This window comes from Microtus oregoni, unplaced genomic scaffold (genome assembly GCF_018167655.1).
Source record: "Microtus oregoni isolate MIOR12 unplaced genomic scaffold, Mior012 000012F_ref0000307, whole genome shotgun sequence".
Lineage (NCBI taxonomy): Eukaryota > Metazoa > Chordata > Mammalia > Rodentia > Cricetidae > Microtus > Microtus oregoni.
This window is the reverse complement of record NW_024543071.1, coordinates 38612038-38756216: the sequence shown is the minus strand read 5'-3', so window position 1 is coordinate 38756216 and position 144179 is coordinate 38612038. Positions and strand designations below refer to the sequence as shown.

Sequence of the window (144179 nt, the reverse complement as noted above, 5' to 3'; positions counted from 1 at the left end):
AACCCATTAGGCTGATTTGATCCTCTGAAACCAAACTTTTCTTTTATAATTACTTTGATTATTGAATTATTAGGTTAAAACAATGAACATTCCAGGAGAAAATGAAATGATATCCAGCTTGCTCAGGATAAACATATAGTCTCTCTACCAAACCAAAGGAAAGAGTTGGTCCCAGAAATGAATTAACAATGTGGCAACACATGAGAAGACAGTGTGCATGTCATCGCAATGAATGAACAATGGTTTATACTGGTAAATGTGTCCAGCCTATTCTTATAGTCAAGGTGCATTGTGTTAAATCATCAAAACTGAAAACTCAAAATGTCTCTCACATCAAAGAAAATAAGAGACAGATTATTCTCAAATGAAACATGAATTGCCATAACCTAATTTGATCCAAATAACAAGCCCCAATTTGAAAATGTTTTCATTTTATAGGTAAATGTTTTAGGGAGTCCATGCCAGACCAAAGCACAGCCACCACTAAAGTCCAACATAGTGAACCAATTATTTTTTTTTGGGGGGGGGGGGGGTTACTTATAGGAATATGGATGAGAGGTTGCTTACAAGAGCATAAATGACTTGAAGACAGATGTATCACTGAAATGTACCCTAGTATGGGTCACAGTTCACAAACCTGGAACCTGGAGCACAATGTATGGTCTGTAGGCAGTTTAACATATTCAAGAGTACCCTTTTCAAGTGACTCAGTAGGTCTAAATCACTTCTAGCCTGCAGGCCTGGTTTCTGTTTCTTCCAGGTGACTGATCTTATCTCATAGTATTCTTTGCAGCTTTCATTGTCTAAGAATCTTATTTCCAGTTTGTTTTCTCACATAACTCTTAGCAGTCTCTGCTGTTTACTTTTGGGAGGGAGGGGCTAATTCAGTGAATCTGGTCAGTTTCAGGAAGTTCCTTAAGACAGGTTTATCTTCTGTGTTAAGGAGCTTTCTAGAAAATTACAATATTTAATTTACAGAGAAAAATTCTACACAACATTATAGAACAAAGAAAGTCATAAATCAAGACATTTTCAGATATATTGATGGGTATGTCATATAGGCAGTTACAGAAAAATGGGAAATCTCTACAGTGGGTCTCAGAGCTATCTGATGAAATCCTGAAATTTGAGTTGTTGGAAGATGTAATATATTCTGAAAGATGTTACCTGAAAATTTCAAGGTTGCCAGATTAGAAAAAGAGGTTGACAATGAATAGCTATGGGATTGTAGATGGCCTAACATAATTTGTCTCTTGCTCTGGAACACTGAAACTATCCATGATCATGAAGCTCAATGTGCCAATTTGTTCTATAAAGTATTTACCATGAGGTTTTTGCTCTTATTTTTTTAATTTTTAATTCCTGAACTAATGATATGAAAATTGGTTTGTATCATCATCAAGGATAGAGGTGATTTGGGCATCTCTGAACTCAAGCTTCCATGTAGTAGTGTGGTATTTGATGGCCGATGTTGTGAATTTGTTCAAAACCAGCACAGATGTATTCTCTTGCAGATTGTTTATATTTAATGCAGGGTGATATGTATGGATCTACTTGCATTCTTCTACAAGTACACATACAGTTTGAGCAGCACCATTTGTAGAAGATGTTGTCCTTTTTACAGTATGTATTTGTAGCTTCTTCATCAGAATCAGGTGTCCAGAGTTGTGTGGACTTATGAATGGCTCTTTAATTTGTTTTCCATCCAATACCATGTCATGTTTATTGCTATAGTTCTGTAGTACAGCTTGAAATCAGGGATGATGAAGCTTTCATCAAATCTTTTATTACTCAGGATTGTTTTAGCTATCCTGTTTTTTGAATATCTGTAAAGAATTCTTTTGATATTTTAATGAGGATTGCTTTGAATCTATAGATTGCTTTTAATACAATGGTCATTTTTTTACTATGTTAATCCTACTGTTCATGAGCATGGGACGTTACTCCATCTTCCATTATCTTCTTCAAAAAGTTGAAGTTTTTATTATGCAAGTCTTCTACTTGCTTGGTGACAGTTACCCCAAGATATTTTTATTATTTGAGGCTATGGTAAAAGATATTGTTTACCTGCTTTCATTCTCAGTCCATTTGTCATGAGGGCTACTATTTTTGTTTGTTTTTTTAAAGTTGATATTGTATCTAGTCACTTAACTGAAAATGTTTACTCAGTGGAAGTTGCCTGGTGGACTTTTTAGGATCACTTGTATATACTGTCATATCATTTGCAAACAATGATATTTTTACTTTTTTCTTTATATTTGTGTCTCCTGATCTTTCTCATTAGTCTTATTACTCTAGCTAAACTTCGGGCACTATTTTGGATAGAAAAGAAAGTGGACAGTCTTTTCGTTTTCCTGATTTTAGTGGAAATGCTTTGAGTTTACTTCCATTTAACTTGATGTTGACTAGTAGGGATGGTAGCAAGATGGATCAAGTTGAGAGTGGGTAGAAGAGATGGAGTAGAAGAGGATGGAAGAGATATGTGGAAATGGGGGAAACTTGGAAGTTGATGTGGATACATAGTGGTGTGGAAACTTCATGAAATCTGTGAAGGTGATCTTATTGATGACTTGTATTTATGGAGAATATAGAATCTCAAGTGACCATCTCTTATAGCTAGGCAAAACTTCCAGGGTGCCGATATCTCGGTGGACACCTCCAATTGCCTCACAGCGCGCCCCATGTCTGTGCTCTGTGTGCTGTCACCCAGTGCGCGAGCTTCCAGCAAGGGGGTTGGAGGTTAAAATACACAAACACAGACAGAGAGACAGCGACACAGGTCATTTTTGAATTCCCCAAGAATGCCCTTCTTTATTGTGTTCAGGGGCAGATTATCTAGAGATAGCCAAGCCCCAACCAAACCCACCAGAAACCACTCTCCTGCCATCAGGGACTCCTGAAGGTCTCGTGCTCACAGCAGCTGTAGGCACTCAGATCAGGGGATTACAAGAAATTCAGGATCTGGGGTCTCACTGCTCCCAGCACCATGGGAGGAACTGGGTTGCATTAAATTTAATTGTCTGCCAAGGGGTCCATGGAAATCCCTAAACAACCAGGGGTAAAGCTAAAAGGATTACTCCATTTCTGAGCACAACATCCACAAATAACTCGCTGAACATGGGAAGTCAAGCTGGTGCCTACATGAAGCCTTGATCACTATATTCTAGTCTCTTTGGTGTGAAAAAAAATACCAAAAGAGAAATGTAAACAGCAACATAGTCGCAAAACCTTTGACCTACTATCTTTCCAACCTAGAAAATATGTTAGGAAAATGGTGGCACAGAATTTGTTGTACTAGCCAATGAATGTTTGATTTAACATTAAAACTCACTCCACAAGAATGAGTCCATACACTGTTTATGTATCCAAGGACGACAGTTTGTGTGGCCAAGAACCAGAGACAAAATAGACCAGAGACCTAGGGTAAACCCAAACATAACAGATCTAAAATAAAACAATAAACTAATTCCCGATGATTCTCTGCTATACTCTAGACCTGCGCCTTACAGTCATTATCAGAGAGGCTTCGTCTGACAGCAGATAGGAACAGATGCGGAGACCTACACTCAGACATTATGCTGAGAAAGCATCTAAACGGGAAGCCTCTATTAAATCCACCCCCCCCCCCAACAGAGCCCAGGGAATCCTGCAAAAGAGGAGGTGGAACAAAGTTAAAAGTCAGAGGGCATGGAGGACACCAGGAGAACACAGCTCTATGAATCAACTAAGCCAGCAATCACAGGGTGTCCATGGGTCTGCAATAGATCCTATACATACTTGTGAAGTCCTATACATACAAAGTAAAAGAAATAGGTCCCCATACGAAATGAAAGAAGTATCATTCATGGTTCTACAAGAATTTGAGGATGACTTTATATTTCTATAAGGAAAGTGTCTTCAGAGTTTTGATAAATGATAGTAAGAATGCTTTTATTTTTGAAGAAATTTCGATACAACCTTTGGTTGTTTTAGAGACCAGACTATCTGCCCATTTACTAATGTGGTCTTGAATTTTTTACACCAATAGTTTACCATTTTCTTTATAAAATTATTGTTCTCCTGCATTGGTAAAGAAATAGATAAGCAGGAATAAATTCATTTATGTTTGATATGGACGTAGTTATGTTAGGGCTATTCGTGTGTGTGTGTCCATTTGTACACATGCCAAAAGTCAATGTTGAGTTTCTTCTCAATCACCGTCTAACTTGTTATTGAGGCGGAGCCTCTCATTAAATCTGAAGCACATTAATTGGTTATATTGACTGCTAACAAATATTGGGACTCTTCCTCTTTTATCTCCCATGCTGGGATAAGAAGATGTGCCTGGTCTTTCTGCCGTATGCTGAGGATAGAAAATCGGGACCTCATGATTGTTCAAAAAGTTCTTTTCTGATTAAGTCATCTCCCCAGACCCAAATGTAATTATTTTCAAACATACTTTATATCCGAGGAAGCTAGAATCCATAGACATGAAATCTGTGGCTAGAGATCTGGTTGTGAATATGCTAGAGAAGTTGGAACATCTTCTATTTGTATGTAACTATTCTCCATGCTAAGATATTTTTATTGTCATTATGTTGTTTTTTTATTTTATTTCTACTAAGATTTTTCCTTAGTTAAATTGCTTCTTTTGTGTAACAAAACATGAGCCATGTGTAAGTTATAAGTAGCAAGCATCAAGCAACAGAGTAAGGGTCCTTATTTTTAATTCTAGTATTCCCTGTGTACCTTTCTTTTTTTTATTTTCAATTTTTTTCCATTTATTTATTTCTTAAAGATTTCTGTCTCTTCCCCGCCACCACCTCCCATTTCCCTCCCCCTCCCCCAATCAAGTCCCCCTCTCTCATCAGCCCAAAGAGCAATCAGGATTCCCTGCCCTGTGGGAAGTCCAAGGAACCCCCACCTCCATCCAGGTCTAGTAAGGTGAGCATCCAAACTGCCTAGGCTCCCACAAAGCCAGTATGTGCAGTAGGATCAAAAACCCATTGCCATTGTTCTTGAGTTCTCAGTAGTCCTCATTGTCCTCTATGTTCAGCAAGTCCGGCTTTATCCTAGGCTTTTTCAGACCCAGGCCAGCTGGCCTTGGTGAGTTCCCCATAGAAGATCCCCATTGTCTCAGTGTGTGGGTGCACCCCTCGCGATCCTGAGTTCCTTGTTCGTGCTCTCTCTCCTTCTGCTCCTGATTTGGACCTTGAGATTTCTACTTCCCATTCTCATTTGAAAGATGTGTAAATGTGATGAATCTGGCAATGGGAATATCATTTAGACTGAAAAATAAACTTCAAGAAAAAAAATATTTTTTTTAATTTTTCTCAAATTGCCAAGGAATAATTGGAAATGTACAACCCTTAAATGTAGAAAAAACATATAGTTCAGCTAGGTGATTTTAATTCCTGGAAATTTAGGAATTTTTTTACCTTTAAATTAAAAAAAAACAATGATAAAGATAAAAAAGACTGGATAGAGTAAGATGAAATACCTGCACTATGTATGTTAATTACTTGGACTCTAAAAATCAGGAAAGTCAGTCCAGAACTTACAGAACATAAAAAAAAAAAATAATAATGCTGGTTTCTTTAAATCTGTGTAAAGCCTCTTTATAAAGGAAAGAAAGTTGTAATTTGGAAGAGGAGATAGTTCAGAGTGTGGGGTGGGGATAAATGATGGAGGGGCAGAGAAACAGCATTCATCACTCTACTTCCTGAATGAGAAGGAAGCTGGAGTCCAGATAAGCCCTTTTGTCTCCAGATGCTTTTGTCAGGGGTTCTGTCACAGCAGGGGAACTGTGTTAATTACTAAGGTTCTCAATGAACCGTAATCATTTCCTCCATGATGTTTATATATGTGAACCTACTACCTTACCATTGTTGTTTGTTCTACTCCTTCATAAGTCCAGGCCCCTCTCTTTGTAATTTCCACTGGTGTTTTCAAATGAGTCCAAAAAAAAAAAAAAAAAAAAAAAAAAAAACACTGTGAAAATAAGTTAGTGTTATATGGGAAACGACATTCAGTGGTGCTTATGAAGTGTAAGTTGGAGCCAGTCTTGATTCTAGGAAATATTTTCAAACCAACTAAATCCACAGTTCATTTGCATCCTTCAAGATCTTACAGATTGATGTAATTGTTGTAATTGATGGAAATTCCTCTCCTTTTGGTGACTATTGATCTATTACTTCCCTTGAGTCCTTGCAAAAGAAGGAAATATGCTGCAGGTAAATTAGTAAAGGCCTGGGGAAATGCAACTCAGTTTCTTTCTTAACCTTTCCTCAGTTTACAGTATCCTAGTACTAGGATCTGATAGTATGCTTAGACCACCTTCAGAAATGTATGCATTGACAGTGGTTGCTAATGAGACTTAATATGGAAGCAGTAACTCACTATGTACATTTAAACTGTAAGGTATGGGATCCATGACCTGATGTGGGCAGGCCCATTTTGTCTTGGTGCTGCTCTCACCACAGGCTGAAAATAACTAAGTGACTTTGTAACCATCTTTTTTATTGACACCACTGGATTTTGGAGCACACACATGGCCCCAAGATTGAGATGATCACATGAACCGAGATGTCAGCACCCATACTATTTCCTAAGATTCTTGATATCACCAAGCCCTCAAGGTATCTCTTTGCATCTCTGGGAATTCCTACGTCATTTGTATTTAATCATCCTTCCCATTCTTCTCCCAATATCTTTTCTCCTTTCATCTTCCTAAATAATACTGCATAGAAGTGGCTCCAATGCTCCAGGTTCTGGCACTATCTTGGACAACACTCACGGCTGCACGGTAGGATACCTGACTCCAAAGGCCTGAAAGAGTTGTTGTTTACTAGGTGGCAATGCCACATAAGACTGCTGAGATTTTCAATCACAGTTTACTCTCTTTAATAACTGTGTTTAAGCACACTGATGTTTGTGTATTCTTGATAATTGTGCTAATGTCTACTTTACCTTAGAAGATTGAGAGATTCAGACTTAGGCCTTGCCAAACATATCATCTCATAGGTAAATTTATGTGTGATGTCCTTCTGTATGTGTTGCTTTTATTGACTGATGCATAAAGCTGTTTGGGCCAATCATTTAACAGAGAAAAGCCAGGTGGGAACACCGAACAGAGATATAGAGAGAGTGTAGCCAAGAGTCAAGAGGATGGCATATAGCTGCAGAAGGAGAAAGATGCTGCCACTGAAAACTTTCTGGTAAGCCATAGCCTTGTGGTAATATTCAGATAAATAGGTTAATTTAAGATGTATGAGTTAGTTAATATGAATCTTGATCTAATAAGCAAAACAGTGCTGTAATTAATATAGTTTCTGTGTTGTTAGTTGGGTCTGGGCAGCCAGAACAAAAGAGCAGTTTCCATTTAGAAAATGGTACCCAACGTGAGGCATAGATCCACATAAGACATAAAAAAACTTAAGAAAAAAGTGGGGGCTTCTAGAACCACAAAAACAGGAGCCATGTGCAGCTTCTTGGTAGCCACATTTTTTTTCAGATAGGCTCTGTTTGTTTATTTTGAGCAGATGCATGACTCCATTAGGATAAGTCTTCCTGTCTCAGCATTAGCAACAAAAACTGTGCAACTTCTTTGGGAGACAGCTTCCTAAATCATGCTGGCAGCACTAGCTCTGGCTCTTTTTGGAGGTCCTGTCCTTAAATGGTGACATAGAACCCCTGTGTCCCTGGTTGTGTGGTAGTGAACATGGCTCAAAGAGCTGGCAGTAAATGTACCTCTTTTATATTATAAGACCAAGAGAGGCAGAGTAAGCATCCAGGGCCACTGTGAACAAAATGGTTATCATTTAAAAAGCATTTCTAGTTAGAAAATGATTACAGATATGCATTAAAGATAGGTTCAGACAGAAATAAACCTCTTAATGGATCACAGTGTGTTTGAAAAATGTGTATAGGATTTCTCCATGGGGTAAATTTCTCCCCAGAACAATTAAAGGACCTAATACCTATTATAAAAACAAACAAAACCCACAACCTAGTGCTTTGAATAGAACAGCTTTATAAGATAAAACAAACTTCAGGAGAAACATAAAGCAAATATTATAAAGATTAGATATGAATAAGGGAGATTGCTTGATTATAAGAAGAGATAGTTTAACAAACAGCATGACCATTCAATCTAAACTAATTTTTAAAACTAACAAATAATTTTCATTTGATCAGATATAACTTGCCATAATGCAACATCCCCCAAATCAGGGTTTAGACAAGGTTTTGTTTTTGCCTTTTCAGGGAAATGAAGACACCAGGTAAAGGATCTGAAACCAGTGTACAAATGAGACATCTGACAGATAAGGAATATACAGTTGCTTTTTCTTGAAATAGCAAAGAGAATTAACTGCTCCTGGCGGTGCCAATCTACTACAGAGATGATGGGTATCAAAGAAAATCCATATGGAATTTACTTTCTTTGTGGCAAAAGTTAGATAGTGGGCAGGAAACTCTGCTTGCTTTAACTGCGGACAGTATGCTGCCCAAATTAGACAAGCAGGAAACAAAAGTGACTGCCAAAATTTGCAAAGACCAAGTGGGACAGTCTTTCAAAATTCATGCTTCCAGAAAAATCGGTCAGATATTCAAGGCCTGCAAGCTGAATAGGGATGCCCCAACGTTACAGAGGAACCTTGGGTGACTATCCATGCAGCCAGTTGGCTCTGTCATTTCTTAGTTTTGAATGTTGTTTACTCTGTACTTCCTGTCTACTCAGGTAATATTATATTATTCTCTGATGGAGTTGAAGACTAGACAGTTAAAGTTTTAGCTTTCCTTATTATGAAATTCAGAAAAGAAGGTCACAAAAGAGGTGTAAACTATATAAGGTCGAGAAACATAAATAGATAATTTTGGGTTGGTAATACCAGTTAAGATAAAAGATGAATTAGGTACAACACTTTGGACTCACCAACATAGGATAGATAATGGCATATTTTCTCTGAACTTGTCTAATTTAAATGGAGTGAACATTATTAATGTAATTCTTGCATATATATATATATATATTTGTATTTAGTAATTGTATTTATTATATATAGTTTTACTATGTTAGTTAAAACCATTTCATTTATTTAAACAAAATGGGGGAATGTGTAAATATTTTGATTGTGTAAATTAAAGAATGCCTCATGGAACTGAAGACTTTATCCATGCCTATGTATCTGTAAAAATCCATACACAGAGACGATGACATATTATTCTTTGGGGTGAGTGGGAGAACCTGCTGACTCCTTTGTGTCTTCTTTAACCAATGCTAAAGATAATTATCTACCTGAGACCAGCATTCTAGCTGGTCTGAGACTTCAACTACTTTAAGATAATTATTAGTAGAGCCATGCCATTTCAGTTTTGTGGGTTTTTATTTCTCCCAAGATTCTTATGTAAAAAGAAGATGGAACATGGCAGACATGATCACCCAGGACCGTTTCGAATCTCTTGTCTTGGGCTTTTAAACCTGAGTTTAAAACAGCACTTATTAGTTCCTCTGAGGTTTGTGCAAATTTTTGTTCCTGCACCCTAACACCTACTAAACAGTCAGTGAACGTTTTCAAGGAGTTCAAAGGAGACAATTTTTTTTTTTTTAAATCCTGGAAGCACTGACAAAGCATAAAGAAGCCATGCAAAGGTGGAGGCTGGAACTTTCTGTGTTTTGTGGATATTTTTCGCATCCTCTCCCATTTTAAAAAGTGATGCCAGTAGCCTGGCATGAGATTTGTTTGTTTCGAAACAATGTCTTAATCCTTCTTGGGTTTGTACTCTACCATGGTCAAGAAAACTTTCCTGATGCTGAGGTTGTTCCATGCTTACCCAGCTCCTCTAGAGACTGTCAGTCTGATCTAATTTCCTCTGACCTCCTCACCTGCAGTCACTCCCTATCAGGTGAGCAGCCTGATGGCTTCATTATCAAAATTTGGTCCACTTAAACAGAACAGTGCCGTTGGCTTTCTGATAATTTTTAGATTCTGGTTTTAAGACGCATATGATAGTTTCTTTTTTAAAAACAATACCTCTGACATATTCCCCAAGTTCATGCAAGTAAAATGATTAGTCATAGGTCAAGGCAACTCCATCTCAACACTAGGAACTGATTTGGGCTCTCTTTGCAGGCTGACATGCTGCGTTTCCAGAGAAGAAAGGATGACAGTCATTCATTGTGTCATCACCTTCTTATGATTCAAGCTGCCTTTGGGTTTCCTGGGTTGCAAAACAAATGGGCAGCCATGTGAATTAACCCCACACACTCTAAACAGCACTGGTGTTCATAAGAAAAATTACCTCGGTATCTCAATGCTCTTTTCTTCCCCAGTACCTATTTTTCTGGCTCTTAGGAACCCTGAAATTAATTATCACAACAGTGAAGATCAGAATGTCCCACAAATTTCATAATGTTAAAATATGTAATCTCCAGTGCAACTGAATGGAGAGGTATGGATCTCAAAACATGACTCAAGCCTACATTACTAAGCTTTGTTTTCACAGAAGTGGGTCACAGAAGTTGCAACTCTTTTAAAACTGAGTTCATATCCCTGTGCATTCTCCTGTTACCGTGTTCCAATACCACCTTACGATACAGCAAGAAGGATTTGGGTCCTCAGTCCTGGACTTCCTAGCCTCCAGAATTGTGAAATTCTCTCTGTTATTTCTAGTTGCACTCCATGTAACAACTTAGGAGGAAAAGGTTTACTCCAGCTTAGAGTTTGAGAAGTGTGTTCTATCATGGTGGAGAAGGTATGATTCACACAGAGAAGGAATCCTAAGATAAGCAGGAGACCAGCTTGGTCACAGTGATCAGCAGCAAGGAAGTAGAAAGAAAAACAGAACAGGGACAGGGCTATTAAACATTAAGACCTGCCCCTACAGATGTGCTTCTTCTAGCAAGGCTCTACCAAGAGGTGCCAAAATTTTCCCAAATGTTGTCATAACCTGGGGACCAAGTATTTAAAAACATAAGATCATGGAGAACATACCACATTCAAACCACAATTAAGTTATCTAATCTATAATATTCTCTTCATAAAATTAATTAAAACAAACATATTATTAGGAATATCATCCCATCCCATGTTGCCATGATCATTATCTTTGTCAACACAGCAAAAGCAAATATTAAACACATACTAAGGCACAGATCTTTTCAATATTATTAGTTTTTTGATAATTCTGTACGATGTATTTTTACAATATCCACTCCCTTCCCTACTTCCTTAGTTCTATCCCCTGCTTGACACCCTAAGCAACTTGGTGTGTCTTCTCCCTCCCTCCATCCCTTCCCTTTATTCTTTTTTTTTTATACTCGTAATGTCCAATTTGTGATGCCCTTACCTTCTTGAGTGTGTGACCTTACGCTGGAGTACAGTTAATTTATGAAGGGTACATTCTTAAAGAAGTCTTAACTCTTCCTTCACAAGCAGCTATCAGTCGCTTACTTTCCTTAGAAGTTTCTCTGCTGAGTGCTGATATGTTTAATGAGGCATTAGTTTCATTCCATGTCTCTTAAAAAGGAGAGTCGTAGTAGGTTCTTCCCTTGGGCCTATGACATATCTAGTTGCAGACTCTTGGCCCAATAATGGTGCCAAGTACAGGTTTCATTGTGTGGACCATGGCTTAAATCAAATCACAGTCACTTTGTCATTGGATAACCTATCAAGGCCTCATCTTTGGAGAAGACTGACTCCCCTCAGTAGATGTTGATTGCCTATAGCTCTATATCTAAGATGAGGCCCTGTGAGATTTCCCTCATCCATGCTGGCATGTCAACTAGTGTTGTCATTGTACAGTACAGGTCTTGTTAAGGCAACCACATTATTGAGATTTCATAAATGCAGCTTCTCTGATTTATATAGAAGAGATGTTCTGAATGCACAAAAAAGCTAACAAGCTAATGGGCTGGGCTCCTTGGTAAGCACGAGAGGATTCCAGCAGGAGAGGTGAGAAGGAAGGTTCTATCAGGAGAGGTGAGATGGACATCCCAAGTTGCTTACTCTGAATTTCAATATGGAGGCAAGCTGAGAGTCCATAAACAATGAACAAAAAAACTATGATTTATATTTACCATGGAAAATTTTAGCTATAAAGAAGAATAATGTCACATTGTTAAATATCATATATTTTCTTATTTATAGATCACAAATTTTATATAGACTCTTAAAATCAAATGTGTCTATATGATAGGAAAACAGTTGAAACTGCCTAGAGGAGCAAAGAGGATGAACAGGAGGATAGAGGGGGGAGGGAAAGGAGGGTTTGGCTGATGAGTAGATTATTCGCAATGCATACTATGTGCTTGTAGGGAAATATTCTTAAGTAATTCAGAACCAGGCACAATGAATACAAGCCAATAAAGATATTACAAAACAAATTTAAAAGAAACAAGTGTCTCTGAAGATACTGTAAGAATTATCTCAGCAGAGGTTAATAGACTCACATGTATGAAAACCCAACTGAGAATCCCGGCGCCATTCCTTCATCTTCATCACAGAGAAAACTTCAAAGTTCATGTTTATGTTGCTCATAAAAATACTAATGAGGATTAGAAGTATGTATCTTACTTTGCAGCCTGCGATGGTCAGGGTACAGTTAAAGTAATTCTCTAGCTTTCTGTATCTTTTGCACCATTAAAGACTTTAAGAGAGGTTTGAGCGCCACCTTGTGATAACATATTTGAGACCCAAGCTAAAGTCCCAATCCTAGACTGAGAAGAAAGCCTGTGGAGGATAGAAATTATATTAAACAAAAGCAACAACGAACAAACAAAAAATGCAAATAAAACATCTTTGACAAATATGCAAGAACAGATTGTTTACTGAGAGAATTTCTATTATTAGAAATATTAGAATCTTATTTGTACAGAATCTTCCCAGTAGACTGAATGCTTTCATATGTAATAATTAATATTAAAGTATTATAATTTTTCTCCCTCCCTCCTTTCCTCCCTCCCTCCCTTCCTTCCTCTATCCCTCCCTTCCTCTCTCTCTCTCTCTCTCTCTCTCTCTCTCTCTCTCTCTCTGTGCTTGCACACACGCGCACACCGGTGTTTCTTCTTGCCTTACGCCTTTTTTGAAACAGTGTCTCTCGTCAATCCCTCTCTTGTCAATTTTAGTGGCATAGTCAGGCTACCTGGCCCAGGATCCTCCTGTCTCCACAGTTCATCTTGCTATCAGAACACTGGGCTCACAGACACATGCTACGGGGTAAGTTTTACATGGTTTCTGACAATGCAAACTCAGGTCCTCATGCTTGTGTGGAAAGCACTTTGCTTTCCATCTCCCCAGCCCCCCGTATTTAATATTTTAATATGTGATGTAATAATAAAGGTGTTCATATTCTCCTTAAACTCAGATCTGGAAGTTCTTCATGCATAATAGCCACCAGGAACTATCACTTAATGCACTATAAATGGTGTGCAAAGAGGTAAACTGCAGTGGTATACTATTTCTATTTTGATAAATAAATCTTGCCTGGAGAGCAGAGGCTATGCTAAATCCACTATAGGTCAGACAGGCATTGGTTTCATGCACCTTTAATCTCAGGATTAGAGACACAAAGTCAGATGGATCTCTGAATTCAAGGCCACCCTGTGCTATACTTGATGGATGCAGAAAAAAATCCAGGTGTGTGGTGGTTCACACCTTTAATCCCAGTACTAGGGAGTCACACACCTTTAATCCCAGCACTAGAGGGATTATTAAATGAGAGAAGATACAGGCTTAGGCTGCTTAGTTTTCCATTACCCAGCCTTGGTAGAGAAAAGCTTCTCTAGTGGCTTGGCTGTTTGCTTTTCTGGTTTTCGGGTTGAACCCCATTTTCTGTCTTTGGGCTTTTAATATTCGTGCTACACTAGACTGTGTCATTTAGAGAACAATGATAGGGAGAGCCCTTGCATTTGACCTACAGTTTCAATCTGTGATGCAGAATTATAGCATAGGGGTAGTGGAGGAACATAAAAATCGAACCTGCTGTCTTTATTATTTTATAGCCCACAGCAGAGAACTTCATGTTTTGTGTAAGTCTCCTGGCTATTACTGAGGTCTTAGTCCATGATATAGCTCACAGGAGGAAATGTAACAGGAAAAAAAAATCTCCTGTGTAGTTGGAAGCATGAAATTTAAAATAAAAAATTTCTCTATTAATACTTGCTCATCCATGTTCATTACTGCTCTATTCATAATCGAATGAAATTAGAAACAGCCCAGATGTCCATCAACTGAAGAATGGATAATAAAAATTTGGTACATTTGCACAGTAGAATATTATTCAATCATTAAGAAAAATGGAATTATGAAGTTTATAGATAAATGATTGAAACAAAAAAAAAGAAGGAGCAATCATACTGAGATGGGTAACTCAGACCTGAGAGAAAAATATTCCACATGGATGTTAGTTTTTAAGTTTTAGACATGTGTGTTTCAATCCAAAAGATACAGATGTTAGGTAGCTAGTGAAGGAATGGGGAGGGGGGGAGGAATCTTCCAAGGAAGGGAAAATAGAGTAACCTGTTAGAAAGAGAGAAAAGGGAAAATAGACTAGGAGGAGTAAATGGGGAGAAGGATGAGAAAGAAGGGTAAAAGAGGGAATACGAGGAGAGATGACTGACACTAAAGACCATTTGAAAAATTTATGGTAGTCTATTACTGTGAAAATGTCCCTAAATATATACATACATAAAAGGAATTTAAATGTAGTTACCATGCAATGTAAACAACAATGCACCAACTAGAGCAACAAGCAAATCCTCCATTATGGGTTATTGAGTTGTTGGCCAAAGGGTCTCCTAGATGCCCCCAAACACCATAGACCCTGCACAATCTGACAGTAAGGCCCTATTGCTAAAGACACCATTTACTTATGACATCAAACATAGAGAAATTGAGTTGGTGTTTAACAAGGAGTTTCACCCTACTGATTAGTGTTCACAGAGTTGGGAGGTACTACCAAAGGATCATCTCTCTCACACTGCTATGAATCCTGGGATCTACAACCGAGACCTGTCTGCAAGATACACAGGTGCAATTGTGATGGAAATATTATGGAAGTAATCAGTTTTTTATTGGATTAAAGGCCCACTCCATGAGATTGAACCAATACTTGACATTGATAAATTGACCAACAACCTGACACAGGGGAAATTTTACTACTATCAATTTGATAAACGAATATAGCTGTTGGTGTACCCTGTGCTTAAAGGCAGAGTCCACGATGTCGGGAAAACTCCCTGAGCTTGGTGAAAAATGGAGGATCCCTTTCCAGTGGGGCTTCTCCCTATCTGGATGGTGTCTTTAGGCCTGGAGACCTTATCTGAAAGCTGTCCTTAAGCCTGGATGTCTGACTTATCTCAAGCATGACCTTTGACACAAATCCCCACAGGTGCTCTCCCATATGATAATTTGGTTTTGTGCTCCCGGCTGTATGATTGGACTATGCTGCCAAATGCAAATTAGGTGATGCCCCTGCTGCTCTGCCCATCCTATATATTTCTCCTCACTCTGGAATAAAGTTGAGCTATAACACTGAAGCAGTGTCCCTGAAGGCAATTTCCACTCATGCTCACAATCGTCTGAACCCTGTGTCCTGATTCTTCTCCTTCCTCCTCATAGACCATTGGCCAATGATCCCTGAGGAAGAGGGAGATCCACACATAGCAATAAAATGACTCCTATTGATATATTGTTATTCCCATAGGATAGTACATCTCTCTAGACTCATCAGAGAAGCTTTTTCTTGCAATAGGTGATAATTAACACAAAGACCCACAGTTAAGCAAGGACAGAGAGTGAGAGACTTTGGAGCACCCCACCCTAAACAGGATGTCTTCATTAAGGCCTTCCCCTCAGGACTCAGCGATCTGTACAGAAGAGGAAGAGAAAAGAGCCAGAAGTGATGGATGACTGCAAGGAGACAGTTTCTTGCAGTTGTAAAAGGACTGATACACACATGGACTCAGGGAGAATGTGACAAGTTCAAGCCTGCTAAATAAAATCCAAGCACCGAGAATTGGAGGTAGACACAATGTCCTAACCCCTTGTTACCCTCTAGTGCTCTTCTTCCATTTCCGTGACCCTCATTCTATTCCATAATATACAGCTTCTACTTTCATATCTTTTGCCCTAGATGTGAGCAATAATGAACAATACCTGTTTTTCCAAGTCTGACTTGCTTCGATAACATTATCATGATCATCTTTGGTTTCAGATATTTTACTGAAAGTAACGTGACTTCTTTAGAATCAATGAAACTTCATAGTGGGCATAGGCATGTGTGCATGTGCATATAAACATAGATATATCTGTGAATAGTTGTTGGGAGCAGTGAGACCCCAGATCCTGAATTTCTTGTAATCCCTTGATCTGAGTGCCTACAGCTGCTCTGAGCAAGAGACCTTCAGGAGTTCCTGATGGCAAGAGAGTGGTTTCTGGTGGGTTTGGCTGGGGCGTGGCTATCTCTATATAAGCTGCCCCTGGACACAATAAAGGGAGCATTCTTGGGAAATTCAAGGATGACCCGTGTCGCTATCTCTCTGTCTGTGTCTGTGTATTTTAACCTCCAGCTCCCTTGCCCAAAGCTCGCGCACTGGATGCCAGCGCACAGAGCGCAGACACGGGGGTGTGGTGTGCGGCAAATAGTGTCACAATAAACTCAGATGAACAAGTGACTGTGTTGTATACTGATTTAGGCATATGTCTATGAAAATAGTATACCTAGATCACATGGTAGTTCTATTTAGTTTAGTTTTGTTTTTTAGAAATTCTGTAAAACATTCACTTCCAGAGGGAAGAGTGAGACCCATAAGGCTCAGGGCCAAGAATGTCTCAAAGTGCTCAAGGCTCTTGCCAGAGATTTTCAAATCAGCAAAATACCTGCTGGGGTAAAGAGACTTTCCTATGAGATGACTGCAAGTGGTCCAGAGAGCTCTGCAAATGCAGCTTCTGCGACTCATCACCTATGCTTGGCTAGGTCTTTAAGTGATGCAGCTATCTTTGAGCCATCCATGCTCACATAAATAAGTCATCATCTGTGTTCTTATATGCAATTCCAGTAAACTCACTAGGTCACTAAACTAGACTTGTGTAGAATTTGGTCTGCTGACAGAGCCCTATCTAGAATGGACAAGCATTTTATCACATCTCCCCAGGGAAAGTTCATACAAATATCTCCATAGTGATTTCCATAATTTACATTCCAAAAATATAGAACATGGATTGTTTCCTGCCCACTCACCTTATCCTTACCTACATTTGCTTCTACAACATTTATAAAGTAGTGTTTATTTCTCTGAAGCAAGCAAAACTAGTCTGTAGTAATTAAAGCTCATTTAGGGGTAATACATTTTACTCTCCATGGGGTCTTAAACAATCAAAATCCCTTAAGGCAATGAACTCCAACCATTCATTTCACAGCAGCTATGTCTTAAGTGGAACGTGGCCCCCTCAAATGCACTTCTCCAAGTACTCTGTAATATTGAACTCATTGTATCCTACTTTAGCTATTATCAGTTGTGAATTTTTAAAATTGCACAGGCATTTGTTTAATCTGTTTTTTTTTTCTGTGATGGTTTATGGTTTATGTCCTCCCTATAGAAAGAGATCTGCTGCTTGATGCCGGGTTCCAAAAACTAATTCAGAGTCAGACATTCATCGCCCATGCACTTTTCTGACCCTATGGGCAATGTTCTTCACCTCATCTAGAGACCAGATGATGACATGTGGACATATCCACACATGCTCTCTCCAGCGAGATTAGAAACAGTGAATCACAGGTGTCTATCTCTGCCATTGGTGGGGAAAAGGGTTCAGCAGGAAAGATGCTTGTTGCCATGCCACAGAACACAGCATGGAAAGAGACAATGGATTCCTCTGAAGATTGTCATCAACATTAACATGTGCATTTGAATGTGTGTACCACACACACACACACACACACACACACACACACACACACACACAAAATAAATAAGTAGTAAATATATAAATAATGTGGAAAAGTGGGAAGTAATAATTAGGTCTGTTGCACTGTGGAATAGTAGTTGGGAACTTGGGAATCATATCAACCTGGCCATGAATATGACTCCAAGATACTTACTGTAAGCCAAGAATTCTTAGTACTACCTATTATTTTATGGATTTTTGAAATTGGTTTTTCTTGTTTCTGACCCAACCCAAAACTTAAATGTGAATAAAATTCACATCCTTTTGAAAACTGGGAGGAAAGCTCATGTGCTTTAGTCTTAGGGCCAGGCCACTTTGGAATGTTACAGTTCTTCACAGCTCAGCTCCTCCATCAGCAGCATAGACCATGCCCAGGAAGCCTGGGACAAGCACATTTAGGAAAAAAAAATGGTACATGTCAAAAAGTGTTTTGTTTTGTTTTGTTTCAGGAGCATGGGCCTGAGAAACAGTACATGTCAGAACTGAATCTTGACATTGCATCAAGAATATGATTTGTGTATCCCAGGGAAAGATGGCATGCTTGTAATACCATAGATCAGATTTTCAAACAGAGCAGTAAATGCCAAGCTGCCATGCATGACTGTAGCACTTCTCCCACACTCCACACTCTCAGCCAGACAATTAAGTCATCATGATCTTCTGCTGCAGCCTGCAGGAATCATGCAGTGATATTTTACTGATAGAGCAAAAAGCTTGCCCACCAGAATGAATGTGTTCTGATGGAGATGAACCCAGATTTGCAAGGAGCTGGACCTACCACCTTTTTGTACATCGGATGTTCTTACATTAGATCTCCTGTGAAGCCATAAGCACTTTCCCTTGGTGCAAGATTCAGCAGGGTATGGATTATTGACCACGATTCTTTCCCATATACTGGTATAATGGGTCACCCCCCTCCCTACTCTATGGAACCTCCAGTGGGAAATTTAGTAATGCAGTCAATAACCTTGCTTCCCACAGCCATATCTCCACTCTGTTCCCTGAGATACATCAGAAGCCACCTCCCTGCCACTATCTTCCATTTGGCAGGACATGCAGTCACGAAAGGAGTCTTTCATATAGATCACATTTGGGACCTTCAAAGATAAAGGGACATTCAAGCTTAGAGAATTGCCTTTGTTTTGTGTGTGTATATAAACTGAAAACTTTACCGAATAGAAGAGTATAGCAGAAGAATAAAGACATTGAAGCAGAAAAGTACATAGCAGAGAGTTCATTTTCACCCTCAGATTCTTTTAAGTCTTGAGCTTGCTGTGAGTTTTCTTCTCAATCCTGAGGGAACACTGAGACTGGCACTCATTGTCTCCTTATCTTTCTCATTGACAGTTCAGGAAACCTACTGGGCCATGGCCTCTCTAGACAAGGCAGTTTTTAAAGGTCATTGTTGTTGTTTTCCTGAAATTAAAAATTAAAAACCACTTTCCTAGATCTTTTCAGCCATTGTTGGGATCCAGGACAAATGCTCTGAGTCATAGACATTGGCACTATGCAAGCTTTTTTTTATATCTGGAGTCCACAGTTTCTGATTCGCAGGCAAGGTTTCCTATGTAACTTTCCCTATTCTTAGTTCCAGTACCTGGGAAGTACCTGGCATTGGTTGGTGTCATGAGAAAGCTAGGATCATTTCAAATAGATCACTGCCTGTGCTATCAAACAGCCAACCCATAATTGTCACAGTGTATGTATGCTCTTTTCCCAGGAGGCTGTGCGAGGCTTTGTTTCCTAACCACCACAATGCTTCCCATGTGCTTCGCTACCTCAGAATCACCTCCCCAAACAGCTCCATCAGTTTCATCTGGAAGCCCTGTCTCCTATGCACTCTATCCTAGCCCACTGCTACATGAGTTCAGCAGCTTTCCATCACCCTAGCAAAATACCCAAGGCAATCAAACCATTTAGCTCATGTCTGAGAAGAAAAAGAAGCAGAGGGATGTTGTAAACACATCTTTAATATTCTCCAGCAGAGGAGAGGAGAGAGACCAGCGTCTTCCAATGCACTCTGTGGGTTCACCCCTGCTCACCTACATGCTCCCCCATAAGCCCAGCCTCCCTGAACTATTAACAAGAGCCCTTGGGAGACATTTAAAATCTAAATATAATCCACATAAGACCTAAAAAAAAAAAAAAGCTTAAGAAAAAAAGAGAGCTCCTAGACCCACAAAAATGGGAGCCAAGCACAGCTTCTTGGTAGCTGCAATTTTTCAGCTGACTTTCCACACATCCTTGCTGCCAGGGAAGCAACTGCTATGAGAACCTCTTCAGTCAATAGCCTTTAAGATATCAGCCCACTGTGGGCATGGGCTCATGTACTATAAATGCAAATGAAAAGCATGCATATGCCTCTTGGCTGCTGGATTCAGTTCCAGCTCCCGGCACATATTGAAGACTGTGGATCATTAGTCTTTCTCTGAGTTTATCCTCAGATATATAAACCTTTGCTATACTCCATTCCAGGCTATTGTGCAACTTTTGTATTCCAACAAATTGGCACCTATCATCTGAGGCATGGGTCCACATAAGACCTAAAAAAAAAAAGCTTAAGAAAAAAAGAGGGCTCCTAGACCCACAAAATTGGGAGCCAAGCACAGCTTCTTGGTAGCTCCAATTTTTCAGATAGGCTTTGTTTGCTTACTGCAAATTTAAGGTCAATTTTATTATATGTATTTCTGTTCTTTAAGGTATTATGTTTAGACAGCTCATTTACAATGTAATGTATAATTAAAAATTGTAGATTATTAGGTAGTCACTTATAATAGTTAAGCTTATACTCATGATAGGTTTTATAGGTACATAGAGACTATATTCCACATATACAGGTAATCTTCAACCACTTCAAAGAACTGTAAAATATGGCATTTAAATAACTTAGGATCTTGTTTATGTAAGACACGATTGCTCCTGACAGCCCCAATCTATTTCCAAGAGCACCAAAGACACTCTTCTTGGAGCTTTTTTTCCTCTAAGCAAAACTGGTTTTTGGATAAAGAGCCCCTGCCTCAACCACTGACAAAATGCACAGTGTCTAGACTGGACAAACAGGATACAAGAAAAAAGACTATCAAAAGCATGCCAAGACAGGGTAAGACAGTTTTGAAAAATTTTCTAACTCTGAAAATGATCTGTCAGTGCCTCTAGGCCTTAGCCAAAGTTGGTTGACCCAACATTGCAAGTGAGAGGTTGGGTGATTGCCCAGGTAGCCAGTTGTCTTTATCATTTCTTGCACCTTTTGGAAGTTGCTTGATTGCACTTTCTGTTTACTCAAGTAATATTATTTTACTTCTCAGGTCTTTAATTGGGTTAAAGACTAGATAGTCATAGTTACTTTCCTCTCATGACTTAGCCATTTTTAGTATAAGACTTAGACTCTTAGGATAACTATTGAAACGTTTACCATATGCTTCTTGTTTGATGCTGTTCATGCTGGTTTTAATTCTAATTTTCATGTATGTTTTTGCCTTTTCTTTTCCCTGGCTAATATTTGATATTTGTTCTTATTGTATATAGTATTGTATTAGGTCTAGAACTCTATTATTTAGACAACAGGGGGAGATGCTGTGGGAACTCCTTCAGTCAATAGCCTTTAAGTACCAGCCTACTTTGGACATGGTCTCATGTACTATAAATGCAGATAAAAAGCATGTAGGGTCTCTTGGCACAGCAGGCACTCTCATTCATAGAACCATTTCCTTAGACCTAAATTTTAACTAATTATTCACTAAATCTTTAAAGTTAAAAAAAAATCTGACTCACAAAATTGGAGCTCACGTGTGATGTCATCTCACTGCGACTCAATTACACGTTAAGCTTAGTGCTCAGTGATCTGGGACGTCATCTCATGCAATTCCATCAGAAGCCATACTGGGCATGAATTTTTAAAATTTGTCTTAAAGAAGATGTAATTGACGTTTGCTTAATGAGGGATAAAAAGACTAATGATAGTATAAAAATCAGTGGCCAATGAGAGACAACAGTCACGAACACAGTTGTGAGGCAAATCTTAGCAGCAACTTCAGAACAATGCTTCCAGTCACAAAGCTACCTGAGTCTACAGAGAGGAAATATGTGGTCTAATGGAGGAATATTTCCAGGGGGGTCTGATCTATTGCTGTACCTGAGATGAATATGTTTCATAGATTCATCTTGTACTGTGTTTCATTGAGATTGGTTGCGAGTCTCCAGGTTTCTTTTGCAGGAGGCTTGTTTTCATCTGCTGGTGGCTCTATTACTATTTGGTATCCAATAGAATTGGAATTCCATTACCAATAAATTTTGTGTGTCTGAGGTCGGTGACACAGGCACCTTAATCTTTAGGTCTGTTTTTCAATTATCCTCACCATGTTTGACAAAATGAAACCACAGAAAAAAATCTGTCTTACTCTGATGCAGTTTGAGCTGCCTTAACACGTAAATGATTTCTGAAAGCTTGTACTGAATCTATTTCCATGATCGACTTCTATTATCAAATTTAAGCAATATCCAAGTGGAAAAATAACCCTGATCCCCAGAGGCAAAGAATATAGCATGTAGGAATTTAGCACTCCTGAACCTTATCCTGTTAACTGTGAGGATTGGTGTGGGCATGGCCAGCTCACTGTGGGTGGTGCCACCTTCAGCTGGTGGTCCTGAGTGCTATAAGAAAGCAGGTTGGGCATGTCTAAAGAGCAAGCCAGCAAGCAGCACACATCCACAGTCTCTGTGTCAGCTCCTATATCCAAGGTTCCTGCCCTAACTTCCTTTAATGATGAACTGTGTTGCTTAAGTGTAAGTGAAATAAACCCTTCCCTCCCTAAGTTGGTTTTGGTCCTGGTGTTTCATCACATCAATAAAACCCTAACTAAGATAGAACTTGAAATAATTTCCTTTAAATCACACATTGTATGTTACCCTTGCCTGCTTTAGTATTTAAGACGAGCAATCTGATATTGGTGACTATTTGATAGTTTTAACATACAATTTAAAAATTGTGCCAGAGAAATAGTTCAGTTGATAGAGGTATCTGCTGATAAATCTAACAACCTGAATTCCCCCCCCCAGGTTCCACATGGTGGAAGGGAAGCAACAACTTCTGATCATTGTTCTCTCACCCTCATATGTAAGCAATGGCATGCACATGGCCAAACATACAAACATGCAAACAAAATAAGACTGTAATGAAAACAAAAGAAACAAGGTGTGACTGATGAATGGAGAAAGAAGCAATAGGGAACAAATTGTCTGCCGTGATCTGGCCTGTAGTACTGAATAGCCACAACATAAATCTCCCACTGCTGCTCATGGGTACCTTTTCTGCAAACACAGCAGCCCATAGGAAGCAGTCAGATATGGAAGAATGAGTCTACACCAAATGAAAACATGGCAGCTAAGTTTGCATGGCATCTAGGTCTGGAATACTAGGTCTGTGAGCCATCTAGAAAATTATAAGGGCAATATGCCACCATGATGTCACTCATTGCTGTCTGTACGTCACTATGGTGCCAACATTGCTGACTATATGCAAGCAATACCTCCTATCCAATCCCAGTGGAAATCATACTCTTGGAATTTCACTTTTGAAGATTAATTTTCCAAAATAACTGCTAATGTTATTATAACAAACTAGTGTGTATTTTCTATCTGAAGTAATTAATAGCTTCTAATTTTCTTTTCAGCACATCCTCCTTACTCCCTTAAATGCTATGTGTTGTCTGTGTGAACATTTTAGTTTATGGAGGAAAATTTTCTCAGAAAATTGACTGTGATAATGAAGTTCTCTAGATATGCTCAGCTGGGGCCCATGGCCTACTGTATCACAGGATAGCTATTAATGTGATCAACAAAGCTTAATAAACTTATGTAAAATATTTTTGCATTTTTTAGTAACTTGTGTTCTTGACCATGAGTTTTGTAGATGACAAGGACATGTCCTCTTATGCTGTCAAAATTAGACACATGTATGAGAGATGATGAGTCAATTGGTAGAGTGATATGTATAATTACAGCTTCAGTGTTTTACCTAGAATGTGAATATTCCAAACAGTTTTTACAATGCCATTTTTCCCTGTTTTCCTTTTTGGCAAAATTTCCTGATGGCCCATGGGGACCTCCAAAGCCGGAACAGTCTGTGAATTCAACTAAAAACATTGGACACACTGCAATTCACTTGAAGTGACCAGACAGCAATTTGTTGTGCTATAAATTACTTTATGACTTCATTTGAATTTAGATCATTTCTGTTGCCTTGCACATGATGCCAACAGAGTGTTGTTCTGGAAGGAAAGTACCTGATACCTGCCAACGTGGAGAGAGGTCACACTCATGACACCTGAGGTTTTCTTTTGAATGGTAATGTTCACTAGAGAAATGTGTCCTTTGTGAGTTACAGCAATACAAAAACATCAGCAAAAGAAAAATTAGGACATTTACCTGTTTTATTGGGGGAAATGATTTAGAACCAGTTATGTTTAACAATAAAGATATTGTTACACTCAAAACAGAAATGTAACTATGACCAAATGCTTTAAATAACAAAATATGAGAAGAATGCCTATACAGAGAGCACATTGGCAGGCTTGAAAATATAGGTAATACTTGATTTCCAACAGGGCTTGAGAGTGGGTGGATGGCCATGATGATGCCACTTCCTCTTAAGATTCTCAGAAACTTAAGATAGTTCCTGAAAGGAGCACTTCACATGGCCACAAAAAAAAAAAAAAAAAAAAAAAAAAAAGAAAAAGAAAAAAACCAGCATCATGAGAGAAGTTTAGTGACTGCAAAACAAATGCTATAAAATATCCTACATATTTTAAGTAGCAAGAAGTAATATAAGTATAACAATAAGCTTAAACTGTCTTGAAATATGAATATCTTGACATAAAGCTGTATACTCAGTGTTTCTGCACAGAACTGTTCTAAAAGTATACAAACTTAAAATTTGCTTATAATACTAAAATCTAAACCTACAACTCTGAAATAGTAGGACTGATTAAACTACAATATTACTGAGTAGTTTATAGCCATTGAAATATTCAGAAATGCTTTCAGTGATATTGGATATGTTAAGAGAAGAAGCAAAATAAAGCTAGGTATGTCTTGTGATCTAGTCTATTACTTTTTAAGTTATGGTTAAGTCTGAAAGTCTTCTAAAAACTTAAATTCAGACATGCATTGAGAACTAAGAATGCCTGCCAAACCTATTATTAAGCCTCTCATATTTGATTCCTGATTAATTACCATTTTGGCACATGTATCTGGCCATAGATCTATTAGAATAAGAAAACAGCTCAGCTGAACACTTTGTTAATATAAATTCATAGATATAACTTAAATTTTATGCCCCTGCAAGCCGAGGAATTCATGCAAGGAGTGGGTTGAAGTGCAGTTTATTTTCTCAAGCATGGTAAATCTCTCCAGATAAGTAAAGTTATTTTGTGTATATTTATCAGAGATTTTTTATTCCTCTCAGAAAGAAGAAAATTTGTTACCAGGGTTTCTGTCCTGCCTGGTTTCTGTCCTCCCACCAGGTCCTTCAGCCATTTAACACCAAAGAAATAACACAGAGGTCTACATTAATTATAAACTGATTTTCCCATTAGCTCAGGATTCTTATTAACTAATTCTTATAACTTATATTAGCCCATTATTCCTATCTATGTTAGCCATGGCTCAGTACCTTTTTCAGCGAGGCAGTCACATCTTCCTTCTTCTGTGTCTGGGCAGGACTGCCTAGAAATGAGCTTCCTTCTTCCCAGAATTCTCCTGTTCTCATTGACCCATCTCTACTTCTTGTCTGGTTGTCCCACCTATACTTTCTGCCTTGCTACTGGCCAATCAGCATTTATTTAAAACATAATTGACCAAATACAGACCATGGTCCCACACCAAAAATTTACATTCTAGATATTTGCTTTCTTGCCTTTGACATAGGAAGAATACAGAAGTAAACTCTAGCTGTCTAAGCACCTGAGTGAAAAGGTGTTCAGAACATCTTTGAACTGAGCATTCTCTGCTCCAGACCCTTGTCTATGGAGTCAGTCATTCAGACATGCTCTCAGTAGCTCTCTGAAGACAAAAAGATTACAGTTTCTAAAAACTGCTTGACTTAAAACAGGAGAGCGTGTGTAAGTGCTTTTAAAACTCAAAGTTGATTTTTAATAGTGGAAAGACTAAAACTTGGCAAAGAAAGTTTGAATGTTTAGAAAATTAAAATAGTTTCCAAAAGTATGCTGGCTTTAGGAGAGAGACAACCTTACAAATACGCTGTCTTCTCTTCATCTTTAAGAAGTAGAACTAGAGCAAGGGTGACATTCACTTCTGAATTTGATGATTCTCTGTATTGCCTGTATTGCCACACAGTAGTCGAACAACCCTTGTAGAAATCAAGACTGTCTTTATTTACTCATCTGCATTACAGTCTAATGATAACAAAAGCCTGGCAGGAGTTCTTCCATTTCATACAGCTTAGGAACATTTTTTCATGTGCCTAACACAGGTCTTTTCTTTCGTAATGCAACTGCTATAAGTCAAATTGATTCAATTTAATTAACAAGCATTTATGCAGTGCCCACTGTGCACAGCACTGTAGGAGACATATAAAAGAGTGAGATATGATCCCTGCTCCTAAAGAGCTATGGTCTAGACAGGAAAGATTCGTCATGCATGCAAGAGACAATAACCACCATAAGAAATCACAGAAAATCAGTACAGATGCTACACTGAAGATACAGATGCAACATTCTAAGGAACCCCATTAGGAGAGTGTCATGAAATAGGAAAAGATTGGGAATAGATGCTATCTGGACAAGGGAATTGGGGGAAATGAGTTGAGAATTGGCAAGAGAACAGTCTGATCACTCACGGCCAGTAGGAGGTTAAAGAGAAGGAGCAAAGTCAAAGGGCAAGAAAAGCCTGAAAGTCTGGAGGGATGGGAGGTTAGCTCAGCTCTGGAAAGAGATGCTGTGAGTTACGAGAGGAGACACTACCCAGGCTACAGCACAAGGCAAGAAGGGCTCTGCGTGCTGCCGTTCAGTGAACTCAAACTTTAGATAAACATAATGTTTAAATGACAGTATAAACTAAAGCCCCAACTGAAGGCATGATTTCCTAATCTCAACAACAACAAGAAAAGCAAAGAACAAACACAAACTACAGCAAAACCCAAACTACAACAATCAAATTTCAGGAATATACATTGGAGGTTAAATGAGGAGACTCTGACAGGACACCAGTCATTAATGCTATCTTCTTTTGTTGAATTCATAAAGGGCCAGCTTGTCTAAGAACCACATGCCTCCTTATGGTGATAAACTACTGTTAAGCCGGCACTGCAGGGAATATCAAATTACATGTGATAAATATCTCCTGAAAAGCATTTTTCCTTTCATACTGAACCCAGTTGTAAATACAAAGGTGCTGGGCATATCTGAGGGCTGATGGATAGAAATACAAAAAACGGAGGAAAGATGTCATATTTTTAAAGTGAGCCAAGTCTCTTTAAATTAGTATTATATAAATATGACATTTATATGGGTGAGAAAGACATCAACTTCATCATATCAATGAAGTAATAAGAAGAGTATACATAAAGCAGTGAACCAACCAATGGTCACAACGAATATTTCATTTAGATAGTTCCAAATTTGGAGGGGAAAATGGTGCTATTATATTCCCACTACCAATGGAAGACACTAAAAAATAGTCCATATAAGGAAATGTTGACTTTTTAAAAAGTATCCTTTAAAATTGATACATTTAAAAATATTAATTATACTCAGTAATTTGTATCACTAGATCACGCACCCACTTAAACTCAGTTTGAGAACATGTGGGGGAAGTAAGAGAGAAAGTATCATAACCCACAGAAATACAGAATATGATGAGATTCTTCTTGCTCAAGGAGAGCTGATGAGCCCTTCATAGATGCTCGAGGTTATGGCCTTGATGACCCCGCAGTGGTAGCATACAGGGCAGTGGTTCCCCAATGCTAGGTCACTGGCCCTTCCCATCTTGTTCACTATAATCATAAAGAGAAGTGAAGAGTACTTCGGAGCCTCCCAGGTTGTTTGCTGAAGTTACTGGCCACCACCAGCTGCAGCTGTTTAAAACAAGAGAGGGAAAGAGAGATAAAAAATAGGCAAATGAAAATTCAGCTATCAGTGCACATAATGATTCTAAATGAGGTAGTTTAAAATCTATTATCTTTCCAGTTTGTTCCACTTTAATACAATATTTGAAATTTTGTAGTCAAAATATCTCTATGTCATTTTGCAAAGTTCTCACAAATTCTAGGGAAAGAAGAATACAAGTGATTCTTATTTGGTCCACAATGACTTTATGCAATAAATATAGAAACCCATTTCATTTAATTTTTTCAGATAAAAGTTTCTTTTGTCATTAGACACTCAGTGCACATTTCTCAATAACTATCAACATCATGGGAACCAGATAACTATCATGTTATACATTATAGCATCATTTTAAGCAATAAAGATAATAGTAAATCTTAACTAGAATTTATGTCATAGAAATCACGTCTTTCCACTCACAATTTTAAAAACTAATCTAGTAACATTAATTCCATAGGCACACTATATTAGGATGCTTCTAATCCTTCATCTTTCAATAAAAATAGGCAGTGCTCACCAATCCCCTAAGGCAAACTGCATCCCAGTAGGTAAACACTCTCTGAGTAATTGTGTGGATTAAGCAGAATCATTATGGAGAAAAAAATGAACTCACTTCCCTCTTAGCACAGGATAATATTTGCCTAGACTGCGAAGGGGAGTGCACTGGACTGAACAAGCAGAACCTTTGGGAGGCAATGTGAATGCCTGCCATGGAGGAGAGATCAGAAGCACCTGAGAGCTGGGGAACAGGAAAACTAATGGGTAAACAAGAAACTTGTCAGTCAGAACAAACAGAAATACTAAACCAGTTGGGGAAAAAGTAGATGAGAAGAAATGGAATTTACACAGAAAAATCCCCAAAGATACAGTGATCAGGAACAGCATCTTCTAGAAACGAAAACACAAGGTAAGGATGGGGTTTCGGGTATCTAAGAGGCAGTCGGAAGATGGATGAGGAGGATGGTGATACATTCGAGTTATCCCAGGACTTCAGAAGCTGAAGCTGGCAGACAGTGAGTTCCAGACTCAAGACCAGTCTTGAGAAACCTAGGAAGTTTGAGACCAGTCTGAGCTACAAAATGAGACCCTGCTTCAAAACACCAACAAATAAAACAAAAGACAGAGTCTCATATCAATTTCACTTCTTAGCACCAATGTATAACTTCTCATACGAGCAGAAGATTGGGGGACTTTCTTTTTCTTCCTGGAAAAAGTAAAATACAAGTGTGCAATATCTAGAAAACTACAAGGAGTTCCACAGTGAAGACAAGAAGCTCACATGAGTGATTTATAAGCTTGAAGTTGAGACCCACCCACACCCTCATCCCCCCATTTGCTCGGCTGACATTTAGTGCTGATTTTTCTGGGACAGAAAAACTTAAATATACTGACAGGGTTTCATGGAGTTCTTTGCCATATTCCATTCATATACTCTTAGCATACAAATTTGATTTGTACATTGGATGTCAGGAGCCATAGACAAACAGAGGGAAGGTTTTAATGGTGACCAATGTCAGAGGAAAACAAAGCAGCTTAGAGAAAAGAGACTAGGAAAAGCTCAGAAACTTCAAAATGAGGAATTAGTATTTTCATGAAAAGAAGATATTACTATTTTTAAAAAGAATGGGATGTCATTTAGAAGCTAAAATAATTTGGCAAAAGTCAAGTTATGATGGCTAAAGTAAAAAGACCAAAAGAAATTTTAAAAATTAAAGCTAAGAAAAGCAGTAATTGTTAAAGTAAAGGACATAGAATAAGAAATAAGTAGGAATTTTACAAACTTGTCCAAGATGCCAAATATTAGGAATTCCACAAGTAGAAAATGAATAGAAAGAAATCACTAACAAGTAAATCGAGAAAATTGCATGCAGTTAAAGTGCCTGAATTTTCAGAGTGGTGGGGCCTTCTACAACAGAGACAGAATGTAGAAGAGGGTAATTGGATGAGTAGCAGAAATTCAGATATTGGATTGGTGAAATATAGAAAAATATTAATCTTGAGAAAATTAGTATAGGAAATAATAATATCCCAATCCAAACGAGTAACATGAGCAGAATGCTTAGAGAGTGGATGTGAAGAGGGCCAAATCCTTATTTGCATTGGAATCAATAATTAATTAACAATAAAAAGAAGAGGTAAAGAAACAGCAAAAATGTGCCGTTTGAAGACGAGTACCTCAAGAACCAAGCAAGAGAGCTAGAAAAGTTTGTCTTGGTGTAGTTGGGTTGGGAAGCTGAGAGCAGAAGACAACTGTCTAGAGTAGGAGAAAGGGGCTGATTTGTAACTTTGTAAAAGAGTTCATAATCCTGTGCATCTCCGCAGTGCTCCTCTGTAGCACTGGTTGGGGCAAGACTAGTCTGCAACCTGCAGCCATCTTCACTCATGTCAGCTTCTCGTGGTTCCTCTTACATTTCTGCATGCTGGGAGAAAATAAATAGCTTTAAAACTTTAAGCTTAAAGGAGACAAGAAAGCAATGTCTTGAGTCATGCTCTTTAGAGCCATCCAGCAGTTTTTCCCTTTTCTTAAACTGTTGGGCCCTCCTCGGTGCATTTTATATACATCAGGAAGCTGAACAGGCCTATCTTCTGCAACAAGTCCTCACTGGCTGCAACCACCTATCAAACTCTTGCCCAGATCCAGTTACTGACTGAGGGGTCACAGGTTATGACCCAAGTGGGCTTGATCTTAAACAACAGAATTCCACAGAATTTCAAGGAAAGAAATTCCCTCATCATTCCCAGGAAGCTATTCAAATTTAAGGCTCAGTTCTCTTGGGAGTTAATATGTGGTCACGGACTTGGATGTGGATCCAATAGCACCCTGGTAGACGTCAGCTCCAGTGAAAGCAGCCTGCTCTCAATTGAGTCACAAGGAAGTGGACTCGGTGTTGAGCACACTCTCATTGCGGATTTTAAGTGAAGATCCAGACATGTGATCCCAACGACTCGAGAGGATGAGGCAGGAGAATAGCAATTTCAAGGCCACCTGGGCTCTATTGTGAGTTTAAGACCAGCCTGATCAACTTAGACCTTGTCTCAAAAATCTTGAAAAAGACAAGAATGAACAAAAAACTGAAACACCAGTTTGCATGGAATTTCAGCTCAATGATAGATCTTGCTCAAAACTTACAAGGCTTTGGAGTTTCAACCTCCAGTTTCAGCAAAACAAAAGACAAGTGCTCCACAGATTTACAGGGCCAAGTTCACGTGCTTTAATAGGTGTCTCTTTTTAAAATTAAATCAATTTGAGTTGAATATTTTTCAAAATTGCTAACAAGAGATTAAAGTTCTACTACTAGAAAGAATTTATTAAAAAGTTATGAGTTAGGAAAGATTTTGTTCAAGTTGTTCAGTATTTTTTTACTATCATTGTGTTGGTGGTGGAGGTTGTGGTGCTGGATCAAGACCCATCATTAGTTTTTGCCAATAAAAGTACCCTTTATTTGAACAATGATGCACTGCCTTATTTTCAGGGGGTTAGGTCTAACTTCACCACCGTAGATACACAAATCCTAGCTGTAATACTCTTGACTAGTGATGGTAAATAAAAAGTCTTTATGCCCCGTACATTTGTAATTTATTTTTGTGAGTTATTTATACCACTTAGTTGGTTACATCTGTAGATGCAGTCACTCAGCAGTTAGATGTATATTTTAAACATTGAGGAGGTTTAAAAGGCAGTATAGTTAGCCTGATAACATACAACTGCTATCCTAGTTGTTTGGAAGGTCAAATTCAGAAGTTTGCAAATCCAAGGAAGGCCTTGGCTGCAGAGTGAATACAAGTGCAGCCTTAAAAACCCAGTGATAGCCCATTCCCAAATAAGCAAATAAAAAGTCTGAGGACACAGTTTTGTGTAGGTTGATCCTGGGGTTAAGCCTCAGTGTTAAGAAAATAATAAAAGTGAAATGTGATAGAATAGAAAAAACGTCTGATGGTGACTATGATGAGTTCAGAAGGGGATTCTTTGGTAGCTCCCAATTTCCCCACGTATAAAACTAGTCAAAGGAAGCCCTAATGCATTTGCTACTTGCATATGACCAGAGGAAGTATTTATCATTTTCTGTCAGGTGTTAAGATCACTTTTTCATCTGGGCCCCTAAGTTTACACTGTTGAATTTTTGCATCCTTTTTTCTAACCACCTCCCACGGAAGAGAAATCAACATCTTGGATAGAAACTTAGGAAGATTTAAGACGATGGATGGTGGGAAACATGGAAAGAGCTATTGGGGGCAACGATGCACTGGCCATCAAACGCTTCATGTGGAGGAAGGAAGAGTATACTCTTTAGGAACACTAAACATCCAAACAAAACGTATCACCAACCTGCTCGAGCAGCTGCCATTTTCTTGTTTCGCATTTTGTTCTCCAAAGCTTGCTACACAATAAAAAGGGAGAAAAGAGTACATTCAGATTGCTTCTAATTGACATTGGTAAAGATGTTATAAAATATACGTATATAGTATATATAATTATAGTGTACCATTTTCATCTTCTTTTTTAGATCCAGATTTGCTGCTTTCTGGCCCTTGGCGGTAGCATTGAGATAATAGATGGTCAAACTAAATTAAAATATAAAATAGAATAAAATAAAATTGATGACATTTCTCAGTTTCCTATTATTCTCCTTAAGACTATACTAACCAATGGTAGCATGAAATGGGACACAAGGTACTTTCTACTCAAAGGGTGATATTCTGAATGTAAGAACTGAGGTCCAGAGAAGTAAAGTGGTATACTTAGAACCCATGTTTGGAGATGCCCATTTACTTAGCCGAGAGGATGAAGCGAGGGGATTTCATGTTCACTGGCTAGGGTACATTGGAAGTTCAAGGTCAGGTAAGGAAACAGAGTGAGACCTTGGGAGTAGAGTAGCAGGTCACGCGTCTAACATGAGAAAAGCTATAGGTTCAATCCCCAATATGAGTAAACTGAAGCACAGTTAAAATTAGACAATGACTAGGGTGAAGCCAGAAAGCTGACCCAAAGGTTTTAGATTATGCCACCTAGCATGCTATCCATCGTTCCACAAGGCCCAGTGTTAGCTTCGTGGAAGTGTATTATCATCAGTTTAAATTATAATTACAGTCACCTTCTGAACAATGGCAAGAGCCTCAATGAAAACAGCAGGTCTTCTGATGTTTAGGGAACGGGCTGAATGTTTGAACTCGCTATTTGGCCTTTAGCCTTTACAACCAAGAATAAAATCCTCAAGGGCATAACTTCATTAACATGGATTTTCCCCCCATAGAATACAACGTTTGCCTTTCTTCCTTCCTCAAAAAGAAACTGTTTCACCAAGGAATAATTTTGGATTTTAAATGGCATTTACATTTCTAGAAAAAGCAAATTCCAGCTCAACGATTCTGACAAAATAAATATCCTCATTTTCTCTTTGGGCAAAATGAACCAGCAAAGGGGAACTGTAGTAAAAAGGAAAGATAGCTGGTGCTGGCCCCACTAGAAATAACTGGAGATTAAACACATTTTCTCTGCCCACCCACATGCCAGAGAATATCCTTTATGAGCCATCTGGTGCTGGCAGCATAATTATTGACACGGTTTAGTTGGGTTTATCTCTTCTGTGGTTAGCTAGAGCTTGCCTGAAATTACATATAGGAAAACATCTGGGGCAGCATCTGGCATGAACTTGTGTGTGTGTGTGTGTGTGTGTGTGTGTGTGTGTGTGTGTAGAATAAGAATTTTCTTGGAAAAGTTTTTAGACATAGGTTAATGTAAAGTTCTCAGTTCTGGGATTCCTTAAGCCTCTTAACTGGGTGTGCCTCACATTTTCACTGACAGCACCTACAGAAAACTAACACAAACACTATGTGAATACCGAAAACAATCCAAGTGGCTTTAATATAGTCTACTGGGAAATTCAAAATGCTTGTAACATTCTCTAATTAATGGTAATAGAAAAATCCAAGTCAATTGTTGGGGCCTCTTAAAGAAGAACATGGGGCAATGGAGCTTGGGGAAAAACATCAGTAGTAAACTGCAATTTGGATTTAAAGTCCACGGTCTTAAAGCAAAATTTAACCCCTTCAAGAAAATCTTTTTAACCCTTGTGCTGCCACGTTCCCTCTCTGTCAAGAACTGTGAAACTGTGGCTCACACATCAGAGTCGGCACCCCAGAGTGTTTTCTTTACTTCTTATACCAAGGATGTTCTTTGCATCTTTAGATGTTCAACTATATGTCATGACCAATTTTGTCTATGCTCCTATACTATCTACTTCTGCATCGCTAAGAGTATGCCATAAGCCTGCCTGATGTGCCAATTTTTGCTGTTGGGTCATAAGTGTCCTAGGACAGCTACAGATGAGACTCAACACCTGTGTAGTCTACAGTGTCGTGTTGCTGTGTCCGCTGTTTTTGGACACCCTTGAACCATTCCCAACAAGCAAATTTTAGACCTTCTGGCAGTCCCACTGATTCCAAACTTTTGTTGGTGCAAATGAACAGAAGGAACCAAAGCAAGAGGGACAGGCGAGTCTTTGTCCCACTGATCAACCACTTCATTCAGGAGCAGATCATCCGTGTGCTAATGACAATGTGATTAGTGCAGCTACTCCTTATGATTATTGTGGGAAAAATGAGTCACTCTGGGGTCCCTAAAACAGGAGTAGCATAAAGTCCTGAGGAAGTTTGGCAGCTCTTTAGAGACAGGCATTCTAATACTGTTGTCCCTTTGCTTAAAAGCAAATCTCACAGTAAGTTATGAATGTAGTAGCAAAAGCTGCCCTTTGGGGTCTGTATGCCTATCTGTCTGTCTGTCTGTGTCACACAAGATCTCATTTGTACTCTTAAAGAAATTGAACCAAAGGTCACAGAATCCTTATTAATATGCTCTCAGAAACCGCACTCTCAAGAAATTATGGAGAAAGAAAATCAATTCAAGGGCCACCTGGCGAATGATGTTTCTAAGAAGCATAATCTAGAGACCTGCGCTGATTTTTAATCAGGCTCTGTGACATATGACTGTAACATTTGTTACTGTTGTAGGAGCTCTGAGTTGCTATCGCTTCCACCTGGAAGCTGCTGCCATAGAAACGATGTGGCCACTGAATTTCCTGGGGTCTGCCTAGGTCCCGCTTTACCATGTTAGTATGAAGCTCACTTAGAAACGAGCATGTCAGTCATGTTTGTTCATTTATAGAAGTGAAGATGGGCCTTGTTCTCATCCCTTTCTGTGACTATGGCCATGAACCTGGCCATGAGGAACAGTCACGATAACTGAGTCAGCATTCAGCTTGTTTATTCCAAGCTAGTTGGAGTTTCAGCTCTAAGTTTTGCTCATTTCATGTTTAGATTCAATCCTCCATATCAACTTTGTAGAGAAAGCATCCCTAGAAGTGACTTCATGCTTGCTGCCACTGACCCAAAGCAACAGTGATTCCAGGAGGGTCTGGCTGGTAAAGAGGAGAGTATCTCTCCTAGTTCTTCCAGAAGGCGAATATTTTATACTGCTCAAGCCCAAAGTGAAAGGAAAATAGGGACAAAATCCTTCAGCTAAATGTTCTTTTATAAATCACTCTGACTTTTCGGGGATAGCCTGGGGTAACTGGGGAACGCTCTGCTCCTCTGATTCTGTTACTGCAAATGCATAGTTATTGATAGCCCGCTAAGAAAAAAAAAAAAGAATGGGGTAGGGTTTTTTTTTTTAATGTTTCTTTGGTCTTTAGCCCTGAAATATGGCCTAGGGGTCCCCAAGGGAATATTAACACAGAGGCTCCTAATTTCTGTATTCACAGCCATCTGCTTTATGGAACAAGAGGTGGAGGCCATGCCGCGAAGGGGAATTCAACATGCTGATTAGATTTAGCGCTTAGCATTCATGTTTCCCTTGCTTTAGCTGTTTACTGATAATTATTTTGGTTACTTGGGAACAAATCTTATAATCCTAGGGAGGCAGAGACAGATGCAGATGGCTGTGAATCGCATCCAGCAGGAGCAAAAGATGACTTGCGCTGTTCAGCGCCTACCATCATGCAGTCAGCAAAGAATTTGGAGGAGAAGGGGCTCAAATGGAGACGGAGAATAAACACATACGCCATCACCAGAACCACAGCAATAACCAGCCCGGGGTTAGAGAGCTGCCGCAGGATCTTCGCCATCCAGCTCGGGAAATCATGTTCCAGGGTCTCGCCAATGACTTCAAACATCCTGTTTTTACCACTGGTGGTGGTAGAGGGGGGTTGAATTTAAAACAAAGGTAAATCACGGCTGCAGTGAGATAAGAAACTATTTCTCCAACACTGCAAAGGTTCTCTTGTGGGTTAAGGATCTGATAGTGAGCTACCCATCTAACACACTGAGCACATCTTGTTGATTAAAGGGTACACTATGAACAGAGCAGTCTTATCTTAGTACACACAGAGAAACAAAGTATTTAGGAAAATTACTCACAGCTTCAGAAGAATTTTTAATAATGTGTACTTCTAAAATTTTGACTGAGTGGTATTGTATGTGTAGCAATTCAAACGCTCCCAAGACAGCTGCTCTGGGAGGATGCTCTTTCTGAACTCGGTATTCAGTACACTCGGTTTTTAATTGGCTTTGGAAATGAACACGAGAAATAGACTGGAGGGATAAAACGGGCAAATAACCCAACATCTCAATCCACACCACGGCTTCTACTCATCGCCCAGCTGACTTCATTTATCAGAGATCTAAGTGGCAGCTGCACTCCTGAAGGAGGAGCCTTGCATGCACAGATCCCTCATGCTGGACAGCTCCCAGTGCGGACCCCCTGAGGGTTTAGGGTCTAGGAAAATCAGCTCCTCTAACTAGAACGGTGAGAGCAGAAAGCTTTCACTTAGTGTGGAATGTCTAGAGTCTGGGAAGTACTCACGGTGCCAAGTTACTTCCTTTGAATATGTATATTGATCTTACTATAAAATGCTGTAATTCACAGAAAAGTGAAACAGGCATGTTTTCAGTTATGTTAGTATAATATTACATATGTTTGGTTTTGGTTTTTAATCTTTCGATATTTAAGCAAAATGGATGTGCCCCACAATCGCCAGATCAGACGGAGTTTTTTCCCCCACTTCAGACTGGATAAATACTGTCTTTCAAGAGACAAGGTGTAACCCCCAAGTAGTTTTCAGACTATGGATTACAAGTGTTTTCCTTTACAACAGACAGACAAGAGCTGACTCTAAAATCTAACTGAAAGGGACTAATGGCGACAACAATGTCAAGCACTGTGCTCACTGTTAAAGCTCCACATGCTTGGATCTAGTGTATGACCTCAGATTGAGACCTCTGAAGATGAACAAATGAACACGAACAAGCATGAACAAATGCCAACATGCTTGCTGTTACTGTGTTAGGTCTGTGGGAGAATGAGCAGCATTTAATGGATAAATATGTCTAATTTTTTATGCCGTATAGGATTATTGCTTTATAGGAAAAACATAAAATTGATACAATGTAAAAAGAAGGTCAGGGGAACTGAAGAACTATAGACTGTTCAGAAATATTGATGAAGACAGGAAGAGGCTATTAGATTGGAGGAAACATGGTTGAACATTTAGAAACATTTTCCTCATATTGTTATCAAAGAAATAGTTTTTAAATTACCAACAATTTACATTAAATCCTTTAAATAATGATTTTAACAATTTTCTAGAAAACTTAGCAGAATGTGTTGGGAAAGTCCAGCAAATAGTTTTGCTGGGTAGGTAAGTGGACTATATACATCTTAGCTGAAGACACACCAATAACCTGAGAACAACCAGACAGCATTAGTGTCCTCAAATTCAAATCTGAGGTCAAAATTCAAGTTTCATATTAACCTCTTTTAAATGCATTGTTGCTGGTTTGCTGCCCGGCCCAGATACCAGATGTGGTCTAGGAACCTTCGCTTCGCAGAAGGGTAACACTGCAACACCCAGTTCCGTAGCAAACCACAGGAATTGTGATTGTCTCATTCTAGAACAAAGTAGCCTTTCTGACCTTTGGAGTAGGGGCAGAGGGAGTTGAGCATTGGCTTGCTCCACAGGAAGGAAGTTGCAGGAAAGCTACTAGAAAACAGCAAACCTCTTTCTGATGCCCACTGTCAACATGTGGTGCTTTCTGATCTCAAAAATAACAATATTGATAGTCATTGCACCTAAATGTGTCAATCAGAAATTTATGGTAAAAGCCACATACTATACTATGCCAGTTTTGCCGTCCTTTGTTTCCTAGTAAAAATCGGTGTAAGTTGGTTTTGCTGAGGAAACCAAGAAACCAGAAAGGCAGAGGGAATGCAACTTAAGAAGCTGAAACTGTATAATCATTGCATGTTTCTGCATGGTAATTCACGTCTGGTTCAGTTGTGTCACCACCCAGCTTGGCATGTAGGTTTCCCCCACTTTGCATAAAAGAGCAAAGGTTCATTCCAGTGTTGTGCTGGGGAGGATGAAGATCAACTTTCTAGTAAAAGGTAAAAACATCTTTATAATGTACCTTAGATACAAACTCACATGGGTAAGTTTCATTAATGGTAGACTTTTTAAGGGCTTGTTATTTGAATTTTGCTTTGGGGTTAATATGTCAGCTTCAAGACTGCAATTTCCTATTTCGTCTCCAGATGTCACTGTCTGCATTATTTATTTCAGCCTACTTACCAACAGCTATGTGAGTATCTGTATGCTTGCACATGTAGGCTCAAGTGTGCAAGCAAACACATAGAGAAACACAGAGAGATGTACAAGGCTTATCAGTCAGTTTCCCAAGTCTGATAGATACAAGATAATTCTGAACTATTTTAGGAACAATAACTGAGGGAATTATTGGTGTGAAAACATAGTAAATAAATCTTAGTCTTAGGCAACAAACATTCTGACTTGAGAAATCCCTTGGGTGTGACAACACAAAGGGAAAATTGTATTTGACCATTAAAGCATTGGGTCTAGCATTTACAAGACTTCCTGCCTTTACACCCTCTTCACATCAAATGCATGCCTACGGGAAACAACATGTAGCGATAACTGGGGGACTTGTGGGTTCATGAGTAACTTTGAGAAAATGAAATACTGTCCTCAGGATCCCAAAGACACTGTTTCTTGATGTGTATTTCAGCTAGCTTTAATGAGTCAAAGTGCTTTCTGAATCTTGATTATTGATTGGAGTGACACATGGGTAGAAAAATTGTGAAAGGAGCACACCAATTTTCAATTTATGAAGTCCCTTTGGATCACAATATATACAACTCTCTTTCCATGTGCATCATTATTTAATAGCGATTCCACCTTTTATTTAATCAATGGGAAATAATTTTTTTCAAGGTCCACATGAAATCTAACCAAAGCCGATTTATGTGTGGATCTAATGATGCTATAGCATCAGGAAAACACTCATGTCTGCACTAGCATAGTCAAATGTTGCTCTTGGCTCTCCCAAATATGGAAACAGCAATACTTAGCATCTATATTGTATCCTTACAAAATATTTCCCCTTTATGACTCTCAAGAGAGACAATAGATGGGAATTGTCTGAGATGTTCCATGTCACATGATGACATGACTACCAAAGAATTTCATTTCTACCAATGACAAATGTCATATTATTTAAAAGCCGGTACAGTGAATGACCAACCCCATTTCAAAATAAATACTATGTTCAAGTCAAATCTGAAATATGAGAGACCTGAAAGGCCCACAATCAAAGGATGGTGGGAGGGAGACGATCATGTAGAGGACTGGCATGGTAGACAGGAAAAGGATGAGCAGCAGCATGCCAAGGTAGAAGTTGTTGGATCTGGAAGCTTTAAAGACTCTGGCCTCAGGAACATTGCAGCACATCACAGCCCAGCACTGGAAATACATGGAGGTGTGGAGCCTGAGGATGTTGATACCTGGAAGGCTCGGGGCAAAGAAGGAGCCCATCCTAGAAAGAAATGAGAACACTGCTCAATTCCAAGTCCAACGTCAAGTTGCACACACCCTGTTCATTTTACATTGCTCCTCTTACCAAAATCAAAAACCATGTTGCTAGGCACAACCATAAATACCACGTCTATAAATAGTCCCATTTAGAAAAAAATAACTCGTTTAGTTTGATGAGAAAGATCATTTGCACAGTAACCTGAGTTTCAATATATCAATAAAAACCAGAAAGAAGAACACTATACTTACTCACAGAGTAGAGACCTATTTTTTAAACTGTCCAAAGTATAATAAAATCCTTATTTTATAATAAAATCTTTATATTTTTTGAACTTTAGTTTTAATAATTTGTACTTCTTAAGTGCACATAGTAACTGTTTAACTACGTGTGGTTACTTTTAATTGTTACCCCAACACAAGCTAGTATCAGCTGGGAAAAAATATCAATCAGAGACTATTTAGATCAGGCTGACTTGTGGATATGTCTGTGGAGAATTATCTTGATTACATTAATTTGGAAAGACCCGCACACTATAGATGGCACCATCCCCTAGGCAAGAAATCTGAACTAAAATAATATGAGCATGTGTATTTATATATTCATCCATTGTTTTCTGCTTTGTATTATAGACAGAATATGACTAGCTTTTTTAAGTTCCTGCTACCTTGACATCCCTGATATGATGGACTGTCATCCAGAATTGTGAGCTATAATAAGTCATTGGTCCTGTAAATTGCTTTTGTAAGTATATTTTAATCACAACAGGGAGAAAAACAGAGGAATTAAGGCGGTGAAATTTTTGCATACTTAAGAAACATTTTTTTTTAAATAGGAAGAAGTTATCTTATTGCACTTTAACCATCCTAAAGTTAATCCTTTCCCTTGAAAAGTGAAATCTTGTCACAATTGCAATTATCTTGCTTGTAGGATGCCAAGCAACAAATCTGAATAATGTCATAATGAACTGACTGCAAACTTTGTAAGAAGTTATTTTTTAATGGGAAGATAGATTTTAAAACATCACTGTGTACCTTTGCTACACATCACTGTGTAACTAGCAAGAGAGATGTTGGGATTTAAAAAGAGAATAAGTTACCAATTGTTCCAGTTAATTAGAATTACAAAGCTTAGCACCTGGGCTGATCAGGTCCACCTTGTTCTAAAACTCAGGGTTGTATATTTGACTTGTTTGTACCAATAAAAGATGATTACATATAAGATCCCTCAGTGCTGGCAGAAAACTTGACCAGTCCTATGTGGTTTTGTGTTCTCTTCCAACTGCCCTGAGGGTAATGTTCCAGGAAGAGGCTATTCCATCAGCAAGCACTTCTAAAGTAAGGATAAGGCATGGTATCAGAGCTCTCCCTCAGCTTACACCAGATATTTTATTGCTCTATGTTGTGAAGATGAGAGGGGTTTTGTTTCATTTATGTACAACCTGAGCCCAAGATGAAATTTTGCACATAATTCAAACTCTAGATTTTCTTAAATCTACCTACATCTGTGTGTGCATGTGTGTGTACATGTAAACATTTGTCATATGTAAGTAATTTATAAAACTAATAGAATGTCCATCAAAGCCTACAGCCACTTACTCTATGATGCATTCATTGGTGGTTGAATGAGGGATAGTTGTGTTATGCATAATTATGATTTGATTATTGTTTGGAAAGTTAAGCATAATATAAGGAGATATGATTGTGTATAACGTTGATAACAAATAGACTTTTAATGACTAATCTTGGTTGCTATCTTGGCTACATTTGAAAGTGACCCAAGCAGCTTAGCATACCTGCCAAGGATTTTTCTTGGTTGGATTATTTGAGCTGGGAGACCCAGCCTAAATCTTCAACATTTGAAATTAGAAGATTCATCTTACATCTAAGCCACACCTTCTGGTGACATGGAAAAACATGGAACAACAAAGCTCGTGCTTTCTGTCTGCTTGCCCTCAGTCTCACCGGCTCTCGATCTCATCTATACTGAGGTGTCCCTTCCCTGCTGTCAGAACCTACTTCTTTGGAATCCCAACATTAATTAAAAGCTTATAGTTGTATAAAACCTTTCTGAGACTCCATCATCAGATTGGGACTGCTAAGATTTCCAGTCTCGTAGACAGAACTATCAGCTGATCTGTGGCCTTTCTGTCAGGATACAGCTATAGCTGGACTACTCAGACCACAGCCTGTAAGCCACTCAAATTATTTTTAAAATACATACATATATTTTATAAAATATAAATATAATAACTTTTTATTGTAATATTTTATATGATAAAATATTTGTAAATATAATAAAATACATATGTATGTATTTGGATTTTAATCTATTAGTTCTGTTCCTTAGAGAACCCTGACTAACACAGTAGGTACACAATAATTTCATAATAAACACGGACATGATATGCACATGACTGACAGGCATAACTTAAAAACACAAGTCCTGGCACAATAATGGCTCAGTCTTAATGCCGTCACCTCATCTTGGTTTGTGACTTATAATCAGCTCATCCCACTAAGTCCCTTACCCAGACCTAATGCCATCATCTTTCAGCTAAAAAAATAAACCATTATGCCATCTTAGCTTTATAAGATGACTTTCTTCTAAGATGATAAAAGCAAAGGAAGGCATTTTTATTTGGCCCTCCTTGTTGCTCCAGGGGCACGCATGTATCAGGTAAATTACTCAACCCTGAGCATGTGAGGGGGTAAAGGTGACAGGTCTGGAAGGATGATGCCTAATGGATCTGAAACTCTCCACTTTCCCATCACTGTTCACTAAACAGTGTCTACGGCCCCTTCTATATCCTGATCTTTTAAAATTATTATGTGCTTTTCCCATTTCAGCATATTACAGAAATATATGGTATTTAGTTTCAAACTAAGTGTATCAGTGAATTAAATCACAACAAATGTTTTCACTTTGGCAATATCTGTGCAAGTGATCTACAGTCTTCAGCAACTCTTAACGCAATAACTGAAGGTCTTGAGTCACAAACTGATGGAACATAAAAACCCCTATTGTGCTTTGATTATTTCAATAGAAAATGGCTAACAGGCACTAGCTCCTCATTTTTATAAACCAGCAGGATCATAGTGTGTGTGGACCCTGTGCAGAAAGAATATATTATTTTTACATGTTACCCTCCCCACACCTTCCGACCATACCATATCCCCATCCCCTCATCAACTTCCTGGAAGTTAGGCAAAGAATATCCATGCCAAGTCTTGACCTCATGGTAAGGGGAAGAATAAGAGTTATTTTGCCTCAGGATAAACTCAGGAGTGTGTGCTTCTCTGTTACATTCACAAAACACAAATCATTTCCTGACCTGGAGAGGTGTTTCATTTATGTTTAGTCTACTTGACTCAAAGAAAAAAATTTAAAACCTAGACTTTCTTAAAATTATATACCCTTGTACCTAAAGTCCTAATTGAATTCACCAGAGACAAGCCTGACCAGTGTGAAGAATGAACACTAAGTGGCAATACAGAGATTTCAAGCATGCAGTTTGCTGTCCATTAACAAACTGTAAAAAAAAAAAAACAACCAATTATATCTTCTCAGTATTGTAGTATGAACAATAGCAGACTCGTGACAAAATTACAAGCAAAATCAATCAGGGTAGTAATTACAATGACTTTCTGGACAATAACAGTGATTTCTGCTGTGTTAGTCGAGAAGAACACAACAGACATTCAGTTAAGTCTACACCAGTGGCATCAGCAGTCCAGCGGCATTGGTGGCATTGTATGGATGCCACAGGTAGGAGGAATGGGTTTTACAACACTCCAGTAGATGTGCTGTCTACTTTCTGCCATGGAAGAAGCTTCTCCTCCATGGGGGCTGCTCCCTCCCTCTCCTGGGTCTGTGAGTGCTTAGGTTAGACCTCCTTGTCATTCTTCCCTACATAGAAAATAAAGCAACTCTCTGGACACAGGATCCATATTTACAAAACATAGAAAGCAAGGGAGGGGACAGGAATTACATTCTTAACCATGTCTGACGTGACAACTATGAAAATATTTGTTTTTTTTTTAAATTTGTACTAGTTCACCTATGGAGGCATAAATTCAACAGATCCCACTGACGGAATGATGGAGGCTTGGGAGTGGCCCTTATGTTACCGAAGCAAAATGATTTTCCTGTTTGTAGAGAGCTCCAGGCTCTGTCAGCATACATTGGGTCTAATGATTCTGACTGGAAGATGTGCATGATATATGAAGCTAATTTTTCAAAGAAGAGAATAAACACCAGCTAAAGCTATTCTGGTGCCTGTGACAGGACAGTGGTATAGTTAGCCCTCAGTCCATGTTCCCAGGAAGAAAGAGCAGCTTCCCTGTAACTGTGTGTGGGTTGGGACGCTCAGCAGAGAGCGACAGATTCTAAGACACAGCATCCCCAGATGAATTGCATGCTGTGATTCAATTTTTAAAACTCAAAGCTGGCTTTCACTCTATCAACTTATCATAACCTGTCAGAATTGACAGTGAAAATACCTCCACTTAATAGAAAATATGACAGCCTTTTCACATCAAAATAAAAATTCCCTTGTGCAAATGGCCCTGTTCAACACATTACAAAACGAAGATCTTATTTTTAACTTGAACTTCCTAAAATATGTGCTGTATCTAAATCTATAAGGTGCTGGGTTTGATAATATTTTGTAAAAAGAATAGTTGTCACATATGCTTTTACAATGTTTAAAGGTGGAAAGAAAATGTTACCAGTTTTTCTCAAAAGTCATGTACAACAACATAGTTCATTCCTTACGGCAACTAATGGGATTGACTATTGATGACTGATAGTTTCCTGTTCGATCCTGGTGTGACTGGATGTAAGAAGAGAATCTTTAAATCAACACAGCAGAAAGAGCATAGACTCTCAATTTTTATTGAAGGAGAACTGATGAAACAGGCTGATGATTTATTATTTATTTATTATTATTTATTATCTATTCACACCACCCATTTCTACCAAGGAAAATAAAGAGCTAGAATTCCCAGAATGGAGTCTTCTCTATACCTAGCTGCAATTCCTTCTACAACAATGACCTGGGAGACATATCCCTATGTGCTTAAATGTCCAACAACTGACATACCAGATCATGCCTTGGTTGAAGATCAGAGCAAGGACATTGCCACTGATGTCAAATTCTGTGTATGAGGGCTAAAGAAAACACACACACTAGTGTTAGCATTTCAAATTGAAAACAACCAACAAGTAGCTTCCCATCAATATACCTAAGCCCACTACTTCCCTTCAACAACAGTAGCAGAGCAACAACTGGAATACATTAAACTAGAAGGATGTAACACTTTTCAATACACAAAGACTCATTTTAAAAACCAGTCATAGGGTTGGCAAAATGGCTTCATGGGTAAAGGTGCTTGCTGCCAAGCATAACAGCTTGCATACAATCTTAAGGCCCACATCATGGAAAGAGAAGAACAGCAACAAATCTTTGAAGCTATTCTTTGACCTTCACACATGTGCTCCCAGGGTATGTGTGTGACATCCCCAAATGAAAGTATGATGGGGCACTGTCATCTACCTGATGACAAAAGTAAAAACTGCATCTCATCATTAGAAACAGGATGACAGTTATTTTAAAGGCTTTCAAAATCTCTTTCTTTGATCTGGTTCACAGGTAGGAATTTGTCTTAACAATGTCATCAGAAAGGCTGATAAATTTTAATGAGGAATGATGAAACCATTTATGTGGCCAACATTAGATACATGCATATACTTGTACTATAATATATTGTTGCTGATAACTCTAACCAGTTTGGAAGACTATTAAATCAGTGAAAACTGTGTTCTAATGATAAATAAAAATATATAATAGCCTACTATATTAGTATAATTTTTTAAAGAAATCTCATGTGGAACTGTCAGTAGAAAAAAGACCAGTAAGTCATCAGCAAATGGGAGTGACACAGAATTTTGTATATTTAAATTTTTTTCAAAAAGATGTGAATTAACTTTAAAATAAAGTAAATATAGAAAAAGAAATAAAAAATGTAGAAAATACTAAATGTCCAGCTATCATGTCATAAACAATCCTGTCCAACTCAGTGCAGCAGCTCCAAGTTGCTCTTGCATAGAGACCCCCAATACTATTGCAGTAGGTGCCTGTTCAAGGGCAGCTTATCCAAAGGCTTCCTCATAAGACATTATCTATCCTAGTAGGAAAGCTTCTAAATTAATGGATTTTATGTTAATCAGCATGATCAATTTGAGCATAGGAATTAGGATGGCCAAGAAGATCTCATGAGAGTGTCTGGTTCCTAAGAACACTGCAGATTCTACTCTCTTTAGCCATAACTACTCCATCCCTCAACACACTCATACATATACACAACATACACATAAATATGCACACATATTAGCACGCACACATACATAACACAAATACATGCACACTCATACACAAATACATACGTTCACACATGCACATACATGATACATACACATACATGCGTACATATATACATGGGCACATACACATAAACATACCATAGTGACAAGAGAGTATCTCAGTTTTTATGCCCGAGAACCAAGGGGCAGTATGGAAATAAAAGGGTGGAAGGAAAGGATAACCCGAATGCATTGTATACATGTCTGAAATGGTCAAAGATCTAACTTAAATCATGTTGGAGGGCACAGGTAAAAAGATAGAATAGGTCTCTGACTTGAATACCCAACAAAGCTATCCCTATCATGACCTCTTCTCAAAACCCTTATGAATTCAAGCCTCATATCACTTTCCCCTAAAACAAAACTATCTTTCCTTCACAACTTATAAATATGGACAGTCTATCTTGAAACAAATCCAGGGCATAAATAGCAAACATGCCAGAATAATAATGTTTAAACAAGATCAAATGGCAAGATGAGACAGAAGAAAGAAAAGCTCTGTGTGTTCAAAGATGACCTGGATAATTTCAATATAAACTTATTCGAGACAGTGCTAGAGGATACATGTAAATTACTTATTTAGTCTGAAGTTTTACTGGAAGCATAATATTCACTGGACACAAAAGGTTTAGCCTAAAGCTTGTGTTCTAAAATCAACAACAGAAAAGTGTCCTTCACCTCACAAGTCTATGGGAGTAGAGATCTAACTTAGCTGATAGAGCACTGAACTGATCACACAAAAGCCCAGCTGTACACCCTAGCCCCAGAATAAAATGGGTTCAGTGGTGCATGCCTGTAATCTGCACACTTGGGAAGTGGAGGAGAAAGGACCAGAAAGTTCAAGATCATTCTTAGCTATATAGCAAGTCAGAAGCCAGCTTTTTATATGGAAGACCCTGTATATATAGAAAAGAAAAAGAAAGAGAGAGAGAGAGAGAGAGAGAGAGAGAGAGAGAGAAAGGTAGACAGAAGGAAGGAAAGACGAATAGAAGGAATTCAAGAAAGAGAGGGGGAGGGAAGGAGGGAGGAAGGAAAGAAGGGAGGGAAGGAGTGTGAGGGAGGGGAGAGAAAAGAGAGCAGGGGAAGAAACAAGAATTCCTCTAATTGGACAATATGCACTCCAAATCTCTCTGTTCACTGGAGGGCTCTGTCCTATGCCACCAAAGCCTTTTGCCTGGAGTATGATTTTTGCCCAGAGCCTGTGTGATTCCCCAAACACATTGGAAAGCTGTTTAGTTAGGTGATCTGCATCATCTGTGGCCTGGAACGGCTTCTTGCTGCCTTTTTAAGAATCAAACCTTCAATTGTGGTTGCTTTTGGCATCAGGATTTAGCCAAGTATGGGGCATGTAACAAATTCAACCCTTTAGGTTCCTACATTTTCCCACAATGTCATTTTGAATGAGATATTTGAGACCTAACTTGCTGACTAGAAAAGCACAGCGGAGGAGCTGGAGAGCCTGCTCACTGGTCCAGAGCACTTGTGACAAAGAACCTCACTTCAGTTCCCAGCACCCACATGGGAAACCTCACAAGTAACTGTAACTGCAGCTCTAAGAGCCCCAACACCTTTTCTGGCTTCTGAGGGTACTAATACACATGCACCACACATTCGAACATGTAGATACTCACACATCACAAAAAAATAAAAGAAAGAAATCTTTATAAGAAAAGCATAAGGGACAAACTGGGAATCCGCTGGCCTCCCCAACACAGCAGAAGCAACTGAAGGAATAAGCTGTCAGTTTTCTAAACAGACAGGAAACAGCGAGGCTGCAAGGGTGTCCTCTGTGCTCTGCAGTCTTCTGTATGGACACAACTTGGAATTACATTTGAGCAGTACGCTCTGCCCCAGTGTTTCCTGAGTGCTTGAGCAGGGCCAAGTCACTCATCTCTTGGGGACCCAGATGGGATGGTCTGACTATTATACATTTTTATGGATAACCTTGAGCCTCTTCATCAGATCTCAAGGAAATCTCTCATGGTTTTAGTTTGTATTAATGCAACAAAGATCTCCTTAAAAATACAAATATAAAGAAGATGAAGAACTTGTTCACACATATAATTCTACATCTTCTCAGATACTCTTGACTCTTTTTGTTGATAAACACTAAGCTTGTTGTCAGTGTAAATTAAACATTAGTTTAAGACATTTGTTGTAACTAGGGAGCAACGACAAAAATAAAATAAAAGAGAACAGAAGACAGAAAAGGCACCTTTTCTCTAACCAAGCAAACCACCTTAGAGAAATATGTTGTAAGGAACAAATGTGTGGATAGCACTATGATGTATATATGATGATGTTTGCCTACGTTATTATAATTAAATGTCATCATGACAGTTATTTTAACAAAAATATAGTTCAACTGATGAAACTACTATAAATTTTTCTAAATCTAGCTGTAGAATATTATAAAAATTAATATTAATTAAATTAAAAATCATGTTACATTTGTGGAAAAATTGATGAAAGTGCAGATCTTCATGATAAAAATAAACTAGATCCATAAAAATAGGAATTGAATGCTTCCCATCATTATGCAAGGTAGGAGGGCCTAAAACATACATGAAATTAAAATTTAGACAATCTGGGGTGTTGAAGGGGAAGATGGAGGGAGACTAAGCAAAGAGTGACTATGATAAAATATATTATATGCTATATTTAAATATTATAGCAAATCTGATTGTTTTATACAATTAATCTATGTGAATAAAAATAAATTTTCATTATAGAGGGCTATGGTTTTGGCTTAGTAGTAGAGCAGAAGTTAGCATGACCAAGGCCTTAGACTCAGTCCCCAACTCACAAATAAATATCGTGCTATAATCTAGCAGTAACATGAAGATGTGGTGATAAGCCAATGAGTTGACACAAAATAGGCATGTAGATTAAGTCTCTCTAGACACGCAGGTATATATATGTACACAAACACACATGCTAAACCTATAATGGGACATATAAAAACATAATAACTATGCACATATATGCAACATTAAGATTATTTGATTCAGATAATTTAAATGTTCTCACTAATGGTAGGATTATCTGTAGTTTTATTTTTATATTTAACTTTATTGTATTTTTCAATTTTTGACAAAAATCTCATATTTTTGAAATTCTGAAAAACAAAGAAATAATATTTTTGTGACAGAAACGACCACTCTTTTTTCAATTTCTTTTTTTTTCTTTTTTTTTTTTTTTTTGGTTTTTTGAAACAGGGTTTCTCTGTGGCTTTGGAGCCTGTCCTGGAACTAGCTCTGTAGACCAGGCTGGTCTCAAACTCACAGAGATCCGCCTGCTTCTGCCTCCCGTGTGCTGGGATTAAAGGCGTGCGCCACCATCGCCTGGCTTCTTTTTTCAATTTCTGAAGACACTTTTCTCTTTCTCTCTCCTTTCTCTCTCTCCTCTCCTCTCTTCCCCCCATTTCTTTTCTCTTTCCTTCTCTTATTTACTGTCTTCTCACACATACACTCCAAAGTCTGAGAACAATTGATCTGTCCTTTGCTATTTACCTTGTATGCCTTTTTTGATTCTTACAGCTTGCAAGATATAGGTAGTGGTTCTTGTAGAATTGAAGAATGACTGTCCTACTGCCTGAAGGTGGGGGGTTTCTGCCTGTTTTCCCAATTGGGAATGAGTCTAATATGGCCAGGTTTTCTAACATGTCAACAAATGAAATGTATTATGTAGAAATTCTCAGTTTTAAAAGGATGAGCTCATTAAAAATATCCAAGCACTAGGCAGGCAAACTAAAATCAAGACTTCAGGTTCAAGTTGAATCTTCTCTGTGGACTCCAGCTTTCTCATCTCCTCTATACCCCTCAGCACCTTGCACAGATTTGCTTATAGTGACCAGCACCTGAAGGCTTCCAAGGAAGTCAGTCAATTTGCAGATGATATAATTCACAACAAAGATACATGACCCAACATTAACATTTAATAACTTGTTTTGATTCTGAGCTTTCCTTCAAAGAACCTTCCAAAGCTAGAATGAGAAAAAAGTCTTCCTTTATGACTTAAAAACAGAAACTCGTTTCCTTTACTTTGTACTAACCCAAGAGCTCTGTCAGCAATAAATAATAAATTAGTCATTTAATTACAGCTTTTATGCATCCAGGTCATGTTATATTGACTTTGCATTCATAGTCAACTTTTCTACCACTTAAGAAGAAAGTAGCAAGGGATAAAAGGCAAACGAAAGACAAACCATGATCTAAGAAAGAGATGGCAATTTTTATGTCTGCCTCAAAGGAGCTGAGTCAGACAGGGAAAATAGAAATGAATCCAGACCAGATGAATACTTGATAGTAAGCAATAGGAGAGCTTCACGGGGGCATCTGGGATCTGCTGCATTACCTCACAGCTATGGACCAGAGAACATTACCTAACTGCTTTTGCTTCATCTTAGGGGGCACCTTAAGTGAGGGCGGCAGAGATGATCTAATAAAAGATATTGTCTCAAAGTCAGGCAGCCAAAAGATGGGGCTCAGCAACTCAAATGTAGGCTTTGTCTAGATCCAAGAAAGCCTGAGATAGAAGTGAGACCACCTGTGCAGAAGATTTCTTCTCTTGGGGGGGAAAAGAAACATTGCTGGCTTAGAACACATGACCAGAACAATGTCCTGGGCCCAGCCTATAAAAAGGAAGAGTTCTTCCAGCTGCCACCACTGCCCTGATGGTATCAGGGTGTGGAGGTACATGTTCATCAACAGTCAACAGAGAGTATTTGCCACGTGACTAGCCTGGTTCAAACAACAGACAGTTTTTTCATACATGCCTCACTGTAAGAGGAGACAGGTAGTAAGCAATTTAAAGGGAAATGTTGAGTAGCTGTACATCTTGTTTATAAAACAAAACTGTAAGTTGCCATAGCATTAGATGAGCTAAGTTAGAATGGTGGTTAGAGAAAGAGTCTGGGGGGTGACCTACTACAGGGATGCTTAATGACAAGAAGGAAGTGGACAAGAGCATCCCTTTAAGGAAGAAATAATAAGTGCAAATGAAAAGACCTTTTTGTGTTGGAAAATTTTAAGAGTTTATATTTGTGTAAATTAGAACCCAACAACTATGCTGAAACAGAAAGAAAAGAAGGAAACTGAATGAGCCTGAGAGCCCTAGAAAGGTATCTGGGGCACATTCGGGTGCTTACAAAGCCATGGAGGGCTTAAACATAGGGACACTATCATTTCTGCAACTCCTGTTTCTATGGATTGACTGAAACCAATTTTATTTGTATAAAAGGGCAATGGAGACCTGTTGACATGTTAGACCAAGAACCAAGTATGTGCGCTGTTCCTCTTTCCTGAAATATGAGGGTGACTTTAACTTGGGCATAGAAGAAAAGCTGGTGATAAAGACAACACCACAGAGGTTCCGAGGAACCTGTGCTATTGTTTCAGAAAACCAGGCTACTCCAGGCTCCATTTAAGCAAAGTCCTGACAGTAAACTGAGTCTTCCTTGAAACATCCACAGTCCACCACTGTTGTCTCTGTCAGGCTACTGTTAGTCTGTGAGCCACATAAAGCAAACCCCACATTCTCTGCACCCTCTTATTACCTCATGTACCACATAGTAACTGGTGCGTGATAATTACCCAGTCCCACAGCAAAATTCATAGGGATATAAAGAGTATACATTTTATAGCAATCTTGTAGTGACACCAACTAGCTTCGTGGAAAAGGAACTGACCATGGGACCAAGGTTTCCTTCAACATTTTAACTGACAGTTTAAGGTCCATAACTTTAAAGATCCAGAGCTGACTTTATTTTGGTATAAGAAACTTTAACACTCAAATCTGGGTTTTTCTGAATTATGACTATTGTGAAAAATTTAATTCACTTATAAAGATGTGTCATTATGATAGGTTTAATATAAAAAGTGAAATGGCTATAGCTAGAAAGGGAGGATAGGTGGGACTTCTGGGTAGAGAGAGAGAGAAAGAAGAGGAATCCAGGCCCCAAGATAGACACCAGAAGACATGGAAAGGAAACAGGAGGAAGGTGCAAGATGGAAGAGGAGTTATGACATATAGTAGATCACTGACTAAAATAAATAGGTTAATTTAAGTTATAACAGCTAGTTAGAAACAAGCCTAAGCTATAGACTGAAACTTTCATAATTAATAAGAAGTCTCTATGGTGTATGAAGTCCTTCTGTAATTGTGTTGCTTTTATTGGTTAATAAAGAAGATGCTTTCAGCCAATGGCTTAACAGAATAAGTCATGCCAAAAGAGATAGAAAGGGATTAGGTAGAGTCAGCGGAAAGCCATGTAGCCGCCACAAGAGACAGATGCCTCCGCAGGAACTTGCTGAAACTTTGCTGGTAAGCCACAATCCCGTGGTGATGCACAGATTAATGGAGATGGGTTAGTTTAAAATATAAGAGCTAGCTGAAAATATGCTTAATTTATTGGCCAAACAGTATTGCAAATAATATAGTTTCTGTGTGATTATTTTAGGTCTGAGTAGCAGGGAACAAATGAGTGGCCTCTGACACCAAATTAATTTGTGCCAAGGTGGCCAACTAAATCCACTTAAAACCTGACAGTTTGGGGAAGGACTTCTAGACACAAAAACACACACACACACACACACACACACACACACACACACAAACAGAGTTTAATACAACTTCTTGCTCTGCTTGCTGGTGGCAAGTAGAGATGTGGCTCCTTTAAGAGGTTTCCTGATTCAGCTTTAGCAGCAAAAATTGCATGACTACTTTAAAAACAGCAGCTTTCTGGTTTGCCAGCACAAATGGATTTGTCTCTTTCAGGAGGTCCAGGTACGGAGCATTTAAATGAGGTTTGTAAGCAAGAGTGCTACAGCTTGCTTAATGGCAACATAAGACCCACTGTGTGCCTGAAAATGGTGCAATGTGCATGGCTCTCAAAGACTGGGAACATGCCTCAACCATGCTGAGCTGGGCAGAGTTGATTGTGATTTCAAGGCTAGCCTGGGCTACAGAGTGAGTTCCAGGACAGGCTCCAAAGCTACACAGGGAAACTCTCTCTCAGAAAAAAAAATGGAAAAAAGTCTCTATCATTATTTGGAGGTTGGCTGGCGAGACAGAGAAAGTCTCATTAACAGATAACTGCCCTGATGAATATTTGCTTATTGGCATCTCACGAGGTGACCTCACTCATGTAACTCTGAGGCATCCGGCCACTCTTGCTGTGTGTGTAAATGAATCACAGAGCAGAAATCTGATAAAGGGGAAGTCAACACCATACTTACATATCCGTATTCCAAATCCCAGCACCAGCAGTAGTTGCAAAACCTCACAAAGCATGCTCTGAGGAAGTCACCAATGAGGATCGTGACATAAGTGGTCAAAACATCGGAAACGGTGAGTCGTACAAATTCCTGGTACAATACAGTCTTTATTAGTGAACACATTTTGGTCTTCAGATGACCCTAATATTGATATCAAAACTGTGATGTTTCTAAGTCACTGGCTTGAAGACTAAAGCTAATGATAAAAGAGAAAAAAAAAAGACAAATGGGCACATCGAGTAAATGAAAAATAGCTCCTGTGTATTTTGTTACTCATAAAATAAGCAGCTCCATCCTTAAATCTTTCTACCAGCTTCTTGTTTTTACGGACAAACTTTGTGACACCGAAGTTTAAAAACAAGTGGAAAAATACTCAATACGCATGCATTTTAGGTTTGTATCTGGCATTGAATTGTGTGCTTTGAAAGTGTAATGTGTATATGGTATGTGGCTGGAACTTCAATGAGGCTGTTTTAAAAAGTGCTTGTATTAGTTTCTTTCCTTGGTGTTGGCCAAATACATGACAAGAGGTTGCATAAAAGAGAAGAGTTTCCTCCGGCTTACATTTGAAGGGGATACAGTCCATTATGCCGGAAGCATAATGAGTGTGAGGCAGCTGGTCACAATATAACACAGTAAGGAAGCAAAGAATGAACATCAGTAGTGTTCAGGCAAACCCTACCCCAGACCTTCCCCCAGTGCTCTGCTTTCTCCAGCTTGGCTCTATTTCCTAAAGAGTCTACCATCTTTCAGAACAGTGCCACCAGCTTGCAATCAGATTTTCAAACACAACACCTTGTAGAGTATATTTCACATTCAAACCACAACAGTGATACTTTTAAAAATATAAAAACTTGTTTTCAACACAAGTTTTTAAAAAATCTATAGGATAAGATATGTGGAATAACCTTATTTTTAACAAAACACTCATGTAGGTATACATATATATCTATGAGTATACATATATACTATATATATATATATATATATATATATATATATATATATATATATATATAGTATGTGTGTGTGTGTGTTCTAGAAAAGGCAAGTCACTTCTGTGGTGTGGGTTTGAAATTAAATTAAATGCAAATTATATGCATTGTGAGTTGGGCAGGAAGATTAGTATTACCTCATGGAAATATATGACAACAACCATTAATAAAAATGGCAAATAATTTAAATACTCTTCATCATAGTTGATTTCTGATGTTCCTTTTCTGTTTCTCTCCAATAAATTGTATTCTGAAGATTAATGACATTGTATATATAAAGGCATAATTTTGGAGAGGTACTACTTACTGGTCTAGGATGGGGATGTGACTCAGTTGACAACGTGTTCACCTAGCATGTACAAAACACTGGGTTCAATTCCTAGAATCATGTTAACCAGCAGTGGTGAAACCAGTGACCCCAGCACTAAAAAGACAGAGGCAGGAAGATCTGAAGATCAAGGCCATCCTCAGCTACACAGTAAATTCACATCGAGACTAGGGTCCATGAGACCCTGTCTTCAAAAAAATAAGAAAAAGAAATACCACTATTCTGTAAAAAGTCTTTTGATTTTTGACTTTCATTTGTCTAGACGGTCTCCTTTCTAAAATAACAAGTTAATTATCTCATAGGGCAAGTAAGCATTTGACAGAGTAATCAGTGAATTTCCAGTTTCATGCTTCAGAGCTGGGCCCCTAAACTCCTGGCATGATAAGACATCAACCCCTTCCCTGCCATGTTTGCATACCATATGAAATATTAATAACTAATATTTATTTTATAATATATTAAAGTTAAATATATATATATATCAACTGCCTTAGGTGTAAGTTTACTACAATGTAAATATAATAAAAACAAAAGATTATTGAAATTTTCAATGTGTATTTTAGGATTATTTTAACACCAATTTTCCTGCAAAGTAACCCATGAAAAAGGCCTGGAAGCAGTAGGACATTCTGACCTCAAAGTAGAGTTAAAGAAAGAAAAAAAATGACAGAAAGGAAAGAAAGCCTTTGCTCATAGGTGTTTTAAAACCTCTCATCACTGGGGCAAGCCGTTCCGCATCCTTCTAGGGGGCCCTGCACACAGCTCTTTCTGTTATTCTTGTACTACTCCTCCATTATTTTCTCGTTTGAGTCTCATTAGCCTTTTTTAGACCATCCGACTCCATGCTTTTCCAGGGTAGTTGGCCTTGCACATGGTCTTCCTCAACCAACCTTGCCTAACTCCCCTCCTGTCTCAGTTTGTACCAACCTTGGGAGAGCATGACTAAGGCAAGCATCCCTTTCTCACTGATACAGAGATGTGCTATAACAAAATGGACTCAGATTGCAGACATTCTATCTTTGTCTCATTGCCAATGTATATTTGAAATCTTTTTATAATTATGTTGTTAATGGCCTTGCCTCTCTCTTTGTAATAATCAATAAGGCTGTAATTTTCACAAAACGTGTCCCCCTTTCAATCCCTTTATATCTCCAGTATCCAAAAATTCTGGGTATGTATCAGCTATTAAGTAAATATGGAACAGAAGATTATATGCACTAGTAATTCCTGGTAATTCTGGAATGAAATCTTTCTCTTCTATGTTCTCATTCGCCTTTTTATTCCCTTGTCAATGCTAAGCCCCTGACAACAAGCATGGTCTAGAGGTAGGTTGAGGAGGTTATTTTTTTAGTTTCCTCAGGAAGATTTCTGGAGAAGGGAAAACTTCAAAGTGGTCCCTCATGCCTCCTTGAAGAAGGGTCATCACCCAGGGACTGAAATATTATTCTCCTCCAAGGTATGATATTTTACATCAATTCCACAAGGAGGATATGAATACACTTGTATAAATTTTAAGTATCAACCATCAAATGGAGCTGTGGGATTCCCCACTGTATGATGTGAACACCATTGGGTAATAAAGAAACTGGCTTGACCTGATAGGGTAGAGTAGAGCTAGGTGGGGAAAACTACACTGAATGCTGGGAGAAAGGAGGCAGAGTCAAGAGAGAAGTCATGTATCCCTGCCTGAGACAGACATTGGAACTTTATCTGGTAAGCCACAGCTATGTGGCAATACACAGATTAATAGAAATGAGTTATATTAAGATGTAAGATTTAGCCAATAAGAAGCTAGAGCTAATGGGCCAAGCAGTGATTTAATTAATACAGTTTCTGTGTGGTTATTTCAGGGCTAAGCAACCAGGAACAAACAAGCAGCCTCCTTATAAAAAATTGGTACCCAACATGGGCAACTAAAATTCACTTAAAACCTGAAAGAGTTTGGGAAGGAATTCTAAGCATAAAACAAAAATAAAACAACAGAATTTAAGCATGGCTTAATGTCATGGCTCCTTTAAGAGAAGTTTTCCTGATTAAGTGGTAGCAGAAAAAAGTCACACAATTTTGAAGGTGGCTTCCTGGGCTGGGCTACTAGTACAAACTCTGATGAGGTCTGGCTATGGAGCATTTAAAAGGGATTTGTAAGAAGTACTGCCCCTGATTTGGTCTGAGGATTTGTAGAGGATTGAAGTCTAGTGATTGCTGCTCTGATTCTCTGATCTTTCAGCTTTCACCCTAATATCTGACTCCGGGTTTCTTTTCTTCAGACTAATTAGGATGGTGCTCACTTGAGCATATCTATCTCTCAGTATTCTCATCTACAGAGTGATTACGCTTGGGGGGAATCTCACATGGATGGCTTAAAATTTTAAGGAGTTCATGCTTGGCACATTTCATGGGAATCAGTGTTAGCCTTTCTTACTGTGGTCCTCAGCACTTGGCTTCATATTTGTCTTCAAAACATAATGTCAGCCATAGAACATGCCTACTTGGCTCACGGCAAAGTTTCTGTTGTCTGTCTTATTACCTTCCACTGTAGATAATAAATTATTATTTGAAAAGCACTTCAGAGTTGAAAGGAAAGCAAATTTAATGGGTTTAGGACCAAGTGAGCTCTGAGTGCCACCGCATCATGGAAAGAACAAAGTAGAAGACATTCAAGGAAAGAGAAAACACCTAGAATGTTTCATAGAATCATGCATTTTTAGGGTACATCACCATAATTATCTAAACCCAACTGCCTTTACTATTTCTTCATTTTTTATTGACTAAAGGATAGAAATGTTTCCAGAAACAAAAATGGAAATATTGATATAATGAGGGCCAGTGCCTACTAACACTCAAAGCTGATATATGCACCAAGTTACTGTCACTGTCCTAGATTCTGCTGGCCTAGCCAGCCTTCTATATTTCCCTTCTTTTCTACTTTTCTTCCTCAAAATGGGTGTCAAAAACTTACGGGAAAGTCAGAAGAGCCAGTTATGGAAGGGGAATGTCTCTTATCAAGGTACTGAAGGAAGAAAGGAGAGAATGACAGTAAGAAACAATAATGAAATAGGAAACTCACTACAAGATATGATTCAGAAAACTGCACACAGCATGTTCTGAGATTTACAGCATATTCTAGAGCCCATGGTTTTCTGTTATTAGGAGTTGACACAGAAGCTTCTACATCAGGAACATAATTTTCTCTTAGAATGATACTTCATGTTGAATTAATCTCTCCTTGCCTCAGAAATGGTCATCCTGTATCTTATTCTTTACAGCTGGTTTTACTGATCCTGTTCAGCAGGTGCTTGCCTGTAAAAGGGCAGGCTTTAATACATTCCAGGAAAAAAAAAGCCTATCAATCTGCACATTTGCAAACTGCACATTGTAAGGGTCTCTGTTCTCAAACACTAGGTTGCAGATGTAGGGGATAGGTTAGGTGTGAAGAAACAGCCCATGAGAACATTCTTCCCAAAGCGCACTGCAACATGCAAAAGAGACTGCCTACTTCTGACAGAACTAACTGTCATGGGCTTTGTAGATTAAAATAATACAACTGTTTTTTCATGGTTCTGGAAATAAGAAGTCTAATATCAAAGTGTAGACACAGGAGATCTGCTTCCCTTGCCTTCTAACTCCAAGAGATTGTCCACACTCCTTTAGCCTTTGCCCCTTCCTCCACCTCTAAAGCACATCACTCCAACCTCTGCTTTCTTTGCCACATCTCAATTCTCCGACGTTGTCTCTGTGTCTCTCTTAGAGAGATACACCTTGTAACCTTATTAGACTCACTCAAAATAGTTCAGGGTCATTCATCCTGCTATGCCGCTACATGTTTAAATCCATAAAGTGAACAACTTGGTTGACTCTTGCTCTGCCTACCACACCACAGCCCATAGAATCTCTCTTTTAAAAGCATACAGGTATTAGTTTATTCTTCATGTATGTCTCTAGAAGCATGTGAAGGCCTGAAAAAAAAAAGCAGTATGCACTAAGAAAGAAACTTATCTGATCATCAAATGCTTAAAAAAGTAAATAAAGCAAAATATTTTATTAGACTATGCATTCTCTATTCCATATTCAATCGCATAATTCTAGTGTTGTGTAATATAGATATAGATATATAGAGATATAGATATATAGAGATAGAGATAGATATAGATAGATAGAGATAGAGATAGAGATAGAGATAGAGATAGAGATAGAGATAGAGATAGAGATAGAGATTTCTCCCATGATTGAAATCTTGATTGGCTTAACCTCCTGAACATCAGCCATGGAGTGAAGATGTCTTTTGAGGCTACATTTGTTTACATTGCGTTACTTCAGTAGGATTTGCGTTAATACATTGATATTCTCATCCTACAGAAAATATAATTTTAAAATTCGTTTACATAGCCAGGCAGTGGTGGTGCACGTTTTTAATCCCAGCACTTGGGAGGCAGAGGCAGTTGGATATCTGTGAATTTGAGGCCAGCCTGGTAATGTACAAGAGCAATTTCCAGAACAGGTTCCAAAGCCGCAGAGAAGCCTTATCTCGAAAAAGTAAAAAATTTTAAAAATTAAAAAAAATCTGTAGCCGGGCGGTGGTGGCGCACGCCTTTAATCCCAGCACTCGGGAGGCAGAGGCAGGCGGATCTCTGTGAGTTCGAGACCAGCCTGGTCTACAGAGCTAGTTCCAGGACAGGCTCCAAAACCACAGAGAAACCCTGTCTCGAAAAACCAAAAAAATAAAAAAAATAAAAAATAAATAAAAAATAAAAAAATCTGTTTAAGTAATTTACAGACTCCATGACTAATACAGATGAACTGCTATGTTCTAGAAACACTAAAATACACTTCAATTTTTCTGTACTTGATAAAAACTAAGGTTGAATGAACACTAAGAATGTTTTCTCCAATGTGATAAAATTACAAGCTTCAGAAAACACAAATCAAATCTGTACATAAGTGTGAGACTCAAACAACATCTCTGGTTGTTTTTGTTTGATTTTTATTTCCCTTTATTGGACATAAGAAATAAGGCCTTATTTATTTTATATGGTAAATATCACTAATCTTAGTTAGACTAGGGTCATTTACATAACCATTATAAAAACAAACAACTTAAAATAGCATTTCTTTTAAGGCTTATAGGAAAATTATTAGATAAAAATTGGTATTATAAAACCACTAGAGCCATTGTATAAAAACAAATAACATTAAGCAAAGCTCCGCATTATCACTATTTTAGTCTTTATCTAAATCAGGGTGTGTTGTTAGCATGTGATAGGTGGCATGAATCTCTTCACATGATTGCAAACTATCCTTTTATGTACAGTTATAAAAGTACTATAAAAAGAAAATGTGTCTATCTCTGGGGATAGATATGAAGTCTTCCTTTGTCAATACATATGAAATTTGGAGCCAGCAAACACTAAATATTCAATAAACCATCTCTATTTTTATTATTAAACCATAAACAAAACACCATAGTTTGGAGGAAATATTCAGCCAGCTTTGCCCCCTAACAACATAAACTTTTCTTCATAACGTTACCTGTCCCACCATTGTTTCCCAGCAGGGTCCTCTAGGTACATCTGCAGGATGAACAAAAAATGGTGGTCCTGTGGTGTTTCCGGAGAGGGAGTCATTGTAAGCCTTAATCATGTTGGCTTCCCACAGAGTAATATTGGCCTTCACGAGCTTCTCCTCTTCAATCTAGAAATCAAAAAGGTGGAAAAGAAAATCACACAGCACAGTTTCAAAGGCTAGACTGGGCAATTAGCATGCGGATGACAAGGACAATCCAGACATAAGGCTCACCTTGTTGTTAATCTCATCCATCAAGGCAAGAATAAATACATACAGGTTGCCTAGAAGAAGAGCAAAAATGCGCCCCAGAAGCCACTTCAGAGCAATGAGAGGATGGTAATCTTCCAATTCAGCAAATAAGTCAAACAGTGTGGGACAGAACATCCCCAGGAGAGACATAACCATGTTCATCTACAAGGAGACACAGGGATCAGGGCGTTTCAGTTATTATGGCTTCCCTCTGGAAGTTGAGAAAATTTTCAGGTAGGTTACTTTGACACTTTAAAAAAGCTAAGAATATGCCATGCCTTTTTAGCATTTGGTCTCAATAAAACAACAAAGACTATATTTGACTCATATTTATAAGCTATGCATATGAACTTGCAATGTGCCCATGATCATGTTTCCCTGGCATAGGGAGTGTACAATTTATCTCTCTGGCCAGAGAGCACACTGATCTATGAGGCTACTGATTGTGATATGCTAATGCATGGCAATTTGAAAACGAGGTAAAGAGGAAGAAAAGACTAGAAGTAACTCACGCAACTTGTTCTCTAAACACAAGACTCAAACTGTCGGCACTACCCATTTTATTTCCCCGTGTATACTCCATATTTTGATTGATTAGAACTACCAGAATATAGTTAGAATATAATAGCTATCTTTTAGGGTTTTTTTTTTAACTAAAAACACCCTATTAGAATTATCAAGGGGATGTACAACTCAGCATGATATAAAATCAGCATGAAATAGCTCAACTGACATTAAAATTTGGCAGATTCTGTCCACCTCCATACAAAGACAGTCTAGCTGTTGTACCAGTAGATGTGTGGGGTCATTTTTGAGTCTCTATTATTATCTTCATCTGTATCTAGAGCTCAGAGTTCCTCTTAAACAGATTTTAAATGCGTTCGTACAAAGAGTCATTCTTTTCGGGATACTGAGATAGGCTGGCCTAGAATTCAGTGAGTAGTCCAGGTAGCTTCAAGCTCGCTAGCTTTCTGTCCCCCGAGTGATGGGAAGAAGTCAATGATCAGCAACCATTCATCATTTGATATGATTCATTTACACGAGAATAGAACCATTGTGTCGTGGGCCAAAGCTGAATGGTTTTTCTTACATTTACTGCCAGCATTATGAGAATATTTTGAAAATCCTTTAAAAGAAAAAAGTTCCCCTGGTTAATAACTGCCACTTTACAGGTTTTCATGGAAACTGTGATACTGTGATCGCTAAATGTGTGGTTCAGTTTTGCTGTCATTACTTTTGAAGATTTTACACTGTTTTTATGTAAAGGTTATTTTTTTTTTGAAGCACTATCTCAACACTCTTCCATCTACACAGCTTTGGGGAAGTTTCCATCTGTGGTACCCAAGCATCTCATAGCATAAATCTGCACGTACTTCGAAAACGCCCAAGTTCAAGCTGATGTCATGTGGCACACAAAAATACCTCAGGTACCGCAGACTCTAGCAATAACTCAGAACCAATGATTTCCTGCTGTAAATCTGTGTTCTAATCACGCTCTCCTACACACTGATTGCCAGATTCTCTGCAGGTAAATCTGGCCACGAGCTGGCCTTCCTCACTTGAATAGCTGAGGAACACAGGCTTTGGTAAGAAAGAAATGGAGATGTGTCACTGGGATTCTCGTGAAAAGCCTGGAAACACAAAATTAACCAGGCAATCTGGGTGCTTCTTATAAGATAGGTATAGGAACTATAAACAAACAGTCAGGAAACTGGCCTGTCAGTTGTAGAAGTAACATCTTCCAAAAAAGCAATATTGGGTTATAAAAAGAGTCTTAGAATTGAAATAAAATGTCAAGGCTGTCAGTCTGGTTTTCCTAACTTTGCCTGTCATCTCCTAAGATCCACCCTTTCCTCTATAAAATATTCTCTTTTCTCTCATTGTAACTTTCCATCTTGAAAACCCAACAGCATGGATTTGGACAGAGGACAGGAAGATGGTGGGAAGACATGTGCAGCATGATGGATAAGCAGGAGAGTAGAAAAGAGCATCAGGCAGGAGGCAGCCTTGTCTCATGTTCAACTGCAGAAACATAACCCACAAAACAGCAAGTATGAGTTTCCAAGTATGCAGAGACGAACTTCATTTTTTTCCCACCACCCAAGGGTGTCAGGATCTTGCTGTGCAAATTCCTGGGATCGCTTCACAGCCCAAAAGATGAGGTATCCACTTGCACCAAGTGTTAGGAACACGAAGAAGTTAGCAAGAAACCTCAGGAATCTGATGAGGTGGACGTTCTCCTCCACCTGGGCTGCTCTTTCTTCTATGATGGCTTCCTGTAGCCAGGCAAAACAGAACGCAAAAGAAACACAGTTGTGAAAAAGATTGTGAATTGAGAAAAACAAGAAACAAAATTTAATCTAAATCTGAAATTCCATAAAGTAGTTGAATAATGACAGAACAGTACAGTAAGTGAATTGGTAGAGGCAGGAGGATGAGTAAGTTTGGTGTTAGCATCTGCTACATAGCAAGTTTGAGGCTGATCTGGGCTACCTGAGACCCTTTTAAATAATAACAGCAGGAGAATCTTCATTCAATAAGATACCCTCTTTCAGTACTTTTTTTTTACAGTGAGGGTGGGGTGGGTCAGCATGTAGGGCTTTGCTTTGATGAAACAATTTCATGTAGCCTATGATGGCTTCAAACTCACTTTGTAGCTGATGCTATACTTAAATTCCTGATCCTTGGGCCTCTCATCTCCCAAACGCTGTGGTTACAGGTCTGTTCAGCCATACCCTGCTCTCCTAGTATTGTTTTAAAGCTATGTTGTAATGCTTTAGAATCAAGTTATATACTGAGCCTGCATGTTTCTGCAAATAGCTGGTGAGCATTGTCAAGGTATTTGAACTGTCTGATTCTGCCAACTCCTATTTGAGTCAAATAGCAGTATCTTATTACTAAATTTGGAGAAGAAAATTTCTGAAGAGAAAATACAGCTGTAACAGGTCACGGGATATTTCTGTCATAATCAGACTTGTGTCCACATCATAGCAGGCAGCCATGATGAGAGCATCCTTCTCACAACTGTCAAGAGATTTGACAATTCTCCGGTACGCTTCCCAGCAATATTCTTAGAATACAAAGAATATAAGCTTTGGGGGTCTGTGCCTTTACCTTAAAGTTCATTGTGATAGAATTGAATTTGTTGTCCGCTGTTTCAGGGTTACCAATCAGATAGTCCCAGCTGCAGAATACCTTCCAGCTGAAATTGAAAGTATTGTCATCGCCACCTCCATCATCACCAATATTTTTGGTCATCCTGTAGAAAACAATAGTTTAATACAGCAGCCAAGAAAAAGTAAGAAAGGCCGGCAAGGGGAGTGAGAAAACAGCAGTCATGGGTACATTGGATATACAACGTCTAGAAAACATTTTTAAACAGGGTACTCATGTAAATAGACAATAGGTATTTTGATTTTTAAATTTTATGCATTTTTCATTTAATTCTCTCATTTTGTGGCAAGCAAAAACTGCTACACACTGATAATTTTAATACCTATAGGGACTGACAGAACAAATGCCCTGCAGAGAAAAGGTGGGATCATTTTAAGGATGATACAAAGCTCTGAACTCTGTTCTTCAAATGAAACAAAGACAAAGACTGGATTGGAAAACAGTGCGATGTGAAATTATAAGGGTGAAGGCAGAAGCATGGGCCACGCCTTTGCTTACAGTCCATTTCCCTTACTGAGAACTACGACATGAAAGACTCATTTTATTCAGCATGAGTCTCCAGGCCTTAGATAGCTCTCTAGACAGCTCACAGTAAAGATACCATACATTGCTTTTAAATGAAAAGAAGGAAACAGCACCAGGAGAAGCTTTGCCAATAAGCAAATATACCATGAATAGCCTTTTGCATACATGCTTGCCATGGGATTGCTTTCCAGTTCTGTCCTTGACATTATAAAAGGTTTTGACAATATCATCTTCACTTTGTAAATATTTGCCATTCATCCTAGGAAGTGTTTGTAAGAAGAGAATTTTGCATTTTGAATATCATAATTCTAGATCCAGGTCGCAAAGAAAGGACATGAAATGGAAGATGGTGACTTTAGACCTTCCGTCCATCACTATCCTTTTGTTCCAAGCACTCTTGAAAGAAGGCCAACTGCAGTTTAGAGAGGAGGAGGAGACAGTCTCATGGGCTATGTTGGATCTGCCGCGAGGTCATGTTCCCATAAGTCGACCTCACAGAGCCTTCCAAGGCATCCTTTAGGGTCTGAATTTCATCATTAGAAACAGTGGATATTATCATCTCTGGTGGAAATACTGCTGACAAATAAAATAGCAACATGGAGTCCATGAGGGGCTCTGTTTTTTTCCTCTATGTATATGAGTGGATCTCTCAACAAAAGGGAATGTAATTAGTGGTGGGGAAAGAAGCAGGGAGATGCAATTTGATACTAAAATTCCATGTCAGGAAATATGAAAAACATTTAGGTAGGGTTTGAGGTGGGTCATAGATATTCTGGTTAAGTACATATAAAAGATATAAAAAGAAAGAAGTTTGGACAATGACAATTTAACTAGAATATAGAAATGTTTTTACTAATTTGGATATAGTGTGTAAGGTGGCCCCGATCCTAATGTGGTCTGGAATATTAATGGGTCTTGTCATATATTTATGTTTGATCAATTCAGTTTTTTAAGAAAAAAATTAGTACAAGAGTCATATCAAGGCAATTTAACTTCAAAGGGATTTTTACAACTAAGCAATCATTTTTAAAATGGATCTTAAAACTGTAAACGGCCACCCAGAACAAGCTAGAGATGTATTTTTGCCATCATGCGATGAATGAATTCTCCTCAGAGAATGCAGTTAGGACAGGGCGGTGGTGGCACATGCCTTTGATCCCAACACTTGAAAAGTGGATGTTGGAGGATCTCTGTGAGTTCATGGACAGCCTGGTCTACAGAGTCAGTTCCAGAACAGCCAGGACTGTTTCACAGAGAAACCCTGTCTCAAAACAAAACAAAACAAAACAAAACAAAACAAAAACAAACAGAAGAATGCAGTGAAGGCAGGATTGCTGTGACTCTTTGATACATTTTGTGGTGACCCCCACCAATAAAATTATTTTTATAACTGTAATTTGTTAGTGTTATGAGTCATAATGTAAATATCTGTGTTTTCCAATGGTTTTGAGCAACCCTTGTGAAAGGATCATTCGACAACCTTCCCCAAAAGAGGTTGCAACTCATATGTTGAGAAATACTAAGTTAGAGAAGTGTCCAAAATTCTGTTCTGATTGTGTGAGCATGGTCTGATAACCAAGCTACTGAACCTTAAATCCATCATGTCTCTCGTGACAGTTACTGGCACGTCTTCATTCACTATGCAAGACACACTGGAGGAACAACTTGGTCCTACGAAAGCTAAGGAGGAACACAGAGGGAGGGCAGGTGCAGCAGGAAACTTTTCATCGACAAATCTGGGTTCCAAAGGCCTTAAGGGGAGATGGTCTTCAACACCCTTCGTTTCATAGCCCATCAAATAGAATTAGAGCTGTTTTGCAATAGTTAAGAGATAAAGGTTTTCACTGGAGATGTAGCTCAATAAAGTGCTTGCCTAGCATGCATGAGACTATGTGTTGAATCCTTAGCACCACATAAACTTGGCATTGTGGGATACACCTGCTATCCCATCACTCTGGAAGAAGTAAATTTGAGGTCAGCCTGGGGTACGTGAAACCCATTTCACAAAAAAGAAACCAAAACCAAAAATCAAACAAAAAATGAAGGAACAGTTAATGGTTTCCATGATGCATGGTACATTTTAGGCAAATATTAATTATTATTTGAAGTATAAATTATAGTTTTTGTTAGAAATTCTGAAATATGAATATTGCCAACTTTCCCAATTTAAAGAAGTATTTGTATATTTATGTTTATACCAGTTTATGATATATGTTAATTTATGATACATGTAGGACAGTATATGGAGACAAATCTCAACATCATTTACAACTTACACATGACAAGATAATGTACTGAAGGATTCTTTTAGTCTATTCTAAGCATAGCATTATTGCCAGGCTTGTAAATGGTAAATATGTGCTGTTGGGAAACCTTGCAATAAGGAAGTCTTGGGAAAACCCCCTGGGATAGACTGGCATTAATAAGCTTCTCACTAGGCATACAGTCAATGAATTATTCAGCTCCTTCAGCAGTTTAATAGATGTGAAATACGCTGGAAAAATCCAGACGTTTTAGCTTATGGAATTGCTTTGGATGAGAACAGCTACATTTGGGAAGCAAATCACTTTGAATTTGAGATTATTAACTACAAATACTATGAAGAAACGGATGGTTTCCCAGCCACTAACATTAAAGCGTTCAACTGTTCAAGCTTGCCTTCAAAGCTTAGGCATTGCATTTAGTGTCCGGATTCCAGAGCTTTGAAAAAGAAGGAAGGCAAAGACTTGAAGTTAAGGCAACCAGTCATCCATTTGCCAGGAATTCCCATGACTTTCAGACAGTATTGGCAAAAAGCACAAAGTACTTTCTTTTTTTACGTTCTAATTTTCCAACTAGATAATTTAAAATAGAGATTTGCCTCCATTTTCGAATAAGGATGCTGAAGTACAGGCAAGGTGACATGACGCCAGGAACCCAGAGCCTTGCACATGATACGCAAGTTTCTATCCCCAACCCTGTGTGTTGCCACATTCTAACCCTGAGGAGTGCTCCCAAAGGCCCTGTGATGTTAAACCCTTTTGTTTTTCAGGGTGGAAGAGTTTAACATCAATGCTCATTCATCTCCTACATGTTTGCTATCCTCTAGACATGAAATATCAATATTCAGTTCTCAGAATGATTCCGCCTGATTCCAGAAATCATATTAAAAACTTACGCTTTGAGGACAACCAGAAAGCTGTATCCAATGCACATAATGCCCACCAGGAAGTAGGAGAGAGGTAGCCGGAAATTCAGCCATCCAATCGTGCGTTTATTATCGTAGTAACCATAAAAGAGGACAGAGTACTGTGCCAGGCCCTAAAATCCAACAACAAAGCCACTTACTTAGCAGATGTTTTTAAGAGCAACACACACAAAAAAAGAAGGACTTTAAAAAGAATAATGAAATGACATTGATTTCCACTGAGGGCACAGTCTCACGTGAGCCCTCCTGTTTCGTCCTATAGAGTTAATGTTACCGTTGTCATATTGATTGGCAGCTATCTGAAATTCAGTGACTTCTAAATAGACAAAATGTTAACCAAGTATTGGCTTGCTCCAATGTGCAGCTATTATTGTGAAGGGTCCATTGAGTTAAACATCAAAACAAACTTCATGGTGCCATTTAAAGAATTTATATAATACACATGTCAAAGATCTCTGGAACATGCCTCCTTAAAATATTGCAGAGGGTCTATTTCCTGCCGCGTCAGCCATGATTAGATCCATTCTCCTTAGCCATAGAACTGTGTCTCAGATACTTGTGAGCAAAACTAAGCAGATGAGATGATATTGGAAGCAATGAGATTCCTTCAGGCCGACTGGCAGCATTTCCTCCTAACAGCCATGTTCATCTGTGCACTACATCTTACCCAAAAATTACCTGCCTGGGTAAGAGTCACCATTCCTCCAAAGTCACCAAATAATCCCCCTCTTTGTACCCAGAACACTGATGTTGTCTGATGCTACTTTCTCTCTCACATTGTCATTCTCATTATTGAATCATTGTTTCCATCACATCATATGATATATCCACCCCCCAGCGCTTGTCTGCCTTCTCTTCTTAGGGAATCACTGAAATAATCATCTTATTTTGTTAAATAATTGGACAGTTTGGGGCATCTTTCCGAAATCAAGTGAGTTGCTTTCAAAACTCTGACAAAAGCCAGTTAACTATCTTTATTATCATTTACATCAACCCAGTGGGAGGACTGTAAGACCTATCCGGGGAGAAAGAAGAAATAGGGTAGGGCAACAAAGAGAGAGATGAGGGAAAGTCCTAGAAGGAGAACAATGAGAAAAAATTGAGAAAGTTAACATAAACAAAGATCATGCCTAGTTCAAACACAGTGTTGGAAGGATCTAAGTTACTTGTTTCAAATTTTGTTTTTAATACCATGAGAACCAGCAGGAAATAAAATTTTTACACAAGCTCAAAATCTCAGATGGGTTCGTGGATCTAACTAAGCCAAGACAGGATGTGACAACTGCAGACAAAGATGCGCTAAGCCCCCCTGTACCACATAGGCTGCACCTTCATCCTTTATCTTACAAAATGAAGCCCTTCTGTGATGGCTAAGTCCCCAGAAATTCTATATGAAAGAGTTTCTGAGTGTGTCATTGGAGACGTATCTGATGAGATTAGCATTGGTGTAGGTAAATTCGGTAAAACAAATTGCCGTTTCCAACATGGAGCACCCATCCAATGAATATGGTGAGTATTACCGAATGCCCCGGCAGCAGTACCAGTCAATTTCTTTTGTTGATAATTCAGTAGCAGTAGAGCACCTTATTTCATTTCACAGAGCCATTCTGTGAGCCCTGAGAAGCTGCTGCTTCTGGGTCACTCATTCTTCCCCACCCTGATGTTTCTTTCATAATAGAAACTCTCTACCTATTCCATTCCCAGACATTCTCAAGTTCCTCACTGAAGCCCAAGGACCAGAAACAAGTCTGAGGGTAGAGCCCAAGTGATAAAAGGGAATGTCATCCTTCTCTTCTGGGAGCATACACTGGCTTTTTCTGCCCCTGCAAAAGGACACCTCTCCTGGCTCAAGGTCTTACTGCAAAACCTAATTTTCCCGAAAAGATACCACATTTTTCACATCTGGCTTAACCTTATTTTTTCCTCTGGCTACCTCACAACTTGGTTAGGTAATGGAGGAGTCATTTACCACAACATTGCCCCTCAATTAACAAATATGAATAATCAGTAGCTGCTACCCTGATGTGTATTTTTTAGGTAATCAAACTCAACCTTAAAGAAGTTAAGGAATTGGCCAAGTTCACACAGCAAGTCTATGACTGAATCTAAACATGAACCCACTTTGGCACAAATCCCATGCTTTTGAATACTGAGCTTTCCACTTCTCCTTGTACTTCCTTTGTCTTCCAAGAAGTGGATCATGTGAGTACCATATCTTCCCAAGGGAAGAAAGAAGCAAGGCATGCTACTCATCAAACAGGAGACGATGCTTGGTGTTGCCTGGGACTCTCTGAAAAGACCCTGGACATTTTTTTTAAAGGTTTCAGATAGCTTCATCCCTACGTCTGTAAATATTACAGTCTAACATCTTCTATAATTCATGATCACTACTATGAGAGCTAAGAAGATGCCCTGAAAAATAGCATGAGAAGCGAACACAGACCATGAAGAGCATCTGGCTAGGTTAGCATAAGAGTCACTAGAGACAGCTGGCTCATCTAGTTCCTGTCCCATTCAACATATGTTCAAAGGTGGCACTTCATAAATAGTAGATCATCCCAAAGTAGGAGAAATTCTTTTCTGATGCTCATGTGTGTGGTGGGAGGGCGGGGGAGGGGGGGTTGCTGATTATTCCCAAGCTTTCTTCAATTCACCCAATGCTATATGTGCAAGGAAGTGGATAAATGCAGGACTAAATTCAATTCTAATTTCGAAAGCTTTATCGAATTCCTCTAGGAAGTATAGTGATGGTTAAATATGAGTTGAGAGTCCCTCGAAGAGAAATAATCTCCCCTGCCATGCGGTGGGCATACCACATGTCTTTCCCCTTCTACAGCAGCAGACATCTGGAAGTTACCAAAATAGCAGCAACTCCTACCCCAGTCAAGGATGTATTCAGTTGCTATGTTAGTGGGCCCTGATTTCCCTGTGGGAGGATTGTCCTCTCCTCCCCAAATCTGTGACAGATAAACTACAGTCAGAGCCAAGCTCCAAATCAACACAGAAGATGCCTTTCCAAATCCGGGGCACGATGCCTTCTATGTCTTGTTTGAAGGCTGCAATTGCCATCGTCCACAGCCACCCACACATCACCAGAAAAAGTAAGGCTAGAAGTTTTGATTATCTTGTCACTAGGAATTAGCTTGTGTGTTTATGTAATATTTACTGATAACTCGGCATTTGGCAAATATAACACAGAGATAGAGGAGAAAACTGGATTACTGAACTCCTCAAGAGCTCTGCATGCAAAATATCCATATCAGAAGTATTTGTTACCTAAAATTGTATCTCTGTCTCTTACATATTTCATATAACACCAAATAAATACTGCCTTTGAAAGACAAAAATCTATCCCCCTACATGGTAAATGAATTTCATTATTTTTAGCAACTCTGGTTAATATGTCGTGAATGTCGGATGACTATTTTGTGGGCAAAAAGCTCATAAAGTTAAAATTGGTTTAAATAAAGGTAGGATTTACGAAGCATGGCACAGAAGCGACATGAGGAGGAGGTGGTCCTGCAGGAACTGAGGCCACGCACATGTCTACTTTGATCATTTACGTCTTCCAATTAAGGAGGTTGCAAGCGTGAGTGGAAGAGAGGGACAGGACCACTTTCTGAGAAAAGCAAAGGGTGTGGATGCTGATAACACCCAACAGGAGCCTTAGTTAATGTCTTAGGAACAGACTGGCCCTGACACACTGCATACTGTGAGCCACCAAGCTACCTCCACGATCCTAAGGAGATCCACTGTCTCCAGCCCAGTGTTTTGATCACATCTACACTTCCTTTCTTCCTATAGAAATGCAGATCCAGAAACCTAGATCAGACAGCGTATGGCTTGTGTTTGTTTAGTGATTAGTATTTTAATTAGTATGCAAAGTAATAGACTTCAAAATGACATCTTCATTGTTTTTGTCTTTCTCTTTCCCAGCCCTTCCTTGTGTGGTTTTATGGTCTATACCTCCCCTTTTCTCTCTCTCTTTCTCTCTCTCTCTCTCTCTCTCTCTCTCTCTCTCTCTCTCACACACACACACACACACACACAAATATCGTTCTTTCTGAGTCAAAACTTTACTTACAGAATAATTTCCAGCTCCTTTCTTTTTCCTCTGAGTATGGTGATGCCATCTTTCTTTACAGGGGAATAAAAGCCCATTGGGTATATACCACATCTTCCTCATTCATTCATCTGTGGCTAACAGTAACACTGAATACTGCCAAGGATGTGGTGAAACGCCCCCTTGTTTACTGCAATGGAACTATAAGCCCATGTAGCCACTGTGGAAATCAGTACAGAGGTTTCTCTAAAAACTCAAAATAATATTCCCGTATGACATAGTTTGTACCACTCCTGACACTATGTCATACCACAAGTGACTTACTACATGGCTCTTGATATAATGTGTGTCACAGAAAGACAAGGCAGGGTTTAGCCTCCACAGACTTTCTCATCAGCAGGTTCATGTCAAAAACTCCATTCCTCCAAGTTGTGACAAAATCCATTTGTTTTGCTGTCTACCTGTGGATCGATGCTTTTCTCTGCCTCCTGCACAGACCAGAGATGCTGACACAGCTTTCTTTGGTTTCTGGCTTGCAGATATCAGGTTTTTATCTTTGGTGCATTTTCTACCTCCAACAAAAGAATATTTGACCATGACCCCAGCAACTCTTATAAGGAAAAACTTTTAATTGCAGTGGCTTATAGTTTCAGAGGTTAATTCCATTATCATCCTGATGGGAAGCAGGGTGGCATGCAGGTAGACATGGTGCTGGAGAGGCAGCTAAGAGTTCTACATCCAGATCAGCAGGCAGGAGGAAGTGAATGTCACACTACCCCTGGCTTGAGCATTTGAGATCTAAAGTTCACCCCTTAGTGATAGATACACTTCCTCTAACAAAGTCAAACCTACTCCAACAAGGCCACACCTCCTAATAGTGCTACTCCCTATGGGCCAAGCCTTCAAACACATGAGTTTATTAGGGACCATTCCTATTCAGACCATCACATCTACCAAGTGCCAGACATTGCACTAATACCTAACAGACATAATCTCTTTTAGTTTTTCTACCAGCCTGGCTTATATTACAAGTAAAATATTTTACATGTGGTTATCAAAAGATCAGGGTTGTTGTCTGGCATCTCAAAGGCGGTGTGCAGTAAGATTCCAACTGAGGTGCATGTGAATTCCATAATGGAGTTTCTTTTACTAACTGCACTGTATTATAACTCTTCTGCCTTTTATAAAAAGTACTTGAATTTACCGGCCCCTGCCCCTGCCCTGTCTCTGCCTTTCAAGTGCCTGGATTAAAGGCTTGCACCATCATGCCCAGATACTTTTGTGTCCACAACTATCACTTGGATATGAATCTGAGCCCATAGTCCAGTGTCTATGGCATCTCTCTTTCCACCATGATGATGCACAGGGTGAATTAGCACATCCCAAACAATTTCTCAAACAGGCTTCTCGCTCCTTTCTCAGAGAGTGGCACCAAGTTACCTCTGCTAGAAACCTGGCCATTTACATTGTTGTTCCTCTTTCATCTATAGCCCATATCCAGGCAGTAGCTAAATCCTATAGGTTCTGCCTCATTTTTATATTGCACAGGGATACCTTCTCCGCCCTGCTGTCGCTGGAAGGCTCCTCAGTTGACTTTAAAAAGCCATTGTCTTATGGGTACCCGGAAATGGTTCAGTTGTCAAGTGTCTGCCACTAAAGCATAAAAGCTTTCAACATCCACACAAGAGCTGAGTCTCAGATTGAAGAAATGATTTGGTGGTTAAGAGCACCTGCTGCTCTTGCAGAAACCTTTGTTTGGTTACCCGAACCCACACCTAGAAGTTTACAGCCACCTGCACTCCAGTTCCTGGAAACCTGATGCCTTTTCTGGCTTCTGTGGGCACCAGTACACACAAGGTGCATATACAGAAAAGTAGACAAATGTCTACAACAATAAATACATGTTTCTAATGTCATACAGGTCATACAGAGAGAGACTGTCATGATCACAAAAGTCTTCACTAGGTAAATCTCATGTTCACATCCTGCTACAAGGCCCTTCTAGCCATCTACTTCCAGTTGGATACAGTCAGTGTCTTAGCATAATCAAATTGTCTTCCTGGGCTAGGGCTTCTGCTGACTTCTCAAGAGCCAGGTGTTAGAAAAACATCTAAGAATCTTCAGGTGCCTGGGGCTCCACCAATTACTGCCCCTCCTCTATTCCTCTTCTCACTTCAGTTTAGGGAGGGGAGATGACTTCTCTGCTTGGCAAACTGAAATTTACTGAACTGGTTCAGCCTAAAGGTAACTCCCTCCTGTAGCAAAGAAGCAAACCTCATGGTAAAAATGGTCTAATTCATAGTCCCATATTAGTGAGACCATCTGGCAATGGCTCTGAAATTGGTGACTCTATAAGCAATGGATATGGGATTTTTATGTCGATCTGCCTCTCCTTTCCACATCATTCAGAACTCAGAAATAGTTACAATTTGACAGATTTCTCTCAAAACTCTAGATAATAAAATTTCAGTAAACCTGAATATTGGACCCATACCGAAACGGCACTGTACTTTACGATGCCCAGAAGGTGTATCTGATCATTTGAGAATGTAGCATTGCGTAACAACTGACGGTTTGAACAACAAATTAGACCATAGCATCCCCATGGGCAGGGACAGGTTGGTTTTCTCGGCACTCCCAGTTTCTCCCATTCAGGGTGTTTGGCAATGGCTGAGTGAAGAAAGAAATCACTTCCAGGGATCGTTAGCAGCCCTCAGTCAGATTTGGCACCAGAAGATTGTCATCTAAATCATTCTCTCTAGACACCTGCTCTCTGCTTTTTCCTTTTCATAAATCACAGGTATCATTCAACACAGTAGCATGACAAGTATAATTTCATGTTCCAATTTTGTGAATTAAACCATCAAAAGGTATCCAAGAGACACTAAAGTTGCAAAAAGAAAAAGCTAATTTGTCTGTACCATCTAAAACTCGTATCTTAAAAACTTGAGACGATCTCAAGTGTTGCAAAGATACGGGATGAGTATTGTTTCTTTCCATCAGCTGGGGAAATAACTCAAAGACAGAGCACTTGCTTATGTAAGCACGAGATGTACAAGTCTCTGAGTTTGATCTATAGCCGTACACACACACACGCGCGCACGCGCCCGTGTATACACATGTGCACACACAAATTTTTTTTGTTTGTTTGCTCTGAAAATTGGAGGCTGAAAAAATCACATGTGGGAGTTTCATTGGTCAGTTGTCTTCTGCACTTGGGGATGTAAGTTAGTAGGTTCTGGGGTTATAATCTAATTTACTGGTTTTTAAATACCAGGGAACCCTGCCAGGCAAGCCCAGCTTTTGACACAGTCCCAGTAACTCATCAGAACATACTGATAGATTTCTCCCTACTCTACTCCTAGTCACCTGTCTACTCTCAATTCAGTAGGTCCCTTGACCTCTTGAAATGAAGCCTTATGTCACTATCCACCAATGGCCTGCTCAAATCACTTTCAATTACTCTAAGAAAAAAATATATATTTTAGATTTGTGAGACTGTAACACGGTTCGACCCTTTCACATCTCTCCAGTGCCCTGGGCCCCTGCTTTCCCTCTTTCTGAGCTCCACTTTCACTGTTCTGAGTCAGGCCCAGACTGAAGCAACCCATCCCCGCCACAGGATCTTTGCACTTGCTGCTGCACGTACTAGCATGCTTGGCCTTTCTCAAGTCAGGACAGCAGGTGACTCTCCAGCATGCAAAGGGTTATTTTCTCAGAAATAACTCTTCCTCTCGCTGATGTCTTTCCCTTGGCCCTGTCAGGTTCCTCAACACAGGTCTCCTAAAATCTATGTTTCTTCCATAGCAGCTGCTGTTACTGGTTTTGTTTTGGTTGGTTTGGTTTGGTGGTGTTATTTGGCTATTCTGCTCATTTTTTCGTATTCCTGAAGACAGAAGTTTGGTTGGGCTTTGCTCAGCTTTGCCTCTCACCTGGCTAAGGCTTCTCAAATGTTTGCTGAGTGACTCAAAAGATGACTCATTTCTGTTATAACACCCAAAGAAAGAATGTTGTTTTCATGAGGTCAGCACAGCAAGCCCCAGCCCCCAAGGGCTTCACAGATATTTTCAGCAGGAAGCCTCATCTTTGCTGGCCAGGTGCGGCTTGAACTGTAGCAATGGAATCTGGAATTTGTTGCCCAAAGCAAAGGAAGGCACAATAGGACATGAGATCTCAACTCCACAATCTAGGAAAACAAGAAATCTAAAAGCAGACCAAAGAAACTCTCTCATTAGTTACGCGGGTTTTAATGAAGTCTTGGAGAAACAGGATGAACAACTAAAGAACCAAGAAAAAGATCTCAGTTGTAAAATAAATAGTAAGTTGTTTCTTCCTTTAAAGACCCTAGGAGAGCCCATTGAGCAAATGGTGCTGGATATTGAGGAAGTGAGGCAAATATGGTAGCTAAGGGTGGACAGCCTTAGATACTGCCAGTCCCTGGCCATGTGTCCCTACAGTATTCTACCCTGTTCCATGAAGGCTACACGAATGTCACTAGACCCACAGATGAGATGCTCCTCGCCCTTTCCGGTCAAAGGCTATCAAAGGGAAGACCCGGATTTCTGTGTGGAAATGTACAAACTTGTCTTTCTCCCCAAGAAGCTGAGCCTGCTGTTTGGGATCATGTCACCAAGGAAGGATTATGTAAGAGGTGGATGCCTGCTGACCCAGCCCTGGAAGTAAGCTTAAACAATAACCGTGGCAAAGCGACCATGCTGCCAGGGTTTTATTTCTGTTGAAGTTAAAAGGAGGTTAAGTCAGTTCCAGGCCATCAGACCTCTTGGGAGCACGTGTGCTGCTCAGCTCCTTCCAGAGACAGTCTCCAGCTTTCATACTTAGGATCCATCATGACGCTTCACATTGAGGCCACATATGATGCACATACAATGTGCAGCCAGTCGCTGAACATATGGGGCATATTTGATAGAAGCAGGTTATGGTGGACCAGTACAAACTCCCTCAAACTTCAGACTGCCCCAAACAGTATTTCTTCTTTAGTTTCCTTTGCATGGGTCAGACTTGTCATGATTTGTGGTTGTTCTCTTTGTCTAGGCCCTGCCTCCTTTTCCTTCCTTTTCTATAAAAATTTCTCCCTCAAATACCTTCTCATGTAACCTGGTTTTGTTTCTTATTTCTTGAGAAAACTAAAGCCATTTGTATCTAAATTTACTCCCTGAAAATAAAGATGCATTTGGGATACTTAAATAGAGAATATATTATCCTATGTAGAAGTCACAAAAAAATCTCTCTGAGTGTGGTCAACACAGTAAGAGAAGAAGAAGCTGACCTGAGCTGTGTCCAGAGTAAACAGTGTTCCTTTGGAAAGAGCTGTTGACACTGGGTAAACAAGAAACCAAACCCCTATCTCTCAACATTCCTACCACTGCAAACCAAGGTCCTTTGAGGACAAGCTTCAGGGAGGGGATATGAAGGAACTAGGCTTGAGATGAGATGTCAAAATAAAACAAACAACTTGACATGGAAGTCAACCAGATTTTAGTTAGAATTTCAGCACGCCCGTTAATTATCTGTGTTGTCTTTGGCAACTGTAAATATATTAATAGCCTCTATCCTGAAGACTTGTTATGAAGACAAAATGCAATGTTAAATATAAAATTTAATGCTCATGGCTTTGTTATCTCTTCTCTCCTGGCCTTTTTAAAGGCTTCTAAACTCCCTAGCATCCTTATGACCAGTACAATGGAAGGCAAAGTCAACTCACTGTTTACCCATCCACACTGTGCAAGACACCTTCAAGCTAAAAAGCTGAGTGCATTCCTTTTTATTCTAAGCATGTTATTTCAAGGCTGTGATTTCAGTGTCCACTGCCAGCTTAAAAACCTTACAAATTTCAACCTTGTTCCACCTTCCTTCTCCTTACTAGGATACTGAAACTATGGTTTCTCCCCCTTTTCCCACATCATCCCTATGTCTCCAAGAGCTCTGCCAACAGAGGCATCCTCTGTCTTCCCAACTGCTGTACTCTGCATGTGGACTGCCCAGCCCCAAAGCCCATGTGTTAAAGGTTTTCAGGCCAAGACCAGTGGGAGACAGTCTCTAAGGAGAGCTCATTGCGAAGAGTCAGGAAGTAAACTCTTCAAGGGATGGCCTCTTCCTCTGCTTTTGCTTTGAGGCTGGAGATGAGCAGTGTGCTCCACAACCAACTCCCTACCTTTGTCACCTGCACCAGGTAAGCAAAGCCACAAGTCTCTCTGACTTTGGGACAGACTCGCCAGAGCAACAAGCAAAGTAAGCCTTTTCTCTATATAAATCAATTATCCCAGCTATTTCCTTGTTGTGATAGAATGATTATTAACACAGACTCAGAATCCCTTTTCTAATTCAACTAATTCCAATTATAACATTTCTGCCTATTTAGTTTATAGCATACATATTAGTCTCTCTGTTTCTTGCTATTTTCATAAAATAGATTTCCCTCCTGAACAGTATGACCTATCATTAGGCACTCAATAAATGGATCAAAATCACTTTGCTCTGTGAGTGATGATTTCTGGCTCTGAAGAACCATAAAACTGGTTACTTTCACACTGCCACATGATACGTGTCTATACTAATGAGAGGTCTTGATGAGTAGAAGAACGTGCTTTAAAGACACAGCTGAGCTAGAGTGGAGGCTCTGAGATTCCCAACTGGAGTTCACTATATTAGAAGTTCCTTAGAACATTCCTACTTCTTCCCCAGTTTTTCTGACCCTTTCTGTTTAGTAGATTCTTCTACCACAAGAGGTCATGCTTGCATCTACTTTTAGTGTTCTGTAATTGCAGACTAAAGGGCTTGCTTTCCTTCCTTTGCCTGGAAGAAGCTACCTAACCCATGGCGTAACTGCCCATCTACCGGTCATCTCAGCCCTGGACCTGAACACACTTTTCCTTCCTGGTTACTTCTATGGAAGCCAGAATGAAGAGTTTCCTATGTTTTCCTCTGAGGAAGCATGATGGAATTCTGAACTTACCTTATGATATAGAGAAAAATTCCTCTGTAAAGACACTGTACAGATGAACAAGTCAAAACTCGGGCAAGATGTTAGAAGTCTGCCTTTTCATACGAGGTACAGATTTGTAAAGGACAAGTTTACTACTGAGGTAGGAAAGAGGATCAAACTGCTTTGGTCCCTTCCCTCTGGGATGGACACAGCATTGACAAAGCCAATCGATTTTCGAGAAACAGCCATGAGAATTCTATTGAAAATTAGGGCAGGAAAGTTGCTGCGGGTACACAGAACACAAGTAGAAAATTAGATTAGGACTTGCTCAGCCAACCCGAGCTCACTTTTCTCCATGTCTAATCTTGGGCATGGAGTGGATGATTTCTACAGTAATTCCATGTATAAAATTCTGCATTCCTAATAAAAGTTCTAATTCCTTCAGGGCCTCTGGCAGGGTTGTGCTAAGACTCCAACCCTGTCATTTACGACCAGAGGAACTGAGGGAAAATAGCAAGGCCCTGGAGCCCCTAGACTCCCCATTTGTAAAGCAGGAACGATCAAGTTCACCTTTCCTAGAATAAAGATTAGTTATAAAGAAAATTATCTTTTTGGTTGTTAAACTACTAGCTTTGATCTACTCTGTAATCTATTAAGCTATAGTTATCATTATCTACATAGTTATCTATGCAACTGTTACCACCCCAGTCATTTCTGTTTATGCTAGGGTGGGTGAATTCTTTTTCCTGACACAAATGGAAAAAAGCAAATACTCCTGACATTAGTCAAAGACTTTCCCTACCAAAGTTAGAATAAAATCCTTGACTAAATCAATGCAGAAAATGGTTCCCAAACTTCAAGACCCATAAAACTTAAACATCTCATAAAATAACAATATTAATGTTTCTGTAGAAATAATCATATTTGATGACCAATTAGCTAATCTTATTTCCCATGGATCCTTCAGCAAATCCTCATTAGATTCTGACTGCACTTATTTATTTGGTTATTATAATATAAAAGACCTCTCATTACCTTGCCCTAACCACAAATCCAGCCTTGTCTGATACAATAAGCCTTGTGCAGCCATTCTGTTTCCTAACTGCTGTTTGCTTTCTAAGCCAAACAGAAAGACAAATACCACATGTTCTTACTTATGTGCAGCCTAATCAAGCAAACACAAAGAAACGAGAAGTGGAATGGAGCCTAGGGAAGGGAAGATCTGGGTACGATAATTAAAGGACACAGAACCTCACTCAGGCAGGAAGATTATATATGAGACTTTTAAATCTGTTGCAAAACACAACAGACATAACAAATAACCAAGTCCTAGGCACTTAAATAATATTAAGATAGTTAATTTCAAATGTTCTCATCATTAGATATTTGACATCCACGATAGGTTAATTAGCTTGATTTAGTCATTTTATGTTGTATTAAAACATTGTAACATCACTTTGTACCCTATAAAATATGCAACTATGCTGTCAATATATGATAAGAAAATGTGAATTAAATTTACAAAGAAATACTGTGACAATTTCAATAGAGAACACTAGAATCAAAAGGAATAAGAATGTCAACTGGTAAAGATAAGGAGGAGTATGTTCCTTAAGCTCTGTTGTGGAAACACTTAATGTGCAGCAGCTACTCTGGACACCAGTAACTTCCTAAAATGTTAGGCACATATATACCCAGTAACTCCACTGAGACTTCTCCAGACCACAGAAATGAAAGTGTATGTCCACAAGCAGCATTTAAAGCAAATACTCACAGCAGATATAATTACTCAAAATAACCAAAACATCAGGAAAACACAGTAAATGAACAAACAAAGGAAATTAAAGCCATGGAATACAGTGTTCCTGGCAATAAATTGCAATGTATGTATAATTTAAGGAAACCAAAAATATAATAAATGAAAGATATCAGACTACAAATATGAAGTGTCACATGATTGCATTTATTCCTTTAAAAATTCTAGAAAAGGCAGAACCATAACAAAAAAAGAAATAGATGCAATAGTTGTATAAGATTGGGAGGTGAGGGCTAGGGCTAGACTACAGACAGGCTCCTTGGGTGGTGAGGGAAGTGTTTTAATGCTCAATTGTGATTCCTGCTGCATAGACTCACTTGAAATTATTAAATCATACACTTACATTGGTGAGTGAATTTAATGTTATGTAAATTATACCACCATGAAACTCAAAAGTTTAAAGTCTCAAACTTAGAAGTGCCAATCAAAGACTATCTCGAGTTAAAACTCAGCTCTTCTCAAGTCGAATTAATCACATGCAGTGACTTGAAAGAAAATGGTCCCCACAGGCTCTTACATTTGACTACTCAGTTCCAAGTTGGTGGAACTGTTTAGGAAGGACAAGGAGGTGTGAGCTTGCTGGAGGAGGTTCATCAGTAGGAACAGTTTTTGAGGTTTCAAAGGACTCATATTATTCCCAGTGTATGCTCTGACTCCTACTTGTGGATTAAGATGTGAAGTCTCAGCTGCTGTTCCTGCTGCCTATGTTTACATTTTCAGTCTACCATCATAGACCATAGCCCTTGGGAACCAGAAGCCCAATTAAACTTTTATAAGTTGCCTTAGGCATAGTATCTTACCACAGCTAGAGAGAAGTAACTAAGACACCACCCCTGACCAGGACTCTCCAGAACCCTCTGATTGTTATTCTTGTTCCCACTGTGCAAACATGGTGTATGGCACACACATACTAGTTACCTATCTTCCTCCTATTACCACGAGTACAATCAGTCAAGATCCACATCACTCTATTTTTATAAGGCCGATGCATGCTTATATTCAGTGAATAAATGCTGACTTGAAATGTCCAATTAGGGTGACCAAAGATTCAAAATGGCACCTTTACTTCTTAGTCTATGCTTTATGCTTCCTTGGTAGCTCACCATGTCCTCCTAGAGACTGGATTTCCATCTGAAAATCTGGGTCTTCTGGTACTGATCACATAAATTCATTTCTGTGGTTTTTATCATATAGATCTAAAAAAATCTTTGCCTCACTCAGTATTGCTGGTTATGAGAGTCACAATGCTAACTGTCACCTGTTTCATTAATTTAAGAAAAAAGGTCTAGAAATAGTCAAACCATAGAGAAAGTAGGGTTCATGAGAGCCATCCACCAGTTTGGTGAGGACCATATTAAGAGCTGGAAAGAATATGGAGCAGCCATCTTCCTGCCTTAAGAAGCTCAAAGTTTAGAAACCAAAATTTCTGTGAATTCACATGTTAACAATGAAGAGTAAATCAGGTTTTTATATCCTTAGCACATCAAATATGCAAAATTTGATGCTCGGTCAAAATTTTCCAAAAAAAGATCTAATTATCAATTTCCTAAACTTTGCCTGAGAACTTTCCTACTGACATGCTTCCAAGCATCTCTGATCTGGTTAGTATTCTGAAAACAATTCATAGAATTACATCATTACAGACTTGAGTCATACCCCAAAATAATCTTTTAATTGACAGGAATAAGTCTGTGCTACAGTAATGAAAAGTTCTAACTTGCTTTTTGTTGCTGTGCTAAAACACTGACCAAAATCAGCTTAGGGAGAAAAGGATTTCTCTCATCTGATATATTGTAGTTCATCATCCTGGGATGCCAAGGCAGAATTCAAGGCAGGAACCTGGAGGAAGGAACTTAACAAAGTAGATATTTATGGAGGAAAAATGCCTGTGGGCATTCTTGGCCTGCTGCCTTTCTGAAATAGTCCAAGCCCACCTACCCAGGAGTAACACTACCCATAGTGGGCTGAACCCTCCCACATCAATCATAAATTAAGAAAATGCCCCCACAGACTTCCTCATAGGCTAACCTGATAGCTGTAATTCCTTAGTTTAGGTTTTTTCTTAAAACAGACTACGGTAGTGAATAAGACTAACTTCAGTACTATAATAGAATAATATTTATTTCAATACTACAGCAAAGTAGTGCTTATTTTACTATTAGAATTTGGTATTTCTCAGGATATAAATGTTTAACTTGATTTAGCAGTGACAAGTAATATTATGCATGAATCTTGTATAGAATTGTGAAGAGGTTAATATCAAGTAAAAAAATAAACTCCCAAAGAATCCCATGAGATTTTTTTCAAAAGCACATTTGCAAATTCTTCTTCCTTTGTTCTTTTCCAAAGGGACAATAAGGAATATTTGACTGAAATCTTTGGAATCTGAACTCATCTTTAACCCACAGTCAATATTCCTACATAATCATATAATGTGTGTAAACCTTATTCATACACAAACACACACTTCTACACATACAGTCTTTTATAACAGGAGGCAGGGACATATCTCTTAAGACATTCTACTAGCCCTGTAAGAGGCCACAGTGTTTCAGGACAACAGCAACAGAGAAAAGCTGTTTCCCCTATGAATGGTTGCATCATCACAGAGTTGTATCATATCCCCAAATGATTTTTAAATGGTCGTGAATATGTGTGGAAACACTTACATTGAAGTCGTACAACACGCCAAAGTTGGCTGCAGATGCCTCTTCAGCTCTTGGGACTGTTTTTCTAGGTAAGCTGCCATATGGTAAACCCCAGAGGTACTGGTTGAAGCAAAAAAGAGCAGTTAACAATTGGACACAAAATCTGAGTGACACATGTGATCACAAATGGTTTCATTTAAAAACACTTCTGAACGCTTTGCATTTGGACTCTGTGGGTCTCCATGTGGGGTCTCGTTTTCTGGGAATCCACAAAGTCCAGAATTAAGAACAAAGGAAGTAAAGCCCCTGCACCCTCAGTTCACTGGATGAAGAGCAGAGCAAGCCAACCACAGTCACCAGGAGGCTTGCTGGGGAGCCCATGCTCATGACCACCATGGTAGTAACCACATGTAGAAGAGGAGAGGTAGTCTTGGGGGACACCTCAGTGTTCGGCAAAATGGTACGACCCATAGTTTCATGGGAGAGTTTCAGGAGAGGAGGTGGAAGGAGGGTTCAATGGAAGGGACCAAAGCCTCAGGAAAACCAACCTTGTAATCAATCAGAGGGGATCTCCTGGGAGCACACACTCACGTCCTGACTACAGCAGCCCCTGTGCCATCTCCACGGGAATCTATGCTATGAGCTAGCAGAGAAGCCGTGTGATGGAGAACAGCACTGGAGAGCAGTGGGTTAGGAATAAGGCAAGTTCTCAGGAAAGCACCCTAAAGCATCATCCATCCCCAACAGGTGGCCAAGCAAAAGATGTTTCAGATGTGAAAAGAACTTTCCCTCTCTTTGAGTGAGTTAGTAAGCGCAGGTTAAAACCTGGGCTCAGAGGCTGTCCAAACAAATGCTAGGAATTAATCCCTGATGATTCCATTTGTACAAAGGGTATGATCTTGCACTACAGTACTTTGGCTTCTTCGGCTTCCTAAAAAGAACAGAAGAAGAAGTGCTTTCTCCACACAGGGCTTCACTCCAAAGTTGAGAGGCGCAGAGAACAAACATAATCAAGTTGTTGGGCTTGTAGAGAGACATGTAAGTCTGGGACAAAAGACCACATGCCTCAGAACAATGCTAGGTGGGGCTGCTGGGTAAAGGCAGCTCTGAAATATGACTGTGTGGTTGGAACATGCTTAGCTCTGGTCTCTGGTGTTTCTGCACAGTTAACACACAGGGAGCTCGTCATCTTTTGTTCCTATTCAGAAGTTGGAAATCATATTCCAGGAAACAAGATGTCCTTTAGTATCTTGCATACATGTACATGCACACACACACACACACACACACACACACACACACACACAGAGGTATCCAAAGGCAGGATAATTCCCAGCTCACTCCAGCGTGCGCACTGTGCTTTACATAATCTTGTAGAGTTCAAAGAATTAACAACAGCATTTTATTCCCTCTGTGCGGAGCTGGCCCAGCATGTGAGGAAAAGACTCCAGGCTCTACCTGCCTCTGAAGCCAAGGAGAGTAGCAGCAGGCAGAGATGGAGTGCAGAGTTTCGGGTTTCCTTAGATAGAGGAGCAAAAATAAAGCATGGCTTCATCTGAGATGGGTGAGATACGCACATTTGGCTGCACTGCCTGAAAATTTTAACTTGGGTAAGAATCTATTCCCACTGTCTCCTGAGCCAAGCAGACTTCGAAGCCCCAGAATTGTCATGGGAATTATAAAACTAGCTGACTAAAATGAAAATCTGGATGATAAAAGAAACATGGGTCCTAAACGCAGGCCAATTTACCAAAAATACTAAATAACTTAGCTATCATTAATAACTTATGTAAAACCTAATCTAGGTGTTTGAGGCATACACAGGTCGAAAATCTCTACAATCTCCTCATGATCTTGTGAGGCTCTGTATACAGAATGTGAAAGGACTTTGCTCTGTGGGAAGCCAGCATCTCTTTAGGGCTGTAAGATAATATTATTCTGCTCCTGAGGAGCCTTGTTACAAATGTTGGAGAACTCATTGACTTTAAACAGGGTGGACTATTGACAATGTTGTATTGAACAAATTGGTTTTAAAATACTGGTAGCAGAACAGGTTCTGTGCAGGGTAAACAAATTTGCACCCAGTTTTAGAAGGATAAGCACCCCAAGACACCTGAGTGGCTTCATATGGTGGTGCCAGCAAGCACCCTGGTGGTTTGGCCTCAACTCAGTCCTCCCACATCAGCTCAGGGTTTTGTTTCTCCTTCAGCCTAGGCCCTCTGTTTTCCTGATTTTGATCTTAAAACACTCCATGATCAGTGACCCCCATCAAGTGTGTGTATGGGACAAATGAAGCTTTATTGTCGGAGAATCCCACTGCTGTTGTGCTCCTCCAGTTTACAAAGCTAGGCCTCTCAGTTGTATGAAGAAGAACTTGGAAAGCAAATTTTGAAAAAGTAAATACAGCTCAATAGGCATCCCACTGACCAATGGTGCTTAACACTGAACCACAAACCAATGTGATTTTGATTAAACCATGATTTTCCCCACCTAAAGCACATACTTAGACATAAACACAGCTTGTTATATATAATTCTATGAGGGTCACATACTCTTGGAGCAAGGACCTTTGGCTATGGGCACTGTTTTGAAGGTAAGTCTGTTAATCCTATCAGTTGTGAAATGACCATAGCTAGTCTGTCATGTTACTCTAAAAGGAGCAGGGAGGTTTGGGGGTAGGACAGAAGGAGCGCACTCACGTAAAACTATTTTTCAGTATCTCTTTCAAGCAGGAAGTCACAGCTTACCTCTGGTAACATGATGAGGCTAAATGTCAGGATGAAGAGAACCATGTTAACACCATACATCCACCGCAGGAACAAAAAGTATGAGGCCACCGATGAACCAAACTGACCTATTGCAAAAAAAGTGCAAAGGTTGGAAGAAAGTCAAAACAACAACAACAAAGCAGTAGCTTTATCTTAGTGGCCCTCCAAAGTAAATCTAGTCAGAAACAGAAAGATGGTTCCGCAATGAAGAGCTCTCACTACTCTGCTCCACCAGATGAGGAATTCAGCTCCCAGCACCCACATCAAACAACTCACAATTGTCTATTACACCAGAACCAGGGAATCAGACATCTTCTTCTGGCTAACCAACAACCTGCACACATCTGCACACACATCCCCAACACACACACGCACACACACACACACACACACACACAAATAAAAATAAAATTAAAAAACTGGAAGTACATCTGCTAACTGACATGCCATTGGACCATTTCATATTGGCAATTTTCCCACTCTTTTCTCTTGGAAAGAATATTTCAAAGGCATGGCAGCACTCCATAGGGAGCAGAATGAATCTGTAGCTTTACAGTAAAAAGCAAAGTGCAGCCTACACCTTCAGGGTCTATCTAAGGAAGGGTTTCCCTTTGGTTAGAAGCTACAATTACCACACATAGTGTGTGCATTAGTCCTTGAGTTCAGCAAGGAGACATGTAAACACAGTAGCTCTAGTTCCCTGACTCTTGCTGGGGACAATCACAGTGATGAGAGTGCTCTTTTTCTAGGACTCATGATAAGCACACCCTTCTCCAAAAACGTCGACTGTACCCTCATGGATGGGTCTAAGACCATCTGGTGCTGTTTCCCATCACTACTGGCATGCTACAGAGATGGTACAGATGTTGTAAGTCACACCACACAGCTTAAGTGCATTCTGGCAGAGCTTTTCCTCAAGACAGAGCCCAGTATCACAGGTGCTGTAGCTGCTCTGAGGAGTGAAGTTTCAGTGAGGAGCAGGAACAGCAAATATACTATATATGTATCCAAACATGTATGAGGATTACATAGAGGGTGTGTGAGTGAGCACTGGAGCCAGACAGGTCCTACAGGGAGAGTATTGAGAAGAGTTGCTTTAGATCAGTTTTATGCAAAAAGGTGTTAGAGAAAATGATATTGGAGCAGGCAACAGAGGCAGCAATATGCCGAGCTGCAAAATCCTGAGACAGGCAGGAGCTTTGGGCAGTCAAATAAAACTAAAGCCTGCATGTCTGGAATCTAAAGGAGGAGAGAAACGGTGGAAGGTGCAGATGAAGGGAGGCAAAACCATGCTGGGTAGGGTGCCCTAACCCAACAGTAGTATTGGTGTGGGATAACACTCTTGTACACTGTAAAGACTTGTCGCTTGAATTAGTTTAATAAAACACTGATTGGCCATTGGCCAGGGATAGGTGGGGCGACCAGACTATGAGAATTCTGGGAAGAGGAAAGGCAGAGAGTCAGTCTTCAGCCAAATGCAGAGGAATCAAGATGAGACTGTCTTATTGAGAAAAGGTACCAAGTCATGTGGCTGAACATAGTCATGAATTATGGGTTGATTTAAGTTGTAAGAGCTAGTTAATAAACAGGTGTTCTGTAGTGGGAGTGGAAGTGAGACCGGCATGCCTCTTCACAACCACATGTGAGCTTTGGGTCCAGTAGACAGCAAAGGGTGAGACTCTTGTCAACTCACACCTGCTCTAGGGGAGAGCAGAGGTCTGTCTGATTCTCGCTGACTGAGAAGAACGTAAACGCATAAGCAGACAACATTTTCTTAAAGCTGATATCAGTGAAATAAGAATAAGAATTCCAGGCTGGAGAAAAGGCTCACAGTATCTAGATTCTTGTTCCCCCAGACTTATTGATTACCCCTTTCAGTCATCCTCAGAGAATCTGCACACAGCCACAGCAACCTGTGATCCTTTTTTATTGAGCAAAGTCCCCATGGAGAACCAGTACTCTTCTTTAGCCCTGTTGCTTTGAAGCTTCCCCATTAGAAAAGACTCCCAACAGGTAAGGAGAGGCCCCAACAGAGCTATCGCAGCCTCTGCTTGCTAAGGAGAGGCCAATGTCCCATCCTTAATAGCACTCATTCGGACACTTAGTCTTTTTGTCAGTTACCAGTTTGTTTGTTCCCACAGCACAGGAGCAGGCTTATGTTGTTTTGGTTTCTTTGTTTTGTGTCTTTGCTTTTGTTTTTTGTTTGTTTGGTTTTGGTTTTCTCGGTGGGGGGGCAGTTAGAAACTTGAAAAGTGGTAAGTCACTACATGGGTGTTTAGGAAGGAATCTATTTCGATGTCCAAGAATATGTGTTCATGTTTATAAGAGAACTAGGACTCACGGCTCCTTGTAAGGGTTATCTGTGACCTGACCTGCCAAGATACTGCAACCATGTACACTGGCCTGCCTGCACAGCACTAAAGCAGACCTGAACTCCTCCCAACCAGGGACATCTGATCACAGACCTGGCTCCCAGTGATTTCATACCATTGCACAGCTCTTATCTCTGTTCTCTGGTAACAACTACCTGAGGGCTGCTCAGTCAGCCTCACTAATAGTGTTTTAGAGAAGCAACCCTCATTTACTGGAAGAGAACAAGCAACTGCCTGCAGACAGCTGTGTAAGGATCTCTGTACAAACACATGAGGGACCCCTGATGTAGACACCTGAGCAGAGTATGGAGTCTCCCTCTCTCCCTCATCCTTCTCCCTTCCCTCCTTCCCTTTTCTTTTCCCTCTTCCATCTGTCCTGTCTTCTGTCCTTCCTTCCTCCCTAACCTGCTTGCTTTTATTAAGCTTTTCTTAGTTGGTTGACATTGTGGCCCTCATCAGTTCTCATACACAACCACAGACAAACAAGCTCCTTGATAATAGATTTTAACTGATTAAATACAGAAAGCAAAATGCATAGTTGAGAAGTCATCCCTTCCTCCAATAGCTACATTACAGATGAAACATATTTCTAAGACAAAAGCATTCAAACTAAAATTTGGGTTCTTCTAAAGCAGTTTCATAACTCTTATTTAAAGGCCAATTTATTTGTTTGTTTTTGTCTTTTGAGACAAGGTTTCTCTCTGTAGCATTGGAAGGTGATTTCTTTACAAAATCCTAAGTATAAAGAAAATGAACTTCACTAAAACTGACTTTATCAAAACTAGCATGAGTTTAGAAAAGACTCAGACACAGTCAGAGGACTGAGGGATCCAGAAGGCCATGTTCCATTCATATTCAACCTACAGTGGGAGAAATGAACTAACAAGACAGAGATACTATAGCTGGTACAGGGGACAATTGGTGACATCCAAGCACCAGGATACCTTTTCCTATCTCAATACAAAAAGGGAGAAACAATGGCCTCTCTCTATATATAATTCTAGATGTTGTGTAATATTGGACATTGCTGGCATTTGCTAAAGAGAAAACTCTTACTTATGCTGTATAGCTGAAAGAGTGTTAGTGGAAAATAGTTGTGTCCATCAGGATAACGATGACAATGATGATCCTAGCTTGCATCCCTAAGTGGTCAGCCAGTCAGAACTTTACCAACATCCACTTCAGCTGCTACTAATGCTGATGGTGTTAAGTTCTATTAGTTAAGTTCACAAAAATTGAAACAGGGACACTGAGAGAAGCAGGGTTGATTAATTATAACCGAAATGTAATGAATTGGTGCTTTGGTTCCCTATTTGATCTCAGTGTGCTAACCTGTTTAGTCAACCAGTCCCTAGGATTTGGAGATGCGGGTGATTAGTAACAAGCCTCGCTTCTAAGGCAGTCCTCATCTGTAATTCTTTGCCTCCAATCTAGATCTCTCTTAATCATGATGTGATGGCTCCTCAAGTAGAACCATCATAAAATTATTAATATATAAAATAATTATGGAATGAACATATGTATCTGAAAGAATATAAATAATTTCTGAAGCTAAGGCTATTCAAATTCACAATTTGGTCTGCACCCATAAATAGCTAATTCTTTTAATATTTTTAACACAACTGATAAATGTGCTTTCATAGTACATTATAAATGTGTCAAAATTCTTTCATGTGTTTCAAAGTGAAAATTAAGTGCATGCATATTCTTGTCATGAATTTTCTTGTGTTTCTTTTAAATTAAAGAGGCTTTACCTCTCCCTCTGGTTATTTATTATTAAGGAATGTAATTTTTAGTCTATCACCACATAGAATTTTTGCTTGAACAGATGAGTAATAAGACACACACACTCATACATACACACACAAACACACACGTTTCTAAATGAGAAAGGCCGAATAAATGGCTGGTTTTATGAGTACAATGTAAATAACATCATTCAACTCTTATATGATGCAATGTTTTTTTCAAATGAGTCTAGGAGTAGAAAATTAAGTGACATGCTTACTTTGTGTCTCCTGGAGTTCATGGACCAGCAGGATAGTATGACGTTTAGACTCTGTGTTTTGGCTTGCCTATTTGAAGTTATTTCTAGTCTGAGAAACAAAGCTACTATGGCATATTTTTGATACTGTAGTCAATCCAAACTCTGTAAACTCCAGGTCATGACCCCAGGGTCACACAACTCAAGTGTAGACATGAATAACTTATCAGCAATAAAAGGCTTATGAGTACACGGTGACCAAAATTTCACTCAAATCAAACTCGCAATGATCCCGCAGAGCCTCTGGCAATGCTGGCCTGTGTTGCACAGTATGACTTTATAGCTGCCTTGGTTCTGAGCACATGTTCCTGCTTGGCACCACGAATGCCATCATGCCCACAATGCCAATGAGCGTTGCCTGAGATGCCTTCTTTGGATCTGAGAAGCAGTGAGACAGAAAGCTTCTGGTTTTAGAGAAACAAAATCATTTAGTTATATAAAACAAAGACTTTCCACGTTCTCCTTCCATCACTGCCCAGCATGTAAATTAGTATATATTTATATTGAATTCTATTGGAATACTCGATGTTAAGAATTTCTATTTCAGTTACTAACTAGAACTGCATAAAAAATTATTGAATGAATTTTGGCTCAGGATTAGGACAGAATTTCTGACAATTTTTTAAATGGCCCTAAATATACTTCTGCCATTATGTACTGCATATTTATGCAGAGAAGCATTTTCAGTGTTGATGATTATAAGATCAAAATATCAATCCGCTCTGGAAGATGTTGATAATCTCTGTCCTGCAATATCAATTATTCAGCTGAGATTGAATTATGTAAATATATTCACATCCATCTTAGTAATATAAAGTTTGTTTTTACCTTTCATATGTAAAAGCATATCTGTACAAAGCAATATTTTAAAACAATTTCTTAAGCCAGGTATGGTGATGCACACACCTTTCATCCCAGCACTCAGGAGGCAGAGGCAGGCAGATCTCTGAGTTTGAGGCTACCCTGTGGGCCTACAGAGCTAGTTCCAAGACAGTCAGGGCTACACAGAAAAACCCTGTCTCAAAAACCCAAAACAGAAAATTTTTTCTTTGTGATTTATTTTCAGTAACCATTTGATTTGTATAACTATTTATATATACCAGGGACATTGACAAAATGGAATCACAAACAGAAAACATTTGGCCAGCCCTGCTCTAATCTACTATTAAATAAAAGTAGACTTTTATTCTTAAAGTTATAATCTCCATTTGAAAGATATTCAGCTTTTTTTAATTCATAGCTTTAACAGTAATGTCAGCCAGCATCTTAGTGGGTATAGATAATATCTGATTCAGTTTCTTCAGCAATGCCAGTAACAGTGAGCCTGCAGTCATAAGCACTGACTTCCTTAAAAGGCTGTCCTGTAAAACTTTACTGTATTTCCCCAGAATATAGACCATCCCTGCATACTCTGAGGCTAGAATTATCAGATCAATTCTTTAAATTAGAAAAACTGGAGAATCACCAGGGGAGTATCTGGCCCATGCTAATCAAGCCATCCAGGCTTCCCTGGAATCAAGATGGTAATGACATGAAGTTCAGACACTGACTTGAGTTTTTCCTTGATTCTGCCAATTGCTGGCCAAGCTTTGCAGAAACTCAGTGGAGGCTGGTCACTTGGCACTCCATTACAGCCTCATTTTATTGCGTCCCCTCCTCTCAACCACCCACAATATATAACACATGCCGAACTAAGTCAAAGAAAGGCATTTTAGTCTGTCTTTGTCGGTATCGATGGTGCTTGAAAAGATACCTAGCACGCAATGGACTTTCCCTGAGCATTTTTGAAATCATTAATAAAAGCCAAGATCTCCTTGAAAATAACATGATATATATATTAAAGTGGTTATAATACTCAAAGCAATAAAAATAATGTGTCTGGAGTTTCTGTATAATTAAACTGCCATTCCTCTCAAAGAAAGGCATTAATGTTGTTTTTCTAATGAAATGTATTTTATAAATTGGGAACATATTTATTCAACTTTATTCTAAATATGAGAAGATAATTAGATAGGGAAATAGTAACAATCTGTTTTCTATTTAAATTTTGCAAAAATTTTTCCTCAAAAGCATAAATGGTTATACATGCCACTACACATCTAAAACTCAGTATGAGTTTACATCATGTGTTGTTTGGTTGGAAGTGACTATGGATAACAACTAGCCAAACCTGAAAAATTGATAGGAAGCCATAGATATAGCAATAGAGGACCAGAGATGCAAAGGACCATCCAGAGTGTACAGATGGCAGAGAACTGGTTCCATGTCCCATTGCTTTTTCTTTTCCATTCACTTCAGCTTCAAAGACGATCTTAGAAATACATTTTTTTTTCTGGCCTAGCAGAGTAATTTCTATAAGATGGTTAGTCCACTCAACAGCTCAGAAAATACAGTCCTTCATATTTCATAAATTCTGCCTCAGACCATAATCTGAAAGGAGGTGGTGTGCTTGTGAACATGATTACCACACTGGAATATTGCAGAACAGACATGTGTAATGAAAATAATTTCCTCAGAGTAAACATGAAAAATGAAAACAAATTCCCAAATACAATAAATGTCAGTGAATTCTGCTGCACTCCTCCCCCACTGACCTGGCAGAGGTGTGAGTCAGGCATGAAAAGAAAAAGCATCTAAAATCTTGCTCAATGGGAAAAGTTACACAGGCTGAAACCTGCCAGGCTTTCTCTCGCAGCTCTGCTACAGCTGCATTCAACACTACTATGCTATAAAGGAAAGAAATGTACACCCACAGGCACACGTAAGATCAGGTGAAGGGACATTGGTAGAGTGTCGGGCCCATGGTGACAATGGGTAAGTCATAGTTAAGATGGTGGCTGATAGGAGGCCGATCCTTCACAGCTGATGGAAAGGCTCAGTCCCTGTGAATAAACAGGGCACCACAGAAACAGCAGCTTATACAAGAAAAGGGAAATAGTCACACTTAGCTGACCCACTTAACTGCTTCAAACTTCCTAAAGGAAGAAGGAACACAGCTGAAAGAACTATGAGTAGCTCTTGTCATGTGTGTGACACTCCCGATAGCTGGTGATGTGAGTGCATGCGTGTGTGTGTATGTGTGTGTGTATAAATATTTCATACATGTTTCATTGCTATATACAACTTTAATCAGTAAAATAATCCCACCCTTTCGATAAAACACAAATTAACATGGCTTTGCTACAGAAATAGGCCGGAACCTACATGCTCCAGGGTGTTTTAAAAAGAATCGCTCTATTGCTGCATGTTTTCTTCCCATCGATACCAATCCCAAGTTTCGCAGAACACATCTCACAGCTGATCCAGAAGTGCAGTAAAGCCCAGAGGATTAAATGACTTGCTGAAAGGTACACAGCCAATCATGGACAGAATAAGAACTAACCTCACCTCAAGGGTTTTCTTTAAATGAGTTTTCTAATGCTTAAATTACATTAAGCTTTTATCTCGTGTATGCTCATGTCATGATGCACATATAGGAGTCAAATGACAGCTTATGAAGCTTTTTCCTTCCTCCTTGTGGGTCCCAAGGATTGGACCCAGGTCATCGGCTCAGTGAAACTACCCTCTCAGCCATCTTGCTGGCCCTTGATCAGGACCTTAATGTTCCACACGCTGTGTACTTAGGGGCTACATTAGATATTTCAGCTGTGCTGCTGAACCCTAAGGATTCTATATCTCCCTGTTTCCTCATGTTCATGAAATTCCGTCTATTAATATCTAGTGTGATATGGACCTTTGGAAAATACATCTGTAATTTTACTCAATGCATGTTTGTTGAATACTAAATGGGCTTTTGGTATGATCAAAAATACCTACTTTCATATCTATCAAGAAAAATAAGCATGAAGTGTAGTGAGAATATAATTAAAAGATTCACTTTAAAAGGTAGCATTTTGAATAAAGAGAAGAGCTGAACGAAAATCTGGCAAGAAAGTACACTATGAAGACTGTGTGGAGAGAGGTGAAAATCAGGAGTTGATGTATTTTAATTCACTGTCATTAACAACTGTCAGTTAGTGAGGGACTAAGAACTGAGAGATAGCCACTTCCAAACATGCCCAGTCATGTCAGGGAAATGGCATTGGCTCTTTTATCTTTCTGTGGAGTCTCTATATCAATTATACAATGTCATATTTAGCCATCAGGACAGCTAGGTTCAGATCTGAACAGGCATTGGTGAAAGTCATATCCTTACCATAACCCTAGGAACCACACCTGCCAAAACTGTGATTTCCCCCCAAATATTCATTTTTTTCTATGTAGAGTATTTTTACTGATGCACTGATTTTTTACAATATTTAAATTTTAATTGTTCTTTTCTATGCAAACATGGCTATATTAAGCAATCCTTCGCCTTTCTGTACTTACTGAGCATTGCACAGAAAATGAAGGTCCATTATGAACATCAAGGTAGCAAATTTTTTGTGTTTAGTCTTCTTTTTGTGGTGTGGGATCCCCCTCTGTATGCTGTGAATATCATTGGTTAATATAGGATTGCTTTGAGCCTAAAGCAGAGCAGGGCAGAAAGAGTTAGGTGAAGAAAACTAAAGTGAATGCTGGGAGAAAGAAAGGTATGTAGAAAGAAGCCATGTAGCCCAGCCAGAGCCAATGAAACTTTACCCAGTAAGTCACTGCCAAGTGGCGATACACAGATTACCAGAAGTTGGTTAAATTAAGATATAAGAGTTAGTCAATAAGAAGTGAGAGCTAATGGGCCAAGCAGTGTTTTAAATAATATAGTTTCTGTGTGATTATTTTGGGTCTGAGCTGCCTGGCAGCCGGGAAACAAACAAGCGGCCTCCTTACATTTATAAGACTGAATGTGATCTATTAAGACTCCTCTTTAAAATTGTTGCTTTGGTTATTGTCTAAGGTTCCCAACAGTATATATTTGTAACATATTATCCACTGCCTTCCCAATATGGGGCAGAGTCACTGTATAAAATACTTCCTTTCCTGGCTAAGAGACAAGTGCTTCTGCCCAGAATAAAACAAGGAAGACAGTCTCCAGTGCTGTCCTTGATAAGTGCTGGTACAACATGCACAGGTCGGGTCTGGAATGTCCCCACGTCCTATGTTGTCAGCTGTGGGATTCCTGGGAGGTAGTGGCATCTTTAGGAGGTGGGGACCCAGAGTAAGGAAGTGAAGTCACCTAGAACACAGTTCCAAAAAGGATACAGAACCACGGCCCCTCCTTGTCTCTCACTCACAGCCCCCCTGCCTTGAAGTGATCAGGCTGTGGCTACCACACAACCCCAAGATTACAAGGCGAACCACCACCATCGGGCCCAGGGCTACAGGGCCAGGTGATTATGTACAGAAAGCTGAACCCGTGAGCCGAAATAAACATCCTGTCCCTTTGCATTCACTACATCAGGTGTCTCATCTCAGCAGCCAGCCGACTAACACAGAGCTTCACAATGACAGGGTCGAGGTCTGCCTAGTTCGTTGCATTGATGGTTTGTTTGGTTTTCAATTTCCCCAAGAGTCCACAAACAGGGAAAGGTCCGTGAAAAGCTCACGAGATTTTATTCTCGGGGAGCTTTCCCGCATCTCATTACAGCCGGTAAACACTTACTTTCAATTGCCTTGATTTTGTTTTCCCACGGGACACAAGCGGCTTTGAAGTTTTCAAAGTCACGGAGGAATTTTGCCCATTTCTGAAAACAAAGCCAAACACTAGTAAGGTAGTCAGTCTCCTGTGTTTCTAGATGTTTCATTCTCCATTCCCCAGATCACGAGTGGCTTCAAGGGAGCTCTAGCGCCAACTAGTGCTATTTAGGAAAAACAACAGGACCCATGTCCTTCCCTATTTCTAGCCATTCCTACATAATTTAACAAAATCCTATTATCAAACATGCTTACAATCCCTGGGAGACTGGCACACAAGGATAGCAAGTGAAGGACAGCCTGAGCAATAGTCACACACAGGTCAAAAGCAAACAGAGTATACCAACCAATCAGAAAAATCTGCTCATTCTTTCAGACAACAGCAGAATAGGAATCACGTTATTAGGGTGATTGGTATAAATTCTGTGTTTAATATTCAGTGCATGAGGAACCAATGGAATATTTTTCTAGAAAGATCTCTAGTCTCCTTAAGCAGGCTGTGTGAACACAGGCCAATTTGATTCACAATTATCACATACATGAGACTCTTCATTTTGATAAAAGAGAATATTCAACAAAATATAAAGGGCATCACAGAATATAACAAATTCATTTTCCAAAAGGTCTGTCTTCTACTTTGTAGTGTTGGGTGAGCTATGGTCAAGAGGACTAAGGAGAAAATGACAATGAAGCAGATAACCTTCCATATGTGTTCATTATGGCTGGACTTTGTGAGAGATAAGTAGACACAACCGTCCAACCCTGAAGTTCAAACGATTTTTCAAAAGTAGGAAGGGCCCAAATGCCGATCAGCAGTGGAATATGTGAATATGTAAATTATGGCATCTTCATACAATGCATAATGTATTACTTTTAAACATGAACTGTAAAACCCCAGCAACAGAATTTTATCTCGTGACACCAATCGTACAACAAAGAAGACACAAACAAAGCTGTCACACACAGTATGACTGAATGCGTATAAAAGATAAAGAGTAAAGTAAGTTAGCTATTTGTGTGCATTAAATGAAAACGAAGATCTTCACACTGCCCTTGCAAAGTTCTCTTTCTCCACTGAATACACTTAGCTACAGTTTTTACAGCATAAAATCTATGGACCTACTTCACTGTAAGAAATGGAACTTGATAGAGAGATTTGGTATTGTGTGTGGCCCACAGCAAGTGCATTTAAAAGTAAGCCTCTTGCCTATATTTCTCCCAAATCTGTATTTTTATGAAGCTATCATTTTTGTTATCTTCTTTGTGGTGTCTAGTCGAGGTTCCTGATAGCAAAAGAAAAGGGGTTGAGGAAGGGTTTTTTATAGCAGTTTAGCTTAGAAACAGTTAGGGAAAGAAGCCTTGAAAAGAGACCCTGTAACCTCTAGAAAATGAAAATAAAATGGGTGTCCAGTCTTTTACATCTGGAAGTGGTAAAATCAAGTTAGTCCCTTGGCATAAATCAGCATTTGCAACTATTTAATTTTTTTAGTATATCCTAAAGGATAATCTTAAATCCCACCAAAAATTTTAATACAACACCATATACCATATGAGTCTTTGTTGTATGTATGCATGTGTAGAGTTAAGATTGGTTTCAGCCCCACAGAACAGAAACAATACTCTCTCTCTCTCCTCTCTCCCCCTCTCTCCCCCCTCTAACCCTCTCTCCCCTCTCTACCCCCCCCCCCCTCCCTCTCTCTCTCCTGCAGGGCCACTGTGACACTGGTCAGATTGAATCATGAAATGCTTACCTTGGCCATCATCATCTTAAATGCAAACCACTTCTTCCCTTTTCCTTTCCCAAGAGCCCCTTCATTTTCACTCACAAATTTCTTTGCTTCCCTGGGAAAAGAAAGGAAGAAGTGGTCAAACATGTTGACACACAAATAGGAGACATTTAATTTGGTTAGGTGGTCTACCTTCTTTCTTCTACACTCTCTCTGCCCTCAGCGACTAAACCAAAGTTGGATTTTATAACTTAGAGATTTTTAATTTTTTTAACACAAGTGTTGGGTCCATGCAACATATTTTGCAATGCCCCCAATTCTGGGTTTGCATCCTGCCTCCTGTACACCCCTATTTGAACACCTAAATGGTGTGACTTCTGCATTTGTGTCAAGTATGCATTCATGATTTTAGGCACCTTTGTAAAAATCTATCACCCAGAGACATTTAATGCATTTTTAATTTTTTTTAAAAAAATGGCCAGGAAGTGTAAGATATACTTAGTCTCACTTATCAGCTGGAGTCATTGAAAAGTGGGGTATTTGTGTCAAATGTAAAGATGGGGAATCTTTCTACCCATTCCCATCATATATAAAATTAAACCTGAAGTTTATTTCAGATTCTGGCAACCAAAATCTTTATTTTGAATTTTTTTCCATTTTTTAAAAAAAAAATAAAAGAAAGGAAGAAAAAGAAAATAACAAATAGTTGAGGACAAGCTGACCTGGTATTTAATTTTATGACAGTAGTTATGGCTCAGAGAACAAAAGTCACACTCCAAAACACATAAGGTTGAGGAAGAGTAGGGAAAGGAAGAATCTGAGTCTCAAATTCAGACAGGGATTTAAATTAAATTTCACATGACTCCCAGATAGTAATACATGTTCAGTACTCACATCAGTGTTTATTAAAAAGTGTATTAAATTATCAAAAATGTATAATGGGAACATGTTAAAAACACGTGTTTTTTATTGTTGTTAGATACGGAATACTTGCCCCTCCCCACACCACCCTGTTGTTATAATTCCAGTATGTCAGAACATGGAGTGACCACTTCAGGAGCTACAGCCCTGCATCAATGAACAATAACGCTGTGTTCTAACAGAGACACATTTTGTGTTTGTTCAAATGTCATAAAGTGAACATGTAGAAACTCATATGCTGACAATGCCACCAGGCAATGTCATTCTATGGGATACCATGGTATCTGAGGACATCAACGGAACTATCACACAGTGAATGCCTAACTAGTCTGTGAAGGGAGAATCGGTAGATGGTAAAAGGGATTGCTGTCTAACCACCAGAATTAGCTAACCTCTGTCCAGCATGTGAGGATGGGAGAGGTTAATAAGAATAGAACCAATTGGCTATCTGCAACTGGAATGGTGCTAGCATCCTGACTATGGATACCCAGCCAATAGAACAGTGAGAAATAAATGTTTGCTGTTTTTGCTACCCAATCTAATTTGTTCTATTAACCCTACCTGGCTAACAGTCATTTTGCTTTGTCTGTTCAATGAAAACAACTTTAAAATTTGAGGTGGCTCTGGCTTCTCTTCTCTGAGGGATCAGAGTGAGAAGGACAATTCAAGCAGGTTGTGATTCTGTGGCTGTAATGTGATGGTCAGTTGGGTGGCCCCTAAAACCGTGGTTTTGCAGATAAGACCCTTCACACGTGACTATGAACTTACTACTTACTGTATAGAGTAAGTCTTTTAAGATGAAATTTAGAAAAGGAGTTTTGTATAGGATGTTTCTTAATTTCCATGCTAAGCATAGAATCTCATAATACACGGAGATCAAAACTACCAAACACCAGCTACCTAGTTTGAGATAGGAATAGACCTTCCTTATAAACATGTGGGCAAGTGCCCACCTACAGTCTGGCACACAAACACAAGCACCATGGCGAAGTCTCTTTGGTCAAAAACAACACCCAACACCTGCTGAATCTGAAGAGCAGGCCACCACACCACCTTATGGTTTTGATCTTGACAATGAAAAATACTCGATAAAATGATATGAAGCTGGCTGCAAAATTGTATTTAATGATTTCATTCTCCATGCTCACAAATGTTAAGGACATTTAGTCCCATGACTTAGATTGTGAACTTCATAATTATTCTTCTCTGAAATTTAACTGGTGATGTCCTAGAAATAGAGAAAAATTTGGGGCTAGCTTTATCAAACACTCTGGCATGCCTTTTGGGTTGGGAAGGTTGTTTGAAAAATAATTTCTAAAGCATTGAGACCTCTTATAATATTTAATAAAACAGTGTAAAATACTATAAACTGAGCTTTCTGACTTATTTTCAGGCCCATGCAACAAAGAAAGCATCGTGTTTAAACACCATTTGTTATATAAATTTTCAGACTAGAATGAGGGCAGTAGCTGACACACACTGTGTAAAATGCTGAACCAAAGGCTGTAAAATACAGATGAGCTTCCTTCAGTTCTAAGCAGCTCTGTGAGTTGACTCTGCAGCCTTGTACATGCTTATGATGGTGTCTGTATTCACGTTCATGAGTTCTACTTTCAGATATAATTATACCTATTCAGGATTGCCACTAACTGGTCAGGGTCTGGCACAATGTGGCTGTTCCCACAGGGCTTTTAACAGGTCAGGATTTCTCAATCAACAATATTTCAACAATCCCTTCACTCCTTCCCAAGGAGGTGACTGGAACAAGAGGCAATACAGATGCTGGAAATATTGAAGCCATCTACTACAATGTTTATTTCCAAACACTGAAATTTGTTCTAACATGATTGATATTCCATGAACTGACTTAAACAAAACACCAATTTTAGCCTTGCTGGCTTATAATTTTATTCATGAAAAACACTGGATGAGTATAGGAAATGGTATTTATCGATGCCAAGAAGCATGGGAAGTGCCCAGAATGTACACAGCACACCTCGCTGCCTCACTTGACACTACCAGAAAAGTCATACCCACTCAGGGTCAAGGTGACCCTCCCCTCCCACTTCACAAGCAGCAACCCTTTTAAAAACCACTTCTACAAGTAAGGTCCAAGTCCTTCCATGCATTTCTTAACCATGAACCTGTTTTGAATACTAATGCCACTTTTCTCAAATTTCTTTTCTTTTTCTTTTAATGTGCCACCAGAAATGTTTATGAATAATTGTGTTCTATCTGTGAGTTCCCTATAAAACTCGTGGTATTTATTATTCAAGTTCATCTACTGCAGTGAGCTTTTTGAGGAACTGATTGATATCTTGTATTACTGTAGAACTATTATTCAATTATTTGACACCAAAAATTTCGAAACCTAAAAAGCAAATATATGTAGGAGTTATCATACCATTGTTTATTATAATAATGCATAAAGAGAACAAAAAGTTCTGGGTAGTAAAATCATAATTTGTTATTCAAATGTAAGAAAACAACCACTTTATAAGCATACTTTACTGCCAGTTATATCTTTATAGATATAACTGTCCTGTGCTGCGTAAGCTTGTTGAAAGGGAACATTGGAAGCAAAGACACCCTTCCTTGTCTCCTCTAAAACCCCGTGTCCTAGTCCTTGGGCTGGCTTGCCCCCAGCTCTGTAATGGGGAAAACAAAAAACAAGAACAAAACAAGCAAGCAAACAACAAAAAGCAAGAGTGGAGGGCAGTAATAACACTACATCCTCAGGAACAATGAACAGGTTACCTTTCTAACAGAGATGTTGTTGATCTCTACTACAAAAATGTCTTCTGTGGGTGAGAGAAGCCAGGAGTCCCCCCATGGAGCCACAGTCCAATCTGGAACTGTACCTGATCTTTTCAGCTTCCCTGGTTGACTTCTGCTTGATGTCTGCAAGGCCTTGAGTTGACAAAGTTACATTGGTGTGCAGTCGATCGGGCTACTCTAGTTTTCTGTACTGGGTATTCCTTATCTGTCTGCTACTTCCCTCCACCACTATTTGTTCATTTACATTGCTTGCTAGATGCTTAAACTCATTCAGAACCAAAAGTTCAGCAATCATTGATCATTCTCTGAACACCTATCCAGCACTGCAGATACTTCGTATTTATTATGAACCACATTTTGTTTACACTGTATTTAGAACATTTTCTACATGAATGGACCATTAGAAAGAATGTATTTTTTATCTAAGCCCCAGAAGTATAAGAAATACCTATTCTATTATCTATTTGAGCCAAGGTTTTTAATTGTGTGAGTAGATAGTTATGCTAATTTTAAGAACTGATGAGCATGAAATCAGTAAAAGTACAACTGAATTATAACCATTACAAAATTAATTCCAAATTCACTTAATAATATGAACCCATAGTTGTGTGTCTTTAATAAAGATTTTCTTAGTTATTAAAGATACATTTTTGTTTGCACATTAGAAAGATGTTTTATTGCTTCCTTCATTAGCTACTGATAGTTTTCTTGACCCCAAGTATATTCTTAAGTTTGTCTTTCAGTAACCATCTGTGGTACTTTGAATGGGAAATGTCCCCTGAAGCTCGTGCATTTAAGTACTTGGTCCCTAGCTGGTGGTGCTGTTTGGTGAGGTTATGGAACCTTTAGAAGGTATAGCCTTAGTGGAGGAAGACTGACATGGAGGCAGGCAGGGGATTTGAGGTTTTATAGAATGACCCAACTACTTCCTGTTCCCTTTGCTTTCTGTATGTAGATGAAGATGTGATCACCCAGTTTCCTGTTCCTGCTGTCACACCTTTCCTGCCTGTTACCATGTCTTCCCCGGCATGATGTGCTCTGTCCCTCCAGAACTGTAAGTCAAAGTAAAGCCTTTCCTCTTTCAGTAGCTTTTACCAGGATATTTTATCACAGCAAATGAAGAGCATCATCCTACTCAACTCTTAATATGTATATTCTGTCTGGTTTTCAGAGAAAGTCTAGACTGCTGGGCATCACATAATCTAACACGAGTTCCTCTTTTTCCTAATGCCCTGCTCCTTCTCTGTTCTCTAACACACACACACACACACACACACACACACACACACACCCCACAAGAACAAAAAGATCCCAGAACACCTTCGCTACCTGCTAGCTCCCCATGGCCAAAATAGCTATTCGATATAATTTATCAGAAATCCTGGAGGTGCTTTAAAAACAGAGCCAAATGCCCCAAAGTGTACTGAGAATAACTGTTTACAAGGAAGAGCTTCTTTGCCTTCCTCTCACATCTGATGCTGGCCTGGTAACAGAAGCCTCATTGTTACTTAGAGGTCCAGAAGATTGTACATGATCAGAGGATACAGATCAGGAACACAGTGGAAGAACATTTCTTAACATTGTGTTTATGAATGACCTTCTGCATGAACTGCAACTTTAGGGTAAAAAAAAAAAGTGCCCACCAATCAGGTCCTCCCTGATAACAGATTTCTTAACCAAAAACAACATTTGCACTGTGCAGCTAGATACAAAGTAAAAAAAGAAAATGCACAGGTACGGAGACAATGTCCCTCAGAGTACGGTGCCTGAGGAGAATGCAGAATGCAGAGAAAATAGCCATTAGAAAACCAAAAGTTAAGAAAACATCTTTATCCTTTTTCCTATAGTGAATTCACTTTCCTATCTGTGTGTAGTTTTTCTAGATTAGTTAAAGAATCTTTACAAATAAAATGAAATTGTACTTCACATGTAAGCCTTGAATATCTTCTGGCTGTAAACCACCCAAATGTCTGGCTGAAAGATGTGTGCCAACCCCCTGAACTGCTTTCAACAAATGCTTTCTACCAAGATTGTAATCTGGTCTCTGGGTCTCAGAGCCCTGGTACAGTGTGTACTGCACTCTGGACTGTAACCCCAGACTTGGAGATGAATTATTGAGTATGGTCTATTTAATGACAATAATACCTGGCCTCATCATTCATTTACCAACCCCTTTTGATGGTAATTAGAATAATAAGGTTTCATGGGCTTTCGAGAATGCTTTCACAGTTACCTGAAAGAGCACACTTTGGCCTAACTTACAAAATAGATAATTTACCTTCAGCATATGATACAGCCTTGAGTACACAGAGGAGTCAGAACAAGCTATTCTGCCTTTGGCACATTCTCATCCCTGAAACAAGTTGGCGTTGGGTTAGGCTTAAGTCGACTTTTCTTTCCTCTTGCTTACAATTTGATAGCTTGGAGAAGCAACCAATTTCTTGCTCAGATAACTGAGAGACTTTCAAAACTGCTGCTTAGGCTAAGTATGACCAAAAATGTTGTTCGTAAATATTTCCCAGGGAAGGAATCGGAAGAATGGAAGGTCTTTTGTTAATAAGTACTGACATTTCAAAACTAATTAGCCAAATTATCTATAAAACTCAGACTTTTATGAAATATTGATAAGTAATTAAAACAGAATTACAGAAGTGAGAAGTTGTTTTCATACACCACGATGGAAAATAAACACCATAAACTTCCTAAATAACATATATATTACATATAAATACAATTATATATAATTTAAGTTATCCTGATTCTGGAAGTAATGAGTCAAGACGTGTATTACTTTAAAGAGGGGATTCTATTGACAATAATAAGAATAGCTGAGGTGCTCAATAGATTCATCTACAAAATGGAAATGACAAAGAGGACACATTGGAGGGTTCTCATAGCTCCCAAGACAATACAAGATGCTTAGCTTAGTTCGTGACAACTAACATATGTGCTATAAAATAGTAACTGGTTTAACAGCCCTTTACATACAGGGCTGACTTTCCCTCTGGTTTCCTAGTATATGATACAACACATTGCACACAAGTGAATTTCAACACTTCTAATTGACTACATTTTCATTGGTGAAAGCGCTGGATGACAATCGAGCTGTGGTTTCTGGATACCTGCACCTTGACATCACTGTAGGTTCTTTAGCAGTTTCCAGGCCTATGTCTTTGCAACCTCAGATCACTTATGTTGTGTTCTCTAGGAGTGAGATGCGGGTCAGTGTCTCTCCAGTGTCCCAAACAGTTCAGATGTGCAACTTAAAGGCAATATCTGGTATTGAATCAAATATCACTGGCCGAGACCACGTTTAAAAGAGTTTCATATGGTAGACTAATTTTCAGAGAGTTGTGCTGATAAGCTTCAGTATATTTCTAACTGTTTTAATGTGCCCTTGGGGAAGAAGGACTCTGTATATTATGAGTCTATGTGAAGAAATTCATTTTCACATCCCTAGCTCACTATCTCATAATGCTTAAGAGAAACCACTTAACTGGCCATCTGATAGCATGAAGCAAAACTGGAAAGAACCACAAGAATTCATATGCTTTTGTATAACGTCTAGGCTTGTATAGCTGGCTTATTTTAGTATACTTTTAGATCAATCCCACTTCACATTTAAGATATATGTGTTTCAGACTTTCATGGCATGAGATAAAGGAGCTGGGACTGGAGACTAGAACATCAAGGGGCTGGAGGCTGCATTCAATAGCACAGAAGTTTTCTGCCATGCAGACAGCTGGACTTCTGGGTCCAGCTCCCATGTTAGCTTTAACTACAGTTCCAAACATCCCATGACCTCTTCTGGCTTCATTGGCCACCTGCACACATGTGCCTGGTTTTGGTGTCTTGTTTGTTTATCTCACTCTAAAAAAAAAAACCATTTTTTGAAAGACTAGAATATAAAAGAATGGCAGAGAAACATGAGAAATCTATGTGGACATGATCAGAAATGGAGCATGCTCGGGGCAGGCTGCCCTTCAGGCAAAGCTCTGAGCCTGTACCACAAAACCCCATGTTATACAAGTAGGAGAAGTGAGAGACCATCCTTTCCTTGAGGACTTTTTTACCTCGGCTCACTCCTGTTCTCGGGGATCCTCCTTTGTAATAAATTGTCTCTATTTCTCCTTATAACCCTGCGTCCCTGGTGCAGTCTTTGTCTTGAGAGTCAGGAACCTGGAATTTGATGCCCTCTGAACTTGGGCCCATGGCCTGTAACTAATCATGTTTTTTTTTCTTTTCCTTCCTCTTCTTGCTTTTTGGATGTTGATCAAAAGCTTTAATATGCGTTCTCACTCTTTCTGTGAAGCCCCTCATCCTCTCCTCCCTCCTTCATTCGTATATCTACTTGCTGCTCTCTACTGCTGAACAGATCCCTATCTGACCCTAACCAAGAGGCATGACTCTCTTTCTCTCCTCTGTCTCTCTTTTAACAGCGGCTGGCCTTCACATCTCATCTGATATGTACTTTTTCTCTGAAACTCTAATATTACTGCCTTCAAGCATCCTTCTTCATTCATTTTTAAATCCTTGTATAAGGAGACAAAGAGCCCCAAAGACAACAAGACAATCGCTATTCCCCAGTAGACCAATGATCTTTAAACTTTTTACTAGCAACTTTTGAGTGACCTTCCAACGTGCAGGACTATCCTCCTAGTCAGGCTGCCATCTTCAAGGGTTCTGTTTGATCTCTTTGCAAAGGCTTGGCACAGCTGGACCTGCCGATCTTCCCACCTAGGAGTGTAGGCAGGTAGGACAGAGGTGGGGGGTCACCTTACTGGGGCATCCACCCACCACTCACAACCAGTTGCATCTAATTCTGCCCTAATTGAATGTAGCCTTGGGGCTTGAGGGAAGCTGTGAGAGGATATGGATTGGGGATAGGAAGGGCAGGGGTTTCAACCACAGGGAAGCCTCTATGTCTGGTGGGTAAGGCTTTCCAGGAGTGGTTTATATGGGGAAGAAGTACTCATGCTCCTGTAAGGAACCCCTTACCCATGCTCTGTGAGGATACTCAATAAACTCAGTAGTTCCTCGGCATGAACTGTAGTGAGATTGTGCTCCCTGCTTATCATTGGAACCTTAGGAAAAAGGAAGATACTGCTTATGCTAGGCCCCTGCCCCCACAAAAGAATTCTAGAAAAACCTGCATTTAAAAGGTTTTTAAAGTAATTTTTCCCTGACACTAATAAAACACACGGAAATGTGTTATAAACAAAGCTTAGGGTGGTCGGATTTTTAGGGATCAAAGTTACTGTAACGGAAATATTTCAGATGTTTTTGTCCCCTAGGTATATTAGTCAGTTCTGTGTCAATTTGACACACTTTAGGGTCCTCTAGAGAGAAGAAATGTCAGCTGAGGAAATGCCTCCATCAGATGGGTGTGTAGACAGTCCTAGCCCACTGTGGTCCATGCAAACCTTGACCTGGTAGTGCTGGGTTATATAAAAAAAGCAGGCCAAGCAAGCCAAAGAGAGCAAGCCAGTAAGCAGCACCCCTCCATGGTTTCTGTTCTAGTTCCTGCCTCCAGATGCCTTGAACTCCTGCCCTGACTTCCTTCAGTGATAGACCTGAGAGCTGTAAGATGAAATAAACCCTTTCTTGCCCTGGTTGTTTTGATCATGGTGTTTATCACAATAAGAGGAAGCACACTAAGATTCCAAATCTCTAAAACAGTGCTGATTTTCAGGACTGGCTCAAATGTCAAAAGAAAATGCAAGTTTTATTTGTACCATGAAGGTCAGCCAAGCATCTCCGGGTAATAGGAGATGAAATGAAGCAATAACAACAGAGGTGGGGTTTGTGTTTAATACTTTAAATATTAGAAGATAATCTTTCTGCTTGTAATTAAGTTTTCCTAACCCTATTCTGTACCTAACTAAGATTCAATTTATATCTTCTAAAGAATTCTTTGTATTACTGTAGCAGGAAACAGGACAACACACATTCTTCCCCTGTGCCTACCCTGGGTTACAAATATTGTCTGGCATTCCTCTGTAGAAAAACACCAAATAACTATCAACACTCTTGTCAGCAGGAGGAACTGAAAGATAACAGAATACAGTGCCCTAAAATATGTCACTTATGTATATGCCGTAATATACAAAATATCGTAAAATGGCAAAAAATAGAACAGGACAATTTTGAGCTGAAGCAAATGAGAAGCAACAAATGTAAGTTTTCTGTGCCCTTACTTGTCTAAAAGCAGGGAAGATAAGGTACCCCCTCCCATTCCCTACCTTTTATCAGTTCAGAAGGCTCAACTGTGAATTTTACTATCTGGACTATATCTTCCATTGTGTCATCATGGTAGCTGATTTCCAGTTTGCTACTCTGTAGTCAAAGTCCTTTTTCCTAGCCCCGACTTCTCTAGACATGTGTCCTATGATTAACATTCTAAGTACGCACTGGAACCACTCCTTGAGTTACTCCTCACTCACTGGTCATCTGTGCAAGCTCAGTGCCCACAGCAATAAACTTTGTGTTCCTCATGCTAATGTGCTTTTGGTTAGTTTCATTTACAGAGTCCAAGTCAACCAACTTAACAATAGAAGGAATAGGAAAAGTGTGGGTTATTTTCTTCTCTCTCTATAGCGCAATACAAACCAGCCTATTGACATATAGTATGAAAAACTCTCCAGTGCTGATTTTATAAACATCTCACTATATACTTTGGCTGACTGGTATAAGAAGGTTTTATGTCTATTTGCCCCGCTGCTGTTGAGGGCTTTTTTAAATAAGTCCCTTGAGGATCAGGAAAGCAATATTCTATCCTAAAGGTTTGGGAGTATAGGGCTGTGGAGTACTGGATCAACCCCTGAACCCTCTGGACATTCTTCAGCCATCTATTATGGATCTGATGTTTGAACAGAAATGAGGTTTGGTGAGACTGTGACCCTAATGCTACAAATGAGTCTTAAACTTTGAAATTCTCAGGATGAAGGCAGTAAACTTAAGACATTACTGTAACTGCGCTCACCGGCCAAGACTTTGCCAAAGGGGAGTGTTTGCATGCCGCTTCACGGGGAGAAAATTATTCCCAGCAGCAGGCATACCACACTGGGGCAGATACTGTTCACCCCGCTGGGCAAGAATGAGACCACTACCACAATTTTTGAGCTAAATTTGAAACAAATTTTATTAATTATTGTTGGGACAACCAAGATTGTTTACAAAAGCAAACGTGGCTTATTATCTTACGTGAACAGCCCCCAGTATTCCAGGAAGTTATGTGTCCTTGGGCAAGTGATGCTTACAGGTTGGGGTGATTGTTTTATAGATTTCTTAGGCACAGTAATTTAAATTTAAACTATCACTTTTAGCCAATACAATACAATACTTGCATATGTATAACTACAAAGCAGATGCCCTCAAATTCTAGTCAAGACATTTATTTTATTCGTGTGTGTGTGTGTGTGAGTGAGTGTGTGTGTGTGTGTGTGTGTGTGTGTGTGTGTGTGTGTGTGACGCATTCAGTGCAGTACAAGGCATTAACACGGGTGCTGGGAACTGAACTCAGACCTTCTAACAGAGCAGCAAATGATCTCAACAGCAGAGTCCTCTCTCCAACCCTTATTTTATTTCTATCATTGTTTCATTTTCTCTTCTATTTAGCCATCATTTCTTCAGTGTGGTAAGTGTTTGAAAAATCTTTTTAAAACCTGGAGAATTCTTTCTGTGATTTAAACTATACTAGGAGGAATGAGATATAGGCCTGTAATGTTTACAACAATAATTCAGGGGCAAGTACAATGGAGGCTTTAAAATTGTGGGGCATGCAGTAGACATTGTAGATAATAACTGAATTGGAAAGTATGAGGCTGATAGAATTCGAGTAGGAAGCAAAAGGCATTCTAGGCATCGGTTTGCAGGATTTCTCTAACAAAGGTTGTATTTCCACCACGAGTGACACACATCTATAATCTTAGATTAATATTCTTATATTAATACCCAACTCTCTACAAGATCATGTATATGGCTTGAAAAAGAATTTACTTATTCTGATTCAGGCATGTGCTTTCTAATTAAGAATTTTTTCATAAATTCTGAATACTGTGAAACAGAAGCATTCTCGGGATGCTGTCTGTGACAAAGAAGCATTCTGCATGGAAAGATTGGCAGAATAAATACTTCACCACAATACCGATGTGGTCCTATGATTATTTTTTAAAACATTTGTAAGAGTTAAGGTTTTCTTTTTCCAACTTGTTCACTGATGTCTGGGACTACTGGTTCTAAAATGTTCCAACAGAACTTTCCATTATCTGTTAGAACTATGTGTTCTGTAATTTGGTTCATGAGTAGGCAAGCAATTTAAAATGATATTTTCAAAATCATTGTAGTCCAGTCCATCTTGCAAGTAATCAGGACTGCCTGGTGAATCTGATTGATCTCAACGTGACAAATTCAGAAGAGAGAGCCATCCTCTTTAGGAGCACGGAAGCTTAGATAAGGTCATCCAAAGAGCACAGGAATCCTACACGAGCTGGTCTTTCTGATGAATTGACTTGAGTTACTGCTTCACTGTGTTCTTTCATGGCTTCCCCCCTAGACTATCCTGATCCCTATGACCTACTCCTTGTCATGAAATACAAGAACATTGTTTGCAAAAGTATAAAAATTAATCAATAGGAATCATAAATTTTCATGTGGCTATCACAGTGACTATATGAATGATTTATGTAGTAATATATCAAAGTATATATGTAAACCTATGCATATATATATATAGTGACACTAGCAATACAACTATTTGAAAACTGATTCATTTTATTTAAAATTTTCTAATTTGTGTAACTAAAGGATGGACATCTTAAACATTTTATACTTGGAATATACAATTATTGCCATTTCTTAATCTCATCCCAACTTATTATGATATTATAATAATGTTCTCCAAAGATGTATTTTAGCATGTATATCTTAATAAAGCATAACAGTTGTATCATCCAGTTACAACAAACATTCTTAAAGACCCCCAAAATAGTACGTCACTTGCCATTGCTTCATCTTGCCCTAAAGATATTATAAGATAGATTATATCTACAATATATGTCTTACCTGAGGTCAGTATAAGATTTTCCAAAAGCAGCAAAACCTCATTTATGTAATTATTTGCATTTGTGTTTATCAGGACCACATATGCTTTCTTTCTAATGCTAAACGCATTAGATTAAATATATTCAAAGTCGTCCCTAGATAATCTTAAGTGCTAACTAATGCATCTTGTTTTATCACCTTTCAAATTAACATTATATTTATAGTCTTATAGAAAAGTTGCAAAAACTAGCTGTTACTTACAGCTAAACTGCTGAGGAATGTAAGTCCAACTATCTGAGTTTCATCAGAACTTGTAAAGTAGGAAGCTCTGGAATGCTGAGAAAACTGATTCAGTGGGTTTTATCATGCATGATGCGCTGATGGATAAGGCTGCAGGAAATAGACAATGCTCCGTTGCAGTTATGCTGATGGCTGCAGGTATAGCTGGGTGGTAGAACATATGTTTAACATCCAGAGTCCCTGGATATCATCCACGATAGTAAAACCACATGGCAGTAACCATGCCTTTATCTGGAAGAAAACTTTAGGACTTTCTTATCTATATCACTTATTATTTATTACCATAAAATGGTGCTATATAAAAGTCCTGCTTCTTTGAAGTTCATAGTTTTGTTTTGTTTTTTGAAGTTCATAGTTTTTTTAACTATGGATAAAATAATAAGCTTTTTCACCTTTGAATAAGTAAATGTGACAATTATTGAGTAAAGTTTATTATCAACAATTTGGGGAAATATCTTTGAATATTAGCAAAGATTAGGGTCATTTTTTCCTTGACTCATATCTTTCTATTGTCCATTGGGAAGAATTTTGGCTGATTTAACTAGCCTACGTGAATGAGATTTCAATGCAGGCACACAAAAATAATCACCTACACCATTTTCCCAAAGAAACAGGAGGAGTAGCCCTGGTGGCGCCTGAGAATCTTTCCCATCCAAAGCAAGGGTAAGTACACCTGTAAGACTCTGTGGGGCAAAGGGCACAGGGAAGATATAGACGGTGAATCCTGAAGCAGAAAAGAGTTCTTGAGGACAGACAAAAATCTATTGATCGTGCATTCTAAAGCTCATCTCAGCAAAGGAAATTTTATAAAAAATCCCAAAGAAAAAGAGAATCAGATTTTTGTTGCTGTTATGACTCCTTTTAATAAACCCTAAGTGAGATATTTGATAAGAAGTTGCTAGACACTCACAATTGCACCAATAGTACAAAAAGAAAATTGTTAGGTATTTGCATGTGGATTATTATCAGTAGGCTAAATCCTAAAACCGGAAGTTACAAGCACATTTTTCTTGTTTAACTGTAGTTTGTGAGGTTCATGCTTGTTACTGACTGGAAAGACACATTCTGAAGCAATAGTAATGAGACTGGCATTTGACACAATTAAACTCTAATATAAATAATAAGAGATTTCTGATATTAATCTGGATCTAATTTCTCTCTCAATAACATGTTTTCTTTGATTTTATAAAGAATGAAAAAAGAGAAAGTTAAGCTAACTGGAGAAAGACAAATTATCCATAATAAGCAATTTGAGAGAAAAATTTTAGGATACAAAATGAGGGCATTTATAAGGGTATTGAATGAATCTAAAGAGGCTGTCATCACCAAAGAAAACACAAGGAATAATTAATGGGAATAAATAATGTCAGATGAGCAACTATAAAGAGATGAATCAATCTCTCTCTCTCTCTCTCTCTCTCTCTCTCTCTCTCCCTCCCTCCCTCCAACAATAAAATAATGGAATCAACAAACACTGCTAAATAACATCTCTCAACATAAAAAAGAAAGACTAACAAAATGGATGAGAAAACAGGATCCATACTTCTGCTGCAAGAAATATACTTTAAAATAAAGGACAGACAGATTCTGGTAAAAGGATGGACAAAGATATTCCAAGAACATGGACCTAAGAAACAAGCTGGTGAAGCCATTTTAATATGTGACAAAATTAACTTCAAAACAAAACTAATCTGAGGAGATAGAGAACAACCTACAAGTCAAAAGAAAACTCCAACAAGAGGAAATTGCAAGTCTTAACATCAATGCACACAGTTTGTTTAAAAACAAAACAATAAAGAGCTGTACCTGATTGATCTAATAAAAAGCTGTACAGCCAATAGCAAGGCAGAAGAGAGGAAAGGTGGGGCTGGCAGGTAGAAAGAATAAAAAAAGAGAAGAAATCTGGGGGAAAGATCAAGAAGCAAGAGAGATCAAGGAGTGAGAAAAGAATTGGTCTACTACTCATTTACATAGCCAATCACAGAGTAAGAATGAAAATAAGATTACAGAGTTAAGAAAAGGAAAAATCCAAGAGGCAAAAAGAAGATTGGCTAATTTAAGAAAAGCATGCTAGAAAAAAAGCCAAACTAAGTCCGGGCATTTATTTATACATACTAATAAACCTCTGTGTATATTTATTTGAGAGGTTGGTAGTGGATCCCCCGAAAGATCCTAAAGAGTAAAGAGTACCAACTACTAATACTACTACAGCTTAAATCACATATTGACCCTTACACTCTGATAGCAGGAGATTACTATACCCTATTTTCACCAATAGACAGGTAATCCAGACAAAAACTAAACAGAGAAATGCTGGTGCTAAGTGACGTTTTAACAAAATGGACCTAACAGATATTTACAGAATATTTCACACAAACACAAAAGAAAGCGCCTTTTCTCATCACCTCATAGAAGTTTTTCCAAAACTGACCACATACTTGGACAGAAAACAAGTATCAACAGATGGAAGAAAATTGAAATAACACCATTAATCCTATCTGACCTCCACAGATTAAAACTGGATATCAATGACAGAAATAACAGTTAGTATACAAACTGGTTAAAAAAAAAAAGAACAATTCACTACTGGATGAAAAATTGATGAAGACAGAAGTTAACCAAAAAAATAACACTTTCTAAAATTGAATGAATGCGAATGCAAACATATCCCAAATTTATGGAACACAATGAAGGTAGTTCTAAGAGCTGAGTAACTGTTTTAAAAATTGAAACAAAATATAAATAAATTAATTAATTAAGCCAGGAGGTTGTGCTACACACCTTTAATCCTAGCACTCAGGAGGCAGAGGCAGGCAAATCTCTGAGTTCAAGGCCAGGTGAAAAATGATGCCTGGTGCAGTAGGAAGGGAGAAACAGGAAACAAAGGCCTGTTTATCATTATAGGTGTTAGCTAAAAAAAAAAAAAGAAAAGAAATGAGCGTGATGAAATATGTGTTCTTAGGTGTGCTTAAAAGTCCTCATTTGTGCAACCTTTCATTTCTTTACAATGTCAGGTGAAGAAAATGTGTACCTCAATATCTCCTGACAGCTGCTCACAATGATCTTAAGGAGGTGGGGCTGAGAGCCCAGCTAGTCTAATCTCCCTTTTCTAGACAGATGTTAACTTCCTCATCCCTAAACTAAACCAAAAATAAATTAGTAAAAAGCAAACCAAGTTGGTAGGTTTATGGCTTATATTGGCCAGTTCCTCTTCATGTTAGGACAAAATGCTAAGGGTTCTCTATTTGGCTTCTTATTCTCAACTAATAAATCTCAATTACAGCCAGACACAATGGACATATTCTGAAAACACTGGGTCAGGGTTCTGAAAAACTTAGAAATGATTTAATATGACATCGAATTTTTTTTATTATCTGAAGTACATCACTTTAGATGGTGTTTTATCATGAGCCAACTCCATGAAAAAGGAAACCTGAAGAACTTATACACTCTCATTTGTGCATTTATGAAAACTGTCCTTTCCTAAAATAAGCATTTCAAAGCACCCAGATAGGATCCATTTTGTAATGCTTCTTATTTTAAGCTCCATGGGGGCATTCATTCTCCAGTGAGTGTTTCATATGCAAACACGGTACACAGTAAGCACAACAGAGACCTCTCCTTGGTGTAGCTGGCTTGAAACCACGTGATGTACTCCTTCTTATCTCAGGCCGTCCTTGCCCTGAACTGACTTAGCCAAACCGCTTGATCTCTGAGGACCACAATTAGAGAACTATGGACCATAATCCACACTCTTGGATTTGTAAATTGCTGAAGTTGGAGATAGCTTTAGATCAAAATCCAGGCCCTTGGATTTTGGATTTGTTTTGTTTTTTAAGGCTACGTCCTAGCAGCAGAATAAAGTGGTTTCTCAGTTAGCTTTAGTTATAATGCTGTGTTATAGCCAAAGGTTTTGGTTTCTGGTGAGTAAGAAGTACAGCAGGTATCCTCCACCTAGGTGTGTTATTTCACCCCTGGTGGGTGTGACTACCTTTTACAAGCAGGAAGATCTAGTCACTCAACCTCTGTGCTAAACGTGTGAGTTACTAAAATATGGAGTATACTTACTATTCGCAGTGATAGAAATTTTATAGATAAGTAATATAAGTTATCCTTGACTTTTAGGTAAATGAAAAAAGGGTGCACACTTTCCCCTTCTCCCTACACACATAATCTATGCAGAGTGATGTACTTAGTGATAGTTTCTGTGTCTCAGAGCTAGTGTCTAGTTCTTGCTCTCGTATCAGCAGTTTTTAGAGTAAGAAATAAAGACTTCTATCTTGAGCCATCTATGTAGAGTCCTGTGTATTTGAACAGAGACTATATATTCTAAACTGAATACACACAAAGAGCATATGAGAAGCACAGTTATGCATGGGTAGGGCGATGAGGTGAAGGAGTTCCTTTAGTCTCTATAGAACCAAATTCACTGCTGTGAACATGCCAAGCACCCACTCCTGAGTCTTGCTAGAGCGCTCATATAGAGACACAACCATTTCCAAAGCTGCCTACCTACATGACAACTGCTTAACCATCTTTCCCCCCATCCACTTTTGCAGTGCTCCCATTTGAACCAAGAACCTCACATACACAAGACATGTGCCCTACCACTGGGTTATGCTCCTAACTCCATTACTGTCTTTTGATTGGGAGCCATGGAGTTGTTTATTTTCCTAGTGTGAAATGTTCTTTAAATGTTCAACTCCGAAAACGCTCGCACAAGGAACATTCTATCGACTAAGCAGGTTGGATTAATGTATGTAAGAAACACATGAAAAAAAGAGGCTATGAATTTGAAAAGAGGAAATAAAGGGAAGGGGGAATGATGTAATTATATTACAATCTCAAAAATATTAAAATATAAATAGTAAAGATTTGGGAATGACTACTGAATGACTCCCAACACCCTCATAACCATAAGCAGCTATTCTTTAGACTTTTCTCTTGATTAGCCCCAAACCGTTAAACCTGTCTACAATCAATTTTAGAAATTTTATACATTTTGGAGTTCGGGGGTGCTTCCCAGATTTGTGCTGTGTGCTGACACTGTCCCAGATGTTTTCTATGCCATGTCATGCTATAAATATAACTTTATAAGAAACAAAGTCAGAAAAACTCTACATCTCCTTCGAGTTTGAACAGCCAGTAAATTGAAGACAAGAAATTCAAACTCAAGTTTGAATCCTGTATCTACTCTACCGTCCCACATGGGAGCTGCTGGTAAAGGTGTGTGTATATGTGTTTGTTTGTGGGGGGCTGTGTGGTTGTGGTGTGGGGGAGATTAGGGTAAAATGGTCTTTCTATAGCGTCAGGCTGCTCCTTGGCATTCTTCCTCAATTTTATTCTCTTAAAGTCCATGACATTATTTTATAATGCCTAAACTTCTCTATTTAGTTTTGTGTGTGTGTGTGTGTCTGTGTGTGTGTGTGTGTGTGTATCCCAGGTTTAGGAATTTCATTTACTGTTTATATCTCAAAATATATTTCAGGAGCCAGAAGGGACTTGTAGGTTGTCGATAAGGACACTTCTAAACCTATGAAAACAGCATTAACATTTCATTACATTAAAAGTATTTTGATACGCAAACAGGTGCATGGGCCATGTGCATAGATATTCACAGATACTATACACAGACAGACAGACACACACACACACCACACATACACATACACAGAATGGAATGGTGCTTGCCACCAGAGACAATATTGTTGGAGTTTAGACAACCTTAATATATAAGGTAAAGCCAAACAAATTCTGTGAAGGATAGGCAGATCCAAAAACAAAAGGTGGTTTTATTTTTTTTAATGACATAACTAAGCTCTCAGGAAGTTAAAAACTAAAATAATTTCCTCAAATAATACACTGACTCTAGCAGAGTAAGGTCTAGAAGTGAACAGTCCTGAGATTTCCTTCAGTTCCTTTAATCATTGCTATCACCAATTAGGTGACCCTCCCACATGACAGCATTACTGGTGAAATGGGCTGGAGAGAAGATAGCTTGGGAAACTCACCACCATATATAAAACTGTCTCCTGTGAAAACAACATCTGTGACAGAATTGAAAGATGCAGACATGGATATCAACACACCCATGTTCTTTTGCACAGCCTGCCACTCCGAAGGTCACAGCAAGGAAAACAACATTATCGCCTTACCCCGACCCCGGCCCCAGAAAGAGATGCTCACTTGATTTTGCACACGAGACATTTAGAAAGCTGTGTGCTGCCTCTGTTTACACCCACCTCAGCAGTCTACATGAGAGTGCAAACGGGTAACTCACGTGTGGCCAAGGACTAGCTGGTAGCATAAGCCTCAACTGAATCCTATTCACCGTTCTAGTGTCCTGGCAGCCTCCCTGTGCCTTCACGAGAGCCAAGATGGAAAAGTTCACTAGGATCTGGAAGCTATAGAGAAACAAAAGCAAAGGACCACACAGACCTATAAACTTCAAACACTGTTTGCACAGGAATAGTTTCTAAGCAAGCCCAATTTCAGGAGCAGATAATTCAAGGTGACCACAGAAGTTACACGAGCCTACATGCTAATGTTCAAAATTGATTTCAGTTTATAGTTATTAATCCCAAAGCTCTCTGGCACATGCACACATGTGACTATAGCATTATCTATAATACATGGGTAATCAGATTTCTGAGAGCTATGTTTCTGCATGTGAAAGCAGCAACCTACTTGAGAACTTCAATTTTCTTCTCCATTTTCCAAGGTTTGCATTTGACAGTAGCAATCATCTGTCTATTCTCATCCAACTGTGCCTTCAGTCGCTCTAATTCCTCTTCATCAATCTCTTCTTCTTCTTCCCTTTAAAAGAAAATGAAAGGTTAAACTTTGTTTCATTTCCAAAGCTAAAATGGCTCCTGTCAGATACCCAAGCCCCCTTTTCAAACTCAGCTGCCCAAAGTCAATGAGGAGTCCCCTAAGCTCGAGAATTCACATCTCAACACTGCACTGACGTCCATCCGGCTTGGGGATTATTATAACTTTCAACAATGCTATTTGCATTCTAATGCTCAAAATGGAACTGTTCTTTTATGTCCTCAGCCTCCAGCTGTCAGAACAAGGGAGCTGTGGAAAGGATGGCTACAGATTCATCAAGATACACACTTTTCTACTCTGTTCCCCTTGGCAGCTATCCTCTCCAAGTCTATATTTCATTTAAGAACCTTATTTTTCAATAAGGATAATGAATTAAAGGTGAAGACATCTTTGAAGTGTCCTTAGAAATTTTAAATTAGCCCTGTCTCAAGAGAAAAGGGGAAAAATTGAAACACGGGAAAAAAATGAAACTGCTTCTCAGAGGAAGCCTAATCTGTTAATTACACCCAAAACTTCATTTGATAAAATTCAACTTGAAATGCTTTTGGTGGAGGCAAATGCTTTGAAGACGCCTTCAAAGGAATTTTGCTTCTCACTAAGCAGACACCGCGTTCTCTTTTCTGTGATCCTACTGTTGCAAAACTGGAAGCAAAAGAAAACAAAATCTAACCATGAGTCACATGGTTTTAGTGGAGCAACATAATACTATATTATAGAAATCAAACTGTTGGCAATAGATTGTTTTAATTATTAGGCTAGTGTATCAATTTTAAATACACCCTTTCATACTTAATATTATAGTACTGAGACTGGAACTCTATAAGTCATATTTTCGCTTTATAAGCAGACTCAACTTTATATTCATACTGTAGGAATCACTAACTACCTTCTCATCTTTGACTTCTTGTCTACTTCCTTTTGCCTCCTAGACTGACACTTCCTCCTTGGCAACACTTTACTCCAGAAGCTGAATGGCCCTTCCATAGCTGGAGGTGAGTCTATTCTGTTATTTCTCCAATACTAGAAGAATTAGCTTCATCCTCTCCCCCAGTGGAACCAGTCCTTCTGTGCATCAGTCCTCCATGGAGCTTCAGGGTTCAGCTCCCTGGATCTCGCCTCTGCACATCACGTTTTCATTTTAATCCTTTCCAGGGTTCCAACTTGTTGGAGAAGGGCCTGCTTTTTCGGAAATAACCACACAGAAACTGTATGATTAAATCACTGCTTGGCCCATTAACTCTAATTTCTATTGGCTAGCTCTTACATATTAATTTAATCCATTTCTATTAATCTGTATATCACCATGAGGTCGTGGCCTACCAGCAAAGTCTCAGCATGTCTATCTCCAGCGATGGGTCCAAGGCATCTCCTGACACTGTTTTCTTCCTCCGAGAATTCAGTTCTGTTTTCTCTGCCTACCTAGGTTCTGCCCTATTAGGCCAAGGAAGTTTCTTTATTCATTAACCAATACAAACAACACACAGAGGGGACTCCCACATCACCTCCCTTTTCTGTTTAAATATAAAGGTTTTAACTTTAACAAAGTAAAATTACATATAACAGGTATTAAGCAATAATTACAGTTACAATATTTCTATTTACTTTATCTTTTATCAGAACTAAGGAAAACAATAACTATGACTATCTATCTATTCTTCAACTCCATCAAAGACTATAGAAGGATATACTATTACCTAAGTAAACAAGAAGTGCATTGTAAGTAACTTTCAAAACTCTAGAATTGACAGAGACATCTTGCTGCCTGGACAGTCACCAAAGTTCTTCTGTACCATTGGGACATCCATCTTCAGCCTCCAAGCCCATAGTACTCAGCATACTTTTCCATGAAGCAGGAAATTTTAAAGACCGTTCAATCACTTTCTTTTGTATCCTGCAGAATGTTTCGCAGACTCTTTTATGAAGCAGGAACCCCAAAGGATCATCTCACGTTTAGGCAAGTTTAGCAGTCATTTCTCTGTGGGTTTTGCATTCCGGTTTTTACAGCATGCCATGAAGGAGGCCAGGCAAGAGCAGTCTCTTGCCCAAATGCCTAATCAACTCCATAAGGAGCCTCTTTGATGCCCAATTTCCTCTTGAAATAGATTGGTATTGCCAGGAACAGATGTATCTCACTGTCATGAAAAGTCCTAAGTTCTTAAAGCATTTAAATGCCATATTCTGAAGGTCTCTGAAAGATTTGAAGAATACCTATCTAACTGAAATATATCTCTATAATTCTAGAAAATCTAACTAACATGACTACAATCTTGACTATTATAAATGATTATTTATTAACCTATATTTCTTAATTATACATTACATTTTTGTAATTGAACTACACAATTGCAATACCATAATCAAGATCAGAAATACATATAACAAAATTGACCTTAAATTTGTATCAATAAACCAAGAATCATACCAATGCAAATTATTCATATCTATATCATATCCCCCATTAAATGTAAACAAACAATTATAAATAATATTTGGGAATATGGGTGTAGTTTTGTCCATATTGATAAAGGCTAGGCTCACAACCAAAAATGTAAAAGTTTGGTTCCCTGTACCCACGGCTGTCTCTCCAGCCACCTTAGTTCTGCCCCATCAACAGGCCCAAAGAAGTTGCGTTAGTAACCAATGAAAGCAACACAAAGGCAGAAGGACCTCCTACACCACCAGTTTATGAATGCTGTCTGACTTCTACAGCTGTTGCCATCATATTTCAGTTTCCAAAGACCTAGTTAACAAGTCTTTTATGTATAACCCCTAACAACTCTCATATAAATTTCTCAGGATTCAATTTACTGTTGAAGTCTCTCTCCTCATTAGACCCAGATTGAAAAATTGTAAACTATTCATTATTATTGAAAAACATATTTTATACTTGACTAAGTTTATTGCTAGACACAATAGGAATATGGGGAAAGCTATTTTTAATTGATTACTTATAATGTAAAAGAATACATTTGCAGATTACAGACCAGGCTAGAAAATGATTGTTGTAATCTCCTACTTATTTTCTATTGTTTCTAAATACGCCTTCTCAAAAAAAAATTTTCAGACTGCCCCTGTAAAATAACACTTTCTAGTGGTAGTATGCCAACCTTGCTTGACAATTCAATGTGCTTAAGAACAGGGAAGCTCAGTTGAGGAACTGCCTCTATCAGGTTGGCTTGTAGGCATATGTGTTAGGAATTTTCTTGTTTCCTAGTTGATACACAAATGCCTAGCTGACATTTGTCAGATCGGTCTTGGCTGTACAAGAAAGGTAGCTTCACTAGCCAACTAAGGGGAAAAAGTCAGTAAACAGCTTTTCTCCATGGTTCTTATCTTTGTTCCAGCTTGATTTTCTTCTCTGACTTCTCTCAGTGACAGACTGTGAAGCAAATGTTTAAACCATGTGGGTCACAACTCTCTTCCGTGGTCAAATGACCCTTTCACAAGAATTGTGAATCAACTATCCTGCGTATCACATATTTACATTATGTTTCATGACAGTATCAAATTAGAGTTATAAAGTAGCAACAAAAATAATTGTTATGTTGGAGTCACCACAACATGAGGAACTGTATTAAAGAGACAGAGCATTAGGAAGGTTGAGAACCACTGACTTCAACAAACCCTTTCCCTCCACAAGCTGCTTTGGGTCAGTTTTTTCTCACAGCAACAGGAAGCAAACTAGTACATAAATTTTACTTAAAACAGCAATCTTGGTTCAAGAAAACTATGTATGGGCATTTACTAAGATACAATTTAGATTATCATTGGTTTTTTTTAATTATTTGGTCTTTATTATACAAAACACTGTGATACTGTATAACAATGACATAAAATACTTGTGACAATCTGAAGCAATATATAGGTTGTGGTGGTTAGTCTTAAAAAGGTTAGAAATGTTTTGACAAAAATAATTGAACTTGTTTTTACGTAGCTATAGATACAAATACAAATCCTAAGACATGTTCCTTTTGAAAATAAAAAAAAGCTTGTAAAAGTAACTAGATACATGAAACTCTCAAGAATGGAGTCGGTTTACAATGAGAAGACTTTAAGATTAGTAAGTTAGTTATCTGATATTTCAAATCATTAACTGGCCCCCTATTCCCAAATATCCCATGTGTACAGTAAGTACAATAATGTACTACATTACTGAGTTCCACTATATATGAAAGTCTCAGTAGAGATAAAAGAATGAGCTATGAGCAATCAATGTATGAATGGCCTCAAAGCTTATGAATTTACATGCCAAATATAAGCGACCATCTAACAGAGAACTTTCTGACACCAATCGACTTTTTGTGTATCTCTGATTTTCTAGGAACTTTCTCTTCTCTCAGTCTCCAAATAACTTTGTTCATCTTTTTTCTCCAGCATGTACATTCTATCTTATTTCATAATAGCTTGTATCTGAATAGCTTCTCTTTTACTAGACTATAAATTTGGAAGTCTGGATAAATATTTATTAAAGAAATATGTATCAAACTTTCCTGCCTAACATTGAGTTCGCACCCTGAACCCGATAATTGAATTAAAGTGTCCTAGAACACAGCAATGCTCTACAGCAATGTTTCCATGACATGGGAAGAGGTCCTTTCTTACAGGAAGTGACCCAAAATTGTATATTTTTAAGACTTTGTTGCTAATTGTTGGTAAGTCCCAAGAGGATCCTGCTGTGCTTCAGAGTGTGCTTGGCAGATAAGTTACCTTCAAATACCCAAGCACCTAAATTATGCTCATTGGAATTACAAGGAAACTGCTTATCTGGGAACCACTCAAAGATGTATATATATATATATATATATATATATATATAATACATATGACATATGTTCTACCTCCTAAAATTTAGAACTGCTCTGTGCAAGAAAGGCTTTCTATTTTGAGCTTACCAACAGTTGTGAGGAAAAAGAAAGGATAACATACTGAATTTTCACTACTACCAACATTTTGCTTACTCTTTCAAAAGTGGGTCAGGAAAAGCCTGTGATATCACTAGAAATAATCTACAGCATCTACCAAGGCAATATGTCTTAACCATCACCAAAGATAGCATACAGTATTAGATTTACTTGGTTTTAAGTGTTTGTGAGGGTAAGGGAATCTCCCCGAGGCTTTGCTTGAATATTTAAAGAAGAAAGATTCTCAGTTAATTTACTTAAACCAATGTGTCCTCATTTGCCTACTAATTTTCTTCAAAATGAGTTTTAAAAGTATATTTTCCTTTTTAACAAAGAAAAGCAGAGAAAAATAGACCCTAAATTATTAGTCCGAATGCCAACACTAAATATACAGAGCTTTGGCAATATAATTTGAAAATTCTGAGGAGATTAAAGTTATCTATGGGGAAGGTTTGGGAGATGAGGAGTAACTCTAGAATCCTCCGAACCAAAACGGAAATGAGACCAGCTGAGATGAGATACTCTTATAGAAGAAGACGCAATTGGTGAGCATGGACCTGTTTCCCAGAGGCTGGGCATTTTGAATGAGAGCCCTAAGAAGGCAGGCAAGCAGAAAAATTCCAGCCCGATATATCTTCTTAGATTCTTTTTCCCAGGTATAAATGAGGAGGAAAAGCAAATTCTGTGGAATCTGTGGAACACATGTCCACATTGGTGATGTTTTCATGATGAAATCCCTCCTAAAAAGAACAAGCTTTGCTAACAGGACATATTCCTGTATATAGCACTAACCAGCATAACATTACATGGGATTTTTATTGAATTACTTTTTTAAGTTTTTAAAAAATTTCTTGTTAAAAAGAAAATACAAATAAAAAATATCAGAGCTAAAACCTAAAGCAAATGACACCATGGTATTTAAGGAGGAGGAACAAGAAATAACAGTGGAAGGGAAATTCAAAACTTAAACTAAAACATTTCTTTAAAAAAAGTACAGTCTATTAAGGCAGAGCTTTACTCCCTACCTGACAATTTTCCATATGGTTTCATTAAATAATGATTATTTTCGGAGTTAGTGCAATAGACTTATTGAACACTGAAAGGTACCATCTTGGGAGGATTAAGTGAGGACATTCCTCAGTGAGAAGAAGAGTACTGGGTCCGTATTGCCTGATGGTAGTCCACAAAGCCCATAACCTGCAGGTATATAACAGGCTAGCTCTTTGCTGGAATCTTTTTCACAGAGCCTCGGTTTCACAGACTAGATGTGTGCAGGCATGCTTTCCCTCAATTCTTGCCACCCGCAAATTTCCAGTAATCCAAAAACTTATCTTCTTGGATCTTTTAAAAATAGCATTTAAATACATTACTCTCTACAGTTTCAGAAATAAAAGTCTGAAGCTAAAAGATGCTGAATATTTTTAACATAAGTATGAACTGACTGTGGTGACTCACACCTTTAATCTTAGCACTTCAGAGGCCAGCGTGGTTTACACAGTGAGTTCCAGGGCAACCAACAGTGAGATCCTGTCTTCAAAACAACAAGAAACAAATTAAATTCGTGTGTGTGCGTGTGTGTGTCCCTAACCTTCTATAACAAAAGCCAGCATACTTTCTTTCTACAAAATTAACAGCAGCTAATATTTTAGGCTTTGAATACTACATACGACTCTGTCTTATACTCATTTTCTTTTCTTTTTTTTTCTTTTTCTTTTCTTTTTTTTTTTTTTTTTGGTTTTTCGAGACAGGGTTTCTTTGTGGTTTTGGAGCCTGTCCTGGAACTAGCTCTTGTAGACCAGGCTGGTCTCGAACTCACAGAGATCCGCCTGCCTCTGCCTCCCAAGTGCTGGGATTAAAGGCGTGCGCCACCACCGTCCATTTTCTTTATTAATAATGCTATAAAACTGTAAAAGTTTGTGCGGATAGCTCCTGTACTGCATTTAGTAGAATTTTACCAAATACTTCTCCGTAAGCTAAAGAGACCAGAGCTCATTCTTCTGGATCTTTCTATATAATTTTCAAATATTTAAAACAACCATAACATTGTAACAACCTGTAATAATTTAAGTCTTTCACGGGGGAATTTCTCATAGTGCATTCTCACTGTGTATTCATTTTCAAAAGTATATTTTGGTATTTAAATATATTCAAGTGGAGGAAAATGGCAGAATCACTTTAAGCCTATCTTACTAGAAGTAATTTTAATGACTGATGTAAAATCCAGTGAGTCCCCACATAGAGCAATCCTCTTTCACGTGTTTTTATATAATAATACCACCAGCTATACAGGAGGAATAACTTACGCTCCTCTCCTCAGCCTCCTCCGCCTTTCCTTTTCTCTTGCCTTCCTTGTTTCTTCATCCTCTGGCTCGGGTTCTGGATCATCCTCGTTGATGACATCCCTAGTCCGTTTCCTCTTGGGTCTCAAGCTCTCTCTCCTAGGTAGTTTGTCTTCTTCTTCACCTGACCACAACAGTTGACTCATCAATAAGAAGCATTAGAAAGTGCCTGCTTTCTCTCACTAACAAGTTTATTCTTACTTTTTAATAAATGTGCCACATATCAGTGAGTGCAACTACTAGTTCCTCACAATGTAATATGAAATAGTATTTTACACACACGTACACATACATACACACACACACCTAACTTAATTTGCTCTGTGGTTCATCTAGTCAAATATGCAAATATGGGTCTCTCCGTTACAATTAATCCTTATAGCTTCAGCCCTAATTTATTAAGATAAATCGATATCTTGAAGTTTAGCACTATATTATAATTTCTAAAACCATTCAACGTAGCCTCGAGTTTGAAGGCTACCATGTAACATGTAATGTAAAATTATAAAGCATTGTGCTTTTATTACTAGTTTTCCTAGGACAGAAACCAGAACTCACAAGGAAATGTCTACAAACCGAAACAGTTTTAAAGAAATTGATTAAATCCTGAGAGTTTTCCTAGTTCAAATTATCTACCACTGTTTTGGCATAAACTACTGGATTCAATGGATTGTCCTGCTTTTGTTTCCCAAGCTCCTGGGACTACAGGTACCATACCAAACTCTTCTTCATTGTTGATTCCAAGTAATTCTTTTAGTTTTCTGAAGTTGTATTTTTCCATCCTTTAAAAAATATATAATACATATATTTATTTGACTGACTAGTGAACCCACAGTCTAAGTAAAAGTTAATGCTGTCTGATGGTTCTAGTGGGTGTTTTTCAATATTAGTATAAGTCCTTATGGAACACTTCAGAATTGAAAAGGAGGAATATTAACTCATTCCATGAGACCCACTCTACTGTCATACCTGAGACTAGAGAAGATTATTTCTGATGAATATAGATGAAATTTTCACAATGAAACATTAGTGAGCTCAATGTAACAACATAGTGAAAAGACTACATACTGTAACCAAGTAAAATTAAATGAGATATAAAGGCAGTTCAATGCAAAATTCAAATAATGTGACATTGCTACCTTGACAGAATGAATGACAAAGAACACATCAATAGTTGTAGTAAAGTACTTAACAAAAGATACTGAGTTCAATTCCCAGCAACCACATGGTGGCTCACAACCATCTAGAATGAGATCTGGTGCCCTCTTCTGGCATCCAAGCATAAATACAGGCAGACCACTGTACACATAATAAATAAATATTCATTTAAAAATAAATAAATAAAACCAAAATGTTATTGACATAGAGAACATCCATGTAGCCCAACAGAAGGGAACAGAGAGTCCCAAAGGAAACATGAGCATGTACAGTGAAGTGATATTCAGAAATATGCCAAAGAATAGAAAATGAGGTCATGAACAAACGACACTAGAAAAACCAGATAGCTCTGTGAAAAATAAATCTAAACCCCTAGTCAACAAACCCCTATAACAAATATCAATTCAAAATATATTAGCCTTGAATATAGGCTATAAAACTGTAGAATTCCAAAGAATATATGCTGGAAAGGCTTCATAATAACTGATTTTAGTAATGATTTCTTGTACATGACATCAAAAGTACAAGCAATAAAACCAAAAGTAGTTAGTATACAGTTAGGAGCTGAGAGAGGAAGTTGCCCTCAAGGGCAAAGTCCTCCATTAATACTACTGCAATATCTCCTTTTCCTATGGTTTCGGCTAAAACCATTTTGGAGAAAAGTACTTAGTATACCAAGAAATATTTCTGTCAGTCATCTTTAGGATGCTTGCTAAACATAGATGGAAATATTTTTGTCTACATTGTAATATTTTATACATGTGCCCATGACCTTGAGCTAATCAGGCCCAAGAATATGTGGACTATTTTTTCTCCTTGACTTATACCCTTAAACAGAGCTTGCTCCAGAATGTATCACATAAACTGAGCATGCTCCAGATGCACCACCTCTGAAGAACTGTCTTACTTCAAAAGGCTTAAGCTCAGTGTTTGCGGGCCTCAGGCCTCCTTCATGCAAAGAAGATTTTGTAATAACTCCAAAAGTTATTCCAGTGCAGAAAGAACACCTGCCTCCTTTCCTCTCACTTTGGGCCATGCTTATCTGCTTTGTACTCACCAAAAAATGAACCATTGTGCTTAGCCATGGGGCCCCATCACAAGGCAAAGCTTTTATGCAACAATGGAAATAGTTCACTAAAAAAATATTGTGCAGAATAAAATACATATTTGAAAACCATGTATCTGAAAAGGGACTAATGTCCAAAATACATAAGGAACTCTTAAGATAAAATAATAGTAACTGTCTATGCTTTAAAATAATTAAAGGACTTTAATAAAGATCTCTCTAAAGAAGACATTCAACATGGCCAACAGACATAAGGTATGTATTATACTTTTAATCATAAGAGAAATGGGAACCAAAATTGAAGTAAGATATCATCAGTTCATTTTTACTAGGATAACTCATCAAAAATACAATAAATGATGGCAAGGATATGAAGAAATTAGAGCCCACGTGCAATGCTGGTAGGAAGGTAACTGTACAACCACCATAAAAAGCACGGAATTCTTCAATAGGAAATGAAAGTATCTGGTGCTTCAGCAATGCCAGTCACAGGCATTAACCCAAATAACTCAACTGAGATGTAGAAGTCTGATTACCTCATAGTCACAACAGCCAAGATAAAGGAACAGCGGAAACATTCATCATTAGAGACAAGAAATGTACTATTCAAGCTGTAAAATGCAGGGAACACTGCTGTTTCATACAATGCATGTGAACACTAAAGATGCTACATCCAGTGGCATAAGCCACACAGAAAGACAAAAAGCACATGATCACACTTACATGAGATGCCTAAACTTTTCAGGCTCAGAAGTTAACAATAGAATTGTGGTTGCCAGGGGCTAGAAGAGCCAGAAAGGGCCGAATTTTACAAATAGACAAAATTGCAAATGCCAAAAAAAAAAAAAGTCAATTCAAGTCAATTCTTTTAAGCAATGAAACCAAGACATAGAGAAGCTTTAGGCTGTTTTCATTTTGGGGATGGAGCTCGTAGGGTACCACTGGTGGTCTGCTTGCACTGTATGGATATTAAATTGTCGGTCCAGTGTCCCTAAAAATGAACTGTTCCTTAGATACTGCTCTTTCATTCTTAGTTTGAAAAATTCAAAACGTTTGCTCACATAATGATATTTCTAACATTCCTGCCCATGAGTGGCCTGGTTGCCTGGGAAAAACCTGATTCGTGCTCTTGAGCTGAGCCTATTCAAAGTGAGAAGAATGTAGCAGTTCATACAAACCATCTAAGAACTGGGTACACAAGACAGGCATGTTCTTTTGTTTTAATTGAATCATCTGGTCAGCCCAAACATCCTAGTATATAATTCAACCTGTGTGTGTGTGTGTGTGTGTGTGTGTGTGTGTGTGTGTACAGAGTGGCCTGAAATTTATTACACAGTCTAGTTTAGCCTTTAACACACAGAGATTAAGCTGCCTCTGCTTTCAAAGTGCTACCTCTCGTGTATCACCAAGGCAAGCATGAAATAAATATTACAGTTCAGGAAAAGCCAATCTGTTTTGTCATCAGTCAAGGTTTTCCCAGTAAAAAGAGAACAGAAATAAAAAGAAAAATGTTAAACATTACTATTTTCTTCACAGAGAACCATTTGTAAGGTGTGTGTGTGTGTGTGTGTGTGTGTGTGTGTGTGATGTGTGCATTCATTTGTGCACGTGTGTGTGTATATGGAGGTTGTGAGGATTCTCTTCACTGGTCAATGAGATTGGCAGAAAGCATGCCCACACATTCCTGTAGTTTTATGCAGTGGCTCAGGAGACAAGATGGCAGGTGCATGCCCTACCATGGGCCAGAAACTCTTCCCTAGGAGCCCACCCTTCCTTACTTGAGCTTTCTTCCGTGTCGTCTTCTTTCTCCTCCACTTTGATCTGCACTGTTGAAGAAAGACATGAACAGCAATTACTTCAATGCCTGTGGAACAGTCAGCCACTGCCTCTACTGTCACTGTTTTTATCATAAGGGTTTTGTGTGGGTGGAGAAAAAAAAATGAGAGCTGGAGAGATGGTGCAGGCAGCAAGAGCACTTTCTGTTCTTACAGAAGGTCCAAGATTCGAATCCCAGCACCCACAAGGCAGCTTACAACTATCTGTAATTTCAGTTCCAGGGGACCTGGTATCCTCTTCTGGTCTCCAAAGACACCAGACACACAAGTGGTACATAAACATACAGGTAAAACCTTCACACACACAAAGAAATGAATATTTTTAAAACTTTTTTTTCTGTTTTTTTTTTAAACTCGTTCTTTTCTGATTATATAGTAAATACAAAAATCTAACTATTACAAAATATATGGCTTTTCAAAACATTATAAAATCCAATTGTTATTAAATACGTGATGTAGGAAGCTGATACTTGGTGACCCAATTTCACTCCTGCCGAGATCCCCAGATTACTGCTGTTTCCCATTTGGTGTTTCCTCAGATCCTCTTTGGGCACAAACTGACACACAATCACAAAACTAAAAACACACTCAGAATCACAGCACTCCAGAGAGTGAGCCAGAAAGTCTGAGTTCAAGGTCACTCAGGGCTATATCGGAGGCCCTGACTCAAACTCCCACACAAGTCCACGTTTCATCACCTGCACAGCTAAGACACTTATGTCTGTGCATCAGCCTCCTATTCCTAATCACGATTTAACCAAATTTACTACTGTAAAATGGAGAATAATTCATTCTAACCTAGTTTTCCAAGTATCCCACCCCCCAAAAAAATAAATAAATCCTGTATAAACATGTAAAAAGTTGGGACTTCCCTATTTCGGTTACAGCCGTGCATCAGTGCAGCCTAAATGTCCCAGCATGTGGTCCTCCATGTCAACATGGGAACCTATGTCTTTAACACTCAAGCCTTCTATCTATCTCATACCCAAACTCTCAAACATTTTGATGTCAGCCATGGTTCATTTTGATAAGAGAATATAATGTTCTTTTTTTATTGTTTTTATTGAGCTATTTGTTTTTCTCCCTTCCTCTTCCCTCCACTTCTGCCCTCTCCCATGATTCCCACACTCCCAGTTTACTCAGGAGATCTTCTCTTTCCTACTTCCCCTGTAGATTAGATCCAGGCAGATCTCTCTTAGGGTCATCTCTGTTGTCTAAATTCCCTGGGATTGTGAATTGTAGGCTGATGATTTTTCTTTGCTTTATGTCTAAAGGCCACTTTTGAGCGAGGACATATTATATTTGTCTTTGAAAGACAAATAACATTCTTATAAAAAGTTTTAACAGTACAATAATATGGGAAATGTGTAGGAATTGGTGGAATCTTCCTAGTGTTCTCCCGAATGCTGAAGTTGAATTCATCGCTGCAGGCATCACTACTTGCTAGAAGGAGAGCTCGGTAAGTTCTTATGGAAACTACGAGCTAGGGGCCAGAGGGTGGCTCAGTCACACTCTTGCTGGAGAAGTATAAGGACTGAAGTTTGGACCCCAAAACACATGAAAAAGTCAGGCATGAGTCGCAGCCTCCTGATATCTCAATACTGAGGCTGAGGTCTTAGGTCCTGGGCAGACTGGTCATCTGGCTAGCTGGAGTAACCAGAGTCCCAGAGTTGAGGCATCGGGAGAAACTCTGCCTCCATAAATAAATGTGTGGCGCAACTGAGAAAGACACCCAACGTCGACTCCAGGTCTATACAGGCTTGTACACATGTATGCATTCAAACATGGGAACATGCATACACACACATGCATACAGAGGCATACCACCTATAAACACGCAAGCAAAATTTAACAACAGAAAAAAAACAGAGTCTAAAAACTTGTCATAATTTAAGGTGGAGTGGCATAAATCTAAAAATGCCATCATGGCAAATAATGTTAGTATGAGTGGGACAAACAGTTTCTGGCTGTGTTGCTGATTTTCTCTGTCAAAGGTAAGACCTTTAATCACAGCATTCAAGAGGCAGATACAGGCCTATCTCTGTGAGTCTGAAGGCAGCCTGTTCTATATAGCAAACTCCAGGGCAGCTAAGGCTACCTAGTGAGACTCTATCTTTAAAACAAAAGGTTCTCTTTTTCCTGACAGATATATCAAAAAGGCAACACATGCCAAAAATGTAAATTTCATTCACAAAGCAGACTATTGTGAAAGCACTTTTTGCTTTTAAATATTATCGCCATAAAAAGTTTAAGATATGCAAAAATGTTATCTATCAACATCAGCCCTGGACTGCAGAACTCAATGTCCTTTTGTTCAGGGTGGACACGTGCCTTCTGTTGCTAGCAGAATTTTTATGTCACTACAAAGACTTTGTAGTAATGAAGGCAAATCTGAGAAGATTACAGTCTGACTGACAGAGGTCATGTTCCTTATTTGCAATTAACGCCACCTCCAAGCTTCTTTCGTCAAAGAATTTCCTAGGAAGACATTTGGATTGTGTAAGATTGCTCCCAGAGCAGGGACTAATCAGAATACAGAATATGGAAACAGCTGAAGACAATAGCAAATGTCAAACCACTGCCTTAGTTTAGAATTACTATTGCTATGATGAAACACCATGACCAAAAGCAACTTGGAGAGGAAAAGGTTTATTTGGCTTGTACTTCCATTAGCCCAGTAGTTTTCAAGCTGTTGGTTGAGACTCCCCAAAGACTACAGAAAAACACAGATGTTTATATTACAATTCATAACAATAGCAAAATTACAGTTATGAAGCAGCAATGAAAATAAACTCATATTTGGGGCACCACAACACAAGATGCTGTATTAAAGGGTCACTGCATTAGAAAGTTGAGAACCACTGATATAACAGCTCATCATCAAAAGCAGTGAGCTCAGAAACTCACACGGGGCAGGAAATTGCAGGCAAGAGCTGGCACAGAGGCCCTGGAATTGTGCTGCCTACTGACTTGCTCAGCATGGCTTGTTCAGCCTGCTTTCTTATAGAATTGTGTTTCTCAACCTGTGTGTTGCAACCCCTTTGGGGGGACACATATTACATATCCTGCATATCAGATATTTACATTACAATTCATAACAGTAGCAATAATTACAGTTATGAAGTAGCAACAAAATAATTTTGTGCTATGAGTCACTATAACATGAGAATCTGTATTAAAGGGTCACAGCATTAGGAAGGGTGAGAACCACTGTTTAAAACCTAGGATGACACCACCCACAATGGGCTGGTCCCTCACCCATCAATCACTAATTAAGGAATGTCCTACAGCCTGATCTTATGGAGGCATTTTCTCAATTGAGCTTCTCTCCTGTCACATAACAATCTGTGTCAAGCTGACATAAAATTATCCAGCACAGCAACTTATCCAAAGCAACTATTTTGGAAGCAACTAAAAAGAATAATACATTATGGTGCTTTATAATGATCAGTTTGTTGGAATAGGATTTGATGGCTAAAATAAGACAAGATAGGAAAACTATGAAGTGAAGAAAAGTGTAATCCCATATTTAGGAAAGACCACAAACTAAACAAAAACAACATCAGAAACAATTGGGTTTTCCCTAACTCCAGGTGGGTTGGGGGTAGAGAGAGCGAAACTGGAGTCAAGGAACATCTTTCCTGGTACAGAAAGAACTATTTTAACTGGCCATCAAATGTGGTGTCAAGTAAGAAACTAAGAAAGAGTTGTGATTCCTAAGGGATGTCATGAATTTTGCAGATACAGCCATTCTCTTCTGAGTGGGCCAGTCTGTGTGTGATCACCTCCCGTTCTCATGAGGTACGGTCTTTGCTCTAGCCTTCCTTTTTCTGACAGGACCATTTTTTATAGCCACTGATGTAATCACTGATTTTTCTTCTTAACCCAAACCCTCAACTAAGACATCATCAACATCAAAAACTACAACATGATTTAAGACTCTATCAAAATTCTTAGCCCAAGTTTTCTTTTAATGGAGCTGTGCAGGGTCTTTAGAGTATCCATCAGTACGGTTCTGTATTCAATCCCACTGAAAACAATACTGAGGAACCAAGCTAAGACACCTAAGGCCAAATCCTGTGTAAAAGATTGCTCTTCCTGTCTCATACAGTCTTCAGGAAAGACCTGCTATCCTTTACTTAGCAGTTCCCTATAGCTTTTTCCAATCCTACGACTCTTTCATTCATTGGCTCCTTCAAAAGCCCTATCGATCTTCTTTTAAAATAGCCCTTCTCTCTGGTAGTAACGTGAAGACAGTGAGAGGGGGGGAAGACAGCAAGCTCTGTCAAATGTTGGAGGTGGCGAGGGAAACTACATCAGAGGGTGCCTATTTAAGAGAAGAATATGCAGTAGGAACAGATGAACTCCTAGGCAACCCAGATCCTCATTTCATGCAAATAAAGTCAGTAATTAAAACAACCATAAAAGGAAACAACAGCAAAATGTCATATTTCAGAAGCATTGGAGTTGTTCAGAAAAGCGGATGTTGTCTGGGGCTTTCTTATTTAATCTGCGTTTCTGAAAGTCGTTCTTTGTATTTCAGGGTGACAGTAACCAAGTGGGCAGAAGAATTCAATATTGTTTATTCCTCTGACCAAGGCCAGCTCTTAAAGTGATGTCATACTAGGTTGTTTTTTGGAAGCTGAAAATTCTAATTTTTTTTCAACTAGTGGTTATATATCTGCAAAGATACACAGAAATATTCTGGGGTAGGAATGTAAAAAGTCTTATAGAAAATACCCTTGATTTAAGGAGTTTTCTATTTGATCCAAGCGGGGGGGGGGGGGGGGGGAATGCCTTTGCAACAATTTCCTTTGAGATTGGGTTTATACATGTGATGTCTTTAAGACATTCAGGCATGGCATTAAATAGGCGGTTGAGTATTTCAGCCTGAAGTTCTGAAGAAAAGTGTAGACTGGAAATATGAACTTGAAATTAGCATGGAGATCTTTAAAGCCTTAAGCCCAGGTAGAACACTAAGAAATTAAAAAGCAAACAGTAATGAGATGCAAGGAAAATAGAGCTGAGGTGGGAGAAATGGGCAGTTAGGGACAGGGGCCTCCATTCCTGCTTCTGGCTATGAACTGAAAACATTAATGGACCTGTCCTGGCTGAAGGCCAGGAATGTCAATGCTTGAGCACTCTCATGCCTGACCTGTCTCCCAAATGATGTTAGGACAAAGTCAGAGAAGGGCATGTCACAGTTAGCAGTAAAGGCCCATTGAAAAACATCTGCTTCTCCTCTGATCAAGAAAACAAATTTTCAGGCCTGGGTCAAGACCTAAAATTCAAAGTGGACAGATCAATGGCTTAGCAAAAGGGAAAACCCTCAGGAAAGTGGGACCACTCTTATAAAGACAGACTCAGCTTAGGGTGTGCAGAAGAGATAGGAGAAATGAGCAGGCCTTTAACAAGGCAGGGTACTTCAGTACTTTTCTGATCAGAATTCTGTCCCCTAATGCAGTCTCCTACCAGCCACCGTGAGGTTCTGTTGGATCCAAAGATACTTCTGAGCAAGGTAAAGGTAAAAATTTTCCTTGTTTTTTTTTTTGTTTTGTTTTTTTGTTTGTCTATTTGGCTGGATGGATTTTTGTTGTTGCTTGTTTTCCTTTCTCTTACTTTAGGAGGCTATCCAGAACATGTTTCTAGGACCTTTTCTTCTCTGTCATGGGGCTGCTTGTCCTCCATGAGCCTTTTCCTTCCCTTCATCGTCTGCTTCTGGTCAGCTGCTGAAAAGTAAGCTTGCCTGCCCTGGCATTTTTCTTTGAAATTGTGACATTGTCTTTGAGCTTCCGTTTGTGTCCATTCTAAATTCCTTTATTTGTGAGACTAAGAACCTCAAGAAAAGATCCTGGTGTGTCTAGTAGCAGGGGTAACTCATGGGGCTCCCCAGGATTTCTGGCAAAAATAAGATGCTGTGGAAGACAAGTGACATATATCAAAGAAATATGTCACGACTGCCAGTTAAACACACTTTGAACTGGAAATTGACCAGTGGGTTGGGCAACATGGAAGTCAATCAATCAACCAATATGGTGGCCATAGAATCAGGGATATGGTGTGGACCATAGCCTGAGGGCTTTTTTTCTGAATAGAAATTTTATTCTTCATTATTTTAATTGATTTTTATTGAGCTATACATTTTTCTCTGCTCCCCTCCCTGCCTCTCCCCTTTCCTTGAGCCCTCCCCCAAGGCCCCCACGCTCCCAATTTACTCGGGAGATCTTCTCTTTTTCTACTTTCCATATAGATTAGATCCATGTATGTCTGTCTTTCTTAGGGTCCTCTTTGTTGTCTCGGTTCTCTAGAATTGTGAATTGTAGGCTGCTTTCTTTGCTTTATGTCTAAAAGCCACTTATGAAATAGCACATATGATCTTTGTCTTTCTGGGTCCTGGGTTACCTCACTCAATATGATATCTTCTAGATCCATCCATTTGCCTGCAAATTTCAAGTTGTCATTATTTTTTTCTGCTGTGTAGTACTCCATTGTGAAAATGTACCACATTTTTTATATTCATTCTTTGGTCAAGGGGCATTTAGGTTGTTTTCAGATTCTGGCTATGACAAACAATGCTGCTATGAACATAGTTGAGCACATGTCCTTGTGGTATGATTGAGCATTCTTTGGGTATATACCCAAAAGTGGTATTGTTGGGTCTTGAGGAAGGTTGTTTCCTAATTTTCTGAGAAATTGCCATACTGATATCCAAAGGGGCTGTACCAATTTGCACTCCCACCAGCAATGCAGGAGTGTTCCCTTTACCCCACATCCTCTCCATTATAAGTTGTCATCAGTGATTTGATCTTGACCATTCTTACAGGTTTAAGATGGAATCTCAGAGGTGTTTTGATTTGTATTTCTCTGATACAAAGCCTGAGTTTTATGGCAATAAAAGATAATTGGCTGTGGCTGGAGGAGATGGCTCAGTGGATAAAGGCCATCTTTGGTGTGTACCTGGATCCTGTAAAAAGGCCGATGTGGTAGCACACATCTAGAATCCCAGCACTCCTAAAGGGAGGTGATGGGTAGAAATATGAATCACTGAAACTCTCAAGGGCCAGCTAGCCTGGACTATGAAGTACAGCAACAGCGATAGACACCTGTCTCAGCAAGGTGAAAGGGGGAAAACTACTCAGAAATTTGTCCTCTGACGTACAAACATGTATGTACATGTGCACATACGTTAGTGTACACACAAATAAAAACTAAATAGCAATGGGCCTTGCAGTATAGAAAGCAGCTAGTTTTTCTACTTAGAATATTCCTCTACGCCAATGGGAAAGCACTTGTCAGGGTGCCATGGTGACCAAAGGAGGGACTCAGATTCCCCTGAGCTGGAGTTACAGGCATTTTTGAGCCATCCAATGCAGATTCATTAATCTAATGAATCTTTATCAATAAAAAATCAGGAGTCAAATATTGGGATAAGAACCTGAAAGATCAGAGAAGCAGGGAGCAGTCACCAATCACCTCCTATGTCTTCCATTCCCCATCCAAAAGGGCTGTGAACCTGTCTGCCCCACCTTACTACTTCCTATCTTTTCTCTTTCTACAGTCCTCCAAACCTCTATGGTGAATTTTGGTCAGCCAGAATCTAGTACCACCCTCTTACTTCAAGCAGAACATAATCAAAGCATCATACAAGATTGGGGTCCTGCTGGAGCAGGAGCAGGAAGTGTTCACTGCTGTGTCTCCTCCCCAGTCTCCTATGCATGTTTCTTCTGAAGAGCGTGGGTCTGTGTTGCTTAGATTCGGAGATATGAAAGACAGATCATAGGGCCAATGACATTTACATGAGCTAATATTATAATTGAAAAGTTTCTGCACTCTGATAAACCTCTCTACCAATGTAATAATCCAAATCAAACCAAATCAAACTGAATTAGAAAAAGCCCAGGTTTAATGGATGCCAGCGCTCCCAGGTGGCTGGGGAAGGAAGGCCAGAAAACCATATGTTTGTTCTCTGGGTTGCTGTTTAAATACCCTGTGGGAGTGGTCTTGAGCATCTCTGGGGAAGAGGGGTCATAGTTTAACAGGCTTTCTCAGAGGTGAAGTCTGGACTGAGGCAACTCCCAGCGGAAAGAGCTTGGGATGCAACTTCCACCCAAACATTCCAGACTCTTTGGATACAGGGACTGGGGTGAAGCCTTAATCCAAACATTCTAGACTCTTTGGGTATATGGATGCCAGGGACGGGGTGAAGTCTTAATCTGAACATTCTAGACTCTTTGGGTATATGGATGCCAGAGACTGGGGTGAAGCCTTAATCCAAACATTCCAGATTCTTTGGGTATATGACTTCCCACCCAAACAAAACAATAATTTATCTCTAAAGTCATGTACTTAATCATGTATTTTGTAAATTATCTGTGTTAACAAACAAAACACCTACTTTGCTTCAGTGAGTAATTGAAAGTCGGGGACAAGATGGTGTATTGCAGAGTGAATGAAATAAGAAAGACTTATGACCCCTTAACAAAATCCTGAGATCCCTTCATTTAAGGGAAAATGTAGTTTGGGAGCTGCTGGCTGCATTCCTGCTGCCCAACTCCCGTCCCCCTGGCTAGCTTATGCCCCAAAATAATGACACACAAACTGTATTAATATAAACATTGCTTGGCCCATTTCTATTAATGTGTGTAGCACCAAGAGGTGTGCTTACCAGGAAGATTCTAGCCTACGACCATCCTGGGTCAGAGCTTCATCGCGTCTGCCCCAGAGAGGAGAAGCATGGCAATTGCCTCACTTCCTCTTCCTCCCAGCATTCTTTCTGTTTACTCCACCTATCTAAATTCTGCCCTATCAGATGGGCCAAGGCAGTTTCTTTATTGACCAATGAAATCCCCATCATTTCCCCTTTTTCTGTTTAAACAAAAAGGAAGGCTTTAACTTTAACATAGCAAAATTACACATAACAAAACAGTAATCAAGTAAGAAATACAGTTACAATATTTATATCTATTTTATCTTTTATCATAACAAAGGAAAACTGTAACTATCTATCTATTGTTTAACTCCATCAAAGACTCCAGAAGGATATGATATTACCTAAGTAAATGAGAAGTAAACAACTTACAAAACTCTAGAAATCACAGAGACATCTTGCTGCCTGGACAGTCACCCAAAGTTCCTCTTTACCATTGGGGCATCCATCTTCGGCCTACAGGCCCATAGTTTCCAGCAGACATTTCCATGAAGCAGGAAATTTCAAAGGCAGTTCAGTCACTATCTGCTGTGTCCTGTAGAATGTCTCGCAGACTCTTTCATGAATCAGGAACCCCTGAAATATCATCTCACCTCTAGGCAAGTTCATCAGTCCTCTCTCTGTGGGTTCTTTATGTACAATTTATGCAACAGTCCAGGCAAGAGCAGTTTCTTGCCCAAATGGCTAAACAACTCCATAAGGAGCCTCTTCAATGCCCATCTTCCTTTTGAAATAGATTGGTGCTGCCAGGAGCAGACGTGTCTCATTGTCATAAAAAGCCCTAAGTTATTAAAACATTAAATGTTCTATTCTGTAGTCTTTGAAAGATATGAAGAATGCCTATCTGAAATATATCTATGCACATCTAGAAAATCTAACTAACATGACTACAAGCTTGATTATTATTGATTATCCATTAACAACCTATATACATTACATTTTTTAATGAACTACACAATCACAATACCTTAATCAATATCAGAAATACATATACATATAACAAAATTGACCTTAAATTTCTAACAATAAGGCAAAATTTATACAAATGCAAATTATTCATTTCTATATCAGGGAAAGGTCAGAAAACCAATAGAAAATAGCTATTTTCTAAATTTCTCTAAACTTGTAGAATCCTCGTTAATAAGCTAGTTGGGAAATTTAATGCTCTGAATATTCCAGATCTTCAACCATCCAGCAGTCCCTTAAATAATAAACTGTTTCCCCACAGTGACAAAATTGGCATGATGCAGAGAATGATACATAGAACACAGTTGATAATTCTTTATGTGTAATATGTGGGCACATGCATGTTCACATATACATGCCTCCCCGAAAGAACAATTTAAATCCTGTTTCTCTTAAAAATTAAACAAAAAAAACAAATAAATCTAAATTTCAAGGTGTATGAATTAATTTAGCTCTAAAGTAGGATTTCCATACTGTGAGCCTTGTGTACTCAAGTCAGTCACCAAACCATAGTCAGGTGTGATCTCTTCTAAGAGCCAAAGTTATTCTGGAAGCCTCACTTGCCCAAGGACAAGACAACTTCCTAGAATGTGGTAGCTATAGCTCTTGAGAAATAAGAAGCCACATGTTTTCACTCCCCTAAACATGTTTATTTGAACCAGCTACACTGTATGTGCTCGATCACATGTAGGCAGCAGGTACATAGGTAGGAAATAAGTCAGAGGATAGGCTTGGCCCTAAATAATGCCAATGGAAAATGCAGTGAATTATGGGTTTTGCCTTTATAAGCTTCTGCACAATGTGACTAGCTGCCATTCCCTGGGAACCCAGGGGTGGATCTGGTCAGAGTCCATCTTCCTGGCCAGTGTTTAATTAAAGCTTGCTTCAAATTTTGGAACTGGTTTTTCTCTTGAGAATTTCAGGATTAACACTCTCCATAGAGAAAAGCCCAACTGTCAGTTCCCGTTCATTTATTATAACACTATCTGTGGATATGAAGCAGAGGAATTTCAGTTAACAAAATTGAATGAAAATGAAAGACTGAGCAACTTCTTCCTCTACTTCCTTTTACTTTTGCTGCTTTTAGGCAAGAAAAGATGCATGTTGCTCTCACTGTGGCATTCTTACTCCTCTCGGTGATGGGATAGAGCATGATAATCTTGAAAGCCATTGGGTGAAGAGTAGAATTCCTTGATTCTCATATCAATAAACTGTCTTTTTTTTTTTTTTTTTTTTTTAGACAGGGTTTCTCTGTGGTTTTGGAGCCTGTCCTGGAACTAGCTCTTGTAGACCAGGCTGGTCTCGAACTCACAGAGATCGCCTGCCTCTGCCTCCAGAGTGCTGGGATTAAAGGCGTGCGCCACCACCGCCCAGCTCAATAAACTATCTTAATAAACTTGCAAACTATAAGACATTTCAAAATTCTCAGGGATGGATAATGAAAAGGAGATCATTATACTTCAATATCATCAACACTGGAAAAAATGTAATTTGATAGAGCTAGTCTGATATTCCATTTACATGTACCAGTGTCTTATCTTCCTTAAGAGAGATCTCAACTTTCATAAGGCACACACATTCAAAAATACTATAATGGGAGGAAGAGAGGGAGAAACCAGCAAGTGAACAAACAAAATACTTCAAAAAAATTCCTAATAAAAATTTACATTAAAAATGCTTCTAAAATGGCTTACATTTTCTAATATTATAATGTCTTAACAATGCTGCATAGCTATTTTAAATTTCTGTAGCTTTAAACTTATAAAGCGAATAATAAGCTGGCATTTGGGTAAGGAGGGATAAAACTGTCATAGTGGTGGTTCTGCTCCAGTGTTCTTCCATCTGTATTGTGCCCATTTTTCTGAGAATCTGGGACACCCAGAAGAAGAAAATAATTAGCTACTGATATCTGCCTTATTAGAAACACAATACAAAATATTGCAGTTGTTAAATTGAACAGGAAGAAGTCTGCGGGAAAACACATTTTACTATGAGATTAAAGACAAAGGATTATTAACACTTAGAAAAGCACAAGGAACTAAAGCCACTTGAGATACGGATCCCCTTTCTATTTTTTAAAATGGAAGTAATTCAAAATTTATGTATATTTGAATTTATATCTATATCTAAATTGGTGCACATATATTACTGAATAAATGAGTTATTTCTATTTATATATATGCACACACACACACACACACATATCTTTGGAAAAGAAAGGAAGACATAAAATCCTTGCCATTTTCCCTTTTGCTTTCATTGCACAATAAATTATAATTAAACTTAGGCTGACTGAAGAGAATAGCTGGTGTGCTTCCAAATTTCCCCACCCCTACACTGGAAGGGAGGATGAAATGCTGAGGTGGAGTTCTTCAGATGGTGAATTACATGCTGGTGTAAGTGTGAAAAGCTGCAATTAGATTCTTCACGATACCAACGGTCGAAAAAAAAGACTAAAAACCATTTCTTACTCTGTGTGGTTTAGTTACTGGCTTTTTTTCCTTTTAAACCATACATACTGAACAAATAAATAGCTATTTGTGAAGACATTTAGATTTCTTTGTGGTTGCAAATAAATGAAATAAATAAATAAACCAAAAAAAAAAAAAAAAAAACAAGAGTCAGTGGTGAGTGTACTCTGTTCTTTGCTTAGACTGTTTGGAGGGGGCTTTCGTATTGAACCATGCTGTCATAATACATAATCAGAATGTGCGCTCTAGCATGGCAATTCCCTCCATACAGGGTAGTCACCATAAATAAGTGGAATGAAAAGAAAATCATCCCCTTGGGAGTTCTTGTGGCTACAGTCTTTTATAGTATTAAGATACCAAAATAACAACCAAATGAAAATACAAAAGTGTGCTATTAAACAGTGGTGGTGCACACCTTTAATCCCAGCACTTGAGAGGCAGAGGCAGGTGGATCTCTATGAGTTCGAGGCGAGCCTGGTCTACAAGAGCTAGTTCCAGGACAGGCTCCAAAACCACAGAGAAACCCTGTCTCGAAAAACAAAACAAAACAAAAAAACAAAAAACAAAACCCATAGCAGCTAAGCTTAGATCTTCATATTATTTAGAACAAAAAGGAAATCTTTCTGCTCTCCAGAGCACATCTGCAGTATCCCAAGTGGTGAAGAAGAATGGCTGTCAGAAATCCTGGATAAACAGAAGGAAACAAAAAATACTGAGGAAACTTGAAAGAGGCTTGGAAGCAGAAGGTTGTGAGCATAGAGAAGCAAGAGGAGGATGTAGGAACACCCCTCCCCCATTTTATCCTTCCTTTGTAGCATTGCTTTTGTTCACATCAGAGATGGTAATTAACACTCATTAGCATACATTAGCAAATGTTAATCAGCATCTTCCAGAGAACAAAATGCATTGGGTGCAGGGAGAGTCAGGATGGAGGTGAACAGTTCAGGAAGGACTGCAACTAAAGACAGGACTAGGGGAGGGGATGGAGGGAGAAAGGAATGGGTGGGGGGGGGTAATGTCCTTCTTGGAATTTTTACTATTCCCCTTGTCTTTCTGGTAACAGTATTAACACCAAGAAAAAGAAATACTCATGTTAGTTAATTTTCTTCTAAACAACAAAGAAAGGGAAGGATAGAAAACGCAAGTCTAGTGAGTACTAGATTGAATTTTTTTTCTGAGTTTTGTTCTTTAAGGGTAAAAATTACTCTTTATAGAATTTTCTATCCAGTGGGGACAATACTCAATACTGACCATAAAAAATAATTCTGAATCCAAGGTTTTTATAAATTTATAAGAGATCCATTCATCCACTCATCCCTACTTCTTCCTACCAGATTCAACCATGCTTAAAAACACCAGACTTCTACTTGATTTGTAATTGATTCGTTATCTTACTAAAGTTTTGTGCTTGAGATGTGGCATGTATATTACCTATATCTAGGACAGCTACTAATATTAGGAGTCCTCTAGTGAGTACCCCCATAGTGTTAGAATGGAGACTGAGCATCTCAAAGACTTAGTCAGAAGCACTTTCACCTTCTTTCTCAGGTAACCAGGTAGGCATACTAATAGGAAAAACACTTATCAGAAGCAAAATTTACTAGTTAAAGATGATCACGTTGTGTAGCTTGGGTAAAACATCATCAATACCCTTTACCTTGATATGCATCAGGTGAGAAACAAACCAGCTTTTAATCATATCCTTTTGTAACAGTAGGTATTCTTGAACCAAGAAGTTCAAATAACACGTAACTTTGCCAATTAATGGAGGCTTTTGTATTCTGATAAATATTCTTTGAACTAATTATTCTTTTCATTTTCCAGGTGAGAAAAACAAAGAACTACAAGGTGATAAGATTATAAAATGGTAACCTTAGCTCACAGAGAGAATAAATTATAGGCCTGAGGTTTGAAGTCATCCCAAATCTAAAACCCAGGCTTTATCGTCTTGATCACTGTCAGTATTACACAGAAGTTACCATATCCTCAGTCCAAGAATACTAATACAGTTTCTCTGACCCCATGAAATTATCACAATGTATGATACCATTACATAGAACATGAACACAAATCTACTTTTGCTGATCAGATTGTGTTCATTTGGTCAATACACATAATACACATTTTCTGGACACTGATACTTCTTTATATCCAACGAGACAAATATTATCATCTCTGTATTTTATACATGGTGAAAAGAGAAGTAAAATAAAATCGAGAACAGAACTTTGATAGTCATAGGAAATACATATAATTTTTTTAAAAAAAATCATTGTGACAGGGCAAGACAATGCAGATGCTCCATCTTGTATTCTTACTGAGGCAATTTCAGATTTAACTAGAACTTGATCTCCTTAATAGAGAATCCCATGGAAACTTACTCAAATCTATTCCAAGAGCCCAAGACCAGGATGCTCCAGATAACTTATCTCAGCTTCTGTTAAACTGCTTGATCGTGCAAACCTTACCTTCTGCTTATCTTATCTCCTGTTAAACTGCTTGCTTTCACAAAAGCCCTCTTGTAGCTGCCAAGCAAAACAATAGTATGTCTTTTTGCTTTTAAAAGCCCTTTAGCTATAAGTTTTTAAGGCCACACTTAGGTCCTGAATACTTGAGTGTAGTCCTTGCTAACTGGAATAAAGACTTTCTATTGGCTAAAAATTGTATCTGAGTGGTTATCTCTGGTAGGCTCCCCATAACACTGTGGAGGATCCAGTAAGATTCCTAAAGACTGGACCCCAACACTTAGGAATCTTGGGAGCCCCAGAAGCAGGGAAGAGGGGTTGTAGAGGACTCTTAGTGAATACACCACCTGAGATATTCTAGGGCCCCAGAAAAATCCTCTCTAATTCACCACTGTCAAGTTCCACAGAGGCACTGCAACTGCCACATAAAAGAACAGAGAGGTTCAAGGGTCATCTGGTTTGAATACCTATGAAGTTTAGTGTATAGGAGACACCATGTGGTTTGAACACAAGAATGGAGAGCAGGTATGACCATAGATCCTGTACCTAGTGTCCATGTGGGATGTCGCCAGACTCCCCTAGTCAGTTCAGGTATATGAAGTGTGGTGGACACCCTTAGTTGTCTTTACTATTTGTCTCTCTGTATGTCTGTATCTCTCTGTATATGTTTCTATGTGTCTCTTTGTGTATTACTATCTGTGTGAGTGACAAAGCCCTGCATCCTTGATTGTTGAGAGCCAAAACTTAGACATGGGAAGAA

At 38.8% G+C, this 144179-nt stretch overlaps 1 protein-coding gene across 1 annotated transcript; it reads right to left on the bottom strand.

Moving 5' to 3' along the window:
- Positions 1 to 27911: 27911 nt before the first annotated feature.
- Positions 27912 to 131866, bottom strand: Tmc1 (transmembrane channel like 1; the record flags this gene model as incomplete). The annotated part of the gene is made up of 21 exons (XM_041662150.1): positions 27912 to 28017; positions 28662 to 28803; positions 32376 to 32427; positions 32533 to 32611; positions 36104 to 36229; positions 39692 to 39931; positions 45033 to 45100; positions 53590 to 53718; positions 60478 to 60639; positions 60745 to 60924; positions 62844 to 63038; positions 63877 to 64021; positions 67619 to 67761; positions 83140 to 83238; positions 85866 to 85972; positions 95881 to 95962; positions 97664 to 97754; positions 117368 to 117496; positions 124716 to 124875; positions 128754 to 128801; positions 131848 to 131866. Coding segments are annotated over 21 exons (2502 nt in total), but the record flags the coding sequence as incomplete, so codon positions are not given.
- Positions 131867 to 144179: the final 12313 nt, after the last annotated feature.